General features: G+C 27.1%; 2 protein-coding genes and 1 long non-coding RNA gene across 3 annotated transcripts; 2 read left to right on the top strand and 1 right to left on the bottom strand.

The window, feature by feature from the left end:
• Positions 1 to 5,219: 5,219 nt before the first annotated feature.
• LOC135928067 (DNA ligase 1-like) lies at positions 5,220 to 10,218 on the top strand. The gene is made up of 7 exons (XM_065464399.1): positions 5,220 to 5,253; positions 5,889 to 6,116; positions 6,279 to 6,355; positions 6,660 to 6,812; positions 8,987 to 9,195; positions 9,622 to 9,714; positions 10,075 to 10,218. The coding sequence occupies exons 1-5, from the start codon at positions 5,220 to 5,222 to the stop codon at positions 9,188 to 9,190; spliced, it is 696 nt and encodes a 231-aa protein (XP_065320471.1). The 3' UTR covers positions 9,191 to 9,195; positions 9,622 to 9,714; positions 10,075 to 10,218.
• Positions 10,219 to 21,123: 10,905 nt separating this feature from the next.
• On the top strand, positions 21,124 to 117,666 carry LOC135928066 (uncharacterized). The gene is made up of 8 exons (XM_065464398.1): positions 21,124 to 21,257; positions 102,472 to 102,512; positions 114,076 to 114,105; positions 115,058 to 115,073; positions 115,133 to 115,198; positions 115,271 to 115,357; positions 115,425 to 115,600; positions 117,619 to 117,666. Exons 1-8 carry the CDS (start codon positions 21,200 to 21,202, stop codon positions 117,664 to 117,666), a joined length of 522 nt encoding a protein of 173 aa, XP_065320470.1. The 5' UTR covers positions 21,124 to 21,199.
• Positions 53,750 to 56,922, bottom strand: LOC135929022 (uncharacterized). Its single transcript, XR_010572451.1, has 3 exons — positions 56,641 to 56,922; positions 55,427 to 55,536; positions 53,750 to 53,890 (listed from the first exon to the last, which is right to left on the bottom strand). It is a non-coding gene; the product is annotated as an uncharacterized LOC135929022 (long non-coding RNA).
• Positions 117,667 to 127,333: the final 9,667 nt, after the last annotated feature.

Raw genomic sequence — 127,333 nt, 5'->3', positions numbered from 1 at the left:
ATAATTATTTATAATATATATATGAAATTATACAAAAATAGTATATTATATATAAGATACATATTTTTGTAAAAATTTTTTATTTATTTTTAACAATTGATTTTCAAAATTTTGATCTGACAAACAAGAGCGCTTAGTGTTTAACATAGCTTTCGCCGTGCTAAACACACGTTCAATTGTCGCAGAGGACGGGAGAGTAGTATTATATTTAATAAATAAAGATTTTAATTCGGGGAATTTATTAAAAATATTTAAAGAAGTATCTTTATTTTGAAAAAAACTTAGTAGATCATCTTCACAAGGAACACTTATTTCCTCTTCAAAAAAAAATTTATCTTTATCAGAAATAATTCTTGTTTGTGTGCTGGATAAAGTAATTAAGTCTCCTCTTTCTTTATCAATATCTTTTCTCAAAGTGGAAATAAGATCTTGCATTCCTTCTTTGTTGACATCTAATTTTATCCAGGGCCAATCCAATTTAAAAAGCGGGTGAATTATTGCTGCTAGTATATATTCATTAGATGTGTTTGAATCTATTGAAAATAAAAGATAATCAAAATATAAATTATAAGCAATATTTTAACTGTATACCGCTTATTAATGCCTTCCAGGATTGAATTAATAAGCGGCTTACAATACTTGAAATTATTTAAAGCCATTTTTTTAAGTTTTGATATTATAATAGTTATTGTGGGAGTGAGATATCCCAAATGCATTTTATCTTCGCTCTCTAAAATTGAAAGAGCCTTAGCAATCGGTTCCATAACCTATAAAATCATATATAAACATTATACTAATTAAGTTTATTTGACTGGCAATCACTTCATGAAATATATTAATATGATTGATTTGTATCTATGACATTTATATCATTGATAATATATATATATGACATTTATAACATTGGTAATATATAATATAAATCTCATTTATAACATATCCCCACACATATGATCTTACAATTCCTCAATAAGCCGATTTGTAGGTTTCCTGGCTCTTTGTGATTTCCGCGTTTCTAGTTTTCCGTTATCTTCCACATTTTCTAAAATCTCAACTATATCCGACTCTTTATTTTTTATATTTTCCTCTTCTCTCTCTGACTCCATATTTTCTCCATTATCTTTCCCTGGCCCAGACTTCTCCATTCTTTAGCTACCTCCCTTTTTCGAAGTTGATTCGCATGCTTTCGTACCATTCTATCCTTGCTTTCTACCAAATAAGAATATCTGCCAGTTCTGGATTTTATAATTCCTTCTCTCCAACCTGAATTTATTTCATTATGCACCCATACCGGTTGTGCAATCTCAAATTCTCTCATATGACTATGTTCATCATGCGCTACTTTTTGTCTTATATTCGATCGTTCCATTTCATAACTAACATTAGGACGTAACCAATTCAATCCTGTTTTTAAATTTCGCCCCAATAATAACTTAGCCGGTGAACGTCCAGTTGATTGATGCTCACCCATTCTATATGCTAGCAAAACTTCTCCCATGGCTTCCTCGGGCTCCCTGATGTCTTTCCTAGTTGCAAAATATCGACTCTTGAGGGTTCGTATCGTTCTTTCCGCTAAACCGTTCGTTTTTGGATGGTACGGTGTTGTATGTATCAATTTAATATTTTTCTCGAAACAAAATTTTCGAAATTCTCCAGAAATAAATTGAGGTCCATTATCTGATACGATTTGTCTAGGTGTTCCAAACCGTGCGAACCATTTCCTTAAAACCCTGATCATTGTCGTGGACGTGGTCTCTCTCATTAACTCAACCTCAGCCCATTCAGTATGTGCATCAACTCCAACTAACCATGAATACGAATCAATAGGCCCCGCGAAATCCAAATGAATTCGTTCTCATGGTATATTAGATATGTTCCACGAATATAAAGGAACCTCCATAATATTCGACCGATTACTTTGACAAGGCATACATTGACGAACATATTGTTCAATATCTTTATCGCAATTCGGCCACCAGCAATACATTCTAAAAATTGATTTCATAGCATTTATTCCTGGATGCCCTCTGTGTATAATCGTTAAAATTGATTTCCTCAAAATGGTTGGAATTACCAACCTCCCATTCCATTCAATAACATCATGATCTACTGACAATTCCTCTCTACGATTATAAAAACAAACTAACTCTGTATTTTTTTTCGCATCAAAATCCACCCATCCATGCTCAATGTTTTTAACTACTTTTTTAAACAAGCTATCATTCCTTGTTTCCTTTTGGAGTTCAACTTGACTAATATTTATATCGTGCAAATTTATAGCTCTAATTTTTAACGCGTTTTTTTGATCATTATTTGATTTTATGCCATCTATTGGCAGTCTAGATAATGTATCAGCTACTTTATTATCTTTTCCAGGAACATATTCAATATCAAAATCATATGCGGACATTTTCCAAGCCCAGCGCTTTAATCGACTATTGGATATTTTTGGTAGTTCCCGTTTATCACCAAATAATTTTTCCAAAGGTTTGTGATCTGTTCGTAATAAAAATTTTCGACCAAAAATGAATGTATGAAATTTTTCCATACCAAACAAAAGTGCTCGTGCCTCTTTTTCTATTGGTGCATAATTTTTCTCTGACTCTAGAAGTGTTCTCGAGGCAAATGCGATTGGTCTGCTAATATCTTTTTTCACTAAATGACATAACACAGCTCCAAAACCAGTGTTGGAAGCGTCACATTCCAATATAATTGGCAAGATTGGCGAATATGGAATTAGCGTTTTATTTGTTGACAAAAGCTGTTTTATTTTATCAAATACCTCTTGTTCCTTGTCCGACCAACCCCAGCAAGATTTAATGCTTGTTAATTTATGCAGAGGGGCGGCAATTCCATGTAGATGTGGCAAAAATCTCTCGTGATAATTCACAAGTCCTAAAAAAGATCGTAATTGGTGTATATTATTAGGAGTTGGTATCCTTCGAATAGCATCTATTTTTTCTTTCGCTGGATGTATTCCATATTTGTCTATTACGAAACCCAAAAAAGAAACTGATTCATTTAAAAAACGTATTTTGGCCCATTTTGCCTTCATACCCACCTGTTTTAGTTTCATTAGTACTTTTTTTACGTTATTCAAATGTTCTACATCATTTTTCCCCGTTATGATAATATCGTCAAGATATACTCCAGTCATTTGGCAGTCTTGTAATAAATTGTCCATATATCTTTGAAATATGGTCGGTGCACTAGAAAGACCGAAAGGCATACATTGATATTGGAAATAACCAATGTGGGTCGATATGGTTAAGTAATCTTTTAAACTTTCTTTTATTGGTAATTGTAAATATGCATCTTTCAAATCTATTACCGTAAATTTCAATCCATCTTTTAATTTGGTTAAAAGATCATCCACCGTTAGTATAATATGATAATCGTACAAAATATATGGGTTTAATGTCACCTTAAAATCCGCACAAATCCTGATTTCTCCATTTGTTTTTCGTACGTTTACCGTTGGAGTGGCCCATGTCAATCGTTTTTGTGTTGGATCAATCGCCTTCAATATTCCTGATTTAACCAATCTATCGAGTTCCATTTCAATTGGTTTTCGTAATGGAAAAGGTACTCTACGAGCTGGCCATGATTTCGGCCTTGCTGCCTCACTCAAATGTATGCTAACTTCTATATCATTCACCCGTCCAGGCTTGTCATCAAAAACACTGAAAAATTCTGTTGTCATGCCAGCAATTTGTTTATCGGTTGTCATAACCTCTTTATTTGTGATACTACGTATAGTCACTTGTCGTGGAATAAACATATTAAATGCCAGTATCCATGGTAGTCCAAATAATGGAATGCCATTTGAACGGGTCACCACAATCGGTAGTAATCTGCTTATCTTTTCAAGACGAACCCTCACCATAGTTTCACCAGTACATCTAGCGGTTGGTTACCATATACTGATAAAGGTTTGGTTGGTCCAAGTTTGGGTCGGCCAATTTCATCCCAATATTGTTTCCCAATCACCGATACCTGTGCCCCCGTATCATAGTCAAATTCTATAGGTACTCCATTTATCCAAACAAATATCTTTGCACTATTTCTACCAATTTGGGAAATATTATTAATTGAATCTGATGAATCATTGTCATCTATATGTATAGCATGTAACTTCTGTCCCTTACAATATTTAGCATAATGCCCTACCTTTTGGCAATTATAACATTTCACCCTTGATGCAAAACATTGAAAATGGGGATGAGTTCTTCCACATTTTGAGCATTTATTAAACTTATACATATCATTATTGTTAAATTTATTGTTATCTCTAAACTTAAAATTATTATTATTGTTATTGTAATAACTAAAATTACCTTTTTCTTTGTTATTATTATTATATGGGTACTTTTGATTAGAAAAATTTTCTTGATTATTCTCCATCTGCTCCTTAGGTTTATTGACTTTTTTTACCATCATATTTGTCACTTCATCCTCAGCCCTTTCCATTGCCAAAGCCATATTTAAAACCTGTTGAAAACTCACCCTTTCTCCCAAGTCACTTATTCCATCTGGAAATCTAGTGCGAATATCTTTCTTCAATGCACCCATTTTGATTCCAGCCACCACTTGATCCCTCAATCTCCCATCTAGGTCAGATTCAAATTTACATTCTTGAGCCAATTTTTTAAGTCGAGCTGCAAACTCCTCAACTGATTCACCAACCCCTCTTTCTATCCGAATAAATTTAATTCTCGAGCTAAATAATGTTGAAATAGGCTTAAAAACTTTCTTACCCACTTCAATAATCTCTTCATAATTAAGATCTTTCAATATTTTTGGATAAACAAAGGACCTCATCTCTGCTAAATTACTAATACCCATATACGCAAATAATATTTTGGCAACAATGGATTTATAACTATTCAGGAAATAATATCAGAAAGATAAATTCTACATTTATGAGATGATGAATATTTAAGTATGAAAAATCACCTCGAAAACAAGTTTTTGACAGCAAAACAAATTTCTGAAACACAAAATTTTATTTTTATACTTTTATTCCATTTTTAAAATAATAAAGTAAACGCCTTTCATTTAGACGTAATTTTTAAAATAAAAATTATAACGTTAGTATCCATTAAATTTAAATTTAAATATAATGATATTTATGTTAAATTGGATCAATTTTAGCCATTTAAAGTCATAACTTCCAGGCCCACCTTCACCCGGTTTAGGATTTTGTTCCGAAAAATTCTATGGTAATTTCCAGTCTTGTACTTCCGGTTTTGGGTATTAATCGGGTTTTTATCACATTTATTTATATATCAATCATATTAAAGATGTAATTATTAAGCTATATAATAAAAATTAACTCTGACTTTATTTTGAGATATTTGAAAATGAATGAAGTGCATTTTGTCAAAAATGTACCATTTTTCCTCTCTTTAAACTCCAGCGAGTAAGTGGTTTAAGGAAGTAAAATATCTATTTTACTTAGCTAAACTACATACTACCAATTTAGAAAATTTAAAAAAAATTCTGATTGGGTCGGGTCGAAACCTTGGTTTTGATATGGAATTCACCATAAATAAATAAGGTCGCTAATAAAATCAGAAAGAAAATCATCTTCAACACCTACAAATTAATTTTACAAATTCTTAAAATAAATAGCCCAATTTTAGATTAAGAGGAATAATATATATTTTCTAGTTTAAAAATATATAAATTTTTGTTATTCAACTAGTTAGACTGTCATTGCAAAGCGCATAATAAGTAAAGTATTAGTATTAATATTTTTACAAGGATTAATTTTACAAGGTTTCTCTTAAATGATTATATGCTTGTTGTGATAAAATGATATATATATTTTGTATCATTCACTGACTTTACAAAAAAAAATAATATATTTTGCAAAAATTTTAAAGGACGCATCCAGTTTCGACGTAAAGGTCGAGGTTCGGGCTTTCGCTTTCGACCTTTTATATCTAAACGGAAACCGTCTCACCGATTACATGAGAGAGGAGGACTTTTGAAGGAAACATTCCGAGCTTCCGGCCATTTTTTCGATTTCGCACGTTCTCTTGACCTCCCGGCCAATCAGGAAACGCGCGAATTGGATAAAGTTTCGGATTTTTTGGATGCCGCCATCAAAGGTTTGTTAAGAAAAAAAAGTTTAAAATTTTCAATCATAAATTTGTTTCTTTTCCCTATAATTCAAGTAGATATTATTTTACGTGTAATTTAAGATTTCTATTAACTATTTTTATTTAGTCATAACAATTAGTTTTATTGATAAAAAAATTATAATATTTTAGGAAATTGTGAGGGACTGATGGTCAAAAGTTTGGATTCGACTTACGAAATCGACAAGCGTTCTAATAAATGGCTTAAAGTTAGATTCATCATTGAGATCTAAATCTTTAGCATTATATGGAAAGATATTCACTTTTTGTTTAAGACTTTTTTTTTCTCTTTAGCTTTCACCTTTTCTGGTGGTAGGCTCATTCAATATCTCTCTCCACTTTATGTTATTCATACTATCTCTTTTATCTAATTTATACTTCCTCATATTGGCCCTAACTTTAGGTAAGACTGAAATAAATTAATATAATACAATGACGAAAAATGAATTTTTAAAATGAACCCTCTATCTCTCATACAGAAAATAATTTATTTTTTGAATTTCCATATTAAAGCTTAAAAAGGATTACCTGGATTCAACGGGGGATACCTTTGATTTGGTGATAATAGGAGCTTATCAGGGGCAAGGCAAAAGAACGGGCCATTATGGCGGGCTTTTATTGGCTTGTTACGACGATGTTAACGAACAATACCAAACCATTTGCAAAGTATTTATATTTTCTAATTTATATCTCCTTATCTACTAAAATGGATTTAAAAGCTTTCTCATTTTCTTTACCAATTAGAAAACGGATAACTCAATATTTTAGCCAGGAAAATATTGCTCGAGCCACAAGATTTCGTTGATAGATGTCCGAACCTTTGTTTCTTTCTACAAGCAAAATCTTAAGGCTTGCGTAAGATTATTCTGGATGAAATATTGATTACAACATTATTACCGATTAATAACAATAATTACTATTATAATAACTATTGGAATGACTTTTTTTTTAAAATATACTTTATTGTTATTTATTGGTGATCAGCACTAAATAAAAAAAAATGTTTTTAATTGCAAAAATAGATACCAAGATAAATATCGAACTCCTGCAGAGGTACCATTTGCACGGCCCAGTCTAAATATTTTTTTTCAAAAATTTTTTTCGGCCCGGCTCGTGTTTTTTAGGCTCTGCTTTTTTTTTAAAAAAAAAGATTTTCAGGTCCGGCCTAGGCAGGGTATATTTAAATAAATCAAAATACGGTCTGGCCGTGTACTTGGGCTGGGCTTAGGGCCGGGCCTGCAGGCCTCTGATAAATATTATATAGGCAAAATCCAGTGTTGTTAAACGCTACTTTTAAAAGTAGCGCGCTATCGCTACCGCTATTTTATAAAAAAAGTAGCGCGCTATCGCTACCGCTATCGTTTTCAAATGAGTAGCGCGCTATTAGCTACTTTTAAAAAAATTACGCTACTTTGATTTTTTTTAAAATATTTTTTTCTACGTAACTTTATTTCCACAAATAAAATATTGATATAAAAACATGACTATAATTTGTTACCTATATATATATAATTTATTTATTATTGCACTTTAATAATAATAACATTTCGGTACTGTCATCCCCAAGTCTAGAGCGACGATCAGAAAGTATAATACCTTCTATTGTGAGTCCAACAATCTGCCGTTGTACAGACGTAGGAGACATCTGATAGATTTAATATCAAAGATTTTTTCATTTCCTTAAAGCTCTCCAAAATTCTTGCCATCAATGTCTGCCGGCAAAATATCTTGGTCCGTGGAGAAAAAGTGTTTATCATCTTTATAAAAGAATCATTATCCACCAAGGATAATGGTTGAACTGTATCTATTATAAAGTTCATAATGACTTTGTCAGCCAATTTTTGGGATACACCAGGTGTTGATGAATCCAAATTGGTTAATTTTGTTTGTATTAAATTTGATTTGGAAGTGGGTTTATCTTCTTCCATTACCCCAAAACTTTAGAGATATTTTTCAATCTCTTTATAATTTGAAGTGTGCACAGTCTAAAATTATAAAATACTTAGAATAAAAATTATGTAGGAGATAAGTACATAAAAATGATTGAAATAACTATTTTAAAATGTTTTAAATAATTTAGATAAAATTTATGAATATATAAAAAAAATGATTGGTTTTTGATTTTAATTTATTTAAAAAATTAAAGATTAGCCTACACATTGATATTAAATTTGTTTAATATATTACCTTTAAATGTTTTTTCAAATTAAAGCTGCTCATATGATTTGAAGAGTTAATTTTGCGGCACATCTTGCACCGAAACCGATATCCAGTATTAATTTTTTCTTCAAGGTTAAAGTATTTCTTGAATTTTGGGAAAGGATCATCTATATTTTGCTCATTTTCAAAAGAAATTTCAATATCTTCAACAATCTCACACATAACAAGATTTATAATGCTTAATATAAAATGTAAAATGAAATATAAAATAAGATAAAAGCAAGGACATACCAATAACGGAATTTCAAAAATATATAATTTAATGAATGCGCCAAATATAAATTAAATACAGATTGCTATTTAACAACTGTTTATATCTAATATATAACAATAATGTATATTTTTAAATATAAATTTCAAAATTAAATTAAATAAAAGGATTATAATTTTAGATTTTATAAAAAATATATTTTAATAATTTTTAGATGTATTTATTATGTAAAATTGAAAGTAGCGAGCTACCGCTATCGCTATTTTTTTAAAAAAGTAGCGCGCTATTTTAACAACACTGGCAAAATCTTATTTTATAAAATAAATAAAAAATTTAGCCCGTAACATTATGCAGATCTCTAATCATGATTAACGATATAATATATTTTTTTATATTTAATTCTTCAAAGTTGGGAACAGGTTTCAAAGATGCCGATTTAGAGGAATTACATTCCAAATTAGAGGAACACGTGATAAAAGCCCCCAAACCATATTATTGCACTGGGTTTAATGAACAACAAGGTAGCAGCCCAGATATCTGGTTCGAACCCAAATTGGTTTGCGAAGTTAAGGCGGCCGATCTTTCCATATCTCCATACATAAGGCTGCCATAGGCTTGGTTCGTATATATTCCATTTTTGTGTGCTATAGAAAAAAGAAAGACGCACTATTAAAATTATAGAGAAATAGGAAAGGTCGATAGGAAGGGAATGGAGATTTTCTTTATTTTTTATTCCATCTATACAATGCATATCTTGGTTTCCATTTTGAAAGTTTTAAATGGTTAGTATCTTGGTAGTAGTGTTGTTAAATGGCTAGATTTGAGCAGATTTTTAAAATGGCTAACTCAGTATTTAAATATTTCGTCTGCCATCTATGGAGACAAATCTTTAGGCTTGCATAATTTCTTCTGACAAAAGAAATATTGAGTTAGCCTTTTTTTTTATAAAAATTGGCTCAAATCCAAGCAGATTAACAACACTAATTTTAGGGACAATGATTGATGCGTTTTTTTTAAAGATAATTTCCTTTGACATTTGCTTAGGTGGACCCAGATAAGGGCATATCCTTAAGGTTCCCTCGTTATATTAAACTCCGTGAAGACAAAAATGCCGAAGATGCCACTACAGCTACCCAAGTTTGTGTTTCCATTTTTTAAATACTGTTTTAATGTACTCAACTGTTTAGTTTCTTAATTCATACTAATTTATGGTATTTATTTTCTTTATTAAAAAAAAATACCAAATAACTTGCAGAGGCTTAATTTTTAGGTTTTTTTCATGGATGATATAATTAAAATATGCATTTTAAAAAATCTGGTCTTTCACATTTTAGCTTTAAACTATATATAATAATTATATATTTTATCACATTTCAATTTTTTTAAACTATTTAAACTCTAACCCCCCCCCCCCCCCACTTCATCTTATACACCCCCCTTTAGATTTGTTTGAACCATTATCTAATTTATGATGATAAACTTTATCTATTATTTTAGATCGCTCATTTTTACAATCAACAAGAACAAATAAAAGATAAAAATAACCAAGATGAAAATGAATTAGATATTGAGGATAATTAATCTTATGAATTATAGTGTTTCATTTTATAGATGTATAGTATTGTTTAAATATAATTAATTTTTTTAAGGTTTTTTTGTATGTTTGTAAAACTACCTTCTATATTTTGCAAAATTAAATCATGGATAATAATATTTTCATTCCATCATATATATCTTATATTTTTAAACGTGGAAACTAATTGTTATATAAATTTATTTAATTATAATTTTTAAGTTTGAATAAATTTATTCTAATAGAATCTTTTTATTTTAATCTTACTGGTTTGCCATGTAGTCGTGGTCAGTTCCAATTGCTCTTTCAAATATTTTTTTTTACCATGCATAGAAGTTCCTTATTTTAAATCCATCTTCGTTATTTGCCGCTATACATTGATTTAAGCCCGCATTTAAAATCACTTTGTTTACAATATCAATAATGCGTAGTTTGGTTCATTATTACTAATGAGTTCATTTTTTATTAACTATGTAAAAATCTTTTATTGTGGTAATTTTAGAAAAAAATATATATTATAATTAACATATCTCTTTAACTAATTTTTATAATAATTATTAAATATGTTTTAAATTATGATGATTCACTATAGGTTATAAGATTAGATGTCTGCAAAAGACAAATTTTATCTCTCCGACCTGTAGGAAGAAAAGCATTCCACCCCCCCCCCCCCCCCATCTCAAAAAAATCCACATCAAATTACTTCCTACCTGTTAAGATATCTTAGGGAGATATTATTATTTTTATTTCTTTTATCAATTTTTTGGATTGTTATTATTTTTTCTTTTCTTTTATCGATTTTTTGAATTGTGACTAATTTTTTTTGACCAATTCTTGGAATTCGTATTTTTTGAAAAAGATGTATATTTTTTTGGAAAAATAAAAAAGTTGTATGAAAAATAATAAAATTGAAAAAAGAAAATCCATTCAGCATTAAGGAAATATAACATTATTTAAGATTACGTAAATCTCGACTTAGAAATTGGGCGACTTAGCAATTCAACAAATAAGAAATCTAACAAAAGATTTCGTGATTCTCAGAAATAAAAATTAATTACAATGAACCCGATGCAGGTTTTAGTTTCGGGTGAATCATGTAATTCTACGTATTATACAGATTATTTATCCTCTTCTTCCCAGTTTATTTTTAAAATATCTTTGAATATATTTTTGAGCCTTATTTCACTCTAGCCATTTTAAATATTCTAAATCCAGGTGGTTTGTCAACACTATATGAAATAATACAATATCTGGAAATAATCTTATTTTGACAGCCAGATACCCTTGTCGAATTTGAACAAAAGCTTGACCATGCCTAAACTATATGCACATAAATTTTTTTGTAACGTATATAATCTACCTTATTCTTTCGATATTCGTTACTTAATGTAATATTTTTTATTGAAATGTTAGTTTAATGTCATAATTCTTGGCTAATTTTCTTATTATTTAAAATGTAAAATTTTTTTAAGGGTCACCATATTCTATTTAGGACATCAAAAGCCTAAGCATATAAAAAAATTATATTTTATGAATATTTGAACCCAGTGACTACATGGCAGGGGTGGGTAGGAGGCAAATGTCTCCAAAATATATTGGCATTTTGAGGTGGAGGTTAAGATTTTTTGGGGAAGATATTCTTTTGAAGGGGTAAGCATTAATTTTTTTAGGTATTGATTTATTTTAATTTTTTTTTTTGGGGGGGGGGAAGGGGTTGTTTTTGACTTGAATTATATTCTTTTCAAATTCAATAATTGATACGATTGATCTAACATATATAATTAATTTTAATAATAAATTTCAGTAAGAATATAATAAATCATTTAAAATTTTGGCAAAATACTTTATAGATTTAATTGTTTTTCCTTCAAAATAGCCAAAAAAAATTTTTTTATCTTTTACATTTAAAGATGAACTGTAATTTTTGCTTAAATATTAGCCAAGTGTAATACTAAGTGCGTAAAGAAGGGGCGGTATATTAAAAATGATTTTCAAAATAAAAAACTTTATATGAGAGGAGAGTCTGAGTAGGATATCAATCAACTCTCAATGAGTCTCAAGAGTTGAATGAAAGTGCGAACAGCTAAGTTGTATTCAATCGGGGATCCTAAGTATATTAGTTGATTACTAATCTTTAAATTGTGGCTGTTAGTTTCGGAACTATTTAATTGCATGAATTCTGATTTGCTCTGATTGCGAAATTAACACTAAAGATGAAACGATCTCTATTATTAATTAATTTAATGAGAAAGACTTCCAACACAAAAATCTGGATATACGACCTAGAAAATTATCTTTTGATTTAAGGGTTCAATCAAATTGAAAGTCAGGAATGACGTGTTAAAATTTAAATTTGCATATAAAACTTTTCGTGAGCATATTTATACGAAACATTTTTGAATTGAAGCATCTTATTAAAAAATACATTTATGGCTTAAATTTCAAATTACAAAGTTATTCAGTTTTAAAAATATTTGAGAAGAAATTATCTAGCCCCGGGATAACACATCCCTAATCTCCCCTACAATTTTGTATGTTATATAAAAAATTTAAATAGTAGTTAGAAAAAAAAGTGAACCGTTTAAAAGATGGGCACGAGAACTAGATTTTTTTTTAAAAAATCTGCGTTTCAAGTCATTTTGAGGATTCGTTAAAAAATTGAGACCATTATGATTGCATCTTCGCCATTTGGATCGATCTCGTTTATTAACAATTCTATAGGCAACTTGACAGTATTTAATTTATTTGTAAAAATCAAAATTTAATAACAATAATCGTGACGTTTAGCGCTTAGGAAATGTCTTCTTTTTCAGGGCTTCTAACCTCTAATTTTTTTTTGGCCATGTTCGGTTCTGGTGAAGGACCATATCAAAATCGAAATTTATTATCAATACCCGCGACATTTGACGCCTAGGAAATACAATTATATATTTATCATGCCTTTTTCAGAGCTTCGAACCTGTAATTTTTTGGCCAGGTTCGGTTCTGGTTCAGGACCAGGTCAAAATCACGAACTTTACTCAGTTCAAGGTTGGTTCAGTGAATAGGTTTGGTTCAGGCGTTTCCAGCGGGGAGGACAGGTCAAGGAGAAAAATTCTTTCCCCGTAGTAAATTTTTTTGAAAAATTTAAGAATTGTGAATTGCAAACATTGTATTTCAAATAGGTTATATTCTATTATAAATTTTAAAATAAAATCAAAACTAATTAAATATTCCTAGTGTATTAATATTTTATCCCGCGAAAATTAAGATTTATTTTCTTAAATTTTTTTTTAAACCTTAAACCCTGATGGATGGGTATAAGAAAATTATAAATTTTATCAACCAAAAAAATTATATTTAATTTATTTCTAATAACCACTCTACTATATTTAACAAAAATTTCCAGAGTGCATAAAACGGTAATAAATTAAAAAAGTAGAATTTGCTGAATAAATTTATTTCTAAGACCTCTTGTGCTACAAGAAAAAAGAAAGTGCAAAAGCATGTCTTATATGCAATCCAACATAATTTGTTAGTTTTGTTATAGTATTTTTATGTCTAAAAAATTTTTGAGTGTCCTTGGAGAAATATCAGTATAGCCTGAACCAGATATTTTACCTAATACTGATATATTATTAGATTCACTACGTCAGTCTATTTTTTTGCATTAGAATGTATTAATAAATTATTTTATTACATAACCATTTTATGCAATATATATTAAAAAATGCTATGGATTTAGTGAGGTTATGAGAGTCACCAATATAATAATATTACAACTTAGAAAATTAAGAGATATCGACCAAGAGTTCACATGATGAGATTTATATGATAGTTGAGGCGAAGGCGAAATTATATGATTTTGAGATTCACAAGCCTCGACTTGTATACAAACAAATCGTTCTAATATTAATGTGGATTCAATTGAGAATTTAAAATAACCGTTTTTATTTCACTGGATACATTTTCGATCAAATCAATGAACAATTTGTGATTCATCTAATGTCTCTATGCAATTTACTAATACCCCAGAAATCCCATTGAGGATCTATTAAATCTTGATATTTAAAAAATTAAAATTTAGCTAAAATTTATTCAGAGGATATAAATTTTAATATATCTGAAACCATGATGATTAAAACTCTATCCCCTGGTACAACAATTTTATGCCGCCAGACACTAATGAATAAAATAGCAGATAATTTTAAAATGATGAAAGATGCTCTAATAGTAGAGTTATCAGAGATATCATATATATGTACCACGGGAGATAGTTGAACACATAACAGAAGGTAAAAACTTATTTATATTTATAAATTGATCTGATTAAATATTTTTGAGCTTATTTGGGAATCACAGGCCATTGGCTAGACCCTAGAACTTTAGAAAGAAGATCTGTGGCATTAGCCCTAAAAATGATAGGATGCCAGACATACGATGTACTTGCAAGTAAAATTATTGATAATCTATCTTATATTAAAAATATGTGTATAAGATTAAATACGCCCTTACCCTCAAGTGCTAGTGTCGAGAGATTATTTAACAAGACAAAACTTATACTTTCTGATCGTCGCTCTAGACTTGGGGATGATAATATTGAAATGATTTTATTATTAAAATGCAACAAATTACCATAAATATTTATTTTTATTACATAAATTTTTTTATAATCAAAACTAACTATATTTTAATATTTATAAATGTTGATTTTTATATATTTACTATACAATAACATTATAAGCAAAAAATAAAAAATTTGTTTGTAAATTTTTTTTATAAAAAGTAGCTTTAAAAGTAGCTAAAGCTACTTTTAAAAAATAGTAGCTAATAGCGAGCTACTTTTTTTGACAAATAGCGATAGCGGTAGCGCGCTACTTTTAAAAGTAGCGTTTAACAACTCTGATTTTCTCCTCTTGAGATTTTATTTTAACTTCTAGAAAAATTAATAATCAACAGTTTCTATATTTACAAAATTATTTAATCATTATAAGAGAAAGAGCTAATGCCATTTATTAAAAACCATTAAAGATCTACAGACATTCTTCTTAACATGCAATAATAACAATAAAAATCTACTTCTCATCCCAGTAACCCCATAATTATATCTTCGGTCCTCGACGTCGTTAAATATATTATATTTAACATTAATATGATCTTATTCAAATGTTATTTTGTTCAACTTAATTCATGGATTCCAGATATATTCTAATTTATTAATCGCTGTTATACAATAATTCCTAAAATCAAAAGAATGTAAGTTACAATACAAGTGAAAAAACACAATTGGCAAAAAATAATAATTAATGAATATGTTTAGAAACACAAGTCCAATAAAAATCGTATGGAAAGAAGTTTAGATATTTATTTAGATAACCTTTAAAGTTACTAACTGAAGATGCAGAAAGTTTCTTTTTTTTGATGTCCAATGCAAAATTAAATGAAAAATAAATCATCATACTACCTATAAATTTAACGTTTTATTATGTTTGTAAAAAAAAATTTGTTATTAGCTGAAAACTAAGAGAAGTAGCCTTTTCAAGTAGTTTGAAATAATGGTCTTCTCTTCTCTTCTATTCTCCTTCTGTCCTCTTCTCTTCTCTTCTCTTCTCTTCTCTTCTCTTCTCTTCTCTTCTCTTCTCTTCTCTTCTCTTCTTCTCTTCTCTTCTCTTCTCTTCTTCTCTTCTTCTCTTCTCTTCTCTCTCTCTTCTTCTTCTTCTTCTCTTCTTCTTCTCTTCTCTTCTCTTCTCTTCTCTTCTCTTCTTCTTCTTCTTCTCTTCTCTTCTCTTCTCTTCTCTTCTCTTCTCTTCTCTTCTTCTCTTCTCTTCTTCTTCTTCTTCTCTTCTCTTCTCTTCTCTTCTCTTCTCTTCTCTTCTCTTTTCTTTTCTCTTTTACAATTAAAATATTTTATAATCAATTTTTTTAAAATAATATATAATTATTTTTAAAAAGAAGAAAAAACTAATAGCTCAACAAATTTATTGATATCATTTAATTCTATCAATTTTTCAAAAATATTTTTATATTATGATATAATGTTTACGAATTATATAGTACATTTACCCTTTCATTTATTTTTTCTAGGTAATTAAATTCTTATAATATATAAATTTATCATTTTTGTAATAAACATATTTGTTGAGTTTTAAAAAAAATTGAAAGAAAGTTGAACATACTAAATAAAAATAAAATCATAAAATATAATATTTTCTGAATTTTTGCTCGCGTTTTAATGTATACGTAATATGATTTTTAATGAATATCATAGTGAGTTTTTTAAATTAACCTTTATTTTATTATGAACACAACATCTTGTTAGTTTGGACAAAATAAAAAAATAATTAATTAGATAAAACTAAGATAGCTGAAACAGGAGAAGCTTTCCCCAAATTTCCCCTAAAATATTAGTATATTATGTTAATAAAATTAGATTTTGCATGATGATATTTACGAAATACATTACAGTGATTTCATATGATGGATCTGTTATTTGAATTCGTGATCTTCACCGGGCCTAATTTTTAAAGCCTTGTCTGGTCTTACTCTTAATTAAACCATCCTGCTAGATTTCTCGATTTTTTATTTATTTATCCCAAAAAATCAGATCAGAAAAATAACTTTTGACTGTTCGATTTGTCCCGAATTTATTTAAATATAAAAGTTAATATAATTTTCAAGATAGTTTTACATTTTTACAATGAACATAATAAAGGTTTAGATCATTCTACAAGCAAATGAAAAATATTGGCTTCTTGTTTCTTGCAAAATATGAATCTACTTTTGCAGATCTCGTTTTGTATTAATTTCTATTAGATGACAAAAAAACATATAAAATAACTTTAAATATTATTTTTTAAATAGATCAGGCGGTTATTATTTTAATTTATGATCTACAACATGCCCAAGATTAGAATTTCAATTCCGGCTCGATTCAAATTATTCTGTATGGCGTTTATTGTATTTTTTAACGTAGGACCTGTTTAATATCAATTGTTTTAATAAATAAAATAAAAAATTGTGACCTGCTAGATCCAATAGCCTAGAGAGTAGGGGGTTGCAAAAGAAAATTCTTCTCCTTAGGGAATTTACCTATTCTCGTTATTACTATTTGCTTGAATACAAGTATTCTTCTCTTCTCTTCTCTTCTCTTCTCTTCTCTTCTCTTCTCTTCTCTTCTCTCCTCTCCTCTTCAATTTTATTATTAAAACATTTTAAAATTAACTTTTTTAAAATATATAATTATTTTTAAAATAGAAAAAAAAACTAAAAGCTCAACATATTTACTGATAACTATATCATTTTAAAAGATTTTATTAATTTTTAAAAATTATTTTGATATTATGATATATTATATACAAAATATATTATACATTTACCATTTAATTTCCTTTTTTTCTAAAATTCTTACACTTGTTGTTTTAAAAAAAATAAAGAAAGACTAAATAAAAATAAAATCATATAATAAAAATAAAATGAAATATTTCTGAATTTTTGCTTAAATTTTTATTTTATACATAATATGAATATGATAAAATTAACCTTGCCATATAATTCGATAGATTTTTTTTTATTATGAACTGAACACCTTGTTAAGAAAAAAAAACATAGTTAAAAGTAAAATAAAATCACCGATAAAATCCCCTTAAATGTGCCAATGTCTCTATAAACCTGAGAAGCTTTCTTCGAGTATAGTTTATTCCCCCAAATTTCCCCTATGATATCGTGATGAATATTGCATATTAAATATTTTTTTTTATATATTTACGCATTAGAATATGGAATCCATAGTGGGATTCGTAATCACTGAATTTTAAAGCATTTACCCAAGATAAATTTATAAATTTAAAAAACTTGATTCGACTGGAATGTATTCCAGTTTAAATTAGGACAATGTTGTTTAAAAGCCTGATTTGGTTCGATTTAAAAACCCGATTAAGATTTTAGCCAAATAATATTATGTAAGCCTCGATATTTGGCAACTTTTCTGCCATCTTTCAACAATTTTAATTAGACATCTTAATGCTTTTAAAGGTCTTTTTAACAACACTAATATATAATACACACATTATGATTTTATCTTTTGGCCTCGAACTTTATATCTACTGTTTTTTAAATTAAACTAAACAAATTATTTTGAAAAAATTGTCTGAAATTTAAAGTGTTGATACTCTATGCATACATAAATACATCGATGACTTTTAATTTATAATTTAAATTTTAAAAGGAAATACTAAAGGAAAGTAAAGGTTAAAAATAACAAAATTAAAGTTAAAAGAAGAAAGAGAAAGAAGGAAGGAAGGAAGGAAGGAAGGAAGGAAGGAAGGAAAGGAAGGAAGGAAGGAAGGAAGGAAGGAAGGAAGGAAGGAAGGAAGGAAGAACATAGAGTATTTACAATTGTATCAAAGTTTTGAAGCCAAAGATTGAGATATTTTGATTCTAGTGTTGTTAAATGGCGAGATTTAAACCAATTAAATGGTTAACTCAATAATTTATCCTGAAAAATATTGTCTATTCAGAATCTTAAGAACAAAATCAGGAGACCCAAAAGAAGGCGTCTACTTACTTCAACGCATAGGAATTCAGATTATAAAATCTAATTTCACATGCTTCATAGGCTTATTCCCCGAGCAGCCCGATTAATCTAGATTTTCTTCTTCTTCCCTAAATCATTTAAGATTACCCTCCCCCCCCCCCTTTTCTTCCTCGTATTATCATCTGCACTAATTATATTCCCATTATTATACTTTGTATTATGAAGTCGTTGGTTGTTAAATTTCTTAAAGATTCTAGAATTGTTAAATTATATATTTTTCTTAAATTCCGTTATGTAAAAATTACTTATATTGTAATTATATATATTTATTATTTTCATAAATACAAGTATTTTTTTTAAAATGTATATTTACCCTAAATTAAATATTTTAATATACTAGATTTAATATATTTTTAAGCTGTACATGTAAACTATTTGTATAAATTGGATAAGTATTCTGTATTATTACTTTTATATTTGTATGCCAAATTTTTTTAATAAAATTAATTAAATATTAAAAAAAAAAAAAATTTATATAAATTATTTTTGAAATGTAAACAATAAAAATGCAAAATAATATCTCACAACCCCCCACCACCCCCATCCATCCACTTACTTTTACATTATATTAAAATGAATCTAAGAAAAATTTATATAAATTATTTTTGAAATGTAAACAATAAACAATCTAAAAAAATCTATTCCCCACTCTCCCTCCATTTTCTTGTATATTATATTAAAATGAATATAAGAAAAATTTATATAAATTATTTTTGAAATGTAAACAATAAACAATCTAAAAAAATCTATCCCCCAGTCTCCCTTCATTTTCTTGTATATTATATTAAAATGAATCTAAGAAAAATTTATATAAATTATTTTTGAAATGTAAACAATAAACAATCTAAAAAAATCTATCCCCCAGTCTCCCTTCATTTTCTTGTATATTATATTAAAATGAATCTAAGAAAAATTTATATAAATTATTTTTGAAATGTAAACAATAAACAATCTAAAAAAATCTATTCCCCACTCTCCCTCCATTTTCTTGTATATTATATTAAAATGAATCTAAGAAAAATTTATATAAATTATTTTGAAATGTAAACAATAAAAATGCAAAATAATATCTCACAACCCCCCACCACCCCCATCCCATCCACTTACTTTTACATTATATTAAAATGAATCAAGAAAAATTTATATAAATTATTTGAAATGTAAACAATAAACAATCTAAAAAATCTATCCCCCAGTCTCCCTCATTTTCTTGTATATTATATTAAAATGAATCTAAGAAAAATTTATATAATTATTTGAAATGTAAACAATAAACAATCTAAAAAAATCTATTCCCCACTCTCCCTCCATTTTCTTGTATATTATATTAAAATGAATATAAGAAAAATTTATATAAATTATTTTTGAAATGTAAACAATAAACAATCTAAAAAAATCTATCCCCCAGTCTCCCTTCATTTTCTTGTATATTATATTAAAATGAATCTAAGAAAAATTTATATAAATTATTTTTGAAATGTAAACAATAAAAATACAAAATAATATCTCACAATCCCCAATACCCCCATCCCTCCATTTTCTTGTACATTATATTAAAATGAATCTAAAAAAAATTTATCTAAATTATTTTTGAAATGTAAAAAATAAAAATTCTGATAAAATCTATAACCCCCAACTCCCTACTTTTTTATTTTCTCTTTCACAAATCATTTTCAGATTGAATACAAGGTTCGGTTCATCCGGTGGTAAATATTATTTTATTTTAATCATATTTATTTACAGATATAACTTACATTAAAGAAATTAAGCTTAAAATCAGCCATCACCCACCTTTAAAGTAATTAAATTATATTGTAGTTCTCGGGTATAGGCTTTTTCTTTGTCCCACTCCTTCTAAATTAAAGCCTATAGAGGTTTAAGCAACATTTTTCGAAATGTTGTGCCTACAAGTACGTGCGGCTTGCCCACAAACGTGTGGAGGGCTCCTCATATTTTTATTTTTATACCCAAATTAAATTGTTCCAATTAGATGGAAATGAGGAAAACCTAGCATAGCTCTGTTGAATCTTCAACGTTAGAGGGCAAAAGCGCTATATATCACGTATCACGTAATATAAAAATGAATCTAAGAACATTTATATTTTAAATGTATAATATCACTACACCCCCCCCCCCCTCCCCTCCATTACTTTTACATTAAATAAAAATGAATCTAAGAAACATTTATTATTTTTGAATATATACAATAAAAAGTAAATAAAATGTTAGTAATTTTAAAGGAAAAAATATTTATTTTTTTCTAATAGAAAAAAAAAAATTTTTTTTATAAACAAACTTAAATAATAAAAAAATAAAAATAATTCGTAAGAATATTGTAACTATAAATATTGGGTATTCAATCAAAATCCTATTTAAAAAAATTACTTTTTAAAAATCTTAACTCATTTTACTTGATTATTAAAATATTTAAAAGAAATAATATTTCAAAAATCTTTTTACTTAAATTTTTATTTTAAATGAACAACTTTATCATCCTTACACTAATAGTGGGCTCTTCTTTCTGCGAGTTTGATGGTGAGTATGATAATATTTTTATAAATATATATATACTGCTAAAATAAATTCAAAGTTAATTTTACTGGTGAATTAAGTTATTAATGGATAATATAGCTTATATAAAAAACTCTAATCATATTTTTAGTAGCCAAAATTATCAGAATTAGAATCTATTAACTTATTTCCAAATAAATTAATTGTTTATGTCATAGTTTTTTCTACTTTATAAATTCATTTTTTTTCACTAGCGTCTTAAGCTTATATAGTTTTATTTATATTTGATATTTTTTTGACAAGTTCTCTTTTAGAAAATATTAAATAAACATTCATTTAAAAAATATCGAACATATCATTAAGTGATTGTTAATTATGAATCGTTCGCTTTATAGGTTTTTCAGCCTTAGGTAAACTGATCTTTCTTGTCTCAAGACATGGAACAGATTTGATAGTTCAAATAGAAACACCATACATTAAGGCGAGGTTTTATAAGAATTTTAAGCTTACTAAAGAAATAGATGGCCCGATAAATTTTAAATTGTTATTTTAGATTAATTAAATATCTGATTGCGAATAAGGACTTTATAATTATTCCAAACTACTTTTACAACAGGAAAACTGCTAAACACTCATCGTGCATCAGGTAACATTCTAATCTTTGGCAATTAAATGACCAATTGAGAAGCTATTTTATCCATAGACATTTGATTTTTGAAACTGTATATCGTGCCAGTAAAGGCTTTAAAGTGTAATATTCTAACAATGCACGGATATAATGTTAGTTATAGAATTCATTTTGTTGATCTTGCTTCGCCTATGAAAATAGTTTGAAATTTTTTTCATTTCTATTAAACGCTAAAAAAGGAAATAACGTGAAATTCTATTTCTATTTAAATCCTCTGTTTTTAAGAATCAACTAAAATATGAAGAGGTTAGATTTGGGGAAAAAATGAACAATTTTGCTATTATGCATTTTTTCTATAAAATATTTTATGATGTTTATTTCATGATAGAAAATTAATATACAAAACTAACATTTAAAAAAAATTCAAATTATTCTAAAATTTTTTGAAATATTTTGGGCTCATAACATTATTAAAAATTATAATGAACTAATCAAACAATGTTTATTCCTATTCGTTATATTTTATTTAAAAGAATAAATACGATTTAAAAAAAATATTAAAATTCTAATTGTCAAATATCGTTTAAAATCAAATTTATTGAGTTTTTATATTGGTACGTTAGTTACTGTAATTTACACTGCGCCATTAAGGGTATTAAACCAATTTTCAAATTGTGTATCATGTCACACGTGGATATCCATATTATTTATTTATCTAATTTTCTTCTATTTTTTCTATTTAGTTTCATTAGGTAAATATACATATTTAAATATCATAACATTTTTATTCGTTAACGGTTTCCCAATTAGTTACACCCATAACTATTATATTTTCTCAATTTTAGATTGCAACTTTTTCTTCTGAATAAAAAAATATACTTCTTTTTTTTGAAATATAATATATAATATAATTCAGTAAACCAAGTTTTGGGACTCATTCTTTAATAATTTAATCTCCCCCAAAAATAGTAGTTATATTAAAATAGCAATCATTAGGGGCCAATTTTTTAAAATTATTTTTGTTCTCTCATTAAAAAACATATTTTAATAATGTTCTTGCCTATATATAATTCAATAAATGTTTAAAGGCTTAATACTGGGTAAAATTAACCTTTATTATTTCCTATAACTGTAACTAAGCCATCAACTGTTGTTTTTATCTAAACCAAGAGCTTCAACGGGCATATAATGGGCAACAATTTTTATTAACCATAACAAAACAAGTTAATAGAAATATAAAATGCCTATATATAAAATAAACTTAAAATCATAAAGCAAATATACAAGCATGATAATAAATAAAAAATTAATTAATTACTTCCATTACTGACAAATAATTTTTCTAAAAGAGGTGTTGTAAATGCCTTGTTTTGTTTGATAATTAATGGTTTAAATCTGAAAAAGATGAGAATTTATCGGTTTGATGAATTTTAAATTAAAACGGAGAAAATGCATATGATTCCGCAAATATTGAAACATTCTATTTTTTTAAAAAATATTTGTTGGAAAAAAAATTTCATTGTTTAATTGACTCTTAATTACGTGAGGTGGGGATAAATTTATTGGTTTCTATTCTTTAGTGCCATACTTTAATAATAAAAAGATTTATTAATTTTTTTCTTTGCATTGTCTTCACCTTAATATTGATTTAGATAGAATTTAATATTGATACAAGTTTTAGAAAAGGAATGAAGGAAAAGAAATAATCAACGTATCAAAAAATAGAAACAAATTCAATTTTACTTTTTATTATCAATATATAATCTTTTTTATTCATAAATTTTACATTATCTTTGTATAATTTAGAAAAATAAATGTATTTCATGTGTTTTAAATACATTTTAATTCTGTATGTGTTTTAATTATCAATTGATAAAAAGATAATTAATAATTTTTAAAAAATATTTAAAATGAAATCCATGTTTAATTCTTCAAAAATCATAAAAGACAAATGTTGATGAGGAAAAATTGCCTCAAAAGAAGATATGAATTTATGTAGCTTGTTATTTTGTTATTAAAATAACAAATTTTGAAAAAGATAATTTTTAGATAAGATCGTTTAGTTAAGATTTTTTTAAATATGATTAAATATTATACCAAAATCAATTTTGTTATAAATTTATAAAATATAAAAATATAATCAAAAAGTATTTAAAAATTTCGAAATCACGTCACTTTTAAATTAATATCAACGGTTTGCCTTACAGTATGGTCAGTTTTATCAGAGTTTTACTTTTGCGTAATAAATATTTCCTGCTAGCGGCGTGAGTTGGCGATATTTACTGAAAACTGGATGAAGTTCAAATGGGATCATTAAAATAGGATTAGATAGAATCTAGATTAGGATATTGGACGATTCTATCCGGCCAAATAGACATTAAGACACCTTATTAAGATGTACTTAACTTTTTATATAATACTAAATGTTAAAAAATATAAGCCCTCGTTTTATAAGTGCAAAAGATTATATAATATTTTTTATTATTTATATAAACAGGGAGTGATTGTAAATCTATAAGTAATGTTAACTTTATTAATGACTAAAGGCTTTCTTAAAATATTTAATTATCATTTATACAAACAGTCAGCCGTATTCGAGATTTAGGTAAATATTTTCAAAAATGCTTATGATTTGTGCTATGAAAAACTTAACCTTAAGATTAAAACAGCTTTGATTTTAGGCAAAAAAATTGATTATTTCTAATTAGACTTTTCAATAAACCTAAATCTAATTAATGTTTATAATAAAATTTGGATAAAGGTATTAGATAAAAATAGTCATGTCTAATGGTTCTTGACTAATTTAAATTATAATTATAATGATTTTATAGATAAAAAATTTTAAACATTATATAAAAGGCGAGCAATGTCCAAAATAGTTTTTCTTTAAATTTTTTAAATATTGTAAAATTAAATAGGGATCTGATAAAAGATGACCAATATCTAAAGACCACCATTTGATGAAAATACTTATTTCAATCATGTAGAGTTCTAAGTTAATTTATCTCATATACCCCCCCCCCCACCCTTCTCCTATTTTCCCCCTTTTACAATGGGTATGTCAAGCATTTGTAATGCCTGCCATAGAAATATAATCTTAACCCAAGCTATTTGTTTTTATAAACATGGGCCCAGATTAAAACCATGTATAAACTCTGGTAAACCCCCTTCAATTTTGTACAACAAAATTGAAACAACCTCCATTATAACTCAAAATTTTTATTCTGATTTTTATGATAATTTTTTAAAGTGGGAAAAACCACCAACCTTAATCCACCTAGCAGTTAAATCAAGGTCTTTAATTTCTAATTTTTTAACAACATCTATTGTTAATTCAAATTTAAATTCCCTTAAAGCTTGGGAGAATCTTTTAACTTTTCCTTTTAAAGTCTTAATTAAACCTACAGATAAAAATAAAAAAACTATTTTGCATGAATATATAAGATATAAAATAGACCATTTTTATGACTTAGAAATGGAAAATTACGTTCCTGATGTAAGGGCTACATCTGAATTTGCCCATAAATGTAAAATTATCTAAATAAAAATAGACCAAGGGGACGTATGTGGAGCTCTTAGCTAAATTATCTCAATAAAAATAGACCAAGGGTACGTATATGGAGCTCTTAGCTTCATCTAATGATAAATTGGCTCCATTTGATGAACATACTTTCACTTTATTAAAAGAATTGCACCCTCAAGCTTTTCCTGAAGATCTTTTAAAATCTAATTTAATCAAAATAGATAAGGAAGAACTAATTAAAACAGTTTTATCTTTTAATAAAAACTTTGCAGAGGGAATTGACGGTTTTGGCCCCTCTTATTTCCAATATTTAATTAACCCTAAAAATCCTTATCAAGATTCATTTGTAAATTCATTGGTAATACTTAGTGAAAATATATTGAACAATGATTTACCTAGTCAAGTTCACCAAATTCTTTTTGGCGCAAGATTAATTTTCTAACCCTGATGGTGGAATTCGGCCAATTGCAGTAGGGTCTATTTTTAGGAGACTATTAGCTAAAATAATCGTTGAGGGCATCAAACCTGATGCTTCAAAAATGCTCCAAAAACATCAATTAGGCTTTGGTAATAAATGGGGATGCGAAATAGCCGCTCACTCACTTCGCATATATATCGAAGATCCTCCTCCAGACGTCTTAGTCTGTAAGCATGATTTAAAAAATGCTTTTAATTCTTTATCCAGAAAAGTATTTTTGAACATTTTTTATGAAAAACTCTCAGTTTATGCAACATTTATTGAACAGCCTTATGGCTGTAGAACCCCTCTCAAATTCGGGAAATATACAATTTCATTCTGACGAAGGTAATCAACAAGGAGACCCTTTGGGCCCTCTGATCTTTAGTTTAGGTATACATAACCTAGTTCATTGTTTAAAATCCTTTTTTAATTTAGATTTTAACATATGGTATCTAGATGCTGGTACCATTTGCGTACCTTCTAAAAATATTCTTGCAGCGATAGTATATATAGAGAAGAATTCTCTAAACATAGGCTTTACTCTAAATAAAGCTAAATCTGAAATATGCCTTTTAAATTCAAATACTCTCGAAGTCCAAGGGTTTAAAATCATTAAAAAAAGTGAAATTAATCTTCTAGGTTCACCTTTAAACAGTTTTTCCAACTGTGAGGTGTTCGTTGAAAAATTTTTTGAAGGCTTATTAGGACTTGAAAATATTTTAAAAGAAATTCCTTCATACCAGAGCTTTTTTCTTTTATATATTTATTTTTACCAAAGATTTTACATATTTTTAGATCTTCCTTTTTTTAAATAATGAAATTATTAATCGTGTTTATAATTTTTTTTGAAGTTTATTAGAAAATATTTTAAATATTAAATTGAAAGATTTTAATTGGGGTTTCTCACAATTACCCTCGAAAATGGGTGATTTAGGTTTATATCCATTAAATTTTATATCTCTTTCCTCATTTTTGGCATCGCGTTTTATCAATAACGCCATGATATCTTCTTTTATCTCTCCTAAAGATAAATTTAAATCCAGCCTTGACAGCTTGGGTATCTTTAGCTCCAACTGAAGCTGTTTTACCCACAATCTTAACACACCAATCTATTTTCTAACCTTTAATTAAAAAAAATTAAAAAAAAAATTTAAAATAATCTCATCAAACCCCCATTTGAAGTATATTCAAATATTACAGAATGCTGAGATTTTTTATGCCTAACTTTGACAGTCAATTGCAAATTACAGTTAATAAAAGCTATTTACTTCGTGATTCTAAAATATTATAAAAAGGATTACACCAAAAATGATTTTCACAAAAATATGTTAATAAATTGAAAATTAAAAAACAAAATTATGTTTTAAATTATTAATAGGTTTTTTGTATCTAATTTTAATATTTTATGTAATATATTTTTTAAAATTAATAAAAGTTTATTATTTTATAAATTGAACCCTTAACCCTAAATTTAAAAAAATGAGTTCGGATTCAGTAAAATGGGATTGTTCTGGTTCAGGTTTCGACTCCTGGTTCAAAACCCTGGTAGAAATTAAAATTGAACGGTTAAATCAGTATAAACTGTTATTATCGAACAAACGACAATCGAATCTGAATAACTAAAAAAATTATTACAGGAATCTGAACCGAACTACTGATCTGCGAAAAAATTTGAATCATTAGATATTCTAAATATAAAAACAATTTTATTTAATAATTAGTCTATAATAATCTTAACTATAAAAGAAAAAATACTCATCATTAATATAGTTCGGTACATGTGTTATATTTTCAACTTTAAACTATTTATTTGAGCTCATTTTCTTAAATGATAAAAATCTCATCTTACTGGAAGTTTGTTTACAAAATCTACCCTATGAATTCCAGACAATTTTAATCTTAACTTTGTAATCGTTAAAAATATAAAAATTTTATGTAAAAACTCATATACATTGTATTAAGTTAAAATGATAAAATTTTCTAAAATTCACTTAATTCTTTTCTAAATATGCTAAATGCCCTTCGTTTAAAATCAGTATTTTTAAATTTAATTGAAAAAACCATATTGACGTTAAAATGAAATTCGTTAAAAAGAAATCCTAAAGATATTTTGAACACTTATGAAATTTATAGAAGAGCCTTTTTATGTTAAATCAAAGGGATTTCATCATATAAAAAAAACTATTTGTGCAAGTAATATTCATTATATTATATAACATGTTTGTTTTTCATAATTTAATCTTGAAAAATGTGTTCAAATTAAGTTATTCGCAAATTTTTATTATAAAACATCTTGATATTAAGGTCAATGATTAGATTTTACCAGAATCTTAAATTCCTCGTTTGTTTTTTTAGAGGGACTAGGGAACATTGAAATATTTTTTATATAAAAATGTATCTTTAAAAGTATCTAAAAACAGATACAGATACCTAAAAATAGTATTTAGCTACCGATACTTTTACAAATATATCACAGATACGTCATTTTTGAATCTAGATACTTTAACAACTCTGATATTTAAATTTAATTTAATAAATTTTCCAAGCAATTATATACCTCTAATAAACGAGGAAAATAAAATAAAAAAATTTCAAAAATCCCTCCAAATTATCTAAATTTTGATAAAAATCCACTTTGCCGGCAAGGTTAAAGGCTTTAAGTAAAAATTATTGTCAATCCTTTGATCAACAATAGATCGCCTTTTGCATTCTTTAGGGTTTTTGGACCATGTCTATGATCTTGATCAGTATCCTGACCAGAAAAACTATTTTAATGATTCTTAACATCCTATTTCCTTTTGAGGTATCAACACTAATTAAAATTTCTTTGTTTTATATCATCGAGTGAATAACGTATATGGGGCTAAATAAAAAAAAATTTAAATTAAATATTTATTTTCGATTAAGAAACCCTTTTCAAATAGATTATAAATATTGTGTGGTAGAAGAAAGTTAAGCATCAATATAAACAATATACGCTTCTTTAAAAATGGGACAGTTTATAATAAAATTTTTTCATACGATTTATATTTTATCTGATATTTTATAACTGCTCAGTTGGGGGGTTAGGGTTGGGTAGGAGGGTTTGTTTATTGGGTATAAATATACTTAAATATTGTATTGTTTTTACCTTTTATCACTTTCTAATTTTTTTTCTTTTACTTTTTCCTTCTTTATTTTGTGTGTTCACCTTGAACAATAATTTTTGGAAATATAACAAAAAATCTTGGAAGGAAACCAATTATTTTATTTCGTTTTCTACTCCTTTTATATCGACTACAAAATAAATATAAATTGATTGATAATATAATTATTTTAAAAACATATGAAATAACAATTTTTATAATTAATCCTTATTAATATCTTTTACAAATAGTAATAATAATATATTAAAAGAATGATTGCGCTATTAATCAGAAAAATTATTCATCACCAAAAATGAATAAATTCACAATTTAATTTAAAAAAACGAACAACTTATATTTTAACGATGTATTTTACTATAGTATAGGTTATTCCACCTGGTTATGCGCTGATAAATGTTATCCTTTATCATTTCAGAAATTTTGGAGCTTAGACATGCATTCTATAATTTGTACATTTTCCCATTACTCCATAGTGAACCCATATAAGATGTGTTGAGTTAGATTTTGTTGAAAGACTGTCTGGGTAAAATAATAATAAAATATTTTTTTAAATCGATACTAACCATAATTGATTTCATTAAATTCTATTAGGTCATCCTTATCAACAAAATCATTGTCAAGATTATAAAATTTTACACTATATTCACTAAATGATTCGACAAAATTGGAGGCATTATCCGTAACAGTAGCAATTAGTTTATTAGAAATCCCATACTCTGTAAAGACATTTTCCAACTCTGCAATTTTAATAAATAAATGTGTTCCAGACATTATTTATGCCAAAGCTCTTGTTAATGCTAGATAGAATATAGGAGAATCTACAGGATACCCCTGTTAGATCACCTCTGTGAATATTGATCGCTTTTAAGAGCGGATTGAATGATGAGCCATACTTGTCTGCATATAATTATAAATATCTTGATCTCATTAAATTCTATTAGTTCATCCTTATCGTCAAAATCATTGTCAAGATTATAAAATTTTAACTATATTTACTAAATGATTGGACAAAATTGGAGGCATTATCCGTAACAGTAGCAATTAGTTTATTAGAAATCCCATACTCTGTAAAGACATTTTCCAACTCTGCAATTTTAATAAATAAATGTGTTCCAGACATTATTTATGCTAAAGCTCTTGTTAATGCTAGATAGAATATAGGAGAATCTACAGGATACCCCTGTTAGATCACCTCTGTGAATATTGATCGCTTTTAAGAGCAGATTGAATGATGAGCCATACTTGTCTGCATATAATTATAAATATCCTTGTTTTATTTCTAAAATGCTTCCCATTTGTGTCTAAATTGCATATCGAAAAGCGTCGTTATCTATTGATGGTTATTTAAAATGCTGGGATTTGAATCTAACCATTCATGGCCAGAGTTGTTGAAATTAAGTGATCTTAGGAGGGATTTATATTAGTGGTCATAGCTCAAGTTGAGGTAAGCTAAGGAATGAGATACCAATCCTTGATCCTAATCTTTTTGTTTCGTTGAATCTGGCGGGGCTGTGTTTGGTAAGACATTAATATTCCAACAACGTAAGGCTTCATCTAATAAATTATCTTTATCGATGGTAATAATTTGCGAGGTAATATTTTTTACTAATAAGGTTAATGAGATGAAGGAAACAAGGGCTATATAAAATGGCGATCTTAGGCCTAGTCCTCCGGATTTACAATGGAGATTGCTTGAAGCCATGATTTAGAATCGAGTTTTATGTTTAATAACTCTGTCTTCATTTGTAATGTCTTTTGTTCGTCTTCTTTTAGAAGAATTTCAAAAGAGAAGGTACCAGATGTTTTTAAACAATACTGGATTTGTGGTAATAAAAGGGCGTTTTTGAGAATCTAATATGCTTGATGGATGGGTAATATTTTTGAGATCGATAGTTTGGGGAATAGTGATTTAAGATGATTATTTATAAAATTAAAACCTGCCTCTGCACCTCCCAATGGGGTTCCTAATATACTGAAATCTTGTAAGAGTGTCCGTTTAAAGTTATAAAATATGGTGTCTATTGGAAGCGGAAAAGGATAAATTTCGCATTCATTTATATTTAAGGATAAATTATTTTCATCAAAGTGTTTGTTGAATATATTTAGACAATTATGGATTGAAGAAATGGTCCCCGATAGTACAATCGTAAAGGTACAAAACGTGTAGATTGAGTTTGCATGAGAGAGCAATATCACTTATTAGGTGTTTGTATAAGGGTATAACAAAAAGGTAGTGAAAATGTAATGTAATTCATATCTTTTTATTATTTAAAAATTTTACAAATTATCTTTGATAGAATTTGATATGGAACTATCTTTGCCTTCTACTACTAAGGGATGTTAATTAAAATGGAATAACCTTTCCTATAATAATAAATTATTACAATCTTGTAATGTTGATTGAACAAATAAGAGAGGATTCTATTAGTATTATATTTATGAATGACATTTTAGATATGGGAAGTATTTATTCATGAGTTTTTTATAGCTCGTGATAGATCAAGATTATTACAAAATTAAATTATGATTTTTTTTATTATAGAATCATATTGAAAATATATTATTATGAATTTGTCAAATTATTATAAAAGTCATAAGATGATTTAGTTAAATCCATTTGATATTAGTGGGTATATGTAATGTGCTAGATGGTATTTTACTAAGAGGTGTAGCCTGTAGTTTGGATATTGGGTAACCAGATGTTGAACTATGGAGACCAAATTTATTTTCCTTTATATATTATAGTGTAAGGCAATATGGACTTAGACATTTATGTGTCATTTTATAATTGATCCAATATTAATTTTTTATAGTCAATGCTTGTATTATATTTTGATAGTATTTATTTAATTAATTAATTGTGTTAATAACTATAAAAGATTATTGATTTGAAAAACCTATTTCAATTTCATTTTAGGAGACTAGTTATCGAAATAATTTCTATATTAATTCAATAAAGATAATATAATATTTTATATTTTTTTATACTAACTATTCTTCTGATAATAATTTCCATTTTTTATTTATATTAACAGAGAAATAGATCGTTTTAATCCTTATATATATTTTTTTTCCAAAAAGATCATACATATTATTACATGATTTTTATAAATTGATGACACCCCCCCCCCCCTTTCCACCAATAATCCTCCTTCTACTAATAACCATATTATATTTAATAGATTAGTAAAAACATTAACAGAAAATATATATTAGAGATATAAATTAATATATTTGACTCAATATTATCCTTGATATCGGTTTATCACTTCCTATTCTTAATTCAAAAATGTTTTTATTTACATACTAAAATTTTTAGACATATTTAATCATAAACAAAAATATTCTGCCCAATATGTAGAACAAATTGAAAAAATTTCTCTAAAAATATTTATAATATATATATCACAATTCAATTTGTCACTCGCCAATTTTAAATTGTGTATGTTAATATATTACGTTTAAATTAATTTTTTACCGTAAAGTAGTCTTTTACTTTGTAGAATGATTTTTGTTATTTCATTTATTTTACATTGTAGTATAATCTATTAACATTTTTATATGAGTAGCATTCCTTTAATATAAAAATCATATATTTAAGTGAAAATTCTTATATTTACTTTAAGTGCGAATATTTGATATCAGATGCTCCCTATAATTATTTTTAAATCCTAGTTAATATTATTTCAAAAAAATTTAATAACGAGAACATGATATCACTTTATATTTTTCCGTTTTTCTATTCAAAAAAAATTGCCTCAATCTTATGTATTCGAATGATTTCCTCTTCTTTTAATCTTTATGTATTTATAATTTTAGACGGAATGAATATCAGTGGTAATTTAAAAATTTTATTATATAGCTGTATTAAACGAGGAAAATCAAATAAAATATTTCACGAATCCCTCCAAATTATCTAAATTTTCATTATCATTTTTTATTTAAATTAATAGAGAAATATATAATTAATCGATTTAATCCTTCTATATATATATTTTTTTATAAGGATCATACATATTATTACATGATTTTTATAAATTGATGACACCCCCCTCCCCACCTTCCCCCTATTTAATCTTCCTTCTACTAATAACCATATTATATTTAATAGATTAGTAAAAACATTAACAAAAAATATATATTAGAGATATAAATTAATAAATTTGACTCAATATTAATATTGATATCCGTTTATCACTTCCTATTCTTAATTCAAAAATGTTTTTATTTACATACCAAAGTTTTTACACATATTTAATCTAAAACATAAATATACTGCCTAATATATAGGACAAATTAGAAAAAATTCTCTATATAAATCACTATTCAATTTGTCACTCGCCAATTCTAAATTTTGTGTGTGTTAATATATCACGTTTAAACTAATTTTTTACCATATGTAATATTAATGTACGATATATTTTTTGTTGTAATAAAAAATCTATTATCGCTTGTCACATCATGGAGGCCAGGGAATGTTATGTATTTTCGCTCTTACTTGCAATTCATATATAATTTTTTTTTACAAATATAATGCTTATATCCAAATTAAATTCCTTAATGATGGATGCATCAAACTCCATATTCATGACTGAATTTTCCACGATGGACTTTTCTAAATTTAGAAGAGATAACAGCGCCTACATAGGGAAATTACAAAGTTTCTTCAATAAAAGCAAGATTTCCAGCTAGGAAATGGCCGCTTTAAAGTTTTCCTGACACAAATTTCGAAGACCGATAATGCTAAACTCTCCATAATCTATACTGCCATGCAAAGCAAGAAGGAGACGTTTATGAGTTATGCGCATAGCCAGACTCAACAAAGAATGCAAATTTAGTGGCATCCAACGCATCATTAAGAAGGTCAAAATAGATACGATTAACGAGATCACGAGAATATACTATCTCTATGACCATCGAAAACAAATCGCAGGTGGTATACGAAAAACATTTGAAAACATCAAAAATGTATATGAAAGAATTCAAAAAAAACTGATTAATACGTTACTTTTTCAAAAGCGAATTCATGAAGGACACTATTTTCTTAGACCACTATATCAACACAGGGGACATACATCCGAATGATAAAAAATCGACGCATCACCAGCATGTCCGAACCAAAATCTATAGAAGAGCTTGCCACCTTCTTGGGAATGGCCAATTTTCTAAACAACTTAGCCAACGAAGCTGATCACTGTACAAAATTGTGAACAAGGAGAAATGGTCTTAGGACGAAAGTCAAAAAAAAATATTTTAGACAAATTAAAAATGCTCATTAGTCAACCACTAAAATTAAGCTTCTTTAACCCCAACCTACCTATTGCGGTGAGGAAAGGCCCATAAATTTTGCCTCGAGGTTGTTGTTAAAGGCTGAGGTCAACTACACTAACATACAGAGAGAAGCATTGGCAATAATCTTCGCCGTCAAGAGATCCCAATAATAGCTCATTTGGAGGTTACAACGGACCACAAGGCCCTGATATCTATTTATCTAAAGGCTTAAAAGATAACACAGCCATGTCGATGAGATTCCAAAAATGAAAAAAACAATTGGTGCTCACGATTACAAGATAGTCCACAGATCGTACAAGCTCAACGTGGTACCCGATTGTTTATCCAGATTTCTTTTAGCTGCGTACATTGAAGAGGTGCACGTGATGGAAGATGTCGAATCATGCGAGGAGGTATGGGACTTAACGATAAAGTTCGAGAAAGTAGTTCTAGAAATTCAAAACGATAAAAAGATCACGGCGTTATTAGTGATATAAGAAAGGATACACAATAAAATTTACAGGTTCATGGAAAATATATTGAGCATAGTTAATAATTGCCTTTGCAACGAATCCAAAGTGATCATACCATTCAATATGAGAAAATCGATTCTGAGGGAATTGAATAAAGACACTTGGAGGCACACAGGACAACACCATTGGATAGTGACTACATCTGGTGACCCGATATCAACACAAACATGAACAACGACACAAAGTTGTGATTCATGCAATGTTTGGGCAGACAGACCAAAAAACACAGAGGTCGCTTGGATTGCCACTAATAAGTCTTTTGAAAGAGTGCAAATCGATTACGCAGGGTCGTTTTTTCAAAAATATTGGCTGTGATAGTTGATGCTTATGGTAAATTTCCCATGATCAAATTGATGAACTCCATCACGACTGGACAGATCATCGAATTGATCCGAATCATAAGCTTATTTGGGTTGCCGTATCAAATTGTGAGAATAATGGCACAACCAGCGTTAAATTATTCGAAATGTTTTGCTAAGATCACAGGTTAAAGCACACACTGACGTTGGCATACCACCAGTAGTCTAATGAGTTGGCTGAGAGGATTATAAGGACTTTTAAAATACACACAAAAAGAAGCTTGGAGAATAATAAAGTCGGGTAAAATATTGCCCTTAGAAAGGTTTTTGTTATATCATCGAATCACACTCAATACTACAACGGGCATTCAGTCTAGTAAAATGTTTCCATACAAGACAAGCACCTCTTGGGATCTAATTAAACGTACAGAAATAAGAGACAATATATTGGCGAAAGTCATATCACCTTCTAGAACGATAGAGGTCGGTGATAAATTATGGTTTAAAACGTATCATATTGAAAATTATTATTATCTGGGAAAGTTGTTAAATTAATATAAAAGTAATTATATCATTTAGTTAAATTAGTATTTTTATTTTCCTGTTTAAAATCAGTGGGTATATGTAATTTTTATACTACTATGAGGTGGAGCCTGTAGTTTAGATCCTGCATCCAGATGTTGGAACTTGGCCACATTTAGTTTCCCTTATTTATAAATTTAAGTCTAAGGCTATATGCATTAGTCTTTTTGAGTCATTTAAAATTGATCCAATATTATATTTTACGCTTGTTGGCATTTATATTATAGTATTTATTTAATTAATTAATTATGCTGATTAAAAGATTATTGATTTGCAAAAATTATTTGAATTTCAATTTAGACGAATAATTAAAGAAATTTTTTTTTTATTTTATCAAATACCATATTTTTTAAAAAAACATATTTTAAAAATATTTAAATTTATAATATAAAAATTTTATAAATAAAACTTTAATAACATAATAAATCAGAGTTGGGGAGGTTCTTTGGAAAAAGAATCTAGAGAGATACAGATTGTTTTAAATAAGTGAATCTTTAATAGAGATACTAGTATCATATTGAAAATATCAATCTTCAATACAAGATACTTTATATATTATTTTTTATCATTATAAAATTAAATTATTATAGTCAAATATAAAATGCAATTTTTATTAATTATTGGTGAAGAACATAAAATACATATATAATTAGAATGAATATTTAAAATAATTAATAAAATAAGTTAAGTTGATTAACTCCCATTTAACCACAAATGGTATGGGCACTTATTCTCCATAAAATGTACTACTCTGCTCTTCCCTCGTAGTTACGCAATTACTACAAGGTTCAAACCATTTATTAAATATGACTATTAATGAGTCACATAATCTTTTTTTTTCAAACTAACAAGATGTATATAATTTTGGGGCGAAAATTTAAAATTTTATTTTTTATTTTTATCTGTAAAATTCTTTTATTATCTTAATTATTCATTATAGGCGTAATATAAAATGTATGATATAATAACGATCAATATAATAGTAAATTTCATTAATATGTCAATTTAAAAAATAATCATATTTGTTAGTATATCTTTTAAGGATAAATAATAATATATTTAAATAATATAAATAAATATATAGTAAATTAATATAATAAATTGAGCATATGATTTAAAAGAATTATGAGTTTTCATAGTTTGCCCTTCAGTTTTTCTTCTTCCATCTGAATATTCCTCTCTTGTTCTTAATTGCTTTTCTTATCGCCGATTCTGTGATTAGGGTTTGGTTCTTTTGTTGACTTCCATTTGAATATCCCTCTCTTGTTCTTAATTGCTCTTCTCATCGCCGATTCTGTGATTAGTGGGTATCAGTCATTGAGAATATGAAGCTGAGGTAATTGGATTTTATTATATTGAGGGCTAATCTTTGGCATAGGTAGTAACCCTCGTTGGGATCTTCGGTCCTAGTAGAGATCCGTTTCTCCAGCTCTTTAAAGAAGGCCAGGGCATGAGAGCCGAACGACGTTAGAGTCGTGGCGATTAGTGGTAGGAATGTGTAATTGGTCGGAAGCGATGGCGAATACTTAGCGAGTTTATTCGTCTCGGCGTCTACTATAGCATCTCTATTTATATTGGAAGGGGCAAGGGGATCGATGCATGAGAAATCCCAGGTTAGGAATTCCCCCCTCTTCCAAGGGATCATGGTAGAGCCATCGGGACGCTTACCATCAGAATTGTAGAGTCCAGTAGGTTCGAGGGCTGATGGGATACCGGCAGATTTTAGGGCCCTGGCAATAGTATCATTGCATTTTGAATGTCTAATGAATCTGCCTCTACAGCGTTTGCAGTGTAAAGAGTGACGGCCTTTGTAGTTGACCGGCGTTTGACAAAGGATGCAGTGATAGGGTATTTCTATATCACAATTAAGTCTTAGACCGATGGCGTGACTTAGCTCATCATTGCTTAGGAGCTGGTCAAGGTTTCGCGATGGAAAAGCTTCGAGAAATTCATACCCGCTGTCTGCGGAAATGGAGAAGAGTAGAGAATGGTCCTCGGGTTGGCTCTAAGGAATGCAACGGAGTTGCCAACTAGAGGCTTATCCCAGTCCTTCTGTAGTGCCGATGAGGGAGGATCGACTAATGAAAGAGATTTCCATAGATCAATTGCCTGGGGAAGTAAAGGGTCAGGATGTTTTGTGAGTGCGTGTATGATGGGCTCGCAGGACAGGCGAGAGGATATGAACGCACTAACAGAGAGTAGGGAAGGCGATCGTATGCCAATGCCGCCGGATTTGGTTGGCAAGGTAGCTTGTAGCCAAGATAGGTCTCCGAATTTGAGATTGAGTATATCCTCTGTGAGGTGTTTAATCTCTAGCTCGTGTGCAGCGAGGTTGACGTCGTATTGGAAGATACGTGACGATCGGAGTGTATATAGAATTTTTGGGATTAGGAGGTAGTTCTTTAATAGAAAGAACGCTTGGTGGGCTGGGAGGCGAGATAGTGTACCGCGCATAAGGGATATCTCTAGTAGAGTGTCGGCGAAGAACTTGACAAAGGACTTGTCTTTACCCACTGGAGATCCAAGATGTGTTAAGAAGTTCAATGGTGTATGATTGAACATAGGATCATAATTAAGGTCAATGATTCCAAGAGGACAATATTCGCTCTTGTCTTGATTGATTCGCAGTCCCAAACTGCTCTCGCTGGATTTTATTATTTCGACCGCCTTCATAATTTCGCTGGGTGAGCCGCCTAGTATACCATCGTCGATATACCAGTTATGAAGGTTTAGTTTACATTGGTCATTTATGCCTTGTATTAGGCTATTAATGCCCAGACAGAATAAAAAGGAGCCTAGAGGGTCACCGTGTTGTATTCCACTACTAGAAGGAATCAATTTATCTCCAAATTGAAGATGCGATGGACTAGCATAACAATCGAAGATGAACTGCGAGTATTCTGGGTAAAGGGTAAGGATGGGATTAAGAAACGCTATACGTTTTAGAGAGTTAAAAGCGTTTGAAAAATTTATCTTAATTAGGATATCGTCACTGGGGTCTGTTTGTAGATACATTCTGGTCATGTGTAGGGATACCTCACATCCCCCTTTTACGTTGACTCCTAATTGATTAGGGCACAGGTGATTGGATACTGTGAACAATATTCTGCTCACTACTAGCTTTGCGGTTAATCGGCGCCAAGTGGTTCCAATAGCGATAGGGCGAATATCTTTATTAGGTTTATGGAGGGCGATGAGTTTAGCTCCATAATGGAGTGGAATAATGGCGGGTGGTAAGCCTCCAACAAGCATACAATTGATGAGTTGAGTAATTTTTTCCAAAACGTCGCATTGTTGTGTGATGTAAGGTGCGGTTAGATCCTGTAGGAATATTGGGCGAAACCCATCAACCCCCGGTGAAGAATCGCGTTTGAAGGAGAGAATAGCCTTTCTAACCTCGCTTGAGGTAAAAGTGGTTGCAATTAGAGGAGCTTCGGGGTAAGACGGTATTTCGTCCTTAAGATCGTGTGGGTGGTGTTTTAGGAGAAGAGCTTGATAAGTTGTTTGATCGTAGGGAGCTAGCTTATTGTCAGATGTTGCCAGTCGTATGGCGGATTTAACATTCAGGTTATCCAGCTTTTTAGTTATAAGCTTGGCCTTGGTGAGTAGGTCATTTTTGTGATTTTTATTTTTATCGGTGTCATCACCTTTAAAAGATGTGGAAAAGTGATTGATGGGTAAGGGGTAGATAGTAGCATCCTTGATTTGCTGTGTCAGAGATTTTTTGCTGGCAGGATCAGGAACTTGCAAGATAATAAAGGCAAATGACAGGGTGCCTAGCCAGTGTTTTATGGAAGAATAATTATTTATCAAGGAAGTCAAGTTCTTTGAGAGGTGTTTGGCAACTTGAAGTCTTGCTCCCTTAGGTATTCGTGAAATCACAAATGGTTTTGGTGTGACTAAAAATATTTCTACATCTGTGGAGTCGGTTGGATTGAATGTGAGAGCATTTTCGGCGGTTGAGGTGGGGACTATTGGGCTAGTAGGCACATCAGTCAACGTGGTAATGGTAACTATAGGTTGTGTGAGGGCAAGGGCAGAAAAGGCATTTAGGGTTCGAGGGATAGCTGGTGATAAGATGGGAAGCCCAGATTGAGGACATTTTATCTTCTGGTTTCGATGAGATATCAATAGCCCCAATTTGGTTACTTTAACGAGTTTATTACATACAGGGAAGTTAGATTTGGTAGAAGCTGTGCTGAGGTCTGTTAAGCTCATGAATTAAAATTTTTTATCAGTTTAAGAATGGATATTATTTTTATCTTCAAATATGGGTTTCTTGTGGGTTGGTATATTAAGGAAGTTTAATGAGTTATTTTTTTTTTGATTTTTGATAAGATTTATTCAATATTTGAGGTTTGATTATGGAAGATGATTTACTCATAGTATAATTATGTACAAGTGATCATATAGAAATCCCACTTTCAATATCATTTTCTGGATAAATATTTGGTGAAATAATATTAACTGAATAAATGTTTGGCAATTTTTGATAAGTTTATACAATATTTGAGGTTTGATTATGGTAGATGATTTATTCATAGTATAATTATGTGTAAGTGATCATATAGAAATCCCACTTTCAATATCATTTAATTTTTGTATTTATTTGAATTCATATTAGTTTGCAGTCTAGCTTGTAATATTTAGTTCATGAAGGGGTTCTTGTAATAGTAAGCTGTAGAGTCCATATTCTTCTAATATAATGTAATTAACTATCAGTCATATTTTTGGGGTAAATCATTGTCAAAGTTTTGTATCATAGCATAATGATGTGCAAGTGGTCTTATAGAAATCACATTTTCAATATAATTTCTCAATAAATTTTTGGTAGAGAATTATTTTCTGTTGGCAATTATTTTATTTTTTTGTGAAATATTCAGTTACCCTTTCTGCTTTTTTAGCAATATTAGCTTGCTTTAAAGGATTTGAATCAATAGTATAATTAGATAAGAGATTAAATGTATTATCCTTTTCAAGTGTGAATATTGATTGTGTTTTGTACATTTAAATAAAATGTTTGGATGACAATTTTATAATAGTCAACAGTTTTTGGTATAAATAAGGGTAAATTGTAAAGATTGGTAAGAATGATAGAATTGATAATGTAGAGTGTTATGTTAGGAATAATATAAAAGAACTTGTTGGTTATTAATTGATGTATAATAATTGAGGATGATTGGTAATTTAAATTTCTTGTATTATTAATCTACAATTAAATTTTGATATATTGGAATTGTATAGATTTCATTGATGTATAATAATTGAGGATGATTGGTAATTTAAATTTCTTGTATCATTAATCTACAATTAAATTTTGATATATTGGAATTGTATAGATTTCATTGATGTAAAATTATGAAAGAGGACTGAATATTTTGCTAGTAGTATTGATTATGATCAAATTATTTTCTTCTAATTACGATGATAAAATCATTTTTATGGTAAATGTGTCGCTATCTTTTCTGAAAATTTACTTTGGTTATAAAACGCTAAAGTGAGTGCTCAATGAAAATTCTTACATTTACTATAAGTGCGAATTTTTAATATTAGATTCTGCTCCCTATTATTCAAAGCTGAAATTTTTAATTTTTTTATACGTAGTTAATATTATATCAAAAAAAATTTAATAAGGATAAACAAGATATCACTTTATATTTTTCCGTTTTTCTATTCAAAAGAAATTGCCTCAATCTTATGTATTCGAATGATTTTCCTCTTCTTATAATTTTTATCTTTTTATAATTTTAGACGATAAAAACACTCTTAATAGAAATTTATAAATTTTCCAAGCAATTATTTACCTCTAATAAACGAGGAAAATCAAATAAAAAAATTTCAAAAATACCTCCAAATTATCTAAATTTTGAAAAAAAATCCATTTTGCCAGCAGATGTTTAAGGCTTTAAGTAAAAATTATTGTCAATCCTTTGATCAACAATAGATCGCCTTTTGCATTCTTTACGGTTTTTGGACCATGTCTATGATCTTGATCAGTATCCTGACCAGAAAGATTATTTTAATGATTCTTAACATCCTATTTCGTTTTGAGGTATCAACACTAATTAAAATTCCTTTGTTTTATATCATCGAGTGAATAACGTATATGGGGCTAAATAAAAAAAAATTTAAATTAAATATTTATTTTCGATTAAGAAACCCTTTTCAAATAGATTATAAATATTGTGTGGTAGAAGAAGGTTAAGCATCAATATAAACAATATATTCTTCTTTAAAAATGGGACAGTTTATAATAAATTTTTTTCATACGATTTATATTTTATCTGATATTTTATAAGTGCTCAGTTGGAGGGTAAGGGTTGGGTATGAGGGTTAGTTTATTGGGTATAAATATACTTAAATATTGTATTGTTTTTACCTTTTATCACTTTCTAATTTTTTTTCTTTTACTTTTTCCTTCTTTATTTTGTGTGTTCACCTTGAACAATAATTTTTGGAAACATAACAAAAAATCTTGGAAGGAAACCAATTATTTTATTTCGTTTTCTTCTCCTTTTATATCGACTACAAAATATATATAAATTGATTGATAATATAATTATATATGACATAAACAATTTTTATAATTAATCCTTATTATAATCTTTTACAAATAATAATAATAATATATTAAAAGAATGATTGCGCTAAATAATCAGAAAAATTATTCATCACTGAAAATGAATAAATTTACAATTTAATTTAAAAAACGAACAACTTATATTTTAACGATGAATATTTTACTATAGTATAGGTTATTCCACCTGGTTATGCGCTGATAAATGTTATCCTTTATCATTTCAGAAATTTTGGAGCTTAGACATGCATTCTATAATTTGTACATTTTCCCATTACTCCATAGTGAACCCATATAAGATGTGTTGAGTTAGATTTTGTTGAAAGACTGTCTGGGTAAAATAATAATAAAATATTTTTTTAAATCGATACTAACCATAATTGATTTCATTAAATTCTATTAGGTCATCCTTATCAACAAAATCATTATCAAGATTATAAAATTTTACACTATATTCACTAAATGATTCGACAAAATTGGAGGCATTATCCGTAACAGTAGCAATTAGTTTATTAGAAATCCCATACTCTGTAAAGACATTTTCCAACTCTGCAATTTTAATAAATAAATGTGTTCCAGACATTATTTTACATGTCAAAGCTCTTGTTAATGCTAGATAGAATATAGGAGAATCTATAGGATACCCCTGTTAGATCACCTCTGTGAATATTGATCGCCTTTGAAAGCGGAATGAATGATGAGCCATACTTGTCTGCATATAATTATAAATATCCTTGTTTTATTTTTAAAATGATTCCCATTTATGTCTAAATAATTAATGTGATAAGCGCATTAGTTTTATCTTGCTTGATAAATAAGTGATATAATAGCAAGTTATCCATGATGCTCCTTTACGCATGTCTTACCGCTTCATAACCATCTTCAATTCTAACATCTAATTGATTTCATAGAAGATCTGATAAATAAACTCTAATTCTTGGGCATATGATTAAAGGTTCACCATTCCTTATATTGTCAATGTTCTCCATTAATTCTTTATCCACACTTGTTTCCTTCACTATTCTTTTAAAGATTATCGGTGTGTCCTAAAAATCATCATTCTTTTCTCTATCAATATTTAATATCATATCTTCTATATTCTTCTGTGGTAATCTCGATAAACAATCTTATATTATATTAAGTTTTCCAGGTTTATGAACTATTGTAAAATCGTGTACTCCCATCGCCAAATTCCATTTTTGAAGACTCGTTGATATGGAAGTGTTGCCTTTAATCCTTTTGTAAAAATATATATGAGTGCTTTATGGTCTGTAATTATTGTAAATTTTGTTCCAATTAGATATTCTTGAAACTTTTTTATTGCGTATACTACAGACATTAGTTTGTTTCTGATTTCAATAATGCTGATGCAAAAGCAATAGGTTTTTCTTTTCCATCTCCTTCAATGTTAAATAAAAAAACGGCACCTAAACCTTTTTTCGAAGCGTCTGTAGCAAACACTCTTCTTTTAAAATACATGATCTAATTACCCAACTGACGTAACTTTCATTTTTATTCTGTACAGCTGCATTAAATAATAATAAGTTCTAACATGTAGATTTCCTCGGGTGTAATAAACTAAATTTGTGAATTAATATCGATGAATTGATGAAGTCGATAGGTGAACATAGATTTGAGCTTGATATAATCTTCTTCTGGTAGTCTTCTTGTGTGAAGAATCCAGCTTCGATGTTCTATAGGCCTCCTTAATATATCTCCGAATTTACTTAAAAAAAGATTACCATTACCTGAGTATATCGGAAATTTAATACTTATACTAATATTAATTGGGAACCTATTTCATGTTTATTTATTTATTTACTTTATCATATAATATATTTAATAATTTTTTGTGAATATATCGTACGATTTCATCGAGTATGTAGTGGACTGCCACCATAATGTTTTGTTGGGAATGAAATGATGTTTAGTTGAGACGGCGGCATAAATAATTGTTCTAAGTGAGGCTTTTGAGACCTAAAAATAAATATAGAAAACAAATATATATTTAAAAAAGAAATTAATCTTTATTCAAAATTATAACATTATCAAATTAACAAAATTATAAAAGTAAAAATAATAAAAAAATTAATAAAAATAAAATACAAAAAGTTAATAATTATTTTAGATCTTCTCGAATGGTAAAAATTGGAGTTTTTATACTCTTTTCAATCTTCTTTATAACTAATATTCATAACTTAAATTATTTTCAGTTTTCACTATTCAAATATAATATTTTTATCACGCGTTATAATAATAAATCCAAAAGAACTCTTTATGCAAATTAAATATAAAGTACAAATTTAACGAATATTACAACAATAATATAAAGAAGTTGTTTATTAAACGATATATATCTTGATGAAGCAATATGTATAAACCATGAAACAATTATAATAAAAACATTAATCAAAATTGATTTCAAAATACAAAATAATATGTTGCTTATATAATTAAAATATTTATATTTAAATTATTACCGAAGGTAAAAAATGTCTCTAAATATATTGAAACTTAAAAAAAAATTTGAATGTCACAATTAAAAATTTATATAATTGTTTATATTTTTAATGTCATTTCCAATAAAAACTAATAGTTTAAAAAAAAGAAACAAGAAACAATTTAAACGATTTCTTAACATAATTCTTAAGATAATCCTACATATAACACTTGCTATTTCATTTGGAAGAATACCATCGTACTTTTGCAGGGCAATTAGATGTGCACAAAACTATAATGGAATTATAAGATATTACAAATATCCATTGACTATCTGGTTGCTGATATCTCTTTTTTCCAGTAATAAAATACTTGAACCAGCATTGTCTATATTTATTAAATCGCATATAGAAATATGTTTTATACCCTCATGACCACCAGCGGAGTCTTTTTGGAATAAATTTACTGTTTTGAAAAATTTTTCAGTTCTTATTATTTTTAATAAAAATATTTTTTAAAACTATAACGGCCTAACATTTAATATTTTAAAGATGTTTATCTTAAGCAAACTTTAACACAATTTCCTTATTGGAAAAAGGTATTTTCATGATAAAATTATTTTATTAGTTTTGATTTGAAGAATCCCAAAGTTTTATTAGTGAATTCTATTTTATTTTGACTTAATAAATATAATATAATTAATATCTTTTTTTTAAAAAAAAAATTCAATTTTTTATTAAAATTCATATACAAATATGATAAAATATTATTATTTAAAAATTAACTAATATAAAGAATATAATAAAATATGTCATATATATAAATTTAAGTTAAAAAAAAAGATTGATACAAATGTATATTTTTAAAGAAAAAAACATTAAAAAAAAATATCGTCGGGCCATGATGTTTTAAATATTTGAGAATTAGATCTAATCATAGAAACGGCGATTTTCTGCTTGAGTTTATATAATAGAGAAAGGTATGATTTTTTTTATTGATTTGGATAATATTTTAAAGAGATCTAATGCCGCTTGTCCAAAAGAGCAGGTTGATGCTGCTATGGGAACAAAGTGGTTGTCACACATTAGGTGTGTATTTTATATTTTTTAGAGATTCGGCTCTGTTAAGGGGATCACGCGAATTATTAGATGGGGTCATGGAATCAATACAGGTAAAATCCCACATTAAAGGCTTTCCCATTAAAAAATGTACGATTGTTTTTCTGACAGGGCGTTTTTTATCTAAAAAAGATGCCGGTTCTAAAATACAGGGGAAATTGGTTTATTTAAAAAAGAAGCTATTATTGTATTTATATTATCATGTCGGCTGATTTTTGATATGAATTTTTGCATTGGAGATCGTGTTTCCAATAAGCGTCTGCTGATTGATTGCATTTAATGCAAATATAATGGTTTAAGAAAGGTACGCCCAAGCGTAAATGATTGCATATCGAAAAGCGTCGTTATCTATTGATGGTTATTTAAAATGCTGGGATTTGAATCTAACCATTCATGGCCAGAGTTATTGAAATTAAGTGATCTTAGGATGGATTTATATTAATGGTCATAGCTCAAGTTGAGGTAAGCTAAGGAATGAGATACCAATCCTTGATCCCAATCTTTTTGTTTCGTTGAATCTGGCGGGGCTGTGTTTGGTAAGACATTAATATTCCAACAACGTAAGGCTTCATCTAATAAATTATCTTTATCCATGGTAATAATTTGCGAGGTAATATTTTTTACTGATAAGGTTAATGAGATGAAGGAAACAAGGGCTATAATTAATGCCGATCTTAGGCCTTATCCTCCGGATTTACAATGGAGGTTGCTTGAAGCCATGATTTAGAATCGAGTTTTATGTTTAATAACTCTGTCTTCATTTGTAGTGTCTTTTGTTCGTCTTCTTGAGAAGAATTTCAAAAGAGAAGGTACCAGATGTTTTTAAACAATACTGGATGTGGTAATAAAAGGGCGTTTTTGAGAATCTAATATGCTTGATGGATGGGTAATTTTTTTGAGATGGATAGTTTGGAGAATAGTGATTTAAGATGATTATTTATAAAATTAAAACCTCCCTCTGCACCTCCTAATGGGGTTCCTAATATACTAAAATCTTGTAAGAGTGTCCGTTTAAAGTTATATAATATGGTGTCTGTTGGAGGCGGAAAAGGATAAATTTCGCATTCATTTATATTTAAGGATAAATTTTGTTCATCAAAGTGTTTGTTGAATATATCTAGACAATTATGGATTGAAGAAATGGTCCCCGATAGTTCAATCGTAAAGGTACCAAACGTGTAGATTGAGTTTGCATGAGAGAGCAATATCACTTATTAGGTGTTTGTATAAGGGTATAACAAAAAGGTAGTGGAAATATAATGTAATTCATATCTTTTTATTATTTAAAAATTTTACAAATTATCTTTGATAGAAATTGAATGGAACTATCTTTGTCTTCTACTACTAAGGGATGTTAATTAAAATAGAATAACCTTTCCTATAATAATAAATTATTACAATCTTGTAATGTTGATTGAACAAATAAGAGAGGATTCTATTAGTATTATATTTATGAATGACATTTTAGATAATGTCTTGGGAAGTATTTATTCATGAGTTTTTTTTAGCTCATGATAGATCAAGATCATTACAAAATTAAATTATGATTTTTTTTATTATAGAATCATATTGAAAATTATTATTGTGAATTTGTTAAATTATTATAAAAGTCATAAGATGATTTAGTTAAATTAGTATTTCTATTGTTCTATTTCATATTAGTGGGTATATGTAATGTGCTAGATGGTATTTTACTAAGAGGTGTAGCCTGTCGTTTGGATCCTGGGGATCCAGATGTTGAACTATTGAGACCAAATTTATTTTCCTTTATATATTATAGTGTAAGGCAATATGGACTTAGACTTTTATGTGTCAATTTATAATTGATCCAATATTAATTTTTTATAGTCAATGCTTGTATTATATTTTGATAGTGTTTATTTAATTAATTAATTGTGTTAATAACTATAAAAGTTTATTGATTTGCAAAACCTATTTCAATTTCATTTTAGGAGACTAGTTATCGAAATAATTTCTATATTAATTTAATAAAGATAATATAATATTTTATATTTTTTTATACTAATTATTCTTCTGATAATAACTTTCATTTTTTTTTTATATTAACAGAGAAATAAATCGTTTTAATCCTTATATATATTTTTTTTCCATATAGATCATACATATTATTACATAATTTTTATAAATTGATGACACCCCCCCCCCTCCCCCCCCCTTCCCCCCAATAATCCTCCTTCTACTAATAACCATATTATATTTAATAGATTAGTAAAAACATTAAAAAAATATATATATTAGAGATATAAATTAATATATTTGACTCAATATTAATCTTGATATTGGTTTATCACTTCCTATTCTTAATTCAAAAATGTTTTTATTACATACTAAAATTTTTAGACATATTTAATCATAAACAAAAATATTCTGCCCAATATGTAGAACAAATTGACGAAATTTCTCTAAAAATATTTATAATATATAAATCACAATTCAATTTGTCACTCGCCAATTTTAAATTGTGTATGTTAATATATTACGTTTAAATTAATTTTTTACCGTAAAGTAGTCTTTTACTTTGTAGAATGATTTTTGTTATTTCATATTTTACATTGTAGTATCATCTATAAACATTTTTATATGAGTAGCATTCCTTTAATATAAAAATCATATATTTAAATGAAAATTCTTATATTTACTTTAAGTGCGAATATTTAACATCAGATGCTCCCTATAACTATTTTTTTTCAATGCTAGTTATTTGAAAAAAATTTAATAACGAGAAAGAAGATATCACTTTATATTTTTCCGTTTATCTATTCAAAAAAAATTGCCTCAATCTTATGTATTCGAATGATTTACTCTTTTTATAATCTTTATCTATTTATAATTTTAGACGATAAGAAAAATCTTTTTAGTAATTTATAAATTTTATTATATACCTGTATTAAACGAGGAAAATCAAATAAAATATTTTCACAAATCCCTCCAAATTATCTAAATTTTCATTTTCATTTTTTATTTAAATTAACAGAGGAATATAGAAGTAATCGATTTAATCCTTCTATATATATTTTTTTTATAAGGATCATCTATATTATTACATGATTTTTCTAAATTGATGATGATGACACCCTTCCTTCTACTAATAATCAAATTTAATAGATTAGTAAAAACATTATGAAAAAATATATATACAGAATATAATTAATATAATTAATTTGACTCAAAATTAATTAGTTTAACAATCTTGAAATCCGTTTATTACTTCCTATTCTTAATTCAAAAATGTTTTTACGTACCAAAATTTTTACACATATTTAATCAAAAACAAAAATATACTGCCTAATATATAGGCCAAATTAAAAAAAATTCTCTATATAAATCACAATTCAATTTGTCACTCGCCAATTCTAAATTTTGTGTGTGTTAATATATCACGTTTAAACTAATTTTTTACCATATGTAATATTTTGATGTAAATAATGTACGATATATTTTTTTTTGTAATAAAAAATCTATTATCGTTTGTCACATCATGGAGGCCAAGCAATGTTATGTATTTTCGCTCTTACTTGCAATTCATATATATTATTTTTTACAAATATAATGCTTATATCCAAATTAAATTCCTTAACGAATGCATCAAACCTTCATGACTGAATTTTCCACGATGGACTTTTTTAAATTTAGAAGAGATAACAGCGCCTACATAGGTAAATTACTTCAATAAAAGCAAGATTTCAGCTATGAAAAGGCCGCTTTAAAGTTTTCATGACAAAGGGTTTAACAAGATTTTAGCAATCTGTATGGAAGCAGACCTCCCGATCTCCATCGCTATTCTTGGCAAATTCAAGCTTCAACATCCTTCGAAGACCGATAATGCTAAACTCTCTATTCTATACTGCCATGCAAAGCAAGAAGGAGACGTTTATGAGTTATGCGCATAGCCAGACTCAACAAAGAATGCAAATTTAGTGGCATCCAACGCATCATTAAGAAGGTCAAAATAGATACGATTAACGAGATCACGAGAATATACTATCTCTATGACCATCGAAAACAAATCGCAGGTGGTATACGAAAAACATTTGAAAACATCAAAAATGTATATGAAAGAATTCAAAAAAAACTGATTAATACGTTACTTTTTCAAAAGCGAATTCATGAAGGACACTATTTTCTTAGACCACTATATCAACACAGGGGACATACATCCGAATGATGAAAAATCGACGGCATCACCAGCATGTCCGAACCAAAATCTATAGAAGAGCTTGCCACCTTCTTGGGAATGGCCAATTTTCTAAACAACTTAGCCAACGAAGCTGATCACTGTACAAAATTGTGAACAAGGAGAAATGGTCTTAGGACGATAGTCAAAAAAAAATATTTTAGACAAATTAAAAATGCTCATTAGTCAACCACTAAAATTAAGCTTCTTTAACCCCAACCTACCTATTGCGGTGAGGAAAGGCCCATAAATTTTGCCTCGAGGTTGTTGTTAAAGGCTGAGGTCAACTACACTAACATACAGAGAGAAGCATTGGCAATAATCTTCGCCGTCAAGAGATCCCAATAATAGCTCATTTGGGGTTACAACGGACCACAAGGCCCTGATATCTATTTATCTAAAGGCTTAAAAGATAACACAGCCATGTCGATGAGATTCCAAAAATGAAACATTACAATTGGTGCTCACGATTACAAGATAGTCCACAGATCGGACAAGCTCAACGTGGTACCCGACTGTTTATCCAGATTTCTTTTAGCTGCGTACATTGAAGAGGTGCACGTGATGGAAGATGTCGAGCGAGGAGGTATGGGACTTAACGATAAAGTTCGAGAAAGTAGTTCTAGAAATTCAAAACGATAAAAAGATCACGGCGTTATTAGTGATATAAGAAAGGATACACAATAAAATTTACAGGTTCATGGAAAATATATTGAGCATAGTTAATAATTGCCTTTGCAACGAATCCAAAGTGATCATACCATTCAATATGAGAAAATCGATTCTGAGGGAATTGAATAAAGACTTGGAGGCACACAGGACAACACCATTGGATAGTGACTACATCTGGTGACCCGATATCAACACAAACATGAACAACGACACAAAGTTGTGATTCATGCAATGTTTGGGCAGACAGACCAAAAAACACAGAGGTCGCTTGGATTGCCACTAATAAGTCTTTTGAAAGAGTGCAAATCGATTACGCAGGGTCGTTTTTTCAAAAATATTGGCTGTGATAGTTGATGCTTATGGTAAATTTCCCATGATCAAATTGATGAACTTTATCACGACTGGACAGATCATCGAATTGATCCGAATCATAAGCTTATTTGGGTTGCCGTATCAAATTGTGAGAATAATGGCACAACCAGCGTTAAATTATTCGAAATGTTTTGCTAAGATCACAGGTTAAAGCACACACTGACGTTGGCATACCACCAGTAGTCTAATGAGTTGGCTGAGAGGATTATAAGGACTTTTAAAATACACACAAAAAGAAGCTTGGAGAATAATAAAGTCGACGAAAATATTTCCCTTGGAAAGGTTTTTGTTTTATTATCGAATCACACCCAATACTACAACGGGCATTCAGTCTAGTAAAATGTTTCCATACAAGACAAGAACCTCTTGGGATCTAATTAAACGTACAGAAATAAGCGACAATATATTGGCGAAAGTCATATCACCTTTTAGAACGATAAAGGTCTCAGTTAAATTATGGTTTATTATCTGGGAAAGTTGTTAAATTATTATAAAAGTCAATAGATGATTTAGTTAAATTAGTATTTTTATTTTCCTGTTTAAAATCAGTGGGTATATGTAATTTTTATACTACTATGAGGAGGAGCCTGTAGTTTAGATCCTGGATACAGATGTTGGAACTTGGCCACATTTAGTTTCCCTTATTTATAAATTTAAGTCTAAGGCTATATGCATTAGTCTTTTTGAGTCATTTAAAAATGATCCAATATTATATTTTATGCTTGTCGGCATTTATATTTTGATAGTATTTATTTAATTAATTAATTATGCTGATTAAAAGATTATTGATTTGCAAAAATTATTTGAATTTCAATTTAGACGAATAATTATAGAAATTTTTTTTTTATTTTATCCAAATACCATATTTTTTAAAAAAACATATTTTAAAAATATTTAAATTTATAATATAAAAATTTTATAAATAAAACTTTAATAACATAATAAATCAGAGTTGGGGAGGTTCTTTAAAAAAAGAATCTAGAGAGATACAGATTGTTTTAAATAAGTGAATCTTAAATAGAGATACTAATATCATATTCAAAATATCAATCTTCAATACAAGATACTTTATATATTATTTTTTATCATTATAAAATTAAATTATTATAGTCAAATATAAAATGCAATTTTTATTAATTATTGGTGAAGAACATAAAATACATATATAATTAGAATGAATATTTAAAATAATTAATAAAATATTTAATGAGAAGTTAAGTTGATTAACTCCCATTTAACCACAAATGGTATGGGCACTAATTCTCCATAAAATGTACTACTCTGCTCTGCCCTTGTAGTTATGCAATTACTACAAGGTTCAAACCATTTATTAAATATGACTATTAAAAGTCACATAATCTATTTTTTCAAACTAACTTAAGATGTATATAATTTTGGGGCGAAAATTTTAAATGTGTCTTATCCTTTTATATAAAGATAATTTATATAAATGAAAATTCTTACATTTACTATAAGTGCGAATTTTTAATATTAGATTCTGCTCCCTATTATTCCAAGCTGAAATTTTTAATTTTATTATACTTAGTTATTATTTCAAAAAAAATTTAATAAGGATAAACAAGATATCACTTTATATTTTTCCGTTTTTCTATTCAAAAGAAATTGCCTCAATCTTATGTATTCGAATGATTTCCTCTTCTTATAATTTTTATCTTTTTATAATTTTAGACGAAATAAACACTCTTAATAGAAATTTATAAATTTTCCAAGCAATTATATTCCTCTAATAAACGAGGAAAATAAAATAAAAAAATTTCAAAAATCCTTCCAAATTATCTAAATTTTGATAAAAAATCTACTTTGCCGGCAAGCGTTAAAGCTTTAAGTAAAAATTAATGTCAATCCTTTGATCAACAATAGATCGCCTTTTGCATTCTTTACGGTTTTTGGACCATGTCTATGATCTTGATCACTATCCTGACCAGAAAAATTATTTTAATGATTCTTAACATCCGATTTCGTTTTGAGGTATCAACACTAATTAAAATTTCTTTGTTTTATATAATCGATTCGTATATGGGCTAAATAAAAAAAAATTTAAATTAAATATTTATTTTCGATTAAGAAACCCTTTTCAAATAGATTATATATATTGTGTGGTAGAAGAAGGTTAAGCATCAATATAAAAAATATACGCTTCTTTAAAAATGGGACAGTTTATAATAAATTATTTTAATACGATTTATATTTTATCTGATATTTTATAACTGCTAAGTTGGGGGGTAAGGGTTGGGTAGGAGGGTTTGTTTATTGGGTATAAATATACTTAAATATTGTATTGATTTTACCTTTTATCACTTTCTAATTTTTTTTCTTTTACTTTTTCCTTCTTTATTTTGTGTGTTCACCTTGAACAATAATTTTTGGAAACATAACAAAAAATCTTGGAAGGAAACCAATTATTTTATTTCGTTTTCTTCTCCTTTTATATCGACTACAAAATAAATATAAATTGATTGATAATATAATTATTTTAAAAACATATGACATAAACAATTTTTATAATTAATCCTTATTATAATCTTTTACAAATAATAATAATATATTAAAAGAATGATTGCGCTAAATAATCAGAAAAATTATTCATCACTGAAAATGAATAAATTTACAATTTAATTTAAAAAACGAACAACTTATATTTTAACGATGAATATTTTACTATAGTATAGGTTATTCCACCTGGTTATGCATAGCTGAAATGTTATCCTTTATCATTTCAGAAATTTTGGACCTTCCACATGCATTCCATAATTTGTACATTTTATCATTACTCCATAGTTAACCCATATAAGATGTGTTGAGTTAGATTTTGTAGAAAGACCTGGGTAAAATAATAAAAAAATATTTTTTTAAATCGATACTAACCATAATTGATTTCATTAAATTCTATTAGGTCATCCTTATCGTCAAAATCATTGTCAAGATTATAAAATTTTACACTATATTTACTAATTGATTGGCCAAAATTGGAGGCATTATCCGTAACAGTAGCAATTAGTTTATTAGAAATCCCATACTCTGTAAAGACATTTTCCAACTCTGCAATTTTAATAAATAAATGTGTTCCAGACATTATTTTACATGCCAAAGCTCTTGTTAATGCTAGATAGAATATAGGGGAATCTATAGGATACCTCTGTTAGATCACCTCTGTGAATATTCGCCTTTGAAAGCGGAATGAATGATGAGCCCTACTTGTCTGCATATTATATAAATATCCTTGTTTTATTTTTAAAATGATTCCCATTTATGTCTAAATAATTAATGTGATAAGCGCATTAGTTTTATCTTGCTTGATAAATAAGTGATATAATAGCAAGTTATCCATGATGCTCCTTTACGCATGTCTTACCGCTTCATAACCATCTTCAATTCTAACATCTAATTGATTTCATAGAAGATCTGATAAATAAACTCTAATTCTTGGGCATATGATTAAAGGTTCACCATTCCTTATATTGTCAATGTTCTCCATTAATTCTTTATCCACACTTGTTTCCTTCACTATTCTTTTAAAGATTATCGGTGTGTCCTAAAAATCATCATTCTTTTCTCTATCAATATTTAATATCATATCTTCTATATTCTTCTGTGGTAATCTCGATAAACAATCTTATATTATATTAAGTTTTCCAGGTTTATGAACTATTGTAAAATCGTGTACTCCCATCGCCAAATTCCATTTTTGAAGATTCGTTGATATGGAAGTGTTGCCTTTAATCCTTTTGTAAAAATATATATGAGTGCTTTATGGTCTGTAATTATTGTAAATTTTGTTCCAATTAGATATTCTTGAAACTTTTTTATTGCGTATACTACAGACATTAGTTTGTTTCTGATTTCAATAATGCTGATGCAAAAGCAATAGGTTTTTCTTTTCCATCTCCTTCAATGTTAAATAAAACGGCACCTAAACCTTTTTTCGAAGCGTCTGTAGCAAACACTCTTCTTTTAAAATACATGATCTAATTACCCAACTGACGTAACTTTCATTTTTATTCTGTACAGCTGCATTAAATAATAATAAGTTCTAACATGTAGATTTCCTCGGGTGTAATAACCTAAATTTGTGAATTAATATCGATGAATTGATGAAGTCGATAGGTGAACATAGATTTGAGCTTGATATAATCTTCTTCTGATAGTCTTCTTGTGTGAAGAATCCAGCTTTTTCGATGTTCGATATCTGAGCCTCCTTAATATATCTCCGAATTTACTTAAAAAAAGATTACCATTACCTGAGTATATCGGAAATTTAATACTTATACTAATATTAATTGGGAACCTATTTCATGTTTATTTATTTATTTACTTTATCATATAATATATTTAATAATTTTTTGTGAATATATCGTACGATTTCATCGAGTATGTAGTGGACTGCCACCATAATGCTTTGTTGGGAATGAAATGATGTTTAGTTGAGACTGCGGCATAAATAATTGTTCTAAGTGAGGCTTTTGAGACCTAAAAATAAAAATAGAAAACAAATATATATATAAAAATGAAAGTAATCTTTATTCAAAATTATAACATTATCAAATTAACAAAATTATAAAAGTAAAAATAATAAAAAAATTAATAAAAATAAAAATAAAATACAAAAAGTTAATAATTATTTTAGATCTTATGGTAAAAATAGGAGTTTTTATACTCTTTTTAATATTCTTTATAACTAATATTCATAACTTAAATTATTTTCAGTTTTCACTATTCAAATATAATATTTTTATCACGCGTTATAATAATAAATCCAAAAGAACTCTTTATGCAAATTAAATATAAAGTACAAATTTAACGAATATTACAACAACTCCCTACTTAAATTAGACCCAACATTCTGCGAATAATCAATCTTCTTTCGATTTATACTTTACTGACCTCGTATATACACCCTATCTATTCTTCTTAATCTTTGCTGTCTTCTAAGTTCTAACGATAAATTTTCTAATGACGAAAGCCGTTTCTCTTTATGAAGATTTTTGGTTAATCTACAACCTAATATACTAGATTCTCATATCAAATCCTTGAGGCTGTTTTATCTCTCACAGCCCTTAAAATAAAAGTTAAACATAAATCTTCAATAAGAATTTAATTACAACATCAACTATTTCCTAACAATTAATTTATATTCTAATCTTATTCGCCGAATTTTTTAATTATTATATCTTAGCAAATTATTAGTTTAATATTACCTTTCGCAATTTATGTTTCTTTTTCTTTGTCATAGTTATTTCTAGTGATCAATTAATAATAATTCTAAAATCTAAAATATCATAGTCTCTATTAGTTTCAAAATTCCAATGGTTTTTAGTTTACCAGTAACTTCTAAATATAAAATTCCTAATTATCACCTTTAAATAACTAAACACAATTATATCTTAACTACTATGAATGTTTATTTGTCTTTAATTTTAGATTTTATATTCCTACATAAACATACTCTTATCAAAATAATTTTTTTTCAACCTACATCTTTAAAAACAATTTTAATTTTAAAATATAAATTTTCTTCTTTTTAGAATACTTCTCTAAATATTTTTCCTACATTAATTTATATATTTTTCTTACCTCTTTTCCGTTTTGAATTTCTTTCTCTTGTATGGAGTTTGGTTGGCGTTAGATAGATAATCTAAATCCCCTGGGACTCTCTTTTAGGTATTACTGTTGTAAGCAGCTAGTTTAAAACCTAAATTGTTTCGGCACTAATGTTATAAGTTAGTCTTCTGAGACCTAAAAATAAAAATAGAAAACAAATATATATATAAAAAAGAAATTAATCTTTATTCAAAATTATAACATTATCAAATTAACAAAATTACAAAAGTAAAAATAATAAAAAAATTAATAAAAATAAAAATAAAATACAAAAAGTTAATAATTATTATAGATCTTCTCGAATGGTTAAAATTGGAGTTTTTATACTCTTTTCAATCTTCTTTATAACTAATATTCATAACTTAAATTATTTTCAGTTGTCACTATTCAAATATAATATTTTTATCACGCGTTATAATAATAAATCCAAAAGAACTCTTTATGCAAATTAAATATAAAGTACAAATTTAACGAATATTACAACACCTCCCTACTTAAATTAGACCCAACATTCTGCGAATAATCAATCTTCTTTCGATTTCTACTCTACTGAATTCGTATATACACCCTATCTATTCTTCTTAATCTTTGCTGTCTTCTAAGTTCTAACAAAAGCTGACTCTTGTCTAGTATTCTTAATTTCGAACGACCGTTTGTATCCGATCATCGCTTGAAAATTTCGAATTCTATCTTCTGTCGCTCACCCTGGAAAAGATCAGCTTTTTATCTCTGTAGGCGACTGACGAACTTGATAAACGCCAGTTTTCCACGATCCACGCTTGATGAACGATTATCGATGAAATCCAGTTTCTTTTTCAACTTTTGTTTTTTTCTAGTCTGTCTTATCTTTTTTTACAATTTATCGTAGCTTGTTTTCTATCATTCTCTTGTAATTGATTGGTTGTTGCCTCTTATTCTTGTAATCGTATCTATCTTTTAGACTTCCGGGTCTTATACGACAGTTTGACTTTCTGAGATATCGACTCAGATAATCACATCTAATCTACTTCTACCTAAAATAATCTATTTAAATAACTTCTGAAATATTTTATCACCTTTTTATATTTATTCTAAAATATAAACTACCTAATTCAAATATACTAATAATATATATAAATATACCAACTTCATTCTAATGTTTATATTTATTTCCTCTAATCTAATTCTGCCTTTAATAAATGGCGTCAATTATACTAAATCTTAAATTTATAATACGTAGCAAAATTATATATAATATATTATATAAATATATCAAATTCTATCACCCCTTTCCCCTTAATGAAGCCTAGACCCATATTTTCATTGAAAAATTTACTTATGCGCATACTTTATCTATTGATCCTCATCTTCTTTTCCGCGATGTCTGTACTAAATTTATATCTAAAAATCCTATTCTAAAATATATATCAAAATCTTTTTTTTTAAAAAAAAATTATCATTGTGTATTTATTTCCTCATGTACTCTTTGACACTCAAGTCTTTAAAAAAAAACTGCTGAAATATATAAATCTCTTTTCATACATACTTTGTTGAGAAATCAATGACATCTAATCATAAAAGTTTTCTTACTCACGTTGATGAACAAACCTTTAACCTAATCACTATGGTTTTCACCCCACGTCTTTGAAGAACTTATGAAATCTAATCATTATAATACTTCGCACTACCGTTGTTGAAAACTGATATGTATATTTCTAAAGCATGTTTTTCCTTAAAATAAAAATCCGATCTCTAATTGAGCTCGATTGAGGCATAAATTTTCTAATGACGAAAGCCGTTTCTCTTGATGAAGATTTTTGGTTAATCTACAACCTAATATACTAGATTCTCATATCAAATCCTTGAGGCTGTTTTATCTCTCGCAGCTCTTAAAATAAAAGTTAAATATAAATCTTCAATAAGAATTTAATTACAACATCAACTATTTCCTAACAATTAATTTATATTCTAATCTTATTCGCCGAATTTTTTAATTATTATATCTTAGCAAACTATTAGTTTACTATTAACTTTTGCAATTTATGTTTCTTTTTCTTTGTCATTGTTATTTCTAGTGATCAATTAATAATAATTCTAAAATCTAAAATATCATAGTCTGTATTAGTTTCAAAATTCCAATGGTTTTTAGTTTACCAGTAACTTCTAAATATAAAAATTATCACCTTTAAATAACTAAACATAATTATATCTTAACTACTATGAATGTTACCTTTGTCTTTAATTTTAGATTTTATATTCCTACATAAACATACTCTTATCAAAATAATTTTTCTTTTTCAACCTACATCTTTAAAAACAATTTTTATTTTAAAATATAAATTTTCTTCTTTTTAGAATACTTCTCTAAATATTTTTCCTACATTTATTTATATATTTATCTTACCTCTTTTCTTTTTGAATTTCTTTCTTTTGTATGGAGTTTGGTTGGCGTTAGATAGAAGATCTAAATCCCCTGGGACTCTCTTTTACGTATTACTGTTGTAAACAGTTAGTTTAAAAACTAAAATGTTTCGGCACCAATGTTATAAGTTAGTCTTTTGAGACCTAAAAATAAAAATAGAAAACAAATATATATATAAAAAAGAAATTAATCTTTATTCAAAATTATAACATTATCAAATTAACAAAATATAAAAGTAAAAATAATAAAAAAATTAATAAAAATAAAAATAAAATACAAAAAGTTAATTTATTATTTTAGATCTTCTCGAATGGTAAAAATAGGAGTTTTTATACTCTTTTAAATCTTCTTTATAACTAATATTCATAACTTAAATTATTTTCAGTTTTCACTATTCAAATATAATATTTTTATCAAGCGTTATAATAATAAATCCAAAAGAACTCTTTATGCAAATTAAATATAAAGTACAAATTTAACGAATATTACAACAATAATATAAAGAAGTTGTTTATTAAACGATATATATCTTGATGAAGCAATATGTATAAACCATGAAACAATTATAATAAAAACATTAATCAAAATTGATTTCAAAATACAAAATAATATGTTGCTTATATAATTAAAATATTTATATTTAAATTATTACCGAAGGTAAAAAATGTCTCTAAATATATTGAAACTTAAAAAAAAATTTGAATGTCACAATTAAAAATTTATATAATTGTTTATATTTTTAATGTCATTTCCAATAAAAACTAATAGTTTAAAAAAAAGAAACAAGAAACAATTTAAACGATTTCTTAACATAATTCTTAAGATAATCCTACATATAACACTTGCTATTTCATTTGGAAGAATACCATCGTACTTTTGCAGGGCAATTAGATGTGCACAAAACTATAATGGAATTATAAGATATTACAAATATCCATTGACTATCTGGTTGCTGATATCTCTTTTTTCCAGTAATAAAATACTTGAACCAGCATTGTCTATATTTATTAAATCGCATATAGAAATATGTTTTATACCCTCATGACCACCAGCGGAGTCTTTTTGGAATAAATTTACTGTTTTGAAAAATTTTTCAGTCTTATTATTTTTAATAAAAATATTTTTTAAAACTATAACGGCCTAACATTTAATATTTTAAAGATGTTTATCTTAAGCAAACTTTAACACAATTTCCTTATTGGAAAAAGGTATTTTCATGATAAAATTATTTTATTAGTTTTGATTTGAAGAATCCCAAAGTTTTATTAGTGAATTCTATTTTATTTTGACTTAATAAATATAATATAATTAATATCTTTTTTTTAAAAAAAAAATTCAATTTTTTATTAAAATTCATATACAAATATGATAAAATATTATTATTTAAAAATTAACTAATATAAAGAATATAATAAAATATGTCATATATATAAATTTAAGTTAAAAAAAAAGATTGATACAAATGTATATTTTTAAAGAAAAAAACATTAAAAAAAAATATCGTCGGGCCATGATGTTTTAAATATTTGAGAATTAGATCTAATCATAGAAACGGCGATTTTCTGCTTGAGTTTATATAATAGAGAAAGGTATGATTTTTTTTATTGATTTGGATAATATTTTAAAGAGATCTAATGCCGCTTGTCCAAAAGAGCAGGTTGATGCTGCTATGGGAACAAAGTGGTTGTCACACATTAGGTGTGTATTTTATATTTTTTAGAGATTCGGCTCTGTTAAGGGGATCACGCGAATTATTAGATGGGGTCATGGAATCAATACAGGTAAAATCCCACATTAAAGGCTTTCCCATTAAAAAATGTACGATTGTTTTTCTGACAGGGCGTTTTTTATCTAAAAAAGATGCCGGTTCTAAAATACAGGGGAAATTGGTTTATTTAAAAAAGAAGCTATTATTGTATTTATATTATCATGTCGGCTGATTTTTGATATGAATTTTTGCATTGGAGATCGTGTTTCCAATAAGCGTCTGCTGATTGATTGCATTTAATGCAAATATAATGGTTTAAGAAAGGTACGCCCAAGCGTAAATGATTGCATATCGAAAAGCGTCGTTATCTATTGATGGTTATTTAAAATGCTGGGATTTGAATCTAACCATTCATGGCCAGAGTTATTGAAATTAAGTGATCTTAGGATGGATTTATATTAATGGTCATAGCTCAAGTTGAGGTAAGCTAAGGAATGAGATACCAATCCTTGATCCCAATCTTTTTGTTTCGTTGAATCTGGCGGGGCTGTGTTTGGTAAGACATTAATATTCCAACAACGTAAGGCTTCATCTAATAAATTATCTTTATCCATGGTAATAATTTGCGAGGTAATATTTTTTACTGATAAGGTTAATGAGATGAAGGAAACAAGGGCTATAATTAATGCCGATCTTAGGCCTTATCCTCCGGATTTACAATGGAGGTTGCTTGAAGCCATGATTTAGAATCGAGTTTTATGTTTAATAACTCTGTCTTCATTTGTAGTGTCTTTTGTTCGTCTTCTTGAGAAGAATTTCAAAAGAGAAGGTACCAGATGTTTTTAAACAATACTGGATGTGGTAATAAAAGGGCGTTTTTGAGAATCTAATATGCTTGATGGATGGGTAATTTTTTTGAGATGGATAGTTTGGAGAATAGTGATTTAAGATGATTATTTATAAAATAAAAACCTCCCTCTGCACCTCCTAATGGGGTTCCTAATATACTAAAATCTTGTAAGAGTGTCCGTTTAAAGTTATATAATATGGTGTGAGGCGGAAAAGGATAAATTTCACATTCATTTATATTTAAGGATAAATTATGTTCATCAAAGTGTTTGTTAATTATATCTAGACAATTATGGATTGAAGAAATGGTCCCCGATATAGTACAATCTTATAGGTACCAAACGTGTAGATTGAGTTTGCATGAGAGAGCAATAACACTTATTAGGTGTTTGTATAAGGGTATAACAAAAAGGTATTGAAAATATAATGTAATTCATATCTTTTTATTATTTAAAAATTTTACAAATTATCTTTGATAGAATTTGATATGGAACTATTTTTGTCTTCTACTACTAAGGGATGTTAATTAAATGGAATAACCTTTCCTATAATAATAAATTATTACAATCTTGTAATGTTGATTGAACAAATAAGAGAGGATTCTATTAGTATTATATTTATGAATGACATTTTAGATAATGTCTTGGGAAGTATTTATTCATGAGTTTTTTTTTTAGCTCATGATAGATCAAGATCATTACAAAATTAAATTATGATTTTTTTTATTATAGAATTAAATTTAAAATTATTGTTATGAATTTGTTAAATAATTATAAAAGTCATGAGATGATTTAGTTAAATTAGTATTTATATTGTTCCATTTGATATTAGTGGGTATATGTAATATGCTAGATGGTATTTTACTAAGAGGTGTAGCCTGTAGTTTGGATATTGGGTAACCAGATGTTGAACTATGGAGACCAAATTTATTTTCCTTTATATATTATAGTGTAAGGCAATATGGACTTAGACATTTATGTGTCATTTTATAATTGATCCAATATTAATTTTTTATAGTCAATGCTTGTATTATATTTTGATAGTATTTATTTAATTAATTAATTGTGTTAATAACTATAAAAGATTATTGATTTTAAAAACCTATTTCAATTTCATTTTAGGAGACTAGTTATCGAAATAATTTCTATATTAATTCAATAAAGATAATATAATATTTTATATTTTTTTATACTAACTATTCTTCTGATAATAATTTCCATTTTTTATTTATATTAACAGAGAAATAGATCGTTTTAATCCTTTTATATATTTTTTTTCCATAAAGATCATACATATTATTACATGATTTTTATAAATTGATGACACCCCCCCCCCCTTTCTACCAATAATCCTCCTTCTACTAATAACCATATTATATTTAATAGATTAGTAAAAACATTAACAAAAAATATATATTAGAGATATAAATTAATATATTTGACTCAATATTAATCTTGATATCGGTTTATCACTTCCTATTCTTAATTAAAAAATGTTTTTATTTACATACTAAAATTTTTAGACATATTTAATCATAAACAAAAATATTCTGCCCAATATGTAGAACAAATTGAAAAAATTTCTCTAAAAATATTTATAATATATATCACAATTTAATTTGTCACTCGCCAATTTTAAATTGTGTATGTTAATATATTACGTTTAAATTAATTTTTTACCGTAAAGTAGTCTTTTACTTTGTAGAATGATTTTTGTTATATCATTTATTTTACATTGTAGTATCATCTATTAACATTTTTATATGAGTAGCATTCCTTTAATATAAAAATCTTATATTTAAATGAAAATTCTTATATTTACTTTAAGTGCGAATATTTAACATCAGATGCTCTATATAATTCATTTTTTTCAATGCTAGTTAATATTATTTCAAAAAAAATTAATAACGAGAAAGAAGATATCACTTTATATTTTTCCGTTTTTCTATTCAAAAAAAAATGCCTCAATCTTATGTATTCGAATGATTTACTTTTTTTATAATCTTTATCTATTTATAATTTTAGACGAAATGATAATTATTGATGGTAATTTATAAATTTTATTATATACCTGTATTAAACGAGGAAAATCAAATAAAAAATTTTCACAAATCCCTCCAAATTATCTAAATTTTTATTTTCATTTTTTATTTAAATTAACAGAGGAATATAGAAGTAATCGATTTAATCCTTCTATATATATTTTTTTTATAAGGATCATCTATATTATTACATTATTTTTCTAAATTGATGATGATGACACCCTTCCTTCTACTAATAATCAAATTTAATAGATTAGTAAAAACATTATGAAAAAATATATATACAGAATATAATTAATATAATTAATATAATTAATTTGACTCAAAATTAATTAGTTTAACAATCTTGAAATCCGTTTATCACTTCTTATTCTTAATTCAAAAATGTTTTTACGTACCAAAATTTTTACACATATTTAATCAAAAACAAAAATATACTGCCTAATATATAGGCCAAATTAAAAAAAATTCTCTATATAAATCACAATTAATATATCATGTTTAAACTAATTTTTTACTATATGTAATATTAATGTACGATATATTTTTTGTTGTAATAAAAAATCTTTTATCGCTTGTCACATGATGGAGGCCAGGGAATGTTATGTATTTTCGCTCTTACTTGCAATTCATATATAATTTTTTTTACAAATATAATGCTATATCCAAATTAAATTCCTTAACGATGAATGCATCAAACCCCATCTTCATGATTGAATTTTCCACGATGGACATTTTTAAATTTAGAAGAGATAACAGCGCCTACATAGGGAAATTACAAAGTTTCTTCAATAAAAGCAAGATTTCCAGCTAGGAAAAGGCCGCTTTAAAGTTTTCCTGACATAGGGTTTAACAAGATTTTAGCAATCTGTATGGAAGCAGACCTCCTGATCTCCATCTCTCTTCTTGGCAAATTCAAGCTTCAACATCCTTCGAAGACCGATAATGCTAAACTCTCTATATTCTATACTGCCATGCAAAGCAAGAAGGAGACGTTTATGAGTTATGCGCATAGCTAGACTCAACAAAGAATGCAAATTTAGTGCCATCCAACGCATCATTAAGAAGGTCAAAATAGATACGATTAAAGAGATCACGAGAACGTACGAACTCTATGACCATCGAAAACAAATGGCAGGTAGTAACTACGAAAAACATATTGAAAACATCAAAAATGTATATGAAAGAATTCAAAAAAAACTGATTAATACGTTACTTTTTCAAGAGCGAATTCATGAAGGACACGATTAGATTCTTAGACCACTATATCAACACAGGGGACATACATCAGAATGATGACAAAATCGAGGCCATCGCCAGCATGTCCTAACCAAAATCTAAAGAAGAGCTTGCCACCTTCTTGGGAATGGCCAATTTTCTAAATTGTGAACAAGGAGAAATGGTCTTGGGACGAAAGTCAAAAAAATATTTTCGACAAATTAAAAATGATCATTAGTCAACCACTAAAATTAAGCTTCTTCAACCCCAACCTACTTATTGTGGTGAGGAAAGGCCTGTAACTTTTGCCTCAAGGTCGCTGTTAAAGGCTGAGGTCAACTACACTAACATAGAGAGAGAATCATTGGCAATAATCTTCGCAATTAAGAGATCCAAATAATAGATCATTTAGAGGTTGCAACGGACCATAAGGTCCTGATATCTTTTTATCTAAAGGCTTAAAAGATAACACAGCCATGTCGATGAGATTCCAAAAATGAAACATTACAATAGGTTCTCACGATTACAAGATATTCCACAGATCGGACAATCTCTTTATCCAGATTTTCTTTAGCTGCGTACATTAAAGAGGTGCACGTGATAGAAGATGTCGAATCATGCGAGGAGGTATGGGACATAACGATAAAATTCGAGAAAGTAGTTCTAGAAATTCAAAACGATAAAAAGATCATGGCGTTATTAGTGATATAAGAAAGGATGAAGTCATACACAACAAAATTTACAGGTTCATGGAAAATATATTGAGCATAGTTAATAATTGCCTTTGCAACGAATCCAAAGTGATCCGATTCTGAGGGAATTGAATAAAGACACTTGTGGGCACACAGGACAACACCATTGGCCAGTGACTATATCTGGTGGCTCGACATCAACACAAACATGAACAACGACACAAAGTTGTGATTCATACAATGTTTGGGCAGACAGTCCAAAAAACACAGAGGTCGCTTGGATTGCCACTAATAAGTCTTTTGAATGAGTGCAAATCGATTACGCAGGGTCGTTTCTTCAAAAATATTGGCTGTGATAGTTGATGTTTACGGTAAAATCCTCATGATCAAATTGCTGAACTCCATCACGGCTGGACAGATCATAGAATTGATCCGAATCATAAGCTTGTTTGGTTTGCCTGAACAAATTGTGACGGATAATGGCACAAAAACCGTTAAATTATTCGAAAAGTTTTGCTAAGATCACAGGTTAAAGCACACACTGACGTCGGCATACCATCAGTAGTCTAATGGATTGGCTGAGAGGATTATAAGGACTTTTAAAATAAAAATACACTCAAAAAGAAGCTTGGAGAATAATAAAGTTGACGAAAATATTGCCCTTGGAAAGGTTTTTGTTTTATTATTGAATCACACCCAATACTACAATGGGCATTCAGTCTAGTAAAATGTTTTCATACACAACAAGAACCTCCTGAGATCTAATTAAACGCACAGAAATAAGCGACAATATATTGGCGAAAGTCATTTCACCTTCTAGAACGATAAAGGTGTCAGATAAATTATGGTTTATTATATGGGAAAGTTGTTAAATTATTATAAAAGTCATTAGATGATTTAATTAGATTAGTATGTTTATTTTCCTGTTTAAAATCAGTGAGTATATGTATTTTTTATACTACTATGAGGTAGAGCCTGTCAGTTGGGGGGCAAGGGTGGGGGGGGGGAATGTTTGTTTATTGGGTTTAAATATACATAAATATTGTTTTTACCTTTTATCACTTTCTAATTTTTTTCCTTTTACTTTTTCCTTCTTTATTTTGTGTGTTCACCTTGAACAATAATTTTTGGAAACATAACAAAAAATCTTGGAAGGAAACCAATTATTTTATTTCGTTTTCTTCTCCTTTTATACCGATTACAAAATAAATATAAATTGATTGATAATATAATTATTTTAAAAACATATGACAACAATTTTTATAATTAATCCTTATTATAATCTTTTACAAATAATAATAATAATATATTAAAAGAATGATTGCGCTAAATAATCAGAAAAATTATTCATTACCGAAAATGAATAAATTCACAATTTAATTTAAAAAAACGACCCACATAACAACTTATATTTTAACGATGAATATTTTACTATAGTATAGGTTATTCCACCTGGATATGCATAGCTGATAAATGTTATGCTTTATCATTTCAGAAATTTTGGACCTACCACATGCATTCCATAATTTGTACATTTTCCCATTACTCCATAGTGAACCCATATAAGATGTGGTGAGTTAGATTTTGTAGACAGACTGTCTGGGTAAAATACTAATAAAATATTTTTTTAAATCGATACTAACCATAATTGATTTCATAGATCACCTCTGTGAATATTGATCGCCTTTGAAAGCGAAATGAATGATGAGCCATACTTGTCTGCATATAATTATAAATATCCTTGTTTTATTTTTAAAATGCTTCCCATTTATGTCTAAATAATTAATGTGTTAAGTGCATTAGTTTTATCTAGCTTTATAAATAAGTGATATAATAGCAAGTTATCCATGATGCTCCTTTACGCATGTCTTACCGCTTCACAACCATCTTCAATTCTAACATTTAATTGATTTCATAGAAGATCTGATAAATAAACTTTAATTCTTGGGCATATGATTAAAGGTTCACTATTCCTTATATTGTCAATGATCTCCATTAATTCTTTATCCACACTTGTTTCCTTCACAATCCATTTAAAGATTATCGGTGTGTCCTAAAAATCATCTATATTTAATATCATATCTTCTATATTCTTCTGTGGTAATCTCGATAAACAATCTTATATTATATTACGTTTTCCAGGTTTATGAACTATTGTAAAATCGTGTACTCTCATCGCCAAATTCCATTTTTGAAGACTCGTTGATATGGAAGTGTTGCCTTTAATCCTTTTGTAAAAATATATATGAGTGCTTTATGGTCTGTAATTATTGTAAATTTTGTTCCAATTAGATATTCTTGAAACTTTTTTATTGCGTATACTACAGACATGGCTTCTCTTTATATGTTCGTAGTTTGTTTCTGATTTCAATAATGCTGATGCAAAAGCAATAGGTTTTTCTTTTCCATCTCCTTCAATGTTAAATAAATCGGCACCTAAACCTTTTTTCGAAGCGTCTGTAGCAAACACTCTTCTTTTAAAATACATGATCTAATTACGCAACTGACGTAACTTTCATTTTTATTCTGTACAGCTGCATTAAATAATAATAAGTTCTAACATGTAGATTTCCTCGGGTGTAATAACCTAAATTTTTGAATTAATATCGATGAATTGATGAAGTCGATAGGTGAACATAGATTTGAGCTTGATATAATCTTCTTCTGGTAGTCTTCTTGTGTGAAGAATCCAGCTTTTTCGATGTTCGATATCTGAGCCTCCTTAATATATCTCCGAATTTACTTAAAAAAAGTTTACCATTACCTGAGTATATCGGAAATTTAATACTTATACTAATATTAATTGGGAACCTATTTCATGTTTATTTATTTATTTACTTTATCATATAATATATTTCATAATTTTTTATGAATATATCGTACGATTTCATCGAGTATGTAGTGGACTGCCACCATAATGTTTTGTTGGGAATGAAATGATGTTTAGTTGAGACTGCGGCATAAATAATTGTTCTAAGTGAGGCTTTTAAGACCTAAAAATAAAAATAGAAAACAAATATATATATAAAAATGAAATTAATCTTTATTCAAAATTATAACATTATCAAATTAACAAAATTATAAAAGTAAAAATAATAAAAAAATTAATAAAAATAAAAATAAAATACAAAAAGTTAATAATTATTTTAGATCTTCTCGAATGGTAAAAATTGGAGTTTTTATACTCTTTTCAATCTTCTTTATAACTAATATTCATAACTTAAATTATTTTCAGTTTTCACTATTCAAATATAATATTATCCAAAAGAACTCTTTATGCAAATTAAATATAAAGTACAAATTTAACGAATATTACAACACCTCCCTACTTAAATTAGACCCAACATTCTGCGAATAATCAATCTTCTTTCGATTTCTACTCTACTGACCTCGTATATACACCCTATCTATTCTTCTTAATCTTTGCTGTCTTCTAAGTTCTAACAAAAGCTGACGCTTGTCTAGTATTCTTAGTTTCGAACGATCGTTTGTATCCGATCATCGCTTGAAATTTTCGAATTCTATCTTCTGTCGCTTGTCACCCTGGGAAACGATCAGCTTTTTATCTCTGTAGGCGACTGACGAACTTGATAAACACCAGTTTTCCACGATCCACGCTTAATGAACGATTATCGATGAAATCCAGTTTCTTTTTCAACTTTTGTTTTTTTCTAGTCTGTCTTAACTTTTTTTTACAATTTATCGTAGCTGGTTTCTATCATTCTCTTGTAATTGATTGGTTGTTGCCTCTTATTCTTGTAATCGTATCTATCTTTTAGACTTCCGGGTCTTCTACGACAGTTTGACTTTCTGAGATATCGACTCAGGTAATCACATCTAATCTATTTAAAATAATCTATTTAAATAATTTCTGAAATATTTTATCACCTTTTTATATTTATTCCCAAATAACTACCTAATTCAAATATACTAATAATATATATAAATATAAATATACCAACTTCATCCTAATGTTTACATTAATTTCCTCTAATCTAATTCTGCCTTTAATAAATGGCGTCAATTATACTAAATCTTAAATTTATAATACGTAGCAAAAACATATATTTATATATTATATAAATATATCAAATTCTATCACCCCTTTCCCCTTAATGAAGCCTAGACCCATATTTTTATTGAAAAATTTACTTATAATCATCCTTTAGCTATTGATCCTCATCTTCTTTTCCGCGATGTCTATACTAAATTTATAGCTAAAAATCCTATTCTAAAATATATATCAAAATCTTTTTTTTTTTAAAAAAAAAATTATCATTGTGTATTTATTTCCTTGGTACTCTTTGACACTCAAGTCTTTAAAAAAAAACTGCTGAAATATATAAATCTCCTTTCATACATACGTTGTTGAGAAATCAATGACATCTAATCATAAAAGTTTTCATACTCACGTTTATGAACAACCATTTAACTCTAATCACTATGGTTTTCACCCGACGTCTTTGAAGAACTTATGAAATCTAATCATTATAATTTTTCGCACTACCGTTGTTGAAAACTGATATGTATATTTCTAAAGCATGTTTTTCCTTAAAATAAAAATCCGATCTCTAATTGAGCTCGATTGAGGCATAAATTTTCTAATGACGAAAGCCGTTTCTCTTTATGAAGATTTTTGGTTAATCTACAACCAAATATACTAGATTATTATATCAAATCCTTGAGGCTGTTTTATCTCTCGCAGCTCTTAAAATAAAAGTTAAATATAAATCTTCAATAAGAATTTAATTACAACATCAAATATTTCCTAACAATAAATTTATATTCTAATCTTATTCGCCGAATTTTTTAATTATTATATTTTAGCAAACTATTAGTTTAATATTAACTTTCGCAATTTATGTTTCTTTTTCTTTGTCATAGTTGTTTCTAGTGATCAATTAATAATAATTCTAAAATCTAAAATATCATAGTCTCTATTAGTTTCAAAATTCCAATGGTTTTTAGTTTACCAGTAACTTCTAAATATAAAATTCCTAAACCTTTAAATAACTAAACACAATTATATCTTAACTACTTAAACATACTCTTATCAAAATAATTTTTCTTTTTCAACCTACATCTTTAAAAACAATTTTTATTTTAAAATATAAATTTTCTTCTTTTTAGAATACTTCTCTAAATATTTTTCCTACTTTAATTTTTATATTTTTCTTATCTCTTTTCCGTTTTGAATTTCTTTCTTTTGTATGGAGTTTGGTTGGCGTTAGATAGAAGATCTAAATCCCCTGGGACTTTCTTTTAGGTATTACTGTTGTAAGCAGCTAGTTTAAAAACTAAAATGTTTCGGCACCAATGTTATAAGTTAGTCTTTTGAGACCTAAAAATAAAAATAGAAAACAAATATATATATAAAAAAGAAATTAATCTTTATTCAAAATTATAACATTATCAATTTAACAAAATTATAAAAATAAAAATAATAAAAAAATTAATAAAAATAAAATACAAAAAGTTAATAATTATTTTAGATCTTTTCGAATGGTAAAAATTGGAGTTTTTATACTCTTTTAAATCTTCTTTATAACTAATATTCATAACTTAAATTATTTTCAGTTTTCACTATTCAAATATAATATTTTTATCACAAAATAATTCCTTAGAAAATAATTCCCAGGTAAATAATTCTCCGGAAATAAAATCCCCGGAATAAAATTTCCCTGGAAAATTATTCCCCGGAAAAAATTTCCCCACTATATATTGAATTGCTAAAGCATTGCTAAACTGCATTGCTAAAAAGCAATCAATCATAAATCAATCAAAATTTTATTATGTATATTTTATTAATGATAATTTTTTAAACTTTTTTTAAAATATATTTAAATCATTTTTTTATTATAAATGAAGAATACAGATTAAATATCATATAGTATATAATTTTATTTTTATTTAATATTATTCCAACGTGCTAGATAAGATAAGATAGGATAAGTAAGAAATTTATTTTTCTAGCTTATTAAAACAAAAGTACATTTTATTCAATTTTAAAAATTAACAAATATATATCCGTAAGAGGGCGTTATATGTTTTAATATGTATCATTTTAGGAAACCGGAATGATGATTGGATAGCACTTTTTTTATATTTGGGTATATATACATATGAAAAACCTAAAAATTTAGGTTTCTTTGATGTTTAATTTATGAGTAGGTTTAGAATAGTAAAACAATGGAAATTTTCTAAAGTAAATATTGCTGGCGTTATTTATCAGAATCTCTTCATTTTTGTTTTATACGTGTATATTTACGTGCTAAGCATTATCCTAGAAAATATTTTGATTTGACCGATTGCCGAATTCAAAACCGACCACTGATTAAATATTCGATTGATCAAATTTGCTATTAAGATAAATTGTAAAATGTTGATTTTTGTTTTATGTATCTATAAATACGAATAAAACATAATTCCAAAAAATATTTTAAAAATATCGTTATTTGACCCGAAAACCGACCGAATGACCAAATACTGCATTGCTGGCGTTATCCATGGAAAAATCTTCATTTTTGTATTATACGCGTATATATATACGTGCTAAGCATTATCCTAAAAAATATTTTGAAAATAACTTGATTTGACTGATTGCCGAGCTCAAAACCCCACTTACTAAATATTCGATTGATAAAATTTACTAGTAATATGATTCGAAAAATGTTCATTTTTTGTTTTATATATCTATAATTACGAGTAAAACATATACGAGTCGGTTATCCGCCAAACCACGATATTTTTAAAATATTTTTTGGGATTATGTTTTATATGTATTTATAGATATATTAAACAAAAATGAACAATTTTCAAATTATATTACTAGTAAATTTGAATCTAGGAAAATAATTCCCTGGAAAAAAAAATCCGTGACCCGGATCTGCTCTTCAGTATTTAATTAAATAGAAATATTTTTTAAAGTCAAATTTCTTCGAGGATTTGAGATTTTAAATAATAAAACGAAAGTTAAATAAATCTAATTCACCTTTACACACTTTCATCAACTTTTAGGTATTTATTGAAAAATTATTTTTACACAAATTTTAATCATTTTTTTAGAAGTATGATAAAAGGCTTTTCACAGTTTACTAACTCTTAAATAGCGCCCCTTTTTGTTTTTACACGGATAAGCTATTAAATAATATAATTTTATAAATTTTGTGGCGAAATAGGAAATTAGCAATTCAATCTGATACCCTCTATTTGATAAAAATTATTTTACTGAAGTCTGACTGAATACAAAATCACTATAAAACTTGCAAAATTATATTTTTTACTGCCCAATTTTAATTAAATACTGCCAAAAGTAATGAAAAATGCTGACCACTTTAATCAAAATACATCCAGAGGAGATTATCAGCAGTGAGTATTATATTTTTCTAATCTAACAATTATTATTTTGCTTATGAATTTTTTTCAAATGTTACAGAAAAGAAATAATTATAATTTTATTAAATGATATATAGAATAATAAATTATATTATTCAAAAGAAACAATTCTAGAACGTATATGTTCTCCAATTGAAGAGAGAATATTGGGCAAGTCCCTTCTCTCTTCTAAATAATCAATGCATAAATTTTTAAAATAGTTTGTTTCGTTGCATAAATACGATTTTTTTTGGGAGTGTATGTCCCAATATTCCATTGGCCGATTTTTCCCATATCAACCGCTATTTCCATCCTTATTTTTTCGAGTAGTTCCCATATCTTCGGTTTTTTGTTGCCTACAATATGCTTAAATCGGTTATTCCATCCTTCACAATATAAGAAACTAACTGGGATTATATAATAACATTTCCGGAGTTGGAAACTTTTAAATAAAAAAGTTTCTATTTTAAGATTATAGTCCCTCATGTGTTTTCTTTAATGAATTAAATATATTAAAAATTATAATATTTATAAAATTAAACAAATATTATTTAGAATAAATAGTATATTTTTTTGTAATGTTCTACTTGAGATAGTCTTTGAATTAAATAAGCTTTTGTAATCAGTGATTAATATTAATACTTTTTTTGAAAATTTATAATCAGATACAATTTTTAAAAATTAAACATAAAAATTTCCATTATGTTATTTTTGTCCGGGATTCAAACTGATATTAGCATACGGAACAGAATAGCGTCATAATATTATTATAATGTTATATATATTTTAACAGTGGCGTGTTAGAAATAACCACCCCCTTTGCATGGTAAATATAATGTGGTTTAATTACCTGTTTAATATCTATTCAAGTCTAGATGAAAAGTAGATAAAGGAAATAACCTTTCTCTTTCTGAGTAAAAATTTGCTTTCACATTTTTCTTTTCAATTCTAAATTATCTCTTTCATAATTTTCATATATTTCTACGGGAATTTTTTTCCGGGTAATTATTTTCCAAGAATTTTTTTCCGGGGAATTATTTTTGGTGATTTTTTTCCGGGGAATTATTTTCCGCTTACCAGTAAATATGATTAATCGAATATTTAGTAAGAAGTCAATTTTGAGCTCGGCAATCAGTGAAATCAAATTATTTTCAAAATATTTTTTAGGATAATGCATAGCACGTAAATATACACGTATAAAACAAAAATTAAGAGATCTTGATTTATAACGCCAGCAATTCAGTATTTAGTCATTGAGCTACGAGTCGGTTATCCGCCAAATCACGATATTTTAAAAATATTTTTTAGGATTATGTTTTATACGTATTTATAGATATATAAAACGAAAATCAACATTTTTCAAATTATATTACTAGTAAATTTGGTCAATCGAATATTTATTGAGTGGTCGGTCTTGAGCGCGGCAATCGGTCAAATCAAATTATTTTCAAAAATTTTTTTAGGATAATGCTTAGCACGATATACACGTATAAAACAAAAATGAAGAGATTTTGATAAATAACGCCAGCAATATTTACTTTAGAAAATTTCCATTGTTTTACTATTCTAAACCTACTCATAAATTAAACATCAAAGAAACCTAAATTTTTAGGTTTTTCATATGTATATATACCCAAATATAAAAAAAGTGCTATCCAATCATCATTCCGGTTTCCTAAAATGATACATATTAAAACATATAACGCCCTCTTACGGATATATATTTGTTAATTTTTAAAATTGAATAAAATGTACTTTTGTTTTAATAAGCTAGAAAAATAAATTTCTTACTAATAATATTAAATAAAAATAAAATTATATACTATATGATATTTAATCAGTATTCTTCATTTATAAAAAAAAATGATTTAAATTATTTTAAAAAAAGTTTAAAAACTTATCATTAATAAAATATACATAATAAAATTTTGATTGATTTATGATTGATTGCTTTTTAGCAAAGCAGTTAAGCAATGCATTAGCAATTCAATATATAGTGGGGAAATTTTTTCCGGGGATTTATTTTCCAGGAATTTTTTTCCGGGGAATTATTTTCCCCTTACCAAATCACAATTCAATTTGTCACTCGCCAATTCTAAATTGTGTGGTGTGTTCAGCGTCTATATCACAGGATTTTCACTGGATGCAAACCCCCTTCAAAAACCCTTGCCTACGCCTTTTAAAAATTACCACCACCTTCGGCGGCGGTATTTCCCTATTATTATTTATACCTTTTTAATTTATTTATACTCTTTTCAGAGAATTTATAAAGGATAACTTAAATTAATCAATCTCTACTACCTACTATCGATATTTTGTGAATATAAAGAATTTATTTTTTAAATAATAAATTCTTTTAAAACCTCCATTATTTACAATGAATTAATTATTATGGCATTATGAGCTTGCTAAAATATTTAAACCTTTTAAATTACATTTAAAAGGATAGCAGAAAGTTTTATTTGGAAAACAATGTGTATGATTGTTTGTAATATATAAATTAGGTCGATGAATTTTATTACTATTACAGCAATAATTTTGTCCCATTTCATCTCAAAATTTAATAGATAACCCCCTTAAAATTTATCATACCCCCATTAAAGCAGCCTAACCCCCCCCCCCCCCCTAACTCCCCTCAAAAAAATCGGATGCAAACTGTTCCTATACCTCCCGCTCATGTTGACGCTGTGTGTGTTAATATATCACGTTTAAACTAATTTTTTACCATATGTAATATTTTGATGTAAATACTGTACGATATATTATTTGTTGTAATGAAAAATCTATTATCGCTTGTCACATCATGGAGGCCAGGAAATGTTAAGTATTTCCGCTCTTACTTGCAATTCATATATAATTTTTTTTTACAAATATAATGCTTATATCCAAATTAAATTCCTTAACGATGAATGCATCAAACTCCATCTTCATGAATGAATTTTCTACGATGGACTTTTTTAAATTTAGAAGAGATAACAGCGCCTACATAGAGAAATTACAAAGTTTCTTCAATAAAAGCAAGATTTCCAGCTAGAAAAAGGCCGCTTTAAAGTTTTCCTGACAAAGGGTTTAACAAGATTTTAGCAATCTGTATGGAAGCAGACCTCCTGATCTCCATCTCTCTTTTTGCAAATTCAAGCTTCAACATCCTTCGAAGACCGATAATGCTAAACTCTCCATATTCTATACTGCCATGCAAAGCAAGAAGGAGACGTTTATGAGTTATGCGCATAGCCAGACTCAACAAAGAATGCAAATTTAGTGGCATCCAACGCATCATTAAGAAGGTCAAAATAGATACGATTAAAGAGATCACGAGAACGTACGAACTCTATGACCATCGAAAACAAATCGCAGGTAGTAACTACGAAAAACATATTGAAAACATCAAAAATGTATATGAAAGAATTCAAAAAAAACTGATTAATACGTTACCTTTTCAAAAGCGAATTCATGAAGGACACGATTAGATTCTTAGACCACTATATCAACACAGGGGACATACATCCGAATGATGAAAAATCGACGGCATCACCAGCATGTCCGAACCAAAATCTAAAGAAGAGCTTGCCACCTTCTTGGGAATGGCCAATTTTCTAAACAACTTAGCCAACGAAGCTGATCACTGTACAAAATTATGAACAAGGAGAAATGGTCTTGGGAAGAAAGTCAAAAAAAATTTTCGACAAATTAAAAATGCTCATTAGTCAACTACTAAAATAAAGCTTCTTCAACCCCAACCTACCTATTTCGGTGAGGAAAGGCCTATAACATTTGCCTCGAGGTCGTTGTTAAAGGCTGAGGTCAACTACACTAACATAGAGAGAGAAGCATTGGCAATAATCTTCGCCGTCAAGAGATCCCAATAATTGCTCATTTGGAGGTTACAACGGACCACAAGGCCCTGATATCTATTTATCTAAAGGCTTAAAAGATAACGCAGCCATGTCGATGAGATTCCAAATATGAAACATTACAATAGGTGCTTGCGATTACAAGATAGTACACAGATCGGACAAGCTCAACGTGGTACCCGACAGTTTATCCAGAATTCCTTTAGCTGCGTACATTAAAGAGGTGCACGTGATAGAAGATGTCGAATCATGCGAGGAGGTATGGGACATAACGATAAATTTCGAGAAAGTAGTTCTAGAAATTCAAAACGATAAAAAGATCATGGCGTTATTAGTGATATAAGAAAGGATGAAGTCATACACAACAAAATTTACAGGTTCATGGAAAATATATTGAGCATAGTTAATAATTGCCTTTGCAACGAATCCAAAGTGATCATAAATCGATTCTGTGGGAATTGAATAAAGAGACTTGGGGGCACACAGGACAACACCATTGGCCAGTGACTACATCTGGTGACCAGACATCAACACAAACATGAACAACGACACAAAATTGTGATTCATGCAATGTTTGGGCAGACAGTCCAAAAAACACAGAGGTCGCTTGGATTGCCACTAATAAGTCTTTTGAAAGAGTGCAAATCGATTAAGGGTCGTTTCTTCAAAAATATCGGCTGTGATAGTTGATGCTTACGGTAAATTCCCCATGATCAAATTGATGAACTCCATCACGACTAGACAGATCATCAAATTGATCCGAATCATAAGCTTGTTTGGGTTGTCGTAACAAATAGTGAGAATTTTGGCACAAACAGCGTTAAATTATTCGAAAGGTTTTGCTATGATCACAGGTTAAAGCACACACTGACGTCGGCATACCACCAGTAGTCTAATGGGTTGGCTGAGAATATAGAGGAATCTACAGGATACCCCTGTTAGATCACCTCTGTGAATATTGAACGCTTTTGAAAGCAGATTGAATGATGAGCCATACTTGTCTGCATATAATTATAAATATCCTTGTTTTATTTCTAAAATGCTTCCCATTTATGTCTAAATAATTAATGTGTTAAGTTCATTAGTTTTATCTAGCTTGATAAATAAGTGATATAATAGCAAGTTATCCATGATGCTCCTTTACGCATGTCTTACCGCTTCACAACCATCTTCAATTCTAACATCTAATTGATTTCATAGAAGATCTGATAAATAAACTTTAATTCTTGGGCATATGAATAAAGGTTCACTATTCCTTATATTGTCAATGATCTCTATTAATTCTTTATCCACACTTGTTTCCTTCACTATCCATTTAAAATTTATCGGTGTGTCCTAAAAATCATCATTTTTTTCTCTATCTATATTTTATATCATATCTTTTATATTCTTCTGTGAAGATTTCCTCGGGTGTAATAATCTAAATTTTTAAATTAATATTGATGAATTGATGAAGTCGATAGGTGAACATAGATTTGAGCTTGATATAATCTTCTTCTGGTAGTCTTCTTGTGTGAAGAATCCAGCTTTTTCGATGTTCGATATCTGAGCCTCTTTAATATATCTCCGAATTTACTTAAAAAAAGATTACCATTACCTGAGTATATCGGAAATTTAATACTTATACTAATATTAATTGGGAACCTTTATTTACTTTATCATATAATATATTTCATAATTTTTTGTGAATATATCGTACGATTTCATCGAGTATGTAGTGGACTGCCACCATAATGTTTTGTTGGGAATGAAATGATGTTTAGTTGAGACTGCGGCATAAATAATATAAAGAAGTTGTTTATTAAACGATATATATCTTGATGAAGCAATATGTATAAATCATGAAACAAATATAATAAAAACATAAATCAAAATTGATTTCAAAATACAAAATAATATGTTGCTTATATAATTAAAATATTTATATTTAAATTATTACCTAAAATATTTATATTTAAATTATTACCGAAGGTAAAAAATGTATCTAAATATATTGAAAGTTCTAAAAAAAATTTGAATGTCACAATTAAAAATTTATATAATTGTTTTTATTTTTAATGTCATTTCCAATAAAAACTAATAGTTTAAAAAAAAGAAAGAAGAAACAATTTAAACGATTTCTTAACATAATTCTTAAGATAATCCTACATATAACACTTGCTATTTTATTTGGACGAATACCATGATCGTACTTTTGCAGGGCAATTAGATGTGCACAAAACTATAATGGAATTATAAGATATTGCAAATATCCATTGACTATCTGGTTGCTGATATCTCTTTTTTACAGTAATAAAATACTTGAACCAGCATTGTCTATATTTATTAAATCGCATAGAGAAATATGTTTTATACCCTCATGACCACCAGCGGAGTCTTTTTGGAATAAATTTACTGTTTTGAAAACTTTTTCAGTTCTTATTATTTTTAATAAAAATATTTTTTAAAAAAATAACGCACTAACATTTACTATTTTAAATATGTTTGGCTAATATATCTTTTGTAAACTTCATCACAATTTCCTTATTGGAAAAAGATATTTTCATGATAAAATTATTTTATTTGTTTTTGATTTGAAGAATCCCAAATTTTATCAGTGAATTCTATTTTATTTTGACTTAATAAATTTAATATAATATAATTAATATCTTTTTTTTAAAAAAAAAATTCAATTTTTTATTAAAATTCATATACAAATATGATAAAATATTATTATTTAAAAATTAACATTATAATATAAAGAATATAATAAAATATGTCATATATATAAATTTAAGTTAAAAAAAAAGATTGATACAAATGTATATTTTTAAAGAAAAAAACATTAAAAAAAAATATCGTCGGGCCATGATGTTTTAAATATTTGAGAATTAGATCTAATCATAGAAACGGCGATTTTCTGCTTGAGTTTATAGAATAGAGAAAGGTATGATTTTTTTTATTGATTTGGATATTATTTTGAAGAGATCTAATGCCGCTTGTCCAAAAAGCAGGTTGATGCTGCTATGGGAACAAAGTGGTTGTCACACATTAGGTGTGTATTTTATATTTTTTAGAGATTCGGCTCTGATAAGGAGATCACGCGAATTATTAGATGGGGCCATGGAATCAATGCAAAATCCCACATTAAAGGCTTTCCCATTAAAAAATGTACGATTGTTTTGCTGACAGGGCATTTTTTATCTAAAAAAGATCCCGGTTCTAAAATACAGGGGAAATTGGTTTATTTAAAAAAGAAGCTATTATTGTATTTATATTATCATGTCGGGTAATTTTTGATATGAATTTTTGCATTGGAGAGCGTGTTTACAATAAGCGTCTACTGATTGATTGCATTTAATGCAAATATAATGGTTTAAGAAAGGTCGCCCAAGCGTAAATGATTGCATATCGAAAAGCGTCGTTATCTAATGATGAATATTTAAAATGCTGGGATTTGAATCTAACCATTCATGGCCAGAGTTGTTGAAATTAAGTGATCTTAGGAGGGATTTATATTGGTGGTCATAGCTCAAGTTGAGGTAAGCTAAGGAATGAGATACCAATCCTTGATCCTAATCTTTTTGTTTCGTTGAATCTGGCGGGGCTGTGTTTGGTAAGACATTAATATTCCAACAACGTAAGGCTTCATCTAATAAATTATCTTTATCGATGGTAATAATTTGCGAGGTAATATTATTTACTGATAAGGTTAATGAGATAAAGGAAACAAGGGCTATAATTAATGACGATCTTAGGCCTTATCCTCCAGATTTACAATGGAGGTTGCTTGAAGCCATGATTTAGAATCGAGTTTTATGTTTAATAACTCTGTCTTCATTAGTTGTGTCATTTGTTCGTCTTCTTTTAGAAGAAATTCAAAAGAGAAGGTAGCAGATTTCTTTAAACAAATCTGGCTTGGGAAGTATTTATTCATGAGTTTTTTTAAACTCCTGATAGATCAAGATCATTACAAAATTAAATTATGATTTTAGAATCAAATTAAAAATTTTTGTTATGAATTTGTTAAATTATTATAAAAGTCATGAGATGATTTAGTTAAATTAGTATTTCTATTGTTCCATTTCATATTAGTGGGTATATGTAATGTGCTAGATGGTATTTTACTAAGAGGTGTAGCCTGTCGTTTGGATATTGGGTAACCAGATGTTGAACTATGGAGACCAAATTTATTTTCCTTTATATATTATAGTGTAAGGCAATATGGACTTAGACTTTTATCTGTCATTTTATAATTGTTCCAATATTAATTTTTTATAGTCAATGCTTGTATTATATTTTGATAGTATTTATTTAATTAATTAATTGTGTTAATAACTATAAAAGATTATTGATTTGCAAAACCTATTTCAATTTCATTTTAAGAGACTAGTTATCGAAATAATTTCTATATTAATTCAATAAAGATAATATAATATTTTATATTTTTTATACTAATTATTCTTCTGATAATAATTTTCATTTTTTATTTATATTAACAGAGAAATAAATCATTTTAATCCTTATATATATTTTTTTTCCATAAAGATCATACATATTATTACATGATTTTTATAAATTGATGACACCCCCCCCCCCCCTTCCCCCCAATAATCCTCCTTCTACTAATAACCATATTATATTTAATAGATTAGTAAAAACATTAACAAAAAATATATATTAGAGATATAAATTAATATATTTGACTCAATATTGATCTTGATATCGGTTTATCACTTCCTATTCTTAATTCAAAAATGTTTTTATTTACATACTAAAATTTTTAGACATATTTAATCATAAACAAAATATTCTGCCCAATATATAGAACAAATTGACGAAATTTCTCTAAAAATATTTATAATATATAAATCACAATTCAATTTGTCACTCGCCAATTTTAAATTGTGTATGTTAATATATTACGTTTAAATTAATTTTTTACCGTAAAGTAGTCTTTTACTTAGTAGAATGATTTTTGTTATATCATTTATTTTACATTATAGTATCATCTATTAACATTTTTATATGAGTAGCATTCCTTTAATATAAAACAAATATATTTAAATGTAAATTCTTATATTTATTTTAAGTGCGAATATTTAACATCAGATGCTCCCTATAACTATTTTTTTTCAATGCTAGTTAATATTATTTGAAAAAAATTTAATAGCGAGAAAGAAGATATCACTTTATATTTTCCGTTTTTCTATTCAAAAAAAATTGCCTCAATCTTATGTATTCGAATGATTTACTCTTTTTATAATCTTTATCTATTTATAATTTTAGACGATGCTGTTTATTTCTCTGGTAATTTATAAATTTTATTATATACCTGTATTAAACGAGGAAAATCAAATAAAAAATTTTTACAAATCCTTCCAAATTATTTAAATTTTCATTTTCATTTTTTATTTAAATTAACAGAGAAATATGAAAGTAATCGATTTAATCCTTCTATATATATTTTTTTTATAAGGATCATACATATTATTACATGATTTTTCTAAATTGATGACACCCCCCTTCCATCAATAAATCTTCCTTCTACTAATAACCAAATTTAATAGATTAGTAAAAACATTATCAAAAAATATATATAGAGAATTTAAATTAATATAATTAATTTGACTCAAAATTAATTAGTTTAACAATCTTGAAATCCGTTTATCACTTCCTATTCTTAATTCAAAAATGTTTTTACGTACCAAAATTTTTACACATATTTAATCAAAAACAAAAATATACTGCCTAATATATAGGACAAATTAAAAAAATTCTCTATATAAATCACAATTCAATTTGTCACTCGCCAATTCTAAATTTTGTGTGTGTTAATATATCACGTTTAAAATAATTTTTTACCATATGTAATATTTTGATGTAAATACTGTACGATATATTATTTGTTGTAATAAAAAATCTATTATCGCTTGTCACATCATGGAGACCAGGAAATGTTAAGTATTTCCGCTCTTACTTGCAATTCATATATAATTTTTTTTTACAAATATAATGCTTATATCCAAATTAAATTCCTTAAAGATGAATGCATCAAACTCCATCTTCATAACTGAATTTTCTACGATGGACTTTTTTAAATTTAGAAGAGATAACAGCGCCTACATAGAGAAATTACAAAGTTTCTTCAATAAAAGCAAGATTTCCAGCTAGAAAAAGGCCGCTTTAAAGTTTTCCTGACAAAGGGTTTAACAAGATTTTAGCAATCTGTATGGAAGCAGACCTCCTGATTTCCATCTCTCTTTTTGCAAATTCAAGCTTCAACATCCTTCGAAGACCGATAATGCTAAACTCTCCATATTCTATACTGCCATGCAAAGCAAGAAGGAGACGTTTATGAGTTATGCGCATAGCCAGACTCAACAAAGAATGCAAATTTAGTGGCATCCAACGCATCATTAAGAAGGTCAAAATAGATACGATTAAAGAGATCACGAGAACGTACGAACTCTATGACCATCGAAAACAAATCGCAGGTAGTAACTACGAAAAACATATTGAAAACATCAAAAATGTATATGAAAGAATTCAAAAAAAACTGATTAATACGTTACCTTTTCAAAAGCAAATTCATGAAGGACACGATTAGATTCTTAGACCACTATATCAACACAGGGGACATACATCCGAATGATGAAAAATCGACGGCATCACCAGCATGTCCGAACCAAAATCTAAAGAAGAGCTTGCCACCTTCTTGGGAATGGCCAATTTTCTAAACAACTTAGCCAACGAAGCTGATCACTGTACAAAATTATGAACAAGGAGAAATGGTCTTGGGAAGAAAGTCAAAAAAAATTTTCGACAAATTAAAAATGCTCATTAGTCAACTACTAAAATAAAGCTTCTTCAACCCCAACCTACCTATTTCGGTGAGGAAAGGCCTATAACATTTGCCTCGAGGTCGTTGTTAAAGGCTGAGGTCAACTACACTAACATAGAGAGAGAAGCATTGGCAATAATCTTCGCCGTCAAGAGATCCCAATAATTGCTCATTTGGAGGTTACAACGGACTACAAGGCCCTGATATCTATTTATCTAAAGGCTTAAAAGATAACGCAGCCATGTCGATGAGATTCCAAATATGAAACATTACAATAGGTGCTTGCGATTACAAGATAGTACACAGATCGGACAAGCTCAACGTGGTACCCGACAGTTTATCCAGAATTCCTTTAGCTGCGTACATTAAAGAGGTGCACGTGATAGAAGATGTCGAATCATGCGAGGAGGTATGGGACATAACGATAAAGTTCGAGAAAGTAGTTCTAGAAATTCAAAACGATAAATCATGGCGTTATTAGTGATATAAGAAAGGATGAAGTCATACACAACAAAATTTACAGGTTCATGGAAAATATATTGAGCATAGTTAATAATTGCCTTTGCAACGAATCCAAAGTGATCATAAATCGATTCTGTGGGAATTGAATAAAGAGACTTGGGGGCACACAGGACAACACCATTGGCCAGTGACTACATCTGGTGACCAGACATCAACACAAACATGAACAACGACACAAAATTGTGATTCATGCAATGTTTGGGCAGACAGTCCAAAAAACACAGAGGTCGCTTGGATTGCCACTAATAAGTCTTTTGAAAGAGTGCAAATCGATTAAGGGTCGTTTCTTCAAAAATATCGGCTGTGATAGTTGATGCTTACGGTAAATTCCCCATGATCAAATTGATGAACTCCATCACGACTAGACAGATCATCAAATTGATCCGAATCATAAGCTTGTTTGGGTTGTCGTAACAAATAGTGAGAATTTTGGCACAAACAGCGTTAAATTATTCGAAAGGTTTTGCTATGATCACAGGTTAAAGCACACACTGACGTCGGCATACCACCAGTAGTCTAATGGGTTGGCTGAGAATATAGAGGAATCTACAGGATACCCCTGTTAGATCACCTCTGTGAATATTGAACGCTTTTGAAAGCAGATTGAATGATGAGCCATACTTGTCTGCATATAATTATAAATATCCTTGTTTTATTTCTAAAATGCTTCCCATTTATGTCTAAATAATTAATGTGTTAAGTTCATTAGTTTTATCTAGCTTGATAAATAAGTGATATAATAGCAAGTTATCCATGATGCTCCTTTACGCATGTCTTACCGCTTCACAACCATCTTCAATTCTAACATCTAATTGATTTCATAGAAGATCTGATAAATAAACTTTAATTCTTGGGCATATGAATAAAGGTTCACTATTCCTTATATTGTCAATGATCTCTATTAATTCTTTATCCACACTTGTTTCCTTCACTATCCATTTAAAATTTATCGGTGTGTCCTAAAAATCATCATTTTTTTCTCTATCTATATTTTATATCATATCTTTTATATTCTTCTGTGAAGATTTCCTCGGGTGTAATAATCTAAATTTTTAAATTAATATTGATGAATTGATGAAGTCGATAGGTGAACATAGATTTGAGCTTGATATAATCTTCTTCTGGTAGTCTTCTTGTGTGAAGAATCCAGCTTTTTCGATGTTCGATATCTGAGCCTCTTTAATATATCTCCGAATTTACTTAAAAAAAGATTACCATTACCTGAGTATATCGGAAATTTAATACTTATACTAATATTAATTGGGAACCTTTATTTACTTTATCATATAATATATTTCATAATTTTTTGTGAATATATCGTACGATTTCATCGAGTATGTAGTGGACTGCCACCATAATGTTTTGTTGGGAATGAAATGATGTTTAGTTGAGACTGCGGCATAAATAATATAAAGAAGTTGTTTATTAAACGATATATATCTTGATGAAGCAATATGTATAAATCATGAAACAAATATAATAAAAACATAAATCAAAATTGATTTCAAAATACAAAATAATATGTTGCTTATATAATTAAAATATTTATATTTAAATTATTACCTAAAATATTTATATTTAAATTATTACCGAAGGTAAAAAATGTATCTAAATATATTGAAAGTTCTAAAAAAAATTTGAATGTCACAATTAAAAATTTATATAATTGTTTTTATTTTTAATGTCATTTCCAATAAAAACTAATAGTTTAAAAAAAAGAAAGAAGAAACAATTTAAACGATTTCTTAACATAATTCTTAAGATAATCCTACATATAACACTTGCTATTTTATTTGGACGAATACCATGATCGTACTTTTGCAGGGCAATTAGATGTGCACAAAACTATAATGGAATTATAAGATATTGCAAATATCCATTGACTATCTGGTTGCTGATATCTCTTTTTTACAGTAATAAAATACTTGAACCAGCATTGTCTATATTTATTAAATCGCATAGAGAAATATGTTTTATACCCTCATGACCACCAGCGGAGTCTTTTTGGAATAAATTTACTGTTTTGAAAACTTTTTCAGTTCTTATTATTTTTAATAAAAATATTTTTTAAAAAAATAACGCACTAACATTTACTATTTTAAATATGTTTGGCTAATATATCTTTTGTAAACTTCATCACAATTTCCTTATTGGAAAAAGATATTTTCATGATAAAATTATTTTATTTGTTTTTGATTTGAAGAATCCCAAATTTTATCAGTGAATTCTATTTTATTTTGACTTAATAAATTTAATATAATATAATTAATATCTTTTTTTTAAAAAAAAAATTCAATTTTTTATTAAAATTCATATACAAATATGATAAAATATTATTATTTAAAAATTAACATTATAATATAAAGAATATAATAAAATATGTCATATATATAAATTTAAGTTAAAAAAAAAGATTGATACAAATGTATATTTTTAAAGAAAAAAACATTAAAAAAAAATATCGTCGGGCCATGATGTTTTAAATATTTGAGAATTAGATCTAATCATAGAAACGGCGATTTTCTGCTTGAGTTTATAGAATAGAGAAAGGTATGATTTTTTTTATTGATTTGGATATTATTTTGAAGAGATCTAATGCCGCTTGTCCAAAAAGCAGGTTGATGCTGCTATGGGAACAAAGTGGTTGTCACACATTAGGTGTGTATTTTATATTTTTTAGAGATTCGGCTCTGATAAGGAGATCACGCGAATTATTAGATGGGGCCATGGAATCAATGCAAAATCCCACATTAAAGGCTTTCCCATTAAAAAATGTACGATTGTTTTGCTGACAGGGCATTTTTTATCTAAAAAAGATCCCGGTTCTAAAATACAGGGGAAATTGGTTTATTTAAAAAAGAAGCTATTATTGTATTTATATTATCATGTCGGGTAATTTTTGATATGAATTTTTGCATTGGAGAGCGTGTTTACAATAAGCGTCTACTGATTGATTGCATTTAATGCAAATATAATGGTTTAAGAAAGGTCGCCCAAGCGTAAATGATTGCATATCGAAAAGCGTCGTTATCTAATGATGAATATTTAAAATGCTGGGATTTGAATCTAACCATTCATGGCCAGAGTTGTTGAAATTAAGTGATCTTAGGAGGGATTTATATTGGTGGTCATAGCTCAAGTTGAGGTAAGCTAAGGAATGAGATACCAATCCTTGATCCTAATCTTTTTGTTTCGTTGAATCTGGCGGGGCTGTGTTTGGTAAGACATTAATATTCCAACAACGTAAGGCTTCATCTAATAAATTATCTTTATCGATGGTAATAATTTGCGAGGTAATATTATTTACTGATAAGGTTAATGAGATAAAGGAAACAAGGGCTATAATTAATGACGATCTTAGGCCTTATCCTCCAGATTTACAATGGAGGTTGCTTGAAGCCATGATTTAGAATCGAGTTTTATGTTTAATAACTCTGTCTTCATTAGTTGTGTCATTTGTTCGTCTTCTTTTAGAAGAAATTCAAAAGAGAAGGTAGCAGATTTCTTTAAACAAATCTGGCTTGGGAAGTATTTATTCATGAGTTTTTTTAAACTCCTGATAGATCAAGATCATTACAAAATTAAATTATGATTTTAGAATCAAATTAAAAATTTTTGTTATGAATTTGTTAAATTATTATAAAAGTCATGAGATGATTTAGTTAAATTAGTATTTCTATTGTTCCATTTCATATTAGTGGGTATATGTAATGTGCTAGATGGTATTTTACTAAGAGGTGTAGCCTGTCGTTTGGATATTGGGTAACCAGATGTTGAACTATGGAGACCAAATTTATTTTCCTTTATATATTATAGTGTAAGGCAATATGGACTTAGACTTTTATCTGTCATTTTATAATTGTTCCAATATTAATTTTTTATAGTCAATGCTTGTATTATATTTTGATAGTATTTATTTAATTAATTAATTGTGTTAATAACTATAAAAGATTATTGATTTGCAAAACCTATTTCAATTTCATTTTAGGAGACTAGTTATCGAAATAATTTCTATATTAATTCAATAAAGATAATATAATATTTTATATTTTTTATACTAATTATTCTTCTGATAATAATTTTCATTTTTTATTTATATTAACAGAGAAATAAATCGTTTTAATCCTTATATATATTTTTTTTCCATAAAGATCATACATATTATTACATGATTTTTATAAATTGATGACACCCCCCTTCCCCCCAATTAATCCTCCTTCTACTAATAACCATATTATATTTAATAGATTAGTAAAAACATTAACAAAAAATATATATTAGAGATATAAATTAATATATTTGACTCAATATTAATCTTGATATCCGTTTATCACTTCCTATTCTTAATTCAAAAATGTTTTTATTTACATACTAAAATTTTTAGACATATTTAATCATAAACAAAAATATTCTGCCCAATATGTAGAACAAATTGACTAAATTTCTCTAAAAATATTTATAATATATAAATCACAATTCAATTTGTCACTCGCCAATTTTAAATTGTATATGTTAATATATTACGTTTAAATTAATTTTTTACCGTAAAGTAGTCTTTTACTTAGTAGAAAGATTTTTGTTATATCATTTATTTTACATTATAATATCATCTATTAACATTTTTATATGAGTAGCATTCCTTTAATATATAAATTATATATTTAAATGAAAATTCTTATATTTACTTTAAGTACGACTATGTAATTCATTTTTTTAAATGCTAGTTAATATTATTTCAAAAAAAATTAATAACGAGAAAGAAGATATCACTTTATATTTTTCCGTTTTTCTATTCAAAAAAAATTGCCTCAATCTTATGTATTCGAATGATTTACTCTTTTTATAATCTTTATCTATTTATAATTTTAGACCAAACTATAATTGCTGATCGTAATATATAAATTTTATTATATACCTGTATTAAACGAGGAAAATCAAATAAAAAATTTTCACAAATCCCTCCAAATTATCTAAATTTTCCTTTTCATTTTCATTTTTTATTTAAAATAACAGAGAAACATGAAAGTAATCGATTTAATCCTTCTATATATATTTTTTTTATAAGGATCATACATATTATTACATGATTTTTCTAAATTGATGACACCCCCTTCCACCAATAAATCTTCCTTCTACTAATAACCAAATTATATAGATTAGTAAAAACATTATCAAAAAATATATATAGAGAATATAAATTAATATAATTAATTTGACTCAAAATTAATTAGTTTAACAATCTTGAAATCCGTTTATCACTCCTTATTCTTAATTCAAAAATGTTTTTACTTACCAAAATTTTTACACATATTTAAGCAAAAACAAAAATATACTGCCTAATATATAGGCCAAATTAAAAAAAATTCTCTATATAAATCACAATTAATATATCACTTTAAAACTAATTTTTTACCATATGTAATATTAATGTACGATATAGTTTTTTTTGTAATAAAAAATCTATTATCGCTTGTCACATGATGGAGGCCAGGGAATGTTATGTATTTTCGCTCTTACGCAATTCATATATAATTTTATTTTACAAATATAATGCTTATATCCAAATTAAATTCCTTAACGATGAATGCATCAAACCCATGACTGAATTTTCCACGATGGATTTTTTTAAATTTAGAAGAGATAACAGCGCCTACATAGGGAAATTACAAAATTTCTTCAATAAAAGCAAGATTTCCAGCTAGGAAAAGGCCGCTTTAAAGTTTTCCTGAAATAGGGTTTAACAAGATTTTTGCAATCTGTATGGAAGCAGACCTCCTGATCTCCATCTCTCTTTTTGGCAAATTCATGCTTCAACATCCTTCGAAGACCGATAATGCTAAACTCTCTATATTCTATACTGCCATGCAAAGCAAGAAGGAGACGTTTATGAGTTATGCGCATAGCCAGACTCAACAAAGAATGCAAATTTAGTGCCATCCAACGCATCATTAAGAAGGTCAAAATAGATACGATTAAAGAGATCACGAGAACGTACAACTCTATGACCATCGAAAACAAATCGCAGGTAGTAACTATGAAAAACATATTGAAAACATCAAAAATATATATCAAAGAATTTTAAAAAAACTGATTAATACGTTACTTTTTCAAAAGCGAATTCATGAAGGACACGATTAGATTCTTAGATCACTATATCAACACAGGGGACATACATCAGAATGATGACAAAATCGAGGCTATCACCAGCATGTCCGAACCAAAATCTAAAGAAGAGCTTGCCACCTTCTTGTGAATTGCCAATTTTCTAAATTGTGAACAAGGAGAAATGGTCTTGGGACGAAAGTCAAAAAAAAATTTTCGACAAATTAAAAATGATCATTAGTCAACCACTAAAATTAAGCTTCTTCAACCCCAACCTACTTATTGCGGTGAGGAAAGGCCTGTAACTTTTGCCCAAGGTCGTTGTTAAAGGCTAAGGTCAACTACACTAACATAGAGAGAGAATCATTGGCAATAATCTTCGCAATTAAGAGATCCAAATAATAGATCATTTGGAGGTTGCAACGGACCACAAGGCCCTGATATCTTTCTTATATAAAGGCTTAAAAGATAACACAGCCATGTTGATGAGATTCCAAAAATGAAACCTTACAATAGGTTCTCACGATTACAAGATATTCCACAGATCGGACAAGCTCAACGTGGTACCCGACTGTTAATCCAGATTTCCTTTAGCTGCGTACATTGAAGAGGTGCACGTGATGGAAGATGTCGAATCATGCGAAGAGGTATGTGACATAACGATAAAGTTCGAGAAAGTTCAAAACGATAAAAAGATCAGGGCTTTATTAGTGATATAAGAAAGGTAAGTCATACACAACAAAATTTACAGGTTCATGGAAAATATATTGAGCATAGTTAATAATTGCCTTTGCAACGAATCCAAAGTGATCGTAAATCGATTCTGTGGGAATTGAATAAAGAGACTTGGGGGCACACAGGACAACACCATTGGCCAGTGACTACATCTGGTGACCCGACATCAACACAAACATGAACAACGACACAAAGTTGTGATTCATGCAATGTTTGTGCAGACAGACCAAAAAACACAGAGGTCGCTTGGATTGCCACTAATAAGTCTTTTGAAAGAGTGCAAATCGATTACGCAGGGTCGTTTTTTCAAAAATATTAGCTGTGATAGTTGATGCTTACGGTAAATTTCCCATGATCAAATTGATGAACTCCATCAAGACTGGACAGATCATCGAATTGATCCGAATCATAAGCTTATTTGGGTTGCCGTATCAAATTGTGAGAATAATGGCACAAACAGCGTTAAATTATTCGAAATGTTTTGCTAAGATCACAGGTTAAAGCACACACTGATGTCGGCATACCACTAGTAGTCTAATGATTTGGCTGAGAGGATTAAAAGGACTTTTAAAATACACACAAAAAGAAGCTTGGAGAATAATAAAGTCGGGTAAAATATTGCCCTTGGAAAGGTTTTTGTTATATTATCGAATCACACTCAATACTACAACGGGAATTCAGTCTAGTAAAATGTTTCCATACAAGACAAGAAACTCTTGAGATCTAATTAAACATACAGAAATAAGCGACAATATATTGGCGAAAGTCATATCACCTTCTAGAACGATAGAGGTCGGTGATAAATTATGGTTTAAAACGTATCATATTGAAAATTATTATTATCTGGGAAAGTTGTTAAATTATTATAAAAGTCATTAGATGATTTAGTTATATTATTTTTATTTTCCTGTTTAAAATCAGTGGGTATATGTAATTTTTATACTAATATGAGGTGGAGCCTGTAGTTTAGATCCTGGATCCAGATGTTGGAACTTGGCCACATTTAGTTTCCCTTATTTATAAATTTAAGTCTAAGGCTATATGCATTAGTCTTTTTGAGTCATTTAAAATTGATCCAATATTATATTTTTAGCTTGTCGGCATTTATATTTTGATAGTATTTATTTAATTAATTAATTATGCTGATTAAAAGATTATTGATTTGCAAAAATTATTAGAATTTCAATTTAGACGAATAATTATAGAAAAATTTTTTTTATTTTATCCAAATACCATATTTTTTAAAAAAACATATTTTAAAAATATTTAAATTTATAATATAAAAATTTTATTAATAAAACTTTAATAACATAATAAATCAGAGTTGGGGAGGTTCTTTGGAAAAAGAATCTAGAGAGATACAGATTGTTTTAAATAAGTGAATCTTAAATAAAGATACTAGTATCATTCAAAATATCAATATTCAATACAAAATACTTTATATATTATTTTTTATCATTATAAAATTAAATTATTATAGTCAAATATAAAATGCAATTTTTATTAATTATTGGTGAAGAACATAAAATACATATATAATTAGAATGAATATTTAAAATAATTAATAAAATATTTAATGAGAAGTTAAGTTGATTAACTCCCATTTAACCACAAATGGTATGGGCACTAATTCTCCATAAAATGTACAACTCTGCTCTGCCCTTGTAGTTATGCAATTACTACAAGGTTCAAACCATTTATTAAATATGACTATTAATGAGTCACATAATCTATTTTTTCAAACTAACTTAAGATGCATATAATTTTGTGGCGAAAATTTTAAATGTGTTTTATAAGCAGCATTCCTTTTATATAAAGATAATTTATATAAATGAAAATTCTTACATTTAATATAAGTGCGAATTTTTAATATTAGATTCTGCTCCCTATTATTCAAAGCTGAAATTTTTAATTTTTTTATACGTAGTTAATATTATTTCAAAAAAAATTTAATAAGGAAAAATAAGATATCACTTTATATTTTTCCGTTTTTCTATTCAAAAGAAATTGCCTCAATCTTATGTATTCGAATGATTTCCTCTTCTTATAATTTTTAACTTTTCATAATTTTAGACGAAATAAACACTCTTAATGATAATTTATAAATTTTCCAAGCAATTATATACCTCTAATAAACGAGGAAAATTAAATAAAAAAATTTCAAAAATCCCTCCAAATTATCTAAATTTTGGTAAAAAATCCACTTTGCCGGCAAGCGTTAAAGGCTTTAAGTAAAAATTATTGTCAATGCTTTGATCAACAATAGATCGCCTTTTGCATTCTTTAGGGTTTTTGTACCATGTCTATGATCTTGATCAGTATCCTGACCAGAAAAACTATTTTAATGATTCTTAACATCCTATTTCCTTTTGAGGTATCAACACTAATTAAAATTTCTTTGTTTTATATCATCGAGTGAATAACGTATATGGGGCTAAATAAAAAAAAATTTAAATTAAATATTTATTTTCGATTAAGAAACCCTTTTTAAATAGATTATAAATATTGTGTGGTAGAAGAAAGTTAAGCATCAATATAAACAATATACGCTTCTTTAAAAATGGGACAGTTTATAATAAATTTTTTTCATTTCTAATTTTTTTTCTTTTACTTTTTCCTTCTTTATTTTGTGTTTTCACCTTGAACAATAATTTTTGGAAACATAACAAAAAATCTTGGAAGGAAACCAATTATTTTATTTCGTTTTCTACTCCTTTTATATCGACTACAAAATAAATATAAATTGATTGATAATATAATTATTTTAAAAACATATGACATAAACAATTTTTATAATTAATCCTTATTATAATCTTTTACAAATAATAATAATAATATATTAAAAGAATGATTGCGCTAAATAATCAGAAAAATTATTCATCACCAAAAATGAATAAATTAACAATTTAATTTAAAAAAACGAACAACTTATATTTTAACGATGAATATTTTACTATAGTATAGGTTATTCCACCTGGTTATGCATAGCTGAAATGTTATCCTTTATCATTTCAGAAATTTTGGACCTTCCACATGCATTCCATAATTTGTACATTTTCCCATTACTCCATAGTTAACCCATATAAGATGTGTTGAGTTAGATTTTGTAGAAAGGCTGTCTGGGTAAAATAATAATAAAATATTTTTTTAAATCGATACTAACCATAATTGATTTCATTAAATTCTATTAGGTCATCCTTATCGTCAAAATCATTGTCAAGATTATAAAATTTTACACTATATTTACTAATTGATTGGCCAAAATTGGAGGCATTATCCGTAACAGTAGCAATTAGTTTATTAGAAATCCCATACTCTGTAAAGACATTTTCCAACTCTGCAATTTTAATAAATAAATGTGTTCCAGACATTATTTATGCCAAAGCTCTTGTTAATGATAGATAGAATATAGGAGAATCTACAGGATACCCCTGTTAGATCACCTCTGTGAATATTGATCGCTTTTAAGAGCGGATTGAATGATGAGCCATACTTGTCTGCATATAATTATAAATATCCTTGTTTTATTTCTAAAATGCTTCCCATTTATGTCTAAATTGCATATCGAAAAGCGTAGTTATCTATTGATGGTTATTTAAAATGCTGGGATTTGAATCTAACCATTCATGGCCAGAGTTGTTGAAATTAAGTGATCTTAGGAGGGATTTATATTGGTGGTCATAGCTCAAGTTGAGGTAAGCTAAGGAATGAGATACCAATCCTTGATCCCAATCTTTTTGTTTCGTTGAATCTGGTGGGGCTGTGTTTGGTAAGACATTAATATTCCAACAACGTAAGGCCTCATCTAATAAATTATATTTATCGTTGGTAATAATTTGCGAGGTACTATTTTTTACTAATAAGGTTAATGAGATGAAGGAAACAAGGGCTATAATTAATGGCGATCTTAGGCCTAGTCCTCCGGATTTACAATGGAGGTTGCTTGAAGCCATGATTTAGAATCGAGTTTTATGTTTAATAACTCTGTCTTCATTTGTAATGTCTTTTGTTCGTCTTCTTTTAGAAGAATTTCAAAAGAGAATGTACCAGAAGTTTTTAAACAATACTGGATTTGTGGTAATAAAAGGGCGTTTTTGAGAATCTAATATGCTTGATGGATGGGTAATATTTTTGAGATCGATAGTTTGGGGAATAGTGATTTAAGATGATTATTTATAAAATTAAAACCTCCCTCTGCACCTCCCAATGGGGTTCCTAATATACTGAAATCTTGTAAGAGTGTCCGTTTAAAGTTATTAAATATGGTGTCTGTTGGAGGCGGAAAAGGATAAATTTCGCATTCATTTATATTTAAGGATAAATTATTTTTATCAAAGTGTTTGTTGAATATATTTAGACAATAATGGATTGAAGAAATGGTCCCCGATAGTACAATCGTAAAGGTACAAAACGTGTAGATTGAGTTTGCATGAGAGAGCAATATCACTTATTAGGTGTTTGTATAAGGGTATAACAAAAAGGTAGTGAAAATGTAATGTAATTCATATCTTTTTATTATTTAAAAATTTTACAAATTATCTTTGATAGAATTTGATATGGAACTATCTTTGCCTTCTACTACTAAGGGATGTTAATTAAAATGGAATAACCTTTCCTATAATAATAAATTATTACAATCTTGTAATGTTGATTGAACAAATAAGAGAGGATTCTATTAGTATTATATTTATGAATGCCATTTTAGATATGAGAAGTATTTATTCATGAGTTTTTTTAGCTCGTGATAGATCAAGATCATTACAAAATTAAATTATGATTTTTTTTTTATAGAATCATATTGAAAATTATTATTATGAATTTGTCAAATTATTATAAAAGTCATAAGATGATTTAGTTAAATCCATTTGATATAAGTGGGTATATGTAATGTGCTAGATGGTATTTTACTAAGAGGTGTAGCCTGTCGTTTGGATATTGGGTAACCAGATGTTGAACTATGAAGACCAAATTTATTTTCCTTTATATATTATAGTGTAAGGCAATATGGACTTAGACTTTTATCTGTCATTTTATAATTGATCCAATATTAATTTTTTATAGTCAATGCTTGTATTATATTTTGATAGTATTTATAAAATTAATTAATTGTGTTTATACTATAAAAGATTATTGATTTGCAAAACCTATTTCAATTTCATTTTAGGAGACTAGTTATCGAAATAATTTCTATATTAATTCAATAAAGATAATATAATATTTTATATTTTTTTATACTAATTATTCTTCTGATAATAATTTTCATTTTTTATTTATATTAACAGAGAAATAAATCGTTTTAATCCTTATATATATTTTTTTTCCATAAAGATCATACATATTATTACATGATTTTTATAAATTGATGACACCCCCCTTCCCCAATTAATCCTCCTTCTACTAATAACCATATTATATTTAATAGATTAGTAAAAACTTTAACAAAAAATATATATTAGAGATATAAATTAATATATTTGACTCAATATTAATCTTGATATCCGTTTATCACTTCCTATTCTTAATTCAAAAATGTTTTTATTTACATACTAAAATTTTTAGACATATTTAATCATAAACAAAAATATTCTGCCCAATATGTAGAACAAATTGAAAAAATTTCTCTAAAAATATTTATAATATATAAATCACAATTAAATTTGTCACTCGCCAATTTTAAATTGTGTATGTTAATATATTACGTTTAAATTAATTTTTTACCGTAAAGTAGTCTTTACTTTGTAGAATGATTTTTGTTATTTCATTTATTTTACATTGTAGTATAATATATTAACATTTTTATATGAGTAGCATTCCTTTAATATAAAAATCATATATTTAAATGAAAATTCTTATATTTACTTTAAGTGCGAATATTTAACATCAGATGCTCCCTATAATTCATTTTTTTCAATGCTAGTTAATATTATTTCAAAAAAATTTAATAACGAGACAGAAGATATCACTTTATATTTTTCCGTTTTTCTATTCAAAAAAAATTGCCTCAATCTTATGTATTCGAATGATTTACTCTTTTTATAATCTTTATCTACTTATAATTTTAGAAAAAATAAAAACTCTTGATGGTAAATTATAAATTTTAATATATACCTGTATTAAACGAGGAAAATCAAATAAAAAATTTTCACAAATCCCTCCAAATTATCTAAATTTTCATTTTCATTTTTTATTTAAATTAACAGAGAAATATGAAAGTAATCGATTTAATCCTTCAATATATTTTTTTTATAAGGATCATACATATTATTACATTTTTACACATATTTAATCAAAAACTAAAATATACTGCCTAATATATAGGACAAATTAAAAAAAATTCTCTATATAAATCACAAGAATCTAGGAATATAATTTCCCGGAAAAAAATTCCCGGAAAAAAATTCCCGGAAAATAAATCCCCGGTAATTAATTCCCCGGAAAAAAAATCACCGGAAATTAAATCCCCCTTTCTTCAATTTCTAAATTATATTCAATATTTAATACATTTCCTAATAATAAAGTTTTTCCCTTGTCCAATGGGTTTTCCGATGTTATAACCCCACATATTGATTCCTCTCCACCATATAGTAATGTGACGGGACAATCTCTCATGCCCAATGTTACGACATTTGAAACGTTACATCTTCAACATTCCTTTTTTCATAGATATTTTTTTCCCCTTTTTTTATATATTCTACCGCCGGAAATGCTTTAGAATTTTCTTGTTGATTCTTAAATACTTATCATGACCATGACCAAAATTTCCACAATTTCCACAAGCCTTTTGATTTTCATTCAACAATTTGTACGCCGGAACATAACACTCCTCAGTTTTATGCCCTTTATTCCCACACCTTTTACAAATTATGGTTAACACATTTGGATTTCTCCTTTCATTACAACCCCTACTGATATGTCCAAACTTCCCACAATTATAACACTTTTTATTTTCCCTTTCATCATTCCTATACACTCCTTTTCCTTCATTTTTCTTTTCCAATTCTTCTATTTTAATTTTCATTTCTGTCATTTCTGTTCTCAACATCTCTTTTTCCTTTTTAATCAACTCCAATTTTTCTATTTTCTTCCTTTCTTCCATTTCTTTTTTCTCTATTTCCTTCTTCCCATTCTTCCCTCATTTCTCTTCTCATTTCTTCAATATTAACCTCCTTTTTTTTATGTTCCATTTTTTTAATTTCCTTTTCCTCTTTTTTTTCATTTTCTCTAATTTTTCCATTTTCTCTTTTTTCAGACTCTCTAACGAAATCTGTTTTATTAATATCAATATCATATACATTTTTTTTCAGAATCTCTGACGATATCTGTTTTTAATATTTCCTTTTTTTCATTTTCATTTTTCACCATATATATTTCATTAAATAAATTTTCAATATTCCTCTTAAATTATTCAATTTTTTTATTTTTCTCCCTTTCCACTTGCTCTAACATTCTTACTCGATTTATATCTTTATTCCCATTTCTTTTCTTATACCAAAAATATATTACAACCCATAATATAAAAACCACTAATATTCCAAAATACATTCTTAACGGCTCAACATTTTTGACCTCAAAATAATTGTTGGTCTTAATACTTTTGCGATTTAGCATTTCCTTAAAATTATTTTTACTTTAAATTCTTAATTTTCAAATCTAAAATTCTTTAACTCTATAATAAACTTATCAATAATTTTATCAAAAAAATTTCACTGTCTTAAATGATAAAATATACAATACCGAAATTATTCCGAAAATTATTAATACACAATAATACATAAAATTTCAAAAAAAAAATAATCAAATTTAACCTTTTTTTTAACGAATTTCCTTTTTCCTTTTATAATTTTCTGGCTTGTTTCGTAATGGTAGTCATTGATCTTCCGGATTAATTTTTTTTTAAATACAGGTATCTTTTAATTGTAGGCACCACTTTTGAGATTATATTTTTCCTTGGAATTATTACACTCGAATCATTTACTTTTGGAATTATTAACAAAATCTTTTATTCTTCAAAACTAAAATACTCGAATCATTTACTCTTGGAATTATTAACAAAATCTTTTATTCTTCAAAACTAAAATACTCGAATAATAATATAATAATAATAATAATAAATATTAATACATTAAAAAAAATCAATAATATTTTCTTTTAAATTAATAACAATAATAATAATATACATATACCTAGAACAGATAGAATATAATAAATTTAGGAGTAAATAATGTTTAAGCCAAAAACTTTGTTTACCTATGAAATATATTATACATAAATTGAATTTCTTTAAAATAAAATTAAAATTCCTTTTCAAAATATAAATTTCTCTGAGAATTCCCAAAAAGAATTTTTAATTAACTTTTTTTAAAACTCCAAATATATTTTGTAAAAATTTTTTTGAGATATTTTATGAATAAAAATGTTTTATTAAATTTTAAATTTTAAAATTTTTTAATATTTCTTTTCTTTAAATTTAAATCAATTTATTTCGATAAAAATATGATATATATATATTCTATTTCAAAATAATTTCAATAAAATAATAGGTATATAAAAAATTATGTTTAAAGTTAATCATTCCATATGTTCTTCGACTTCGTAGATAATAACATTTTAGAATATAAAACAGTAAAAATTAAAATTATTAATGTAGTAATATTATATATATTCTACTTTATATTTTAATGGTCTTTTATTTATAATATTATATTACCTGTTTGTGTATTGTTTTACTGGCTATAAATCAAATATTTAATGTATCGATAATTGTAAAAGTTAATTCTTGTTAAAATAATATCAAATATTTTTATATTCAATTAACTTTTACCGAAAGTACCACTTTAATAAATATATTCAATTCTTGCCCAATTCAATATTAATTATTAGAGATTACCTAATTAATCGGCTTTCCGCCATAACCAAAATCCAAATATTGTTGCATATGATTGTAAAAGTTTGTAAAATCATATGGAATGAATCCACGAAAGAGCTCAATAATATTGGCAATATTTTATCTTTAATTATTCAAATTGTGCAAAGGAAGCTAACATTTTTAAACTTCTAAGATGAGATCTTTATAGTCGGGAGAAAATTATATGTGGGCTAGGCATAAACTGATGCCACATGCAGGTGGATTCCAGTTTCACCTAGGAAAAATATTTTTTCTGTGGATATTTAAAACTTTCAAACTGTAAATTTGACGAATATTTATAGCCCCAGGCTTATTTCTCATAAGTCTCTTTGTCATCTCTTTTTTTCCACTAGCCAATATATTTTATATATTTTCTTATGGTTGTTTTATTTTTGGGACTACCAGGTGGTTAAGTTTCAAAATGTCTTGTATCGTAAACGAAATATTTATTAATTAATCCATGATATTCTTTCAATGATAGATAAATTATTTTTCTAACTTCATTTAGAAATGTCTTTAACTTTCATTTATTGTTTTAATTTATATTATTGTTGATACATATTCACATATAATTGGAGAATCAAATACATTTTTCCAAGATTTTTAATTTTTTTTAATTTCAAAATTAAAATCATTTGATGATAATTCTTGCTTAGATCAAAGTTTAAGCTAATAATTAATTTTAATCTTCTGAAAATATTATAAAATGTGAGTATAAAACATATTCATTGCGGACCTAAAAAATACGTTTTATGGGAAAAATAATAACTTCAAGCTATTTATTAACTACTACATAATATACATGATTAATAAATATTATAATAGTCCCTCTAAGCCTCTCTAAAATTTCGAAGCAAACACGAATCCCTTGGCAAATTCAATTTTTTCAAAATACCATGTTTAGATATTGAAAATAGGAACCAAACCAGGAAATTTTATCGAACCCTGTTTTAAAATGGCTTCGGTGCAATTTATTTTGAAAATCTTTGACGATAAGTGATACCTTTTCTTTAATATTTTTAATATTTATATTAGAGCTAATTTATATTAGAGCTAATTTATATTAGAGCTAATTTATATTAGAGCTAATTTATATTAGAGCTAATTTATATTAGAGCTAATTTATATTAGAGCTAATTTATATTAGATCAGAAATCTTTTTTGAATTATTATTCTTATTCTTATTCTAATTCAATTTATCATGGTATGTTTAATCTGAACTCTGCATCAATTGTTAAATTTTGGTATACACTCCGGGAGAAGTAATTATGGAAGTTAAAATTTTACACATTTTAATATAATAAAAAGGCAAGAGAAACAGCAAAAGTATACTGACAAAAGAATTACTGCCATAATTATACTGCATTATCTGTATTCAAAAGATTGGAAAAAATAGAGACTTTTTGTATGTGAATTTGTCTATTTTTCTGGGTGAAATATTGAGTTAGCCGTAAAAATTGGTTCAATTAACAACACTAATTATTATTTATAATTATATAAATTTATTATTAGCCTTGAAAAATTATTCTTTCTGCTTTAAATTCCAGAATGATTGAAATTCTTCTATAATACACGACTAAATAACGATTTTAAAATCAAAATTATTCATGAATTGTGATTTATAATATTTAATATTTTATAATTATATTTAATTGCGGTAAGAAAAAAGACCTCTAGAAGATGGTCCCGCTGCTATTTAAAAACAATATATTTTTCATTTTTTTGGCAATATGAAATTTACCCTGCTAGGGATTGGGGTTAAGTAAAAATAAACAATATTTATAGATTAAAGGCTATAATTAGTAAAATGATTCTAATTAATCATTTTTAAAGTCACTCTTCATGTATAAAATTTTTAAAACAATTTTAATATGTTAGAGACTAATTTTAAACAGTTGGTAACAACCATGAATATTATCAACTAATGTTTATTTGTTATTCCTAAATCATAATTTTTGAATTTGATCATGATTTTGTTGGTAAATTAAAGAAGAAAATATGCAGTTCGATAATAAATATTCAGAAACATGGTTAAGCAAAAAATCAAACTATAGAAGCTTAGAGATTATGGAAATAAAATTGTGAGGATGATAGATGGGGAACCAAGAAGGACAAGATACGAAATATAAATAAATTTAAAGGTAATACTCATAAAAACAATAATCATCGTAAATAAAATGATATGAACATATAATGAAAAAATATAAAAAAATGTCGGAAACTTAGGTAAGAGTATACAAACGTTGGGTAAACAGCAGAGAGGCAACCTTCACTTAGCTTATAAAGTAATAAGCAACATCATCAATTATAAATTAAAATGGGGAAAAATACGAAGGCATAACTCGTGAAAGCTAGAATAAAATAACAAATTAGATAAATATCGTAACCGAAGAACGAGAATCTTTTAGAAAGGTGGAAGGAGGGGGGTAGAGGTGGGTTTTGCAAGGAGAGAGGAATTTATTTTCATAAATTTTTTGTCTTGTACTTTTAGATTAGAATCAAAATAAATATAATATATTATTTGATTTTTAGATTATTATTTAATCATTATATATTATATATAATTTAAAAAACTTATAGAACTTTGTTCAAGCCTAAATAATACGATGCTTATCGATCAAGTAATATTTTATAATTTATAAAAATTAGAATGGACTCTTTATAGCTAAAATTTTATCATAAATTTTCTGAGGGTAATTAATTTTTCAGATAAGAAATTTAAATTAGTCTTTTTTAATCAATATTTCCAGAATATTGATAATATATTTGTGTTGCGAATATGATTATATTATTTAATTGATTAATTTTATTTTACTTTTATTTTTCTTATTTTAATTTTACTTATTTTAATTTTACTTATTTAATTTTATTAATCAAATACTTTTAATTAATTTACCTTAAAAATATTATATATATATGTGTGTAGAGATTTATATTATGATTATTATTATATTTGAAAAGTATTTTATATTTATTCAACAATTCTTATTTATAGTCCTCCAATTTTTAAATGGTGGCAACGCAAAGCGTTTACCCTTTGGTCTCTTCCAATAGTGATGAATTAAAAATCTATTTAAAATAAAGAAAAAGATATAAAATATTATAAATTAACTTTTTAAAAACTATATAAAATCCAACATTATATATTATATAAAAAACTCAAAATAGTGCCTACTGACCTCTGCTGAGAAGGGGTCAGCTACCCGTGGCACCATGTTAAGTCAGTCTGCATATCCCACCTAAAAGATATATAAAATACAAATGCTGGCTTCTTGCGTAAAATAAAGGGTATGTACCAAATATAATATATATTACTTTATTATTTTATCTTTTGTTTACCATTTAATTAATGCATTATGATATATTAATTATAATATGCCAATTATAACATATATATAATTTTACTTTTTTATTTTATTTTTTGTTTACCATTTAATTAAATATACATTATGATATTTCCATTTTATCATATTTAGCACCTAATGAAACTTAACTTACTCACCTAGAAACTTTTATGATGATATTCTTATTATCATATTTTATTTAGTTTATTAATTATTTATTTTATTCATCAAGTTAATTAATATTTAGGTAAATAATATGGCCATCGATATATTTTTCTCACAAAGATCATCGTAAAAATATATTTAAATAAAGAGGTTTCTTTACCTTCAAAGTTCGTGTAAAAAAATATATATATATTAAGAAAAATATAAATGTGGACAGAGATTTTTTTTTACCTTTAAAGGTTATCATATAAAAAAAAATTTTAAAGAAGAACTTAGAATTTTAGAAAAGGTTGATGTAAATATAAGGAAAGAAAATCTCATTACAAAAAAAATTAAAATAAAATACAAACAAATAAATAAAGTATGCATATGAAGCGAAAAATAATAAACTTTCTATTAAAGCAATCATTATTTTATTTTGTAGAGGAATCGTTTCCCTTTGGTGGTTTGTTCTAAGAAAAAAAAATTTATATCTTACCTTTATTTTAATTTTCCTTTATTCATTATTTTACTAATTTGCAAAAATATAGACAAAAAAACAATTTTAAAATATCATGTTCACAAGAAGAGTAACAAGTAAAATAAATTTGAAAGAAAAAAATAATAATATTTTATTTCGTTTTTTCCTCTTTTTATATCAATTATTCAACATACATGTAAAGTAATACCTCGATTAACTAATTACTCAACTTAATGAACCGACAAACAGGTAAACCAATACTTTGCTTAACTAATTTTCCACATTAATGATCCTACACAAAGTTAAACCAATACCTAGATTAAGTAATTTTCCAACTTAAACCCTACACACAGATAAACCAATTCGATTAACTAATTACTAAACTTAATGAATCGACACACAGGTACACAAATACCTAGATTAACTAATTTTTCAACTTAAACGTCGGACACATAGGTAAACTAATACCACGATTAACTAATTACACAAATTAAACATCCTACACACAGGTAAACTAATTCGATTAACTAATACTCAACTTAATCAACCGACACACAAACAAATACCTAGATTAAATAATTTTTCAACTTAAGCGTCCGACTAGTGTTGTTAAACGGCTCGTTTTGAGCTGATTTTAAAAACAGATAACTCAATATTTTTGCCAGATAATTATTGCCTAAGCCTCAAGATTTCGACAATATATGTCTGGATCTTTGTTCCTTCTATGAGCAAAATCTTCAGGCTTGGGTAATATTTGTATGGATGAAGTATTAAGTTAGCCGTTTTTAACAATCGGCTTAAAATGAGACGTTTAACAACACTACGTCCGACACATAGGTAAACTACCATGATTAACTAATTACTCAACTTAAACATAGGTAAACTAATATCTCGATTAACTAATTACTCAACTAAACGTCTGATTCCTAAATTAACTAATTTTCTAACTTAAACGTCAGACACACAGGTAAACACCCGATTAACTTATTACTCAAATTAACGTCCGGCACATAGATAAATATATACCTCGGTTAACTATTACTCAACTTAAACATACGATAAACAGGTAAATTAATACCTCGAATAACTAATTAGTCAATTTGAAAACTATCTTGGCCACCATTTTTTTATTTTGAAGGGAAATCGGTGGTTTTTTTTCGGTTCTTATTCTCTTAATTTCCTTTGATAGTTTGTTCTATATATTTATATCTTACTTTTATTTTAATTTTTCTTTATTCTTTATTTTACTAATTGGCAAAAATATTGACATGAAAACAATTTAAAAATAGAATATTCACAAGAAGAGTAACAAGAAAAATAAATTTGGAAGAAAAAAACAATAATTTTATTCGTTTTTTACACTTTGCAATTATTACAAATAAATATAAATTTATTACTATTATAATTAATTTTATAGCATAAACAAATTTTATAATTATTCTTTATTTATTTCTTTTACAAATAATAATAATAATATATTAAAAGAATCATTGCGCATTATAATCAAAAAAATATATTCATCAATTTAACAAAAAAAAAACTACCCACATAACAATCATAACATATAATTTTTAGAATGTCTAAAGTAAAAGATTATTTTATAACTTTCCATTAACATTTTTAGACCAAATCAGTAGGTATTTAAATAAAAATAAATTCACTGAGAAAGCTTATATTCTAACGCAAAATCTTCCCGATAACATATATGTAAAACTTGAATCCATAAGCTCTGAGGAGGAATTGAATAATTATGATTGTATAATAAAAAAAACTTAAAATATTGAATCCTCAAAAATGTGAAAATTTTAGAATTCAATAGCGCGAGTTAATATAAGGATGAGAAATATTTACCAGTTAAGTATGGAATAAATTTTACAAAGGATAGAGCCATAGAGAAATTCAAAATATGTGCCTTATCTAAAGACATTAAATTTAAAATTAAAGATAAAATTAAAGATTAAATGAGATAATAAGAATAGGCAGGGAGTTAGAAAATATTGACCCCAATATTATTTTTCAAAAGCTATTATTAAACTGGATACTTAAGGATTGGAGGATAAACCAAAAGATCAGTTAAAGATAAAACATATAATAGAAACTAAGAAGATGTAATACGAGAAACAGTGACGATAATAAATAATTGGTACAGTATGATTAATTATATTCAACAATGTATTCCACTACCACATTTTGACAGACAAAGATAATAGAGCCAAAACAACTACTAAGTTCGTCATCAGAATTATAATAGATACAACAATCAAAACAGATTCGATACTTACTATAGACCTCATGCCAACAATTTTCAAAGAAATTACCCAAGCCATGAAAGTATTAATCACAGATTCAATCACATATGATAATAGATCATATCACAACTACAAAAGAAATAACAATATTAGAAATTAGATAGAATATAGAAATAAGATTAACACAGTTAACATCGAAGAGGTTGATGAAACTAAAAGTGATAAAGTAGAAAAAAAATATTTTGAATTAAATTTAAGAGTAAATAACATAACTGAAGATTTTTAAAAAAATTTGTAGGAAATATAGATGGTGATTATTATAATGATAAACTTATTATACTTATTGTGAATTGAAAATGATTAATAAACCTATCAATAAAACCAATATTAAACTACGTTTAAGGCAAGATGGCATCCCAGAAATAATAACACCAAGAGGATTACCATACTCTAGAATAAACATAGTTGGTAAAGAACTAAACAGGTGGATTCAGGACAAATTAATTGAGCCTGTAAAAGATGTACGTTTGACAAGTCATTTAACACCATTGGACGTTGGAGTCTCAGGTTATGGGCTGATTACTTTAAAGACACCGCTAATAATGCACTAGAAGATTTTAATTATCCTCTACGAAGAATAGAAGATTTAATAACAAAACTATCAAAACGAAATAAATTCACCAAATCAACTTCAAGAAAGCATTTCTACGAATTCCCGTAAACAAGAACTCTAGGAATATCCTGGCCATATCTACACATAAAGAGCACTTCAGATTTGCCAGACTCCCCTCCCTTTTGGTTTTAAAACTGCTTCTGCAATATGTCAACAGACCAAGGAACAAATATTTGGAGATAGAAGGATGTTATATTTTATATTGACAATCTTTTAATAATGGATGAGAATGATGAAATACATATTGAAATCATAATAAAAGTTTTTGAAAGAATTTTAAAATATGATCTCACACCCAATTTTGGAAAAAGCATATTCATGCAAATTAACATTAGATTTGGCATAGATGCGGAAGGTATACTAATCGAAATATAATTAAAGCTATAATCAACACGACAGAGACAAAATCTTATGATGAACTTCTACATTTTTAGGAAAGGTAAGTTATTACATAAAATTTTTGAATAACTTTAAAGACTTTACAGACCCACTATACAAAATAGTCAAAGAAAAAAGGAAATGAGAAGGTGAACATGCTAAAGGTTTTAATGAAATTAAGACATTAATCAGTCAATCTCCTATGTTAAATTATTTTGCTGATGCATCCAAACGCGGACTTGGAGCAGTACTTTTTCACATAGAAGGCCTTGAAAGGAACCTATAGCCTTATCAAAGGTTGAAATCAGAGATAAACTACACAAATATTGAAAGAGAGACTCTAGCCATAATGCCGTCAGACAAATATTTCAATCATTACTGACCATAAACCCTTGATTTATAACTTCGCCAAAGGATTAAAAGAAAATACTTCAATGTCGATGCGATTATAAAAATGGAATATAGCCATGGGAGCTTATAATTTTAAAATAAATTACACACAATACCTAAACCAGGAACCCGAACCGTTATTTATAAAGGTTCAATTCGGATACGGTTCAGTATGTAAAAAATTATAATGCTTACGGTTCGGTTACGGTTCTTAAAAATAAATTTATAAAGGTTCGGTTCGGTTTACTAATTATAAAGGTAGATACTGGTTTATTCCGGTTTGAAATTTTTTTTTATTGAAGCAACACCATCATATAATGATTCTAATTATGAATTTATTAAAATTTTGCCATCACTAATTTATTTTTATTATAAGTATCTATATAAAAAATATATATAAGATTCAAAATAACTCATTTTTAAACATATTATTTGAACGTATAAGTAATATATTTTCTAAAATAAATGGATTCATATTTGTTAGTTGTGACGATAACACAAATTTCAGCCTCGAAAAAGTTCTTTCTACAGATACTTGTGTTGCGGGGACCGCCAATGCTATAAGAGCAAGTTTATACAGTTCTGGATATTCAAATTTTTTCGATTCCCAAAATATAAAAATTGATGATTTTTTGTCGATTCTTTCAACATCTTCAAACGAATCAATAATTTTTCTAATATTATGTTCTTTGTGTGCATTTGAAGTAGCTCTTTTAAATTCCGACTCACGGGTTATCAGAAGCCTTTCTAATTCATCATCTGCTCCATGATCTTTGGAAGAACTAGAGGTAGATTGAAATATATCCATCTTTAAACTATCATCACTTTCCAAGGCCCTATATATTTTAAATGAAAAATAACTATTAAAATAAATCCGGACAATAATCATAATAAGGCTAAATAAAATATGTGAACCTGAATTGCTTTCCATGTTTTATTTAAATGATCTTTAGCGGTCATTTTTCCATCTTCGGAGAGCAATACCTGATAATGTGGGTCCAAATATAAAACTGCACAAAAGGCATCATTTTTTTTATTAGCCTCTCTTGCCATGATACATTTGGAAAGATGCTGAGAAAAAGGTGTTTGTACCTTTTGCGTTTCTATCAAACAATTTAGGCAAGCAGCATAAAATCGTCCGATGTTAATTGTTCAGTTTGAAGAATTTTTGTCAATATGTAAGATGGTTTCATAGCTTTCAAAATATCTTTAATAATATCTCATTCATCTTCGCATAGATGAATGCTTTCATCCATTTCCATTTCATCACAATATCCTTTCAATTCCATCAATCTTTCTAGCATGAGGTAGATAGAATTCCACCTGGTACAGCAATCAATCAAAGGTTTTTTAAGATATAGGCGTGTTAAGATATTTAATGAAGTATGAGTTCGAATTTTTTTGCATAATGATCTAGTTTTATTAATTAACAATAGTTCATTAGGTGATGTTTTGATACAATCATTGATGGCTAAATGAAATGTGTGGGAGGCGCATCGAACTCCAACTAACAAGGATCCAGTCATCCTAAATATAATATTATCAGTTTCATCAATGTCGATATTACTAATATTTGATAAATTATTCTCATGTGATAACATCATATCTTTGTCGTCAATATCTTCATGCTCCATTAGAAGCTTGATCAACTTAACCATATTGGATGCATTATCACTAGTTATGCTATATATCTGGTTAATATCTATGTTTTGTGTTTTAAATATTTCCAAAATAACTTTTTTGATATTTTCCGAGGTAAGTTTTTCTGTGAGTTCTCTCATGCATATTGATCGCAATTGTATTTTCCCATCAGCTATAAATTGAATATTGACGCCTAAAATAGCGCTGTCATACCTTGATGCAATATCTAATTTTATAGAAATCATTTTATTGAAGATTTCTTTTTTTATATTAGCAAGGCATTTGCTAGCCATTTTATTAATATTATTCCTCATATTTTCTGAATTTATAGAAAAATTATCTCCAAGTCCTGTTATAATTGGGTTGATAATTTTTTTAAAAACTAAATCATCTAATAAGCTAAATGGCCGGCCATGTAAAGTAATAAGTTCTGTGCAAGCATTAACTAACATGTTTTTATCCATTTTAATTTTTATAATACTATTTAATGCCTGCTCAATAGATTTATTATGGCTAGGCTTTGATATTGATTGCAAAGGCTTGGAAAGCTTTAATTTTTTTGTAGTTAGGGATTCATATTCTTTAGAATGATGCCTTTGAATATGCCTTTCTAAATTAGCTGCATGGTCACTTTTAATATTGTACAATCATCTATTTTACAGGTTGATTCATTTAAGAGAATATTATAATTAAAAAATGAACGGACTGGGTTAACTTTGTGGCGGACCATTTTTCTAAAAACAAATTTTTATATATGATTAACGTAAATACAATAAAAAATATGAGATGATCACTGTCAACATCAAGTTGCAAAACCAAATCATATGGATATTATTATTTAAAAATTTATAGAAAAACCAATTTTTTAATTATACTCAAATTCCAAAATTTTATAAATAATATATAAAAATAAAACCTTATAAATTTGGTAATTTTGAAATTTAAATAATGGCCCACTATCATATTTAGTAAATAAAAAATTGGCTATTTTGATATTTTGCATACTAAAATATAAAAAATAGGAATATGGTTCTAATACTAATAAATACAAAAAAATGAGTTAAGAGCAAACAAATATTTTAAAATTATTTGATAAACTAATTAGAATTTATAATCCAACACAAATTCTATTATTTATAATAAAGGCTACAACTACTTAACTGCTTATTTAATCATGTCACATGCCAAAATTCTATAAATAATATATAAAATTAAGTATAAGTTTTGAAATTCTATGGGAACAATGACCCTTCCATCAAACTACTAATTGGTAGTGGTGATATTATACTTATATTAATTTAATAAATGTAACTAAATAAAAATTTGGTTATTTTGATATTTTGCATACTAAAATAAAGAAAAAGGAATGCTCTAATACTATATGATATATTTAAAAGGTTGTGGATAAATTTAAGTCAAAAATATTCTATTATTTATAATAAGGGCTATAACTGCTAATGCTTTAAAATATACTCATACACATGCTAAAATTCGATAAATATAATATATAAAATTAAAACCTTATAAGTTTTGAAATTCATATGGGACCAATGACCCTTCTATCAAACTCATGGGTGGTGGTGATATTATACTTAAATTAATTTAATAAATGTAACTAAATAAAAATTTGGTTATTTTGATATTTTGCATACTAAAATAAAGAAAAATGGAATGCTTAAATAGTATATGATATAGTTAAAAGATTGTGGATAAATTTAAATCATAGTTAAAAAATTAATACATACTTTATTAAGGATCAGATCACACAAATATTTTAATTATAAATAAGGATGTAGTTGGAGATATGGTTCAATATATAATTACACCACAAGGAAAAAATATGTAAAAAATTCAAGTAAAAAATATGTAAAAATTACAAATAATAATTTTATTTTGCTTTAAACCGGTTTAGCCATTTTTCATAAAGGTTCATTTTACTCCTTCAAAAATATTAATATCGGTTACGGTTACGGTTCAGATATTAATAAAGATTTATAACGGTTTCGCGGTTCGTTACGGTTCGCTCCTGGTCCCTGACCTAAACACAAAATTCAACATACAGGGTTTCCTATTCAAAAAAGGAAAAGTTCCAATCAAAAAAGGAAAAGTTTCAATCATAAAAGGAAAAGGTCCGATCAAAAAAGGAAAAGGGTCAATCATAAAAGGAAAAGGTCCAAACAAAAAAGGAAAAGTGTCAATCAAAAAAGAAAAATTCCCAAAAAGAAAGGAAAAAGTCCGATCAAAAAAGAAGTGCCAAGCAAAAAGAAAAAGGACTTAGGTGCTTAAAATGGTTCCATTTGAATTCACGTATTGGTGTGAGGGAAATTTGATGATTCAAGTAAACAATTGTCGTTATCCAATGATATCTCTTCGTCGTTCTGCACAATATATAATAAAAATAAAAATTAGATTCTATTTTTAAAAATGCACAAACGAAAATATAATTGTATAATAGTTTTATTTTAAAAAAAATCAAATAAATTCTGGTCGAAAGGCAAAAATTTTTTAACCCTGTAAGTCCTAAATTTCAATAATATCTCTCCTTATGTGCCTGGATTATAATTTAATTTTGATCTCTTCATAGAGATTTGTTTTTGAAATAAATAATTATAAAATGACTTCCTAGGTCGTTTTATAATGATATATTTAATTTTAAATAGCCATTATTTACGGTATCTTTAAAATAAGGAAAATAAAATTGTAATCGATAGGCATTTTATAAAAAATAAATTATTAACTATCTTCTAACATAAGCTTAAACTTTGGCCTAATAGAATTAAATGAAGGGAGCATTTTAGAATATGATTTACATTCCCCCCCCCCCTATATTTTTATTAATTTATTACTAACGACTTTTCATATCATTCCAATATTTTCAAATTATATCCGTGTTTTTGGAGAATTAATTATAGTAAGCAAATCACAATCTTTGTTTCTTTTCGCAAGTTTAGGTGAACCATTACTCAATTTAATTTAAAAAGGAAATCATTCATTGATTTTTTTCTGTCATATATTCTATATAAAGGTGGAACAGATATAAAAATATTATAGATCAGGCAGATTGGCAGATCGGAAATCATCTTTTGGAAAATGTGATCAAATTAGGATTGGAAATTTTTCCCGGAAAAAAAATAAGAAGGACCGTGGTTATTAAATAGCCTCAGATGAACCATTTATCTTTGGTTAAAATAAAAAGGATTCAACATTAGGTTCAAAACCATGATTGTAAGGTTACTAGTGAGATAATGAATAGTTAAAACATGTTTAATTTGGGCTCCTGATATTTAGGGCAACTCATAAATTTGGCCAAAATTTTGAGCCCTGATCAAATTCCCATTTATTTAATTAGAAAATGACTAACGATAAATGTAGAAACTGCCTAAGTTGGTCAAAAATATCGGTCACCACGGTGCCCAAATTAGAATAGGTTCTACCTTACATATTTATGTTATTATGCGTGAAGGCGTAATTTTGGCTGAGGTTTAGCTTCCAAAAATTATATAGGTGTTAGATATCGTAATTTTTGACAAAAGATTAAAATCGTAATCTGCTTGATTTCAATTATTATAAAAAGAAGACAATTATAAAATATAGTTAGATCTAGTAATCTGCTTCAGGTTTAATTTTACTAACCCGGCCCAGCCCGAAATTTTTTTAAAAATATTAGGCCCTATCCAGTCCGAACCGAAATTATTTTTAATAATAGACCCGGTCCAGGTAGGGGCCGTGCATCTCTTGTTTGAGCTAGTTATACTTTTTCTTTCTAAAAAAATGGGCCGTGTGGGGAATTAAATAATTTATCATTATGGGCTATTTATATTGAGAAGCCTAATCTCTTAATTTTAGATATCATTTACTGTGCCTAATTTCTAAATTCGTAAAATCTACTATCGGAAATGGGATCTAGCTTCCAGCATGCTTAGAGAACCCATAAATAGGAGTAGCGAAGGGAGTGAAACAGTGTGGGACATTATTCCTCATCGGTAGTTTCCCTGTTTTCGCATATATAATTATATAATTTCAAGCTAAATCAACCCCCCCCCCACTCCCTCTCTCCCCCAAAATTGTATAATACAATATATTACTAATAAACAAAAATTTAAAGAAGAAATGAAAAACCTTAAAAATTTTTTATAATTTGGTCAAAGTGGGAAATAAATCCCGCCAAATATAAAATTTATGTCTGCAATTGGCGGGGTTTTTTAACTGGCCCGCTATTGGTTTTAATTGTTATTTTACTCACCTGTTATCCCATTTCTTAAAATAATATTTAAAATAATTTTTAAAATATACCCGTTATCCTCATTCCGTTCGTAAATTATTTTTCAACCTGCGATTTGCAGATCTATTGTTGTTAAAAAGGCCCAAAGATTATAACCAAAATAACATTATATGTCCCTAAAGATTTTACGCTCATAGCAGGAAATGCTTGGACATCTATTTGCCAAATCTCGATGCCTACAAAATATTATTTTAGCTAAAATCTTAATCGGGCCGTTTTGAAAAAAATACCCAAATAGGACTTTTTAACAACACTGCTCAGATCTCTAAGCAAAGCTCCCGTAAATTATATTTGCACATCCCATGGAAAAATATAAATTCTAACCACTTTTATGATTAATATTCATAACTGTTATTAATTATCAAGATATAAATAAAATTTTTAAATAAATGTATTTTCGCTAGAGGGGTAGCCATAGTAATTATATAGATAATTCTAAATCAAAATTTCAAAAAAGGTTACATTTATTTAGTTTTTTTTTAAAATGTTTCCAAAAATATAAAATTGGGGAAATTTGACCCTTTTGGTGAAAAATATTCCTAAATTATAGATCTTACATCTAAAAAATTTATTTTTATTTATCATATAACAAAAAAAACTAGGTTCCTTTTGAAGAGCCAACCAAGAAAAGCGTAAGTTTTCTTCGCCTCTTTCTAATAAATAAAATAAATTGGGATCTAAAACGATAAAGAATATAGATTCGGCTAAGGTTTGAATCATTATTCAAGCTAAGTTCGTAACACATAATAATTTTGAATCGGTTAAAACAAATCTTTTTTTCGCATTATACATATTAGAATAATATAAAGAAAAAGAAAACATTGTTTAGAAATTTAATTATATTCTCTCGAATATAGTATTGAGCCGCATACAAATTAAATTTGGGATTCTCTCCTGTCAAATTATATCTATTAATGGAATAAGAATATATATTTTTTCGACTTCCAGAAGTAATTCATGATATTTATAGGTCAAAGCTGATTAATAATCATCTGTTAGTTAATATATCGAAAGGTTCGAACCGGTCCACCGATTCCATTCAGGCTCGAACGATATAATTTTAGATGGCTCAAGCTTCGTATATAATAACGATGAATAAAGGTTCGATTTGAATCCCAGAAAAAAATGCGTAAAAAATAATAGAATTGATTAGATGAAGAAACCTATATATACCTTTTTTCGAATACAAGTTTATTAGAATTTATGTAAATGTAAACATCAAATTTTCCAAAAAAATTTATCAATTACATAAAATAATAATAAAATATTGAGCCGTTAGGCTATGTCTTCGCAGCCAATTAAAAATTCGCATCATTCGAGCAGTTTGAAAAAGAGGGGGGGGGGAGAATAAAAATTGATATTTCAAAATAAAAATATTCTTTTCATTTTTTTAGTTATAGAATAATTTTTTTTTTTTAAATTTCTAGGAACTCAACTATATTTAAAGCTGACGCAATTCTTTTTTCATCATCTAAAGCTTTATTTAAGAAAAAAATTATTATTTTTTATTTGTTTCCAAAGATTAATATTTATTTATGAAGAAAATTTATAATTTTGACTATTTTATCATTACTTGGATTGAAGATCATAGCAGCACAAGGTAAACATATAAAGGAGAGTATTTTAAAATTTGTTAAATTTAAATATTTCTTTATATAGATCAATGCAAAATGACCCAAGAAGGCACTGATATACGACCTGGGCAAACCATATCCATATCAAGCAGTAAAAAAATTATCCAAGAATATCAAGAAAAATTAAAACATATTATATATATATATTATTATAAAAATTAAGAATATAAGCAAGGAGCGGAAAATATTGCAAGTATCAGTAAATGCAATGGGAATTTGACTGTTTCAATTGCACTAAAACAAAAAATATGTAATTAGTGTGATAAATATATTTATTTTATCAATCAAAGATAATTGACAGGATATTATTTTATTAGATATACAATCTGAAAATAGTAAACCCGTCCTTATAAATAGCCTACAAACTGAAAATTTTGGATTAGGTATTGGACCCAATCAAGTCATTAAATATTTGAAAATTAAAGATAAATCATGGGTGCGATATATTTTAATGGGTATAGATAACAGAAATAAAGATGACATTTGGATAAACGTAAGTATTTCTCTTATTTTTTTTGTAGGAAATGGAAAGGAATAAATATATTTTGTTTTTGTGTTATTTTTTTTTAAAAAAATAAACTAATTTTTTTACATTATTTCCAAAAATATGAAACTCTCGAATAGTAAGGATTATTTAATAATAATGTTAGCTCTAAAATTATAGATTATGTAATGTGGCAAATAATGAATTTATGTGTTTCGCGGTTAAAAAAATAAGATAGTGCCTTTTATATTTTTTTATAACGATAGTTCAAGAAAATTACAAAGAGGCCAGTTTGCTCTTTTTAATCTTCCATTAGCCCAGGCGGAAAAAAATGACAGGTGACAAGGTGAGGTTTATAGGAACATTAAATATGTATGATATCTCCGATTCAAATTAATTTGTAAAGCTTTTAAGATATTAAGCCACATGTTGAATTCTATATCAAATAAATTGGAGATATGATAATAGTATTTTCATATTCATTAACTAATAAAAATGTAAATATTGACAAGCGAGACTCTTGCCCTGAGAATGGCGCTATTAATTTGTCTTGTCGTCGGTAGTATGATAATAATATTATAGAATGTATATTAAATCTTTTATTATATAACAAATTTAATGATGTAAAAATAACTGATTGAACATTTTAATATAAGATCTCTTTTTATATCCAAAGTAAATCAATCATGTAAATATTTCCAAATTACATAAAATAAAAGTTTAATTTAATATATCACACGATAGCCTTAGACCTTCATTATCAAAAATGAAATATTAACACAATAAAAAATAAATCGTTACCAATATGTAACAGTAAAAAAATTAATTCCCAAATCGAGCTTCTTTTTGAGATATGCCTAACTTTTAAATAACGAGAAAAATATTCTAAAATAAACTCTCAAATTAATTTTAAAAATTCACCTTAAATAATAATTTAACTGTAAACCATTAGCTCTTTAATAGCTCTTTATATATGGCGAATTTAATATTTTGAAAATCAGCTTATTACCAATATCGAAAATGGATATAAAAAGAAAACTAAGTTTGACAAGAATTAGGGTTGCAACAATTTTAAATCTAGAATTGGCCCAATATTTTCCAAAACCCCGACCCGATATTTTAATATCTATAATCTCCTCTACATTAGCCCAAGTGAGTTACTTTACCTACATCCCTAGATTTACAAATGAAACCCCGGGAAAGTTTTATCGCAGACAAAGGCTTGAAATACATCAGCTTCATTGGAAGCCTCCTTTCCAAGTAGCCAATCTTAATGATTAAAAAAATTTTTTTTAACTTAATCCCTTTATTTTAAATATAAATTGTTTGTTTTTTTTATATTTTTCCTAATTAAATGATTGTAATTTTTTTAACTATACTTTACTGTATTTTTTTTAAAAAAATATATGAAACACCTATATAAATATTGATACAAATAAGATTTAGTTCAAAAGTTCACACCTAAATTGTGAAATTCAGAATGTGGATATTCTAACATTTAATTTAATCCGTTATTTATAGAATTTAAAATACTAAATGAACAAATAAATATCGGTTTCATTTATCGGATCGGTTATTTGAATTTTGGATCGGGTCGGTAAAAATATCTGAATCCGGCATTAGTCCTAAGTGAAACAAAATAATTTTAGACACATAAAATTATTAAGCTATTGAAAATTCGAACCGAAATTAAAAATTTTTAAGTAATCACATTTAAAAAAATTTTTTTTTAGCGGGAGTATTCTAAAACCTCACCTAGGTTTAAGATATAAATTGGGTCACTTTTTATAGAAATTACTTTTTTTTTCGAAAATTTGAGGGGGAGTGACTCGAGCCCTGTCCTCCCTTCCCCATACTTTTATAATGACGATACGGGGTAGGTTAAGTCAAAGAAATTGCAAATGCATCCTCTGGTTTGAATATTGACTTCCATATAGACCCCCCCCCCCTACTTCCTAAGCTTATAAACTTTCCATTATTATATATGTTGATTTATATAATATTTAGATTTATTTCATAACTTATAGGTAGGACCCTCATCCAAAGTTGTCAATCTCTCCTTCAAGAGAACCTAATAAACAGAAGAGGAAAAATACTTTCCAATTTGATGATTAATTTATACGTGATATTTATTCAATCACAATGATTTTTTGTTCTTAATTCATTATAACATATTGAAATAATATAAGGTTCTCTTTTTAGTGGTAGGTTCATTTTATATTATATATTATACCAATTAACCACCAGTAATTTTTTGTTCTTATATCATTATAGTATATTGGAATCATATCATTACAAAAAAAATAATAGTGCTTAATCTTTTTAAAGGGGTTCATTTTACATTATATATTATACCAATATACCACCAGTAATTTTTTGTTCTTAATTCATTTAACATATTGAAATAATATAAGGTTCTCTTTTTAGTGGTAGGTTCATTTTATATTATATTATACCAATAAACCACCAGTGATTTTTTGTTCTTATATCATTATAGTATATTGGAATCATATCATTACAAAAAAAAATAATAGTGCTTAATCTTTTTAAAGGGGTTCATTTTACATTATATATTATACCAATTTACCACCAGTAATTTTTTGTTCTTAATTCATTTAACATATTGTATTAATATAAGGTAACAAAAAAATAATAATGCTTAATCTTTTTAAAGGGATTCATTTTATATTATATTATACCAATTAACCACCAGTGATTTTTTGTTCTTATTTCATTATAGTATATTGGAATAATATAATTACAAAAAAAATAATAGTGCTTAATCTTTTTAAAGGGGTTCATTTTATATTATATATTAGACCAATTAATCACATGTGATTTTTGTTCATATTTCATTATAGTATATTGGAATAATACCATTACAAAAAAAATAGTGTTTAATATTTTTAAAGGGTTCATTTTATATTATATATTATACCAAATAACCACAAGTGATTTTTTGTTCTTAATTCATTATAGCATATTGATGTAAATATAATGAAAGAAAATCTCATTACAAAATAAATTAAAATAAAATACAAACAAACAAATAAAGTAAGCATATGAAGCGAAAAATAATAAACTTTATATTAAAGCAATCATTATTTTATTTTGTAGGGGAATCGTTTCCCTTTGGTGGTTTGTTCTACGAAAAAAAAATATTTATATCTTACCTTTATTTTAATTTTCTTTTATTCATTATTTTACTAATTGGCAAAAATATAGACAAAAAAAACAATTTTAAAATATCATGTTCACAAGAAGAGTAACAAGTAAAATAAATTTGGAAGAAAAAAATAATAATATTTTATTTCGTTTTTTCCTCTTTTTATAATTATTCTAAATACAGATAAAGTAATACCTCGATTAACTAATTACTCAACTTAATGAACCGACAAACAGGTAAACCAATACTTTGATTAACTAATTTTCCACATTAATTATCGACACAAAGTTAAACCAATACCTAGATTAACTAATTTTTCAAATTAAGCGTCCGACACATAGGTAAACTACCATGATTAACTATTTACTCAGCTTAAACATAGGTAAATAAATATCTCGACTAATTACTCAACTAAACGTCTGATACCTAAATTAACTAATTTTCCAACTTAAACGTCAGACACACAGGTAAACACCCGATAAACTTATTACTCAAATTAACGTCCGGCACATAGATCAACTAATACCTCGGTTAACTATTACTCAACTTAAACATCCTATACAAGGTAAATTAATTCCTCGAATAACTAATTACTCAATTTGAAAACTATCTTGGCCACCATTTTTTTATTTTCTAAGGGAAATCGGTAGTTTTTTTTCGCTTCATATTCTCTTAATTTCCTTTGATAGTTTGTTCTATATATTTATATCTTACTTCTATTTTAATTTTTCTTTATTCTTTATTTTACTAATTGGCAAAAATATTGACATGAAAACAATTTAAAAATAGAATATTCACAAGAAGAGTAACAAGAAAAATAAATTTGGAAGAAAAAAACAATAATTTTATTCGTTTTTTCCTCTTTTTATAATTATTCTAAATACAAAGTAATACCTCGATTAACTAATTACTCAACTTAATGAACCGACAAACAGGTAAACCAATACTTTGATTAACTAATTTTCCACATTAATTATCGACACAAAGTTAAACCAATACCTAGATTAACTAATTTTTCAAATTAAGCGTCCGACACATAGGTAAACTACCATGATTAACTATTTACTCAGCTTAAACATAGGTAAATAAATATCTCGACTAATTACTCAACTAAACGTCTGATACCTAAATTAACTAATTTTCCAACTTAAACGTCAGACACACAGGTAAACACCCGATAAACTTATTACTCAAATTAACGTCCGGCACATAGATCAACTAATACCTCGGTTAACTATTACTCAACTTAAACATCCTATACAAGGTAAATTAATTCCTCGAATAACTAATTACTCAATTTGAAAACTATCTTGGCCACCATTTTTTTATTTTCTAAGGGAAATCGGTAGTTTTTTTTCGCTTCATATTCTCTTAATTTCCTTTGATAGTTTGTTCTATATATTTATATCTTACTTCTATTTTAATTTTTCTTTATTCTTTATTTTACTAATTGGCAAAAATATTGACATGAAAACAATTTAAAAATAGAATATTCACAAGAAGAGTAACAAGAAAAATAAATTTGGAAGAAAAAAACAATAATTTTATTCGTTTTTTACACTTTGCAATTATTACAAATAAATATAAATTTATTACTATTATAATTAATTTTATAGCATAAACAATTTTTATAATTATTCTTTTTTTATTTCTTGTACAAATAATAATAATAATATATTAAAAGAATCATTGCGCATGATAATCAAAAAAATATATTCATCAATTTAACAAAAAAAAACTACCCACATAACAATCATAACATATAAATTATTTTTGTATTATTTTATTTATAAATTATGTATATAAAAAAAATGTTATAAAATGATCTATAATATTTTTTGCATAATTTTATTTATAGTACATATATAGGGAAATAATTTTCATTGTGTATAATAGTTAATTTTTTTTTAAGTTAAGTAACCCGTTACTTTTTTGAATAACCAGTAACGCGCCAACGTTACGAGTAATAACAGCATTAGTTTTTATTAACTAATAACGTCTGCTTTTTTATTTCATTAACTTCTAAATATTCCATTTTCAAAGACAAGTTATAATTTTTACATTTTATATAATATTAAATTTAATTTACATATAATTAAATAAATAGGAAGGGATTTTTATTGCCATCTCCTCACCCCCCCCCCTTATTATTCTTAGATAACAAGTTTTTGTCATCAAAATTTCTAACATATTTTAATTAAAATTCCCAAATTTTGTCTAACTTCCATATTATTTTTCAAAATAAATTTGCCAGCCCCAGCCAGCAGTTTAATAATCGTTTACTAGAGGAAAGACGAGTAATTAAAATAGAATAAATAAAAATATATTGGCATTTTTCATTTTTTAAATAAAGATTTTGAATTATAAATTTGGACGATTATGTAAAATTATGAAAATAAATACGGCTGAATATATAGTAAACGCGTTAGGTTCGAGCGTTGTATTTAACGCTTTCAAAATCTCAGCTGATTTTTCGCGGGGGAGGATTTAAAAGATAATGCGAATAGTGATAATTATTTTAACAATACATTATTTTATTTTTTCGAATTCGTTATTATTTTTATAATAGTTTTTCTCTTTTTTTTTGTAATGTCTCCAAAATAAAATGGCTTGTTATAAGATTCATTTGTATAAAAAAACAGCTGTATAATATAAATCGTTGCTTGTTTGGAAGTAAAAAATATTGCGAAAAACGTGCCTAGAGTAGGGTTACTTTTTAAATAGTCAAAAACGCGTGTTCCTGCGCTCCTTTTTTGAAGTAACATTTTTAGCACTAGTTTTTATAAATTATATTATCGTCTGCTTTTTTTATTTCATCAATTTTTTAATGTTCCATTTTAAAAGACAAGTTATTATAATTACATTTTATATAATATTAAATTTAATTTACATATAATTAAATAACTAGTATGGGTTTATTTAACGCTATCAAATTAACAGCTGGTTCTTCGCAGCGATGATTTATTAGATATTGCCAAATAGTGATAATTATTATAAATAAAATTTTAAAAATATCACATACCTTTTTATCGAATTAGCTATTTATTTTTTATCATCGCATTCTACATATGTTTTTCAAAATATATCATAACGTTATCATCAAAACACTTCATATTTTTTTAAATTATAGCCGATTTATTGGCTTGATTTTGTAAATAAAGCCACAGGTTAAACAATAAGACGTTTACTTATAAATAGATACTTAAGATATAATTTTATTGTCCAAAATAATCCACGAATTTTTCTGGCCTTATAAAAATTTTGCCTTTCATGAGTGGGTCGGTGGGCCAAAATAATGCATAATGGACATCAGAAGTAAATTGGCGTGTATATTTTTTTGATGGATATTATTAATTCACATTATAATTGGGAAACAAATTTCATGCTCTTATCTTAGATAAATTTTTTTAAATTTTTTAAATGGAAAATATGCTATAGATTTTAAATGGATTTTATTTTAAAGGTAATTTCTCGTTTCAACCAGAAAGTACTAATCCTATCAGGATTAGAACTTAGATCTATACAATAGGTGACATATACATTTACTGATTAAGCTAAGAGGCTATTCAAAAAACAATTTTATTTTGTGTATAAGGATAAAAATAAGAAGATATATAATATTTTAATAAAATAATGTTTAATGCCCTACATCATTTATTGGTTTTATTATATTTAACTTTAATATAAAATAAAATGACATTATAATAATACACCATTTTTAATAATATAATATCTTTCCTAAAAATGATATATACATATATGCTTAATCATCTACGAAATTCGCAGTTGATACGATCGTAAAAGCTAAAACGACGATATGCTTTTTAATTGCCTCAACTAAGAAACTTGATAATTTACATTCAGATTTACCATTCACTGTATGTGAAATGTTATCATTTGAAGTTGATGATTTAAAATCTATGGATGGATCAGTAAAATTACGCATATCAGGAGACGCATAACTCAATAAATCATTTGAATAGTCGTTCCCATTATTGCAACTGTTCCAATCGGTAATGATATCCCCTACCCAAAATGCTAAAATTTTTGAGTCAATATCGGAATTATTAGATAATTGTTGCAGTGCGTAAAGTAAGTCATTTAAGGCTGGAAATCAGACCAACTATATAGATCTGTATTAGAAGGCGCTAATATCAAGTGTTTATATAAAGGTTTGTGAGGCAATCCATATGTGTTTGAAAACCCTCTTTCAATTAGCATTAATTTATCGTTCAATGAACGAGTCTGTATGACAGAATAATTTTGTGTATTTGACGAAGTGGTGTTGGTGAAGGAGGATAATAGTGAATTATTTTGGAAAATTGTCATCTTACGATCGAAATATGTTATGGCAGTTATAAGATCATCTAAATAATATTTATTTAAAAAAAATAACAATAGATATTCATTTTAAAAAATCTATAAAAATTTCTACCAAAATAAAAAACTTTAGAATTACTATATGCCAAAATACACTTAATTTCATTATTTATTTAAAACCAGGATATAAAAGATTTTCGAATTTTAAATATTTAACATTTTCGACAATTTTTGAATTAGCAATTAAAAGAGAAAATCGGCAATGCAAATAAGGGGAATCTTATAGATTTCTAAATGTTAATATCAGTTGGGGGAAGATTTTTAATTTTTAAAAAATGATAATGCGATGACAAACAAATAAAGTTTAAATATATAAAAGAAAGAAATTATAAAAATGATTTAAGGATCCTTAGAAATTATTTAAATCATATGAACGTTTGTAAAATTATTTACTCATGCATATCCTATTGAATGCAAGGTTTTAGCCGAAGTCCTTAATTATATATCTAAAAAATTTCTTTAGGGATTCTCCATAAGAAGCATGTGATAGGGGTACGATTTGAGAATCAGATAAGTAATGAACTAATATAGCTATGAACTGACTTACCGCTTTGTGATAAATAAATTCTGGATCTATGTGTTTGTGAACATTATAATAAGTGTCATATCTAGTGTGGTACAAAGGGTAATTCCATATCATCTCTTCCTTTATATATATTGTAGTATAAAGTTTGATAAATTTATAATATATGTTTGCAAAATATAAGATTTATTTAAGTATATTTTAAATAGGCAACCAGGTAGGTAACGCTTCATATTTTAAATTATTTGGGTTCAATATTATATAATGTCTTGCAAGAGGGGGGGGTATCAAATCTTGATTATGGATTTTTAAAAATTATATATTAAACAAATATAAAATAATTTTTCTATATACCTATATATCTTTGGTTTTGATATTTATTTCAATTTTTACTCTGTTGCACATTACCTTATTGTACACATATCGTATATATCCATGGAAGTCACGCCGGCATAATTCATGAAAGCGAAAAAATCGCTCTCGCTACTTAATTCTCCTATATTAGGGTTTCCACTGAGAGTCTTAGAATTTGCTAGCCAAGTGTCATAAATCGTTTCTAAGCCTAAACTTATTTCAGCCATTTCAGGATTGGGTATCTGTTATATTTATAAGTTTCAAAAACCTCTATATCAAACCATAAATATTACAAACCATATCCCATAACACAAAACAAACCATATCCCATAACACAAAACAAACCATAATTTCATAATAATAAGACTCAAATTTATTTATTAAAAACATCAACAACAATCTCTATACATTAACACAAAAAAATATACCAAAATTTAATATAATTATTATCCATTTCTTCATCTCCCAAAGGTTCACAGCTGACATCTTATTCAATATTTTCCCATCTCCCACTAGGGGTTTTTCCTAACAATGAAATACACCCCGTGATCATCATCTCCTCTTCTTCCCCCAAGGAAAACTTAATACCCTGTCAGAAAATAACTGACATCTTATGTATTATATTAAATTTATTTCTTCTTTTTTTCAATAATTACAACACGCCCACCCTTCACAAGCCCAGCGTCCCTCTCTCTGTGGTGGTGTTGTATCGAATCGCCCCTTTGAAATGTATCGAATCACCTCTTTAAATTGTATCGGAAAGCCTTGAAGACGTTCAGGAGATTATCGAATCATCTTCCCGTATGATGATTTATAATATAATAACTCCATTATATTTCAATATAAAATCGCGAAAACAGACATTATCAATAATGACATGTATATTAAGGTATCTGCATTTATAATCTACGGAACATTAATATGGACAATGTAATATCCGCAAAACATAATAATTTATTCATTTTAAGACATTTGGGAACTACTAGCTATAATATACATTATTAGGGTATGATTCATGGTAATTAGGAAATAATGATTTTACATATAATAATGTAATGTGAAAACATGGTCTATGTGTGAAATGCAATTTCAACACATGTAATTTTTCTTCTATCATGTGAAAAAAACAAAGCTACATCTTTATAAATATTTCCTAAAATGAATATAAAAATCCATCTTTAGGTATTAAAAATAATTGCGAAACTTGGCCGAACAAAGATTATAAATAAAATTACAATACATACGTATATAAATACATTTAATATTATATATGAAGGAACAAATATATAATATGTAGAAAATACAATATTTTCCATCTAGGAATTACTCAGTATCTTAAGAAAAATATACCATTTCTACCTAACTCTGTCATCACAATTAGCACAAATTCACAAAAATGTAGAATGCAAAGTAACAAAAATTGATAATATAATGGGCTATATGGTATATATGTAAAGAATTTTTAATATACCTTCACAATATAAAATAATTTGAGTCTTTTCTTTAAAAATATGTTCATAATTAAATAGTAAAATGTGATGTGTTATAAAATTATTAAAAAGATAAAAAAAAATGTATTATGCAGCATAAATTTACAAAAAAAAAAACTTTCCCCAGTATGCAAACTAAACAATATTTTCACCTCAAGGCATACCCCTCAACACGGGCTGACCTTATCTGTAAAAATATTTTCCCTTCACATCATTGCATACCACACAAATAATATAATAATTGCAAATAAAACTTCTTATAAAAATTTATAATTTAAAAAAAAATATATATATTAAATATAAAGATTTCATAATTTAAAAAAAAAATATTATACACCATCTAATGTATCATATAAATTCCTATCCAATTTATATATACACTAAATGCAGACACTAAATCAAAATAACTATCCACATCTAACATTATAGATATTATTCTGACTTCATCATACTTCAATTCCTTCAAATTCTCATTCATAATTAAATATATCATATGTTACCTATACAATATAGTAACATTATAAATAATAATTCATAGTTAAATATATCATATGTTACCTATGCAATATATTAACATTAATTAATAATAAATTATCCCATACATATTCATCCCTTTACAAACCCAAAATGCATAATTAAATAATACACACTTTATTACAAAAGTCTATATCCATATATATTTTCATAAATTTCACATATTTAAATATTTAACAATCCTTTCTGTCCTGCTGTTCATGAGGTCTTTCAGCTTCCTATGACGGAATACCTATAACACCATTCATTGAGTTTTAAGGCATACCAAATAATGATCAAAATTAGATGTACCATATACATCTAGACATAAGATAATATACCAAATATTACTGTCTTAAATTCCTGATCTTATTTCCATATTTCTGCCTAATACTCATTACCTACTTTCAATCTTACATTTTTTTAAAGTTAAATATAAAAGTATAGAAATTTTTAAACTCACGTATCTATATAGTTTTTAGTACATTGCATGGTTAAAATTTTTCATATAATATTTATACAAAAATTTTGTTTTTACCTTTAAAATACCGCATTAACCCAGGTTCGAATCCTGGTCACGGCACCAATTTCAAAAACCTCTATATCAAACCATAAATATTACAAACCATATCCCATAACACAAAACAAACCATATCCCATAACACAAAACAAACCATAATTTCATAATAATAAGACTCAAATTTATTTATTAAAAACATCAACAACAATCTCTATACATTAACACAAAAAAATATACCAAAATTTAATATAATTATTATCCATTTCTTAATCTCCCAAAGGTTCACAGCTGACATCTTATTCAATATTTTCCCATCTCCCACTAGGGGTTTTTCCTAACAATGAAATACACCCCGTGATCATCATCTCCTCTTCTTCCCCCAAGGAAAACTTAATACCCTGCCAGAAAATAACTGACATCTTATGTATTATATTAAATTTATTTCTTCTTTTTTTCAATAATTACAACAATAAGATCATATTCAATTTGCAAAAATTAAATGATTCATATATTTTATAGTATACTCTATTTCAAATTAGTATTGTTAAACAGCTCGTTACTCAATATTTTAGCCAGAAAAATATTATCTAAGCCTCGAGATTTCGATAATATACGTCTAAACCTTTTCTATGAGCAAAATCTTCAGGCTTGTGTAATATTTTTCCAGATGAAATAATGAGTTAGCCGTTTTTTAAAATCGGTTCAAAACGAGCCGAGTAACAACACTAATTTAATATTAATCATCAAATCCTAATAAATAAAACAATTAAATTGTTCAAAAGGGCCATTTTTATAC

This window comes from Gordionus sp. m RMFG-2023, chromosome 4, assembly GCF_954871325.1.
Source record: "Gordionus sp. m RMFG-2023 chromosome 4, tfGorSpeb1-WG-v2, whole genome shotgun sequence".
NCBI classification, from domain to species: domain Eukaryota; kingdom Metazoa; phylum Nematomorpha; class Gordioida; order Chordodea; family Parachordodidae; genus Gordionus; species Gordionus sp. m RMFG-2023.
Note: the sequence above shows the minus strand (reverse complement) of the source record. Positions and strands in the feature narration are given on the sequence as shown.

What these genes read in the sequence shown, in the direction of transcription:
- LOC135928067 (XM_065464399.1), top strand. Translation starts at nt 5,220, where the DNA reads ATGGTAATTTCCAGTCTTGTACTTCCGGTTTTGG. An exon ending in TCTTGTACTTCCGGTTTTGG is followed by an intron (nt 5,254 to 5,888) that starts GTATTAATCGGG and finishes AAAATTTTAAAG; the next exon opens with GACGCATCCAGTTTCGACGT. An exon ending in TTTGGATGCCGCCATCAAAG is followed by an intron (nt 6,117 to 6,278) that starts GTTTGTTAAGAA and finishes ATAATATTTTAG; the next exon opens with GAAATTGTGAGGGACTGATG.
- LOC135928066 (XM_065464398.1), top strand. Translation starts at nt 21,200, where the DNA reads ATGAACAACTTTATCATCCTTACACTAATAGTGGGCTCTTCTTTCTGC. An exon ending in TTCTTTCTGCGAGTTTGATG is followed by an intron (nt 21,258 to 102,471) that starts GTGAGTATGATA and finishes AAAAACTTATAG; the next exon opens with AACTTTGTTCAAGCCTAAAT. An exon ending in TGCACTAAAACAAAAAATAT is followed by an intron (nt 115,358 to 115,424) that starts GTAATTAGTGTG and finishes TTATTTTATTAG; the next exon opens with ATATACAATCTGAAAATAGT.